The sequence below is a fragment of the Camelus bactrianus genome, chromosome 8 (assembly GCF_048773025.1).
Source record: "Camelus bactrianus isolate YW-2024 breed Bactrian camel chromosome 8, ASM4877302v1, whole genome shotgun sequence".
NCBI classification, from domain to species: domain Eukaryota; kingdom Metazoa; phylum Chordata; class Mammalia; order Artiodactyla; family Camelidae; genus Camelus; species Camelus bactrianus.
The window spans coordinates 12288522-12432700 of NC_133546.1; the positions used below are offsets into that span (position 1 = coordinate 12288522).

Genomic DNA, 144179 nt, shown 5'->3' on the forward strand with positions numbered 1-144179 from the left:
CCACCTTACACTCAGAACACGGCCAGTTCCTAGAGCAGCACCACTGAAGATTCTAGCTAACACATAAAGGATTACACAATTAGCTGGAACCATGGAAGAAAGTCACCAAGAGGTTACATTTGATTTCAGCAAGTAAATGATTAGCAGAATAGCCAAGTTGTCATAGGTTGCAAACAACTGCCCAAACAGCCATTCTGACAATTTAGGGAAGTTCACGGAAGTAAGGATCTTTCTCATCAAGTATGTTTGTTTTAAAGTTGGTTCTAGGAACACGACTCTGGCATCTAGTTTAAAGCTGCGTCATTCTGTGGAGCAGTCTTTGACAGGGTGGGCGGAGGAAACCATGTCATCTATCTCTGCCCTTCTGGGAACCAACAGATTCTCACAGGCAGCAATGAGGATCCAAGAAGAAGTATCAGGTAAAATGAAGAATACTTTCCCTAGGTGTGTTACTTCTTCGCTCAATTATGTATTGATTCGCTACATACTTACTGAGTATGTACTAGGGGTCAAACCTTGTTCTGGGCATTACAGATAAAACAATGAAAAATGTAAGGCCAGCTCTTGAGAGACTATTCTAGAGGGGATGAGGAGATAATAAACAAGAAAACAAACGCAAGCTGATTCAGAGAGCGCAAAATGTTTGGAAGAAAATGAAGCAAGTGGATCCAACAGAGAAGAACCCTGGGGCAGACTGCATTGGGCGGTTGGTGAGGTAAGGCCTATCTGAGGAGGTCCTATCTGAGAAGAGACCTGTAGGGTATCATGGAGACTACTATGTAAAGGTCTGTGGGACAGAGGATTCCGGACAAAAAGAACAGCAAGTACTATAAGGCAGACTTATTCAAGAAAGTAAAAGAAACAGGATGGTGTGGCAATAGCACACAGGGCTAAGGTCTTCAGGAGCATGGTATAAGAGAACTAGGCTTGGACAAGATTAAACAGAACCTTCAAGGCTGTGGTAAGGATTAGGGTTTGTATTTAAAGCGCAAGGAAATCTCATTAGAGAGTTTAAAGCAGAAAAATGATATGATCTGATTATGTATCTAAAAGATCACTTAGCTCTTGTTAGGAGAATGTGTTGATTGGCTTGGACTAAGGTTATAGCAATGGAAAGGGGAACAAGCGGACAAATTGGGGATAAATTCTAGAGTCAACATGACTTGCTAATTAATTGGTGTAGGGGTGAAAGAGATAAAACAAGGATGGCTTCCAAATTTTTGGCTGGAGTAACTGGGTGGAAACACTTGTAAGAAAAACAGTTTTGGAGGGGGTGGATAGTTGGAGTTCCGCTTCTGAGATGCCTGTTAAACATAATAATAGTATCTACCTTGTAGAGAAAGTAAGAAATATGTGCGAAACATTTAGATCAGTACCTACCACAGAGTACTTGTTCAATAAATATTAACTATTTTAACTAACTTCAAGTAGAGATGTAAAAATAGTTGAGGATACAAAAGATCTCTGTGAGAGGTCATTTGGAGATATAAATCTGGGAGTTACGAAGAATTCAGTGCTGCTCAAACCATTTTTGGCGAAGGACTTTTTATTTCCAATGCGTCATGCGGGGACCAATACTTTTGTAAAATCCAACCAAAAATGGATTACTTTACAAATGAAATAAAACAAAGTCAAACTGACAAATGTGCTTGGATGCCAAGGCACTGTCAAATTGCTATAAAAGTTTCTAAATCTTACTCTCAATTTCTATATGTATCTCTCATTACAGACCAGTGAGGAACAATCTGTGGACCAGGACCAGTCCAGGGAATACACTCTGAAGAGCTAGACTCAGGCCCTAAAGCAAACTGAGACAGTTAAGTCAAGGAGAGGTGGGGAGGGGGTGAGGCCAGGAGGGTGTTTCGTAAAGAAGCCTGAAACAATGATAAACACTCTTTGAATGTACACAAACAATGGGAAACCACGTATATTTACAAGCAATCAGTTTTAAATAGGTATAAGGAAAAAAGCCTAATCATTCCTGCCGGGAACTCACTCCGCTTCCCACAGATGTCACATCTGAAGAGAAAGACACCCGCTTCCCTAATTCACCCTCACAGACACTTGAATCTAATCATCGGAGATGCAATCTAGCGCTCAGGATGCAGTAAGTATCCAAAGCTCCTTCACTCTCAAGCTGGGCTCTGCTGGTGAACAGAACAATTATCAGACCTGATAGCCAGAAGCTGTCCCCGAAGGATGCTCCCGGCCCCAAGCATCAACACCTCTGTTGGTAATTCACAATTCTTGTCCTGTCATCAGCTTCTCACACTCAAAACTCTGGCTCCGGGGGTCCTGACGTCCGAGACGGAACGTATCCCAGACCAGAGAGCATCTGAAATAATTCTTAGGAGAAAAGGTCAGATTCTGGCTGAGGACTTCAATGAAGTGAAGAACCCTTCATAAAGTCGGGTCCTTTGGTAAGCAAAACTTGCCTAACTTCCCACTGCCTTGCACCTCTCCCCCCCCCCCCCCCAGGGATGGCTTCCACTGGGACCCCGCGGCTGCGGCCGTTCTGTTCCTTAAAGGCAGGCTCTGGCTTCCAGCATTCCCCTAAAGCGCACGACGAATAACGCGGGCTGCGGGCGACCGAGAAGTTGGAGCAGCCTGGGCGCGATAACCTCTCCCATCCAGGGAGGCTCGGAGGTCTCCAAGGCTCCCGCAAAGCCGCGGACCCGAGTCGCCCGAGCTCCCGGCTCCAGCCGAGCCCCTCGACCCCGCGGGCGCCGAGCCGAGGCGAGCGCGCGGGGGCCGGGCGGCCCGGGGAGGGGCGGGGCCGTGACTCACGCGGTCGCGCGCCCGGGGAAGAAGCGGCACCTCCGGCCGAGCCGGGCGAGGGGCTGCGCCCGCCCGCGGGGCGCATGCGCGCTGCCGAGCGGCTCCCGCTCCCTCCCCGCCCACCTCTCCCTCCTCCCCCTCCCCCCTCCCCTCCATCCTCGCCTCTCTCCCTCTCTCCTCGCCCGCTGGGTGCTGAAGTTGGGCGGATGGCAGCAAACCCGCTTCGCTAGAGGACCGAGCCGCCCAGCCTCGCGCCCCCGGACCCATCGGTGAGCTGCCCACACCTTCAGGCGACTGGGTAAGATGTTGTCTCTGAAACCGAGCGCTGCTAAGTAAATGACATCAAAATGTCTGCTTTGCACCGATGGATTAATTTTTTAAAGGTTGGGGTAGGGGGCAGGTGAAGGAGAGAGGGGGCGGAGAGTGTTACTGCCTGTGCCCTGGCGGGGGAGGCTGCCCGTGCGGGGGGTCTCGGCGCCGCGGGAGGGAGCGGGGGCCGCGCCGCGGGTTCGGGAAGTTGAATCCCGCGTTGCAGCCACGGCGCGGTCCGCTTATCGCCCTCCAGCTGCTGCGGAGAGGCAGGGTGAGTGTCCTGCCCGCCCAGAGACCCTTAAGTCGGGTCCCCAGCGGAGAGCTGGGCGCCTAGGGGATCCCGCAGCGAGGGCCGAGGGCCGAGGGCCGAGGGCGGCGGGAGACCCCGCGGGGCGCTCGGTCGGGATTTGGGTGGCTGTTTGTTAGAAAACCAAATGTGAAATTAACAGTGTCCGATCGACCGATCACCTCGCGGTGGTATTTTTTCTTTCTTTACCTTTGGGAAAACGCACTGTTCAGGTGGGGAAGGTGTAAGCCAAAGGGGATGCAAAAATGCATACCTTGAGCATCCGTAAAACATCTGAGGTGTGTGTGTGTGTGTGTGTGTGTGTGTGTGTAGGGGGCGGGGGCCTCTTTTGTTCTTTCCCCTCCTTTGGTCGAGGAAAGGGAGTTCTAGTGTGTATGGCGGGGGGTAGATTTCACAGCCATCGAGGGGGCGAGGAGGTGGAACGCCCACCGGCCCCCTAGCCGCTGCCCAGGTGGGTGTATCCAAGACTCTTGCTGTAGGTGATGATGATTCTTTATACTGTAGAGAGAATTACAGTTTAATAGCTGCTTACTCGCCAGCCTTCCTCCTCCTCTCCCTCTTCATGTGCTGCGGCAGAGGCTGGGTGCAGACATTCGGCCGTTTCCTCTTCTCCCTACCTCCTTGTCTCCGTGAAAAATGTCGGAGGACTTGAGGATGGCGGAGAGACAGGGCTGGCCTCGGAAGCCGAGGATGGGGAGATCCTCCTCGCGAGCGGGAGGCTGCTAGCAGGGCGCCCCGGGCTACCCGTTCCAGCCTCGGGAGTCTCCGGGCTCCTGGAGACAGAGCAAGGGTCGTCGGCCAAAAAGATGCCCGCCGTGCGGGACCCGCCCTGCGCCCTCCGCCTTCAGCTGGGGCCCGGGACACCCACTCACCTGGGACAGTTTCGGTCGCTCTGCGGACCCTGGCTCCTGGCATAGTAGTTTTCCTAACCTCTCTGACCCTTCGGTAAAGGATTCCTTCTTGAGTCACTTGAAGGTTTGTCTCGAGAACTTTGCAATCTTCCCATAGTACTTTCTTTTTTAAAATTGTTTTACAACTAGCCTATTTCCGTCACGGGATGGCTATCACAAATGAGAGAGAGCACCCGTGTAGTTTGCTTCCCATTTGGAATGAGCATTTCTGAGACTGGTTGCCATCTGCGTTTCCGGCGTTCATACATACTGGGTTTCCTGGTGATGAACCTTCTGAAAATCATTTAATTGGGGAAATGAGAAACAATTTTTTACTCTTCTAATGGAGAATAATATTCTTTGCCTGGTTTCATAGCTGCTAGGCATTATGTGTATTAAATACTTTCGAAAACTGTGAAACACTTTAAATAAATTGTATTTGTTTCTTAAGTCCTTTGTGGTAACAATAGCAGGTATCCATGAAGTCTATATTTTGGCACTAATACCTAATGAAAAGGTGATTTATACTCGTTAATTCAAATAAATGAGCAGTTTGACCTCCGCCAGTTAAGTTACTATTATTAAGCTGTTTCTTCCGTTAGCATGAACTAAAACAATGATTAACACACTCATGGGAGAGTAGACTTATTCACTATTTTTATAATCTTAAAAACCATATATAAAGAAATCATGGGAGAGCAGTTTATTTACAATTTTTGGAGATGAGAAAACAAGTGTTTATTATTACAAAAGGATTAGATGGTATCATTTATTAAATAAAATGAATCTCCATGGCAGTGACACCTGATCTCAGAGTCACGGGCACTTTATCTTTCGTCTGAAATTTGTAGTCCGAGAGGTTAAGAGAACCACCTAATTTACAGAACAAACAACATAAGGTGTCTGTTGTGCCAATTTCTATCCATTTGCTGTGGTTCCTCAACTACTCCTTGGTGTTTAGTCCCCAGGGAAGAGAATTAACAAGGAGAGCTGATTTGCTGTTCCTGTTCAATTCTAAGGCATCCAGCTTTTCCTTCTCAAATAGATCTCTCTCTGCTTTGGGAGAATCTTCCTATAGGATCCTAATTTATTTGAATTCATAATGTTGAAGGTCTAAGTCATTATCATTCCTATGGCCTTCTTATACTTTTTAATAATCATAATCATAATATGAAAAAAAAAACATTCCTTAGCATTTCTAACCACTGGTGCCAGGGGCCTTGAAGAAAAGGAAATGTATGTAGCCTTACCCATTTGACCTTATATAACAGCCAAGTCTAAAACTAAATTGATAAAAAAAATTCTGGTTGACTCATACAATAAAAAATAAGAAAGCATTTACTTGTTAACTTACAGTTGTAGAGCTACTGGCCTTCATATTAGAAGTCCATTTGCTGAGAGACATGGCTTTTCTGCAAAAGTGAAAGGTGGGCATGGACAAGGAGATGTGGAGCCAAGAGGGATGGGAACCCATCCAACTGCATTTCTGCTGAGAATCCTTTTTTGATGGCCCAACTCTGCTTACTTAACAATGAAAATATTGCACCACCCAGAAAGGCAAATGCAAGGACCACTGTGTACCCAGTGGATGAGAATAATGCCATGTGATGTTAAAAAGCATTTGATTTCATCTGACTACTACAGTTAGAATATAAGTACGAATTTATTATAGAGGATTAAAATTCTATGACATTTATGGGGGGGGGGTGTCCTGGATCCTCAGAAATACTGTAAGATTTTAGAGAAAGCTTAAAGAAATAAAAATCCTTAGATGTGGGTAGCCAGGAGTTTTAATGTTAGATTGGTAGATACTCTCACCCTCCCTATCTCTTCCCATCTCCACTTACCCCCAAACACTTCTCTAATATCCAAAGAAATTCAGTTATACCATTATCCCTGCTACTTTGCCAACATCTAGCACAATATCTGGCAAAAGACAGGTGTTAAATAAGATTTTTTGTCCATGAATAAATTTTGCAGAATTGACATGGTTCACAAAAGACTTCCAAGATTTTCACCTATTTTTGGAAGAGTGCTCATGCTCATTTCCAAATACACTAGTTTGAGATTCTAAAGATCATGATCCCACCTCTTTGGAGGAAGCAGTTTTTAGAACTGTCACTTTGTGAATATGCATGTTTTTACTATAACATTTATAGTGTTGGTTTGTTTCCAAACAAAGTTTAAATTACCTGTGGGCTGACATGGACATGGTGAATATGAACTTTGGGTCAAGCTGACCTTAGCTTTGTCCAGGCTCCTCCATTTAATAGCTTTGTCACTGTGGTCAAGTCCCTTACCTGCTCTGAGCCTCAGTTTCCTCAGGTATAACAACACAGATAAGGACCCACATCCTAAGATGCTTGCGAGCACAAGGTGATGCATTGCGTATAAAGTGCTGAATGTGCACCTAGCGTGTACTCAGTGTTTATAATTCTCCCAATGCCTTAAAAAACTGGTATTGAACCTAAAGGGCAGTTTACCACCAGTTCATATCCTATGAATAAGTGGAAACTTTTAAAAATTGTAACCGTATTGTAGAACTTCATACTTGCTTTTTTAAAAACTGGTACTACCTCATTGGTACTGCCCAAGAAACTGAAATTGGTATTTTGAATATATTTTAGTGACCACAAAATAATTCGTCTTGTGGATGTCTTAATTTATTTAACTATTCTTTTATTTTTGAATGTTAGCTAGTTAGTTAGTTAAATAATGTTTCTATTATTTCCAGTATTTTACTGTTTTAACGGATAGGCACCCTGATGCCTAGTTTTGTCTGCATAGCTGTATGGCATCTTTTCCTTTAGGCTTTCACCAACATAATATACTCTTTCTAAAAATCTTTGCTAACTTGATAGGTGAAAATAATGTTTTTCAAAATTTTCTTTCTTTGGTTACTCATAATGCTGATAACTTTTTTGACATGCTTATAGCACTTTTTTTTTTTTGTCTTGAGGATCTCTTGTTCAAGTCTTTTGCCCATTTTTTTTTCCCATTGTATTCAGGTATGGTTTTATTATTTATCTGAGGGCTAATGTTAATTTTAAAAAAACAAGGCAAAAGTAAGCAAAGAAAGGAAACGCTTAGTGACAAAAGAGATATGTGGCAAAGACTACAGAGATCCTTGTGGCTGAACTGGACTCAAGCCCAAATGGAGTGGAGCAGACGTCACCTAAGTCTGGAGAAGGATCAGCCACAGGGTTAGTTCAGGGCTGCTATGATGTCCGTAACACACTGCCACCTGCCACCATGCTCAGACCTTCCAAGGTACACGGTTCCTTTTACTAGTTGGGGGATCAATCATTTTTCCCTTTGGGTACAGTGCGCACACACTCACACCTTACGCACAAGTAGTGTGTACATGACATGACAAGTTCCCAGATTTTCATCGATTATTTCTGCCAGTTGCCAGTGTTACAGGAGAATGTTTTTAGTTTTCCTGAGATAAAGGAGATTGAAAGGAAATACAAGAGTAGAGGGAGTTCCTATAGAGCATTAATTGAAGTTTCTCATCAGAATGAAATCAGTTAAGCTTCATTATAAAGCCATGTCATATTAGAGTCCTATCTTATTTCAGATTTTAAACCATAGGTGAAATTTAAATATTTAAAAGTTGAGAATCTTATCTCGTACCTTAATGAGTTCTGTGTTGGTAGAGAAGTGTTTCACATGATTCACTGATCTGGTAAATTCCTGGTTGTGAATTTTTCAATTCTGTGACTTTTGACAAATTTGGTTTCAAAGGCTTAAATATTTAGCTTGGATAATCTGTGAAGTCCCTTAGATATTAAACTACCTAGAAAGTATAAAATTTCAGAATTGTTGTGGGTTCTAGTTTATCAAATTTAGTAAAGCCTCTGTAATTCAGAATCAGTGACCCTGGAATTTATAATGAATGGGAGTCTCCTGTAGGAGAAAGCAGTGAGCTCTGGTGGAACAGAAAACCTCATTTCAAATAGAAATGGATTTGAGTTCTTGCCCTACTATTTACTAGATGTGTAGGCTTTTTCATTAAGTTATATAAATGCTTCATACTTGAAATTCTAGCATGAGTAATAAACATCTAAAATATCTCTGAATTCCTTGAACTTTGTATTTGAGATTAAAAAAAGAATCTCTGTGTCAATAAATATAATTTTATTATAGACAATGAATGTGGTTCACAAAGCAAATATTTACTTCCTTGGATTAGGTCACAGGCTTTTCATAGTACCTCTGATTGGCTATTGAAATACAAAGGTTATAATTCAAGAGCCATGGCATTACAATAAAACAGACACAACCCAAGGGAAATCATGACATAAATCAAATGAGCAGGTAAGTGTTTATTTCATTTCTTTAATTATCCCGGGCCTTCCCAATGGTAGTGAGTTAATCCAGTGAAAATTCTTTTGTGAAAGCTGACAACACTGTCTGTATTTCTAGTATCAATAAACAGTAAGGGCTTGTTTTTTGGTGTATTATGACAAGCTATCTAATCTAGAGATTTGAAAAGTCCATTTTGGATCTAGGAAAACTACCCCATGTCTCCATCTGGTTTCCCGCGACGCTTCTGTTTCGTCAGGCTTCAGTTATTCGAAGTCAACCAATATGTGGAAGTCGGCTATATGCAAAGTGGCAATCTATATGATTTAATTTAGCGAGTGTGAAAAAGCATATGGAAATTTTCCCTTGAAAGAAAGAGACTTTAAAAGCAGAGAATGTACTTTGGTAGGAAGAGTCCAAATTTTGGACTCAGATGAACAGAGATTTAGCCCTAATCTTGTTGGGCCTTAGTATCATTATCTATCAATTGCAGACTGACCGAACATACTTTTAAAATGTTGAGGGAGTAAATGAAATTATGTCCGTAAAAATGCTTCATGTATTGCAATCACTATGCGAGTGTTACATACTGCACTAGAGTTAAATAATTAAAAGAAACCCAATTAGCATCATGTAGATGATAAGTGCCTGAAGGATTCTAATTTCTTGCCAGTATTTGCTTTAACTAATGGGTCCATATTAATGTTGAAGTTGTTCTCTGTGTGTGTCTGTCGTGTGATCCTTTCCCATCCAGCCTGTTTAACCAACCTGTGAAATGAACATTCATTCGTTTATAAACAGCCGTGAGCACCTACTAGGTGCCAGGCTCAGCGATAGGATTTTGGATGCAATACTAATCCAGTGTGGCCCCTTCCTGCAAGTTTACATAGAAGCCTCTTCAACTTGGTGTTATTTTGCTTTCCAGGTGAGCACTGGTCATTCTAAGTTTACAAGTCGTAACCAGATATAACACGGAGGTAAGGAGCAAAGATCTCCTGAGGATTTAGGAATTTTAGGCTAATTGACCTCAAAGTGTAGAATCTCCACTCCTAAAGAAAGCTGCTAGGTAGAGGCTCAGATGAGAGGAAGGTGGAGCAGGATGTGGCCCTGCTGTGGGTGATTTAACCACCACCACCAGGTCCAAACAACGGAAGCCCTGAGGCGCAGCCTTCTCTGTGAGCCTACCCAACTCCTAACTCTCCCTCACTGAAGTAAACAAGGTGTCTGCATACAAGTGCACTGTGCCTTTTTCCCCCCTCACTTAAAGGCTGTCCTGGGTGATCATTGGAATCTAATTTAAGGTATTTTAAAATGTTGAGGGAGGGGTGAGCAAAGGGAGACAGAGAAAGTGATAGCCCCACCCTCCCACAGGATCCACATTTCCTATGCAGTAAAAATAGAAATTTTTCTCCCGATATTACTACAGTTCTTTCATTGATGACAGTCTTTGTGTAATATAGTAAGTTGACCAGAAATCCAAAATACTCTTTTCAGATATGAAAAAAAACATACATTTGATTTTGAAGAAAAGCATCTTCAGACCTACTTGTTGAAATCAGTAGAGTGATCTCTAAATCTAGCAACTAGATTTATCCTGATCTAGGATGATCTGATATCAATTATAAAACCAGAGTAAAGACTTCAAGTCCTTCCTAGCAAAATGCTGTGAACATACAGCTGCTTTGCCTCTGTGTGGCAGTGAAAGACACGGCCATCATGAATGAATTAACTGGAAAGTAAGCTAAACCCTCACTTCAGCCACCAAATTTAACTTGTCATTAAACCTTTAACTGGGCTGTTAATAAGTAACTGTATGTGCTAATTTGAGGTTTGAACTTATTTCTTTCTCTATTTATTTCACTTAGCACTACTGTACATCATTTTGCTGGTGACCTGTGAGTTTAGCATGGTCGAGACTGAGTAGATAAAAGCAAAGGAAAGATGAGTATCTTTCATGAGAACACTAAGGCATAGCCATGCTATAAAGCAATGTAATAACCTATGTAACTGCAAACGGTTATGACTAGCTGATGCTGCGTATTGAGTTGAGGTATTAAATACTCTAATATAAATTAGAGTACTAAATACTCCTGTGTGAGTTGGAGTATTAAGTTTTTTTTTGACCTACTGTTTGGGAGAAGCTTGACATTTGACTCCTATTCCTCACTTATAGTAGTACTAGCGACGGCAGCAGTACTAGTGGCGGCAGCAGTACTAGCGGCGGCAGCAGTACTAGCAGTAGTAGTAGTACTAGCGGCAGCAATACTACAAGCGGCAGCAGTAGTACTAGCAGTAGTAGTAGTACTAGTGGCGGCAGCAGTACTAGCGGCAGCAGTAGTACTAGCAGTAGTAGTAGTACTAGTGGCGGCAGTAGTACTAGCAGTAGTACTAGCAGTAGTAGTAATACTAGCGGCAGCAGTAATAGTACTAGCAGTAGTAGTAGTACTAGCGGCAGCAGTAGTACTAGTGGCGGCAGCAGTAATAGCAGTAGTAGTAGTACTAGCGGCGGCAGCAGTAGTACTAGCAGTAGTACTAGCAGTAGTAGTAATACTAGCGGCGGCAGTAACAGTACTAGTGGCGGCAGTAGTACTAGCGGCAGCAGTAGTACTAACAGTAGTAATACTAGCGGCGGCGGCAGTACTAGCGGCAGCAGTAGTACTAGCGGTAGTAATACTAGTGGCAGCAGCAGTACCAGCAGTAGTAGTAGTACAAATACCAATTGTACATAGAGAAATTGAAGAGGAAGGAGTATCAATTCTTTTCGTACATCAAATACTTTACAGAAAAATAGGTGTTAATGATATCCGATGTAATTTTTAAGATAGTCACATAATTTTTCCCTGATACTTAAAACCTATCAAGAATTCAAATGTTCAGTCTGTAAGGGAAAAACCAAACAAAACAGAAAGTGCTGATTTATTCCCTCCTGATGGTCAAGAATATACTGGCCTGATTGTTGTCTCTTGGCTAGTCTATGAGTAAGTAAACTTGGGCGATTTTGATTCAAGCTATTAGAACCCATGTTTTATTCACCTGCTCATGTCCAGTAATCTGAATTTTTGCTGTTGAAGAAACATTGCAGACTGAATTACCTTTAGTTAAGTCCAGTGTTTAATGACCCACCTACATGTATATAAGTGATGGATTTAGTTGAAGGATGTATTTGTGTATAAATCTTAATGCTTAAAAACCAAGAGATGGAGAAACCCTTGCACACAGGAATTGTCTCCAAAGTTTAGTGTTTTGAATAGATTACTTTATGTGTCAATGTCTGAGTATATGGATGTGTTTTGCTTTTTTTTTTTCTTTTTGTGTGAGTTGAGAGCAGGAAAAAATTGACCTGATGCCTGTGTAACCATAGCCCAGTGCTGGAGAGGAAGAGATACGTACTTTAGAATACAAGGAGGGATACCAATGAGATAAGGATAGTCAAGTATAAAGCAGGAAGGCCAGGCTCAGAAAACAAGACTATTAGCCAAAAACGTGTTATATCTTCAGGTGTAATATCATTCAATACATTATTACATAACTCTGCTGTATTATGTAACCACTTCCAGTTTCGTAAATTCATGTGACCTAACCTTAAGAGGGTAATTTTTTTCCATTAATTCAGTAATTTCATTGACTGAACATCTGAGTAATGCAAGTGGTGTTTCATGAGGTAGAATATCATTAAATAAATCTTAATTCCAGGAAGGAAAAAAATGCAGAGCACTTTTCTTGACCTGACATAGGTTACGTTGAATAGTGAAAAATTCTTGTAGGTGATACCAAAATTCAATCCCACTGATTTGAAAATCTGCTCCAAATTTTCTTTTTTAAATGTAACTACTCCTACGTCCATCTTACATAAAATTAACTTTATTTTTGTGACATAAAGGGATCTTTACATTTTGCTTCAAAATACCAGCAATGAATAAATGCACATGCTAAGCTTTGTTTTACTGAGCAGTGGGCAGCACAGTGACTTAATGTCCAAACTATTTATTAAGACTTTGGGGGAGTGACAAGTGTGCTTGGAGAAGCTTGCCTGCTCATTGTCACTGAGATTATTTTTGAGGGAATGTGGATTTATGTCTTAGTGGGAACACTGAAAGGAGTTACTTAGGGAAACTACCGATGACAACCAAAATCAACGTTGGCACTGAGTGTGCTGGCCTCTGACCACCAACCCCTGAGAGTTCCAGTCTGGTTGGATCTCAGGGAAAAAGAAGGAGGTCATGTGCTTGAGCGTAGAGCTCATAATCTAAAAAAATTAAATTATGAGCAAGCAGAAATCATGGAAGGAGAGAGAGGTCTTTTGGTACACCTGTAAAGGTGGCTGCGTGTGTCTGATCCGGCAACTGTTTCCGTGAGATTTCCAACTTTCCTTCGTGTTTAGCTACTGATCCCTTTCACCTTTGTTATTTCCTGCGTCCTGATTCACAATTAATGCAGCTAATTGGAACCTTACTCTACCATCGGGAATAGTCAAATTAAATAAATCATAGCCAAAGCTCAAGGACACTAAAGACTCACTGAAGAAAGAAAATATGTACGTAAATTGCTATTAACTATTATGCCCTAGGAGAGAGATAAAATGCCATGAGGAGCTTTCGATTCATTTTAGATGGCCACACCAGGATCTGGCAAAAGTGTTTTAGAGGTTGTAACGTTTTCTCTAAGTATTGAAAGGGGGAAATTTGACAGGCAAAGAACTACTCCTCGGGCTCAAAGACAACGTGAATAAAGGCACAGAACTAGGAAAATTCAAAAAATACTTCGTGGCACAGTTTTCCAGAAGCATATAGTACGGGCAGGAAACCACAGATAGAGCCAGGAAGGAGGCAGACACTGGGGGCATTAATACCAACGTGAAAAGCGAGCATTGTCCTTGATGATCCCAGAGTGCCACGGGCACCATGTAAGTGGGGGCATCACAGGGTGAGGGATGGGCGTGTCAGGTCTGAGCAGTGACGAGGAGAGGTGGGGCAGGACCAGGGCTTCAGCTGGCCAGGTGAGAGAAGAGGAGACCTGAACTGGGAAACAGCCAAAGCCTCAACAACCTAAGGCAGTGGGAAGATGATGTCATGAAAATGAGTTCCACTCAGAGCCTTCGTGACTTGGTCACCAATGGGATTTAGAAGATGTGAAAACACCCTTAACGCCAACATGGAGGATGTGAGCTTGTGTGTCTGGGTAACACGGATGCTGTCAAGACCTGGAGAGACCAAACTGATAAAGAGGTCAGGGAGGAAATAAGCTGAGTTCAGCGTGGGCAGGGGTTTGCCACATCCATCAGAGCTCTAGCAGGTGTTTAGTGGGCTGGTGATTAAAAGCCTTGTCAATTCTGTAGGAATCGGCTCTGCTCTGTTGATTCTGTAGGAATCTGGTGCTAGGCTATGTCCAGAGAGGCACTGTGTCCAGAATGAAGTGGATGACACTTCTGTACTGCTCTGCATTTTTCTTCCTTTTTTTTCCCTCATGTTCCAATAGAACTTTGTTTATGGACACTGAAATTTTATTTTTTATTTTGTTTTTTTATTGAAGTGTTGTTGACTTACAATGTTAGTTTCAGGTATACAACAAAGTGATTAACTTAAACATATATATATTTTTTTTCAGATTATTTTTCATTATATGTTAGTACAGGAAATTGAATACAGTTCCCTGTGCTCTACAGTAGGTCCTTGTTATTCATCTATTTTATAGATAAGTATATATCTTTTGGAGTTAATCCCAAACTCCTAAGTTATCCCTCCCCTACTCTTTCCACTTTGATAACTATAGTTTGTTTTTGATGTCCATGAGTCTATTTTTGGTTTGTAAATAAGATTTGTATCATTTTTTTAGATTCCACATAAAAGTGATATCATATGATATTTGTCTTTCTCTGACTTACTTCACTTAGTATGATCATCTCTAGGTTCATCCATGTTGCTGCAAATGGCATTATTTCATTCTTTTTCATAGCTGAGTAATATTCCATTGTGCATATATAGCACATCTTCCTTATCCAGTCATCTGTTGTTGGACACTTAGGTTGTTTCCGTGTCTTGGCTATTGTAAATAGTGCTGCTGTGAACACTGGGGTGCATGGGTCTTTTCAAATTATGGTTTTCTCTGGATATGGGAAAAATGTAGGAAAAATGCCTACTCCTCATTTTTCAAACCACTACTGGAATGTTATTTTCAATTTCTTTCCTTCTAGACACCATGGTTAGAGGTTTGCAATACAGAGGGTAAAATGAACAAAAACCAGTAATTCATGTGAAAAGTGACTAGAGGAATTTGTACTTTCTTAACCTAGAATAGAGTGGTTCTCCTAGAGAATGTGTGTGTTTCTCCACCTGGAGAAGAGCCATGTGGAATGATTAGACTCATTTTAAATTGTGCTAGTGTCACAATGGGAATAATGAAACCACATGGCAGAGTGGTAAGGAGACCACACGAGCAATGCCCCTGGCACACATTTGGCATTTAGTGTATCTTAGCTCCTGCTGTGACTCTTAAAAATAGCTTTAGAACCAGTGGGCACAGGTCATTAAGATAGATTTTGCCATCCTATTGGAAATAACTTTTTAGCAGTCAAAGCCAGCTTAGTAGATGGGCTGCCTTGCAAGGTGGTAAGCACCTATCAAGTGCTTGGTGGACAAACAGGAGGCAGAGATGTTATGGAGGAGTGTTAAGGATTAGGAAGGTAAAAGAACTGCAAGGCCTCATTCTGATTCTGAGGTTCTAATGATTCCAGGGAATTTGGAATGCAAACTCAGGAGAGAGGCTGGGGCTAGAAATAAAACTTGAAAATCTTTTACTTAGAGGTGACAGTAATAGGTGATTGCTAAAGGAAAAATTGTAGAGCTTAGAACAGAATCCTGGAGTATGTCTATATTGAATGGGCATGTGGGGAAAAAAAGAAACTAAAATACATACATATATATACATACATTCATACCTAAGGTAGTCCGAATGAGAAAAATTGTTAAAAAGAGAATGAAGACGTACTATACTATGAAACCAAGGAGTTTTGTTTTTAACTGATCGTATACATATTTATGTAATCTCCCAAACATATTAGTAAAGGGAGACAGGTTTAAGAAGGAAGAGCAGCGGAGTTAGGGCAGGGGGCAGACAGGGTGAGATCAGGACCAAGGCAACACGTTAGATTCTGCAACGAGGAAGTTACTTGCGATTGTCTAGAAAGCACTTGTGATTAATGATTTATGCACCATCTATTTCCAAAAGGTTTGAGGCAGCTTAAATAAAAACACATTCACAGAGGGCAATGAAAATTAAACAAAGGAAAGATAAGAAGCCACAAAGAGAAATAAATGGGGGGAGGGGTGAACGTGCCACAAAACACGCGTAGGGTTGTTATCATAACAGGGGCAGTACACTTCAGCTCTGAGGTTCCAGCAGCCAAAATAAAAGGGTTTATGGGACAGGTTCCCTGTAACTCATTGGTTAATGAAAGAAAACAGTTTTCAAAAGTTGGGTTTTTTTTCCCCCTGGCACTGCTTCTGTGGATTGTATGTCCCATGGATTCTTGGATAAGGAAGGGTGACATATTAGACATCGAGGTCCACAGTGGTTCTGCTGAATCAGGTGCAGGCTTGCTTTGAACTGCTCTTTCTTTCTTAAGCCATTGAAGGTCAAGGATGTAATTATTAAGACGAAGTCTCTAAAAGCCAGTAAGGCAGTGATAACTTTAGACTAGCTGTTCATGCAAATACTCTTGAGTCTAAAAAATCAGCACATGAGATAGCATCAGAAGGGGTGGGGGGTAGAGCTTAGTGGTAGAGCACATGCTCAGCATGCATGAGGTCCCAGGTTCAATCCCCAGCCTCTGCTAAAAAAAAAAAGAAAAATTTAACAAAATTAAAAAAAAAAAAAAGATAGCATTAGAGAGGAGAACACTCTAGACAGGAGATACTAGATTGGTTCCAAGAACTTGGGGGAGAAAGGGCACGAAGTGCCTGGCAACCTCAGGTCCTTTGCACTTGCCACTCCCTCTACCTAAACAACTCTTCTCCTGATCTTTCTCATCATCCACATTTCAATTCAAATGTCACCTCCTTAAAGAGACCTTTTCTGTCTTTTCTGACTATTGTTGGCCCTTCTTTCTTCCTCCCTTCACTCCCTGTCACTCTTTAATAATAACTTGCTTTATTTAATTTGTGGCATTTACTGCTCTGTTAAGTTATTTTATTATCAGTCTCCCTCCTTCCACTGGAGGGAATGTAAATTAGTACATCAGACAAAGCCAGGAACAGAGTAGGTGCACAATACATTGAAGGGATAAATGTTTTGTGGCTGGGGAAGAACTCAGCTTGGGATTGATGTGATAACTGAATGGATGGAGGTGCTAGGAATGGAGGAAATTTTCCTTTAAGTGCTAGCTGAGAAGAAGGCAATGGTTATGATCATGACAAACTTTGTACTGGGGATTTTAAGAACACCAGGGCTTGGAAGAAGAGCATGGATGCTCTGTGTATTTTCTTTTCCACTTGCAAGGAGCAGGGGTCCGAATATGAATTCTAAGTTCATGAATATTCATTCAATGGTCAGGGTTCTAAGGGGAGGAGCTAAGTGGGAAGCGTACAAAGTGACAACTTCCATTTTTTTTCTCATTTTGGTTAAGACTATTTAACATCATCTGTTTAACTTTTGAAGAATGTCTTTCAAAAATATTGTATGCTGTTTTAACATAAATCATGTTGCAGGACTCTTTCTAAAAGTAATTGGCTGTTAGATGCATCTTCTTTTATGATCCATCCTGGCAGTTAACAATTTGGTGTTAAAATGTGGGTGGAGGGGGCTGTGTACGTGTGTGTGTTAGCAGTCCAAGGAGGGCATCACTCCTGCCTCAAGCATGAATCAAGTCGCTGACACACAAATGGAAAAGCAGAGGTGCCAGTTGAGAGAAGTTCCTGAATCCTGGAGAGGAAACCGGAACCGGTCCATGCAAGACTAAAGCCAGCATAGGAGGCAAGCCCGAGAACACGGCGAATGTAGACTAGTTGTTGTTTGAAGGACTGTGGAGAGGAGCGAACTATGCAGAGAGGAGGTAATGGCAGCCAGAGGTGGTAGTGGGACCCAAGAAAATTTTTGATAAACATTTTAGGTTTAGAGAGGACGAGGTTTGTTGGCATTGTGAAGCAAAATTATCAATGGAGAAGGTACAGGGAAAATGCCGTGGAATCTCCTGGAGCACCAATGTTATTCATTCCTGAGAAATATAAAATGCCTCTATATCAGAATAAAAAGAAATATTAGGGAATAGCATGCAATATTTATCGTTCGTTCATTCGTTCATTCATGCAAGGTTAGACCTGATGCTTAGAAGGCTTTTTGATTATTTGAGCCCTATTTTGGGCTTCGCTTCCAGACTCTAGGGTACAAGGATAGCATTTTAGAGATAGTGGAATTTCCCCAAGGTTATGGACAGGCAAGGGATTTTAGAATCATGGAGCATAATAAACTCAGGAGACACCTTGAAACTATCTGAGTCTGCAAACATAAATGGGTTCTTTTTTTTTCCCTTTATCTCCTCATCTCCAATATTTTAACTCATAGCCAGGAGAAAGATGTTGTGGGACAGATATTATAATTTCGGGGGGGGGGGGGCTTTGTTAGACGCATCCAAAATGACAAAAAATATTTTCTGCTTAGAAAAGACAGAATAAAATATGCTCAATCTAGTTTTCTTTGTATGCTGAGTGAGGAGTTTTGATCATAGTATTAACTGTATTACTTAGTCCGTCGACCAAATGTTTGGCTGTTAAAACAAACAAGTGAACAAAGAGTTTCCTATTTATAGTCGGTTAAATTGTTCCATAAGGGGATGTCGATCTAATAAATGTTGCCTTTGTGTAATGAGCAAAAGTAAGTTACTATAGTTTTCATCAGGTAATAATGAAACAGAGTATTAAAAGAAAAGTCACAAATTCACTGGGAAAAGAGTCTTTTAAATGCAATCTGAGACCAGGTTAATTTTCACATATGTTCATTCTCTTATTTGAAGCCAGAGCCGTGAACTGTCATTCAGAAGCAGAGAGATAAACAGGAAACTGAAGTTCAGATACTAAAATCGAAAGGAAGAAATCAGTGTTTAACTGCAGCTCTTTCAAACCACAAAGCAGAAACGAAATTCACCTTCTATGGTGTTTTGTGGTTGGCTCTTTCTCACGTCCCGCTGCATCTGGCCTTTACAGGAATAATCTGGGAAAGAAGAATAAGTGATTTGGGGGAAAAGTTGTAAAGTAAAAGGGATTGATGCTGAGTGAGAGGCAGACTTCTTGCATTCGGTTCATCCAGTGAAGTTTCTCTTTTAACAAATACTTTTTGAGCATCTACTATGCGGCAGGCTGTGTTCTGGGAGATTCAGATTTATTAGAGAACAGAACAGACAAAAATGCCTGCCTCCATGAGCCATGTATGTGGCTCGTGGCTCATGGCTCATAGAAAGACTCCTTTGTAAAGTGTTCAGGGTCCTTCATAAAGCTGGGCTATCAAATATATATACATATATATATGTATATATAAAATACACTACTGCTAATAATGTATGTATATATTATATATGTATATGTTTTTTTCTTTTACTCCTCCATTGGTTGAAAATAAATGAGGCTAAATGAGGGCGTACCAAGGGCATGGTGGCTGTATCAGACTGAAATATAATGGGAATTTTCTACATTTAATTGTTTAAGAAACTGACATGACATCAGCCTATTTCAAACCCATATATTGTCCTGCCCCAACTGTATTAATTGCAGTTCAGAAGATACTGGAATGAGAGGTCAGGATAGTCCACTCTCCTGCCTTCTGTCATTCAAAGAAATACAGAGCTGAGAGCATCCCAAGTTCTGGGCACAAGGGGGAGAAGCGAGCTCATTTTTCTTAGGCTACAAATCTGACTTCCCTCCAGGAATTTCCCAGGAATGAGCTGCCTGTTTCATCTCCATCCCTTAGCTGTTTCTTGCATTTGCCTGCCAAGCTTGCTTCCTAGTGTTCTGGGCTCTGAGGTGCATTTCAGAGAATTTAGAGCATAATTAACTGATGTAGCAGAATTCAGAGGAACATCAGAAAATTTAGATCACATTTAACAGAGGTAGAAAACCAAAAGGAATATATTCCTGAAATGCAGATTTAGGCAATAAGATAGGAATGCTGTTTTACTGTGTCTGAGCTTTTGGAAAAATTATCTATGGAAGCTGTATAATATGCAAAGCCAGAATGGGAGTGAAATGAATAAAAATGAGTAAAGCTGTAAAAAAAAGAGAAGAGGCAGAGGCAGCTTAAAATTACGCGGAAGGATGTGGTGCTTTTTTTTTTTTTTTTTTTTTGACAGGTGTTTAGCAGATTGCCCTATAACTGACATGTACTCAAGAGTTTCCAGTTATACTATAGGAGAAACTGTTTCCTGAAAGAACTCAAGTGGAGCAATCTGACCTCCCCTTTTACTTGTGATTTATTTTGATTCATAATAACATATACAGAATCACAGGATGGCTTTGTTTTCAAGAAAGGATGGCATTGAAGCAAGAAATGGTGAATTACCAAGAACTGTTAGGAATTTGATTGTTACCAAGGGGAAATGAAGGAAAGAATTCTGAATGTATTCCAGGAAAATAAGTAACTGTAGCTAATTCTCTAGTTGATATTTTATGTTTTGCAATGATGGACTTGAAATTACAAGTATTCCGCCTCTATTTGCAATAATTTAAGGCTAAACAGAGCAAGTGATATTTTTACAGTTGAGACTTTTAAATAATAACTTTTTAAAGTTAAGTGTCTTTTGGATGGAATTAAAGTTTAAAAGTTTAATTTTCACCATGCCTCTTAACGATAGAAAATGTGATGTAGACTATAAGAAATTTACTTGTATTAGTAATTGTTTTATAAAATGTGAACATTTTATTATAGAGAGAGTTTAACTTAAAAGAACAATGAAAGACTTCATAGTGAGATGTAATAAATTTAACTAAAGTATTAAACTTGTGCTAAATTTCTTTTTGACACGTTAAATATAACTGTAATATTAGCTGTTTGCAGAAAACTTGGTGCCAGTGGTTATGAATACTAAACCACTAAAATGTGTGTTTAATCTTGAGATGGGATTCAGGAGAACTGAGTTCTAACTATAGCTGTAAAGTTACTCAGTGAACTCAGAAATCCTAGCATGACAAAGAACTGTAATATTCATACAAGATTATTGTCAATGTCATCAGGACACTTCCAGTGGCTCCCACTAGTCATCTGGGATTGCTGATCAACAGTGGACCTGGATGCTTTACAAAGTAGTGAATTCTCTCTCCAAAAGGAAGATTTCAGATGCAGACTGTATACTGTTTGAAGAAGAACCTCTTCATTCCCTCTCTTCCACCACTCTCCTGCTTGCAAAGACCAGCGTGCATATCACGTCCAGAAAAATGTTTCCTGCTCTGCTGCTTCTCTGCCTTCTGCTCACACACTTTCTGCGTGGAATGCTTGCATGTCTCCCTGCACTCTTCTAAATCCTGACCGCCTTGGAAGGTCTAAGCTAAAGTCCTGAGACCTTCATAAATCCTATCTGGCCACCTTAGAGTGGCCTCTCCCCCTACTGAAATTGCCTGCATCCTAGCAATGACACGTGTGTTCTTGTCCTCTCTGTGAGCAAGCCCTTTCCCTTTCCATATTCTTATTAAAGGGTAGCGTCTACCCAGTTACCCACGCTGGAACACCAGCAGTCAACTGTGACCATCCCCCAGCTCACACCCTGCTCATGTCTAATCTACCCCCAGCCCGGGCCTAGGCAACCTCTTGGGTGCTGCTTACCTCTGCCCCATTCCTCCATCTCCACTCCTCTCCTCCAGTTCACCATCAGCATCTTGCCTGGACTATTGCAACAGCCTCCTTGCCAGCCTGCTCTCTTCCCTCCACCTGTCCTCCACACTGGTGCCAGAATGACCAAACATGTCACTCCTGAAGCTGCCTTACACTTAGGAAGCATGCAGTGTCTCCCCGTCACCTACGGACAAAATCCAGATACTCTGCATGGCTCTCTCCCTCTTGGTTCCACCCTGCCTGGCTGTCCCCCATTGCTTTTTCTTCTCAGACACCTGACGCCCCAGTCACACTGAATGAATGAGTCTACCTTTAAAAGATAGGCCATGCTATTCTAAATCTCCTAGTCTGTACTCATGCTGTTACCTCTGGATGGAATGTTCTACCTGCCTTTACCTCCTCGGAAAAATCTCATTTCCCATACTGTGTTCAATAGAAGTGTCTCTGGCTACGTCCAACATAATTCTGCACTTACTCCTCCACAAGTGAACCCTTGGTGCAGACTTTTATGATCTCACAGCCAAGTTATAAGCTTATGGAAAGTAGGGTGAATTTTGGGGAGAGTAGAAGTTTATCTTAAAATGCCCAGCCCAAATAATAGGTCTCTAATATGTATGTATGTAATAGTTGTCCATGAATTGAAAGCTTACCTGGCAACACTCTTTAAAACAGGCCATCCTTTATAACACAATAACAAAGTAGACACAGAGTAACATGTTGGCCAGTTGGCTTACGGTTAAATTGGACTGATGATGTAGACATCCCTGGGATGCTGAGGACAGGGTCACTGAAATTGACCAGATGCCAAATTCCATGAGGCTGCTGTGCCTAAAGTTGTTATTTTGCTCTGAGTAAATCCCCAAATCCTTACACTGACCTGCAAGGCCCTGTGTGATCTGTCTATACACACCCTCTGCAAAACTTTACTCCCATAGCTCTCTGAACCCATCACCTTCCACTCTCCCCTCTTTGTAACTTTGACCCCATCATACGGCCTCTTAGCTGTGCACGCAGTGGGCCAGAACATTCCCAACTCAGGCCCTCTGTTCCTCCTGCCTGGAATGTTCTTCCCACAGCTATCCATGTGGCTCATCTGCTTACTTCCTGTATCTTTCTTTGCTCAAATGCTGCATTTCAGGGACGCCTTCCTTGACCACTGTTTAAAATTGCAATCTCCCTCCCCTGTCTCCTTATTTCTCTCTGCAGCACTCAGAAGTTCCTGTGTGCATTTTATGTCTTTTATTCACGGCTGTATCCCAGGTACCAAAACAGAGCCCAGCTCAAAGTAGCCATTCAATAAATGTTTGTTGAATAAACCAGTGAATCCATTTGACGTGTGCAACAGCTCTTCTTCTATATCCAACAAAGATATTCTCTGAATAATCTTTATGCCAATGCCGGTTTCAGGCCCAGTAGTTAGTTAATGTCTGACCTTAGTCAAACATGGTTTGGATTAAGGGTGATTTATCTTGGGTTTTTACTCCTGCCTCTGCCACTTTCTAATTACATGACCTTGAGCAAGTCATTCCATCTTCCTGGGTCCAGTTTTTCTCATTTTTAAAACAGGGCTAATGATACCTAATGAATTAGTAGGAATATGACAATCGCTTTAATAACTACAAAGTTCTGTAAGCATGTCAGCTGGTAACTATTTTTGTTTATGACCTGTGTGGGAATTGAAGGGGTCACATGGCATAATGAAGACTTTGAGCACAGTAGTCAAACATACGGGTTTGAATTCTGTCTCTAGCACTTATTAGCTAGATGACTCTGAGAAACTTTTTGCCTCCTATCCTATCAATCAGGAAGATATTTTATCTCAGAATTGATTGAAATACCAAATGAAGTAACATGGTGCGCCATGTTTCAACAATTCTAAGACGCACTTTTTTTTTTTCACATTTTCACATTTCAGAAATCAGCATACACTTTACAACTGACGATGTCTTTGGTTCAGTGAAATGTGGTACGTACTTCAAGACTTTCCTGCGTGAAGCATAATGGGAACCATAGCTCAGAATCTTCTAGGTCACTCTGACAATTTGGAGGTATTTTCCTCTCTTCCTCTATTGGAAAAAAAGTGGTTTTCAATGAATAATGCTAAAGTGGTCAGTTTTGTCTGAAGATACTCAGTCATCATGGTTTTGTAGCTTGTCTTTACATTTGGCTTTTTTTCTGATTTTACTCAAAAGAAAAGACATGACAAATTTACTTACAGCATTAACCCCAAAGTCATGTGCTCAATTTACTTCCTCATAATAGGAGGAGGGCACTTTGTTTTTTCTGAGTCCCCCTCTCTCTCTCTATCTTTACCTCTAGTTTGGTTTACACTTTCTCTTCCCTCTGGTTTGGTCATGGAGGACAAGAATAGAAGAATACCCTGGCAACCTCAGCAGCCAGGCTTTAACATAACACGGTTGCTAGGAGAAGAGGGTAGCGGCTGCACTTGAAGCGCACACGTGGCTCCTTCATCCCAGAGGAGCCAGCGGGCTGAAACTAACAGATCGAAGCGGCATCCTCCAGCCCGCCTTCTGCGGAAGGGCGCGGAGATAGACCTCTTCTGTCCCGCCCTCTGTCCGTGAGAGCAATATTTTACAGCCTATTTTAAATAAAATATAAAAGCGAAAGGAATTTAAAAAGCTGCTACTAAAGGTGTCATCATAAAAATAGGTAACACTTCTGCCCATTATTTCTTACACACTTTTCTATTAAACTGAAATGATGAATCCAACATCCTAGTCCAGCAGTAAGTCATCACTCAAACGTTATACCATCCTAGATGTCCTGAGTTTTGGGTAGTGGCCTGGGTTCTCAGTTAACACCACAGCTGTATGGGTTATTGCAAGACATTCTCTGTACATTAGACATATTCTTTATTCACTGAGCTATAAAAATTCTGAGATGGACATCGTAAATGTCATAATGACTTTCAATAGTGACTTTCATAATGACTTTCAATTCACTGCACAATTCATTTAATTCATTCAGCAATTATGGTTGAGATTCTGCCATGTGCCAGCCACTGAGTGTCAGGGCTGTGGCTAAAATTAAATGTTTTAAGATAGAATGCAGAAAACAAGACACACAGACTATGAACACAGAGATGTTTGCATCGTAGGCTTTATGTGAGGAGGGCACCAAGATATTTTGGGCTTCACCCTTATTAGCATTTGAAAGAAAGTTAATATTCAGAGAAAAATAAATATTTGGGGATGCATCCACATAAGCCAGCCCTCGGGTGGCAACGGTGGTTTGGTTCCTCCACACGCACAGAGGGCCTCCGGGTACTCTCAGAGGCACTGCTGGCTGTGACACTGTCACAGCCACTGGGGTGAGATGGGCTACAGTCAGTCAGTCAGTCAGTCAGTCAGTCAGTGAACAATCCCTGAATCATTTTAAGGAAACTCAGATAGTTGTCTGTCCTAATGTTTTCATTACATGCTTAACGGGTTCTGGATAAAGTCCAAATCCGGTTGCACCTGTATTACATTCTATATCTACATTTTTCAGAGTAAGGATCATGCACTTTGCTTCACCCAGTTGCAAGGCCTGTATGATCCAGCTACTTTCATTTTTCCTTTCTCTGAAGAATTGATTAACCAGACTGACATGCAGGAAACCAGCCCGTCTAACCCCCGAGCCTGTGCCAGCTGATTCTTTGATTCTTTTTCCCCTTTGATCTGAACATTAAAAAATGACATTAGCTCCCATTCGGGTATGCTCCCATCCAAAATAAAGGTGGAAATAGGTCACAGGGTGATGTGGACGGGACTCTAGAATGGGAAGCTGTAGACATGGTTTTCTTTGACTAGGAAAGGCTAAAGCTTTATAGCAAATAAAAAGCTCCAGTTCGGTTAACGATTCTACTCCTCTGTTGTCCAAATCACATCTCCAGGAACGGAACGACTCTAGAGCTGGTCTTCCTGCGTGTGCCCATATGCGTGTACAAGCACATGTCATGTTTGTGACTTTTCTTAACTTGGTAGATGTGTGAGTTTTGCTAGTTTTACCTCCAGAGAAGATGACAGACAGTGGGTGTGCCTGGCGTGTTTTCCTGGCCTTTCCTCCCCACTGTGCCCCGTGAGACTTTTCACAGCGTCGTCTGGTGTCCACTGTTAGAGCCTGCTGAAGGGCGTAGGTGGTAAGGCTTATCACTTCCCTTAACAGGAGGCTGCGGAGGAGCCAAAGGCCGTCAAAGTACGAAGGAAAGTCTCCACATTGATGGAATGCCAGGCAGTGAATTTGCTATCTCACTGGTCATTACCACTTCACAGCCACCCTACCTGAACAGTCACCACGGGTGGCATATGCCATGAGCTGCCAAGATCAATCCTACAGGTCTCCATCTCCATTTTATGAAAGGATTCTGCTGCGCATAGAAATGACATCTACCATTACTTTTAAATTAATAGCCTACAGTACAGTCACGAATAGGGTAGGATAGGCTTGAACTTTGAAATCCATATAGCTAGGTTCAAATATTACTTCCAGTGCTTAGAACATGGGCAAATTCTTAGAATTTTTGAAGCTCAAGTTTTTCATTTGTAAAGTGGAGAGATTATTTATCTGATAGAATTATGAGGAATGAATTAGGTAAATTAAAACATCGAGCAATAATGTCCCGTGTGTATTAGTACTTAGACTTCTGTTCCCATTCCTTTTTGCTCTCTGAATTCTAATTCCAGTTATAACATTTGATCCTAGAGAGAGAGGTTGATATGGAGAATTACATCAGACTATAAAACAAGTGTCTAATAGAAAGAACAAGTTTCTGGAAGAAAGAACAGATAATCTGTACCAAACTGTAGCCTATTATTGCTTCTTACAGAAAAAAAAAATATAAAATACATACAAGAGAAATGTGGCACAAACAAAGTATTTTGTCTTTAAAGACATAAATTGTCTGCTATTTCTTTTACATGAAATTTTGATTCACCAGAACATTCAGGGACTGGATCCTCTAGGTAAATGATCTACCAGGTGAATTAAGCCTCAACTAGTCTCCTTTAATTTCCTGGGGGGAAAATTCCTGTCAAATTGAAAGTATATATCATTCACTTTTCTGCCCCCTCAAGAAGAATGTCCTCAGTATAGACTTTGATTGGGGAACTGGTAACCTCTCAGAAATATGATTGTTAGAACTAGCTCTCATTTAAAAGGCTGTAGATTTAAGCTGGAGTAGCCAAGGACCGTTTGAGGATGAAGGGTGAAGTGCCGTGATGAGACCTTCATGTGTGTCTTCTCCTTTGATCCTCATAACCCCCCTGAGAGTGCTGCGCTCCCTGTGGGGTAGTGACTGTACAGATAGGGAAACTGAACTGGAGAGAATTTAAGTGTTACTATATTACGATATACAGTATTGAAGTAATGAGTGGTATAATCAGAATTTGAATCTGGAACTTCCGGTTTAAAAGTCCAATCTTTCTCTCTCTTTTTTTTCTCCCACCCAAACTCTTCTTTATTAGTTCTTCACAAAGCCACTCATAAAATACAAAGTCACTCAGATTCCAACGAGAGAGAAACTTGATGTGGGCAGACTGCATACTTCGTCTAAGGACAGACACAGCTTTTCTTTTTAATTTATGGATAAATTTTAGAAGAGGTTTTTTTCATAGTTAGGCTTCTCTAATAATAGATAGAAACATAATTCAAATTAAGTCAGAGTTATACTTACTTTAACTTCGTCCCCACAACTCCCGCCAGAGGTATTTAAAATTTGTTCCAAATCTTCTCCATTAAATCTTTTTTTAAAAAAAGATTAATTAAAAGTTCTGAAAGTACCTAAATGTAAATCAGTAAATATTAAATATTAAAAATAAAGACAAAGTCACTTTTCACTCAACTGCTAGAAGAGAAGGAGAAGGAAAGGTTTGAAAGTCGTGGCTTCATTTAAAAAGTGTGTACAAGGGAGGGAGTGGATTAAACTTTTGTTTCAACTAAATGCCATGTGTATGTGTGCAAGTTCATCTTCCTCCTGCAGCCCACTATGTCTAGATCATAACATAAAATGTATCCTCCAAGTCCGTTTCACTTTAGAAAGGGAAAGGGGGTTCTGGAAACATTCACCTTGAGCTAAGACCTGTGACCATGAAGAGATGCATGAAAATCAGAACAAATGGTCACCTAACAGCGACCTGGAGAATCTTCCACTCTGGTCCTTTTGGCCCTTCTTTCTCTCACTCCCTCAGTTCACCTCCTTATAATTATTCCTAGGGACATCGCCCCGAGGTCATCCTTCTTGCTCACCTTTGCCCCTTCCAGACCAGTCTCTCCCCCTCCTGCCTAAAAATCTCCAAATTTGAACCTCCTGTAATCAGATTACATCACCCAACACCACTCTGTGTGCTATGATCTCCTTAACTCCTGTCGCTCTCCCTCATTTCTCACCAATGTTCACACTTGGCGTACTGTCACTCTCACCCCCTCACTCCTAGTCTTAATAATTTTAGAGATCCATCCTCGAGTTCCTTGATGGCCTCTTTCCCAGTGATCTCGTTCTCCATCCTGTGCTAGACACTCACTCCCATGTCATGCCTCCCGAAACTGACACATGGCAAATTTCTGCACCTCCTCCCTAATCTCTGTATCAGGCATCGTCCTCTCTGACCCACTGCCTCCAGTACTTGCTCATTTTTCTCCCAAACATCAGCAACCCTTTGACCACACAGGGACCTGAACTCATTAATTCACTGCCCTTCATCTCCGTGATGTCTTCTCACTCCTAGCTGCTAAAGCTTTTTTAAAAATTCATCTCTGGGTCGCTATTGTCTCAACTCTACCAGACACGTAATAGTTGTTCAATAAACATTTGTTGGATTAAAGAAGAAAGGTGTGTAATAAACACTTAAACTCACGGATCGTTTTTCTTTGCTTTTGCTCTTAAGAAATATTTGACTGTTCTCTCATGCAGTTACAATGCATATTTTATCAAAAGCCACAAATTACAGCTGACTAGTTCACTGCTTTTTCCATGACTTGTCAAAGAACAAGTAAGTCAGAGTGCCCGCCAACTATTACATTTCATTCTTAAGTTACAATCCAACAAGATACTGAGTTGAAACAGCCACAAAACAGATTCTAAGATGGTTCTCCTATCGCCAATGTTCTATTTAGAGGAAGAGGCCTTCTTATAAAAGGACAGTCTCTGCCTTTGACCATGTTTTTCTGATGCTTTTTATCATCTTTCTGAAATCCTTCAAGAAAAGTTAATTTATCAGAAATAAACAGGAAAGTCGGAGGTTTGGGGTTTTAAATTAATCATTCAACCTGCAGGCATGAGGACCAATTCTCTAACCCTTCTATTTATCAAATTTGACATGACAAAGTTTTGAAAAGGAAAATGTTTCTTACAGGGAAAAAAAATTACGTTTTAGATGTTAATAGGAACTATTATTTACATGGCAATGTCCTTGTAGCAATCCTGATCTGTGAGCTGGAAGAGACTAGAGATCTCTGTGTGTCATCTAGTTTGATCCTTCTCCTGTTGTAGAAAACGAAGGGGAAACTCAATGCGACTAAATGGCCAACTTAACATGATAAGGAAAAGAGCCCAAACCGACACCCGCGATCTCCCACTCGCAGCCACTGAGAAGGCTTGTTACCGGGTGTGCACGTGGGAAGCGAACCCTTCGCCAGGTGTTTCACATGCATCACAAAGTCCTCACAAGGAGACAGTAAGTCTTAGCATCATCCCTGTTTGTTTTTCAAGCGAGGAAGCAGCCCAGAGAGGCTAAATAACACTGCAACACTACACAGCAAGTAAGGTTCAGCCGCACTGAACTCTTGTTTCCCCAACGCTTTACGCCCTTTCCTAACCCTGTGCCTCTGCCGACGGCGTTCCTTCCCCCTGGCAGTCCTGTTACGTTGGCTCCTTCTTTTTCTCTGTCTTATTTTTCTCTCGTATTTCTTGGACTGAACACTTACCTGGGGCACAGATGTCTAATAAGCGTTGGCTGGATGACTATCTTCTAAGACAAACCAAGTGTTTTAGAGACCTGAGCTGATATATTCAAATTTCCAGGGCTGAAAACTAAGTGTTGTTTGGAGTTATTGGCAAACCAAGCTACAAATATTTCTCATAGACTAAACAATCAAGTGCCTTCCCATGTGGAGAGTCACGCCTCTCCTTTCGTGACTCAGCAACTATGACTAATATATAGTATAACTCAATAATTTTTTCATAATCTTCCCGTAAAGTTGGAGAAATGGCATTCTGGTAAAACCAGTTTGAGAGTCTCCCTCTTAAAGTGTCAATTTCAGAGAGTCACTTGGAGTAGTTCTAGAATTTCATTTCTGTATCCCTGCAGTGTGTATCATCCAAAAGCCTGCTGTACGACAGCTTCAGTTATTAAGTAGATAGGTTTTCCTAGAGTAAATACATCTGTCATTCAATTTCAAAGTCATTTATTAAATTGCAGCATTTTTTTTTCTGGAACACAAAGTAGAAATATTTAAAATTACGAATATGATGATACTATTTCAGAAACGTGAAATGTTTCTCCTGTTTTATTCCTTTTTTGTTGTTGTTGCTGCTTCCGTTTGATTGCTTTTTAAAAAATGTCTATCACATGGTAGCCAAGATATACTCCTTTAAATTTCTTTTTAATAGACTCTCTTTAACATAAAAATACATTTTAATATCGAACATAGTGATTTGCTCTCTCTGCTACTCAGGATTGCTAAATAATTTGCTAGCAATTGAACAAAACTGAATTTCATAAATATTGTGTTTCCTCAGACAAATTTAAGTCACTTAAATTTCTATTTTCCCCAAACTATTTTAATTATTTTTTCTTGAAAAAGTATAATAATTACTCGTAGTCAAAATTATAGTGGCAGAAAGTAGAATGGTAGTCGCCAGGGGCTAGGTGGAAGGGGAGAATGGAGAGTTACTATTTAATGGGCACAGAGTTGCAGTTTTACAAGATGGAAGAGTTCAAGAGATATTGATCTAATTTCTTTTATTTACAAAGATGATTTTTAACCACAAAATTATATTCATGTGTGAATCTGGTAATTATAAGAAAGATTAAAACTTTTAAAAAATTAAACATCACAATTCAAAAATATTTAACAGAGCTTTAATAGATAATGAAACTGGATATTCTATTTGAGAGAAAGTATAAAAGCCTTCCACTAAAAATCTCCTTCTGTGAGTAGATGAAGAGGGGAAAAGAAAAAAAAAAGAGGCTAGAAAATTATTTTGAGACTTCTGTCCTTCTCCCATTGATTGCTTATATAATTGTCAAGTTAATAATATATTGAAAACATCTCAAAGAGCTACCAAAAAAAATGGACAAAGAATTAAATTTATTAAGTTGTAGCTCATCTATATTCTAGTAACAGAGCCAGCCTTCCTAACAGATGGAGAAACCAAGGCTCAGTGACATTAGGTGACTTGTTAAAGTTTACCCATTGATTTAGTACAGGTAGGGCTGAAGCCAAAGTCTTCTGAGTCCAAGACAAATGATCTTTTTGCTATACTACTTCCAGTCTCCAGAAAGATATAAATGGACATTTGTTGTATTTTTATCCCCTTATCTGCTAAGTTAAGACTGGTACCTTCTGCGTACCTCTCTGTTCTCCCTAACTCTATAGACTCTGTGAAGTTTATGTACCGTTTATCCTACCCTTTAATTGCCTTCCCCAAATGTGTTCCAGTGTCCTCACCTCTTGTGTCCTTGTTTATTTCTCATCCATGGAGAAAGCTGAGGAATGATCATAATTAGGAGTTGGGTCCCTTGCCTTGTAGGTAAGGTGTTTGTGGAAAATAAAGTGAGCTTTCTCCAAGTAGAAAACAGAAAGATAAACCAAACCAATACTAACATCACACATACTTTATTGACTTACAAAAAGAATCACCATACTGGGCATCCAGGAGAAAACATCCCTGGAGAACAGTGAGTTTCTGAGATACAGTATCAGGTCAGACTGCCCTGATAATCTAAAATGCAGCTTATCTGCCTGTAGATAGCATGAACATACCATAAAAATACCTGTTGTTGAAGGATACCAACCCAAAATTTGGAATCAAATGTAACACTACATATGCAATATTTTTAAAACTTAAAAAAAGTCTCAAGTACATGGAGCCTGGTAAGACTAATTAGTTACTGTTGATAATAATGTTTCCTAAGTAACATCTTCCTATTTCCTGGCTTCCCCAAGTTATTAGTCGTCACTAATAGGACTCTATCCCCTGATAAAAAGAGAGTGGAAATGTGGTACTCTGCAGCCCTGAGAATGTCAGGAGTCAGCCAGTCCATCTTCCCCCCTTTTACTGCCTTTCAAATGAAAGCAAATCATACAGGGGAAATTGAAACCATAACTGCTTCTGTAACACTCTGTTCCTCAGGGGGTACTCGGACTAAAAGGAATGCACCCCAGCAAAACACATTTAAGGTACAAGTTTTATGAGTCATCAGATGCTGTTTGTATAATTCCAAAACATTCATAACCTAAATTGTACTGGGATAATTTGTGAGCAATGTTCTGACCTCTAGCATTTCCAAGTCTCACTTGACTTTGTAGCTTACAGATTTTTTTGTAAGTGGACTGTGTCACTTTAATTTTGTGTTATCCCAAGCCCATTCTGCTCCAAGCCGTGTATAATTGTGCATTTTTTTCTTCAAAAGGTAGAATGAGTAAAGATGAGGTTGGAAGTGAGTGAAGACAAGAAACATTCTATGACAAAACCACCAAACTAATGGGGCATTACTTTAGAATACTGATACCAAATTACTGTGGTTTCTTAGAGAAATCTTAATAAAAACAGATATTGATAAAAGCTTCAGTGTCAAAAACCAAACAGCAAGAACTGTTTTGTTCATTCTATAGAAATGTTACCTAAGTCTTCAGCTACTACCATGAAAATCATAATGTTAAAGTTGCATTTTTGTGTTTAGCTGTATCAACAAGACAGCATTTTCTTCAGGCAAAGAAAAATTATCCAAAGTGGATAATCATGTATTTTGTAGAATTCTACCATAGCACTTATCTAGGTAGGTTAAAAGAAGATGATCGATGCCTGGACTTTTTAAAAGAAAAATATACAGAAAGTAGATCCAGTAATTTTTTGAAAAATGTTTAACGATTGACTTAAGATTTTTATGTACGTTAGTAGTAACTATCAGTCTTAGGGTAATTTCAGCTGAATCTGGACATCATATTTCTACCAGTTTTTCTAATGCACTCTCTTTTTCATCGAAAAAACTCCTGTCTTGGTCTAAAAATGTGTCTTGTCAAATACCAATTGAAAATTTTCTTTTTTTAATTCCCCTAAATTTACAGAATATTATTCAGTGGAAACAGTATTGTGAAGCCAAGTATTTGCATTAGGATCATTAAACTTAGTGTACGGATTTTAACTGTTGTGTCTTTGCATAATATGTAGTTATGGGGATGTTAGCTCAACAACTATTAATGAAAGTATTTCCTTAAAAATACTCATACATTTACACTTGACAAAATCATATAAGACAATTCTCCCAAATAGCCATTTTTTCATTTCCAGGAGTGGAATCCAGTATCTCAGTACACCAGTGGAACACATTTTAAAGTCATTTGTGCTTTTATATTGTGTTCCGAGGCAGCAACAATATGTGAATCTTAGTTTACAGTGAGATTAATTGGTAGGAATCTACCCCAGATCCATGCTGTTTTAAACCAAACTTTTTTCCTTAGAACTTTCTGCCATAGAGAATTAGGTAATTTTAAATACTAAAATTTTCTTTAAAATGTTTAAATTTTTAAGTCTCTATAAATACTTTCATTTTGCCTAAATTATTGGTTTATTATCGTATTAATTGTTAAAGGGTCATGTTGTAAGCGTTAGAATCCAAGAGAAGAAATGTGCACTTTTGCCTCTACTTACTGTAAAAGTGAGCACTCTTAATAATGAAGAAGCGATCAGCATTCCAATTTCTCCTTTTTCATAAATTGATAATAATTTTTCTTTTACCTAAATGGATTTCTTTCTCTGACATCATAGAGCAAAAAACATTTATGAAAGGGAAAATTTAAACTGGGCATAATAAATGATTTTCCTGAAAGCTTCATACACTCTTCAATCCTTGAGCTAATCAAAGAGAAACAGGTTATGAGTAAGGTGGAGCTGCTGAGACAATCACCTGTTAAACAGTATATGGACTATATGTTGATGTCTGGAAAAGATTTATTAACACTTTTTTTTCTGGAAAAAAAAGCTTTCATAACACATTCCATGGATACAGCCTAGACACATTCACTAGTATGGTATCAAAATTATAAAACAAGCTTTTAAATTATGTATATATTTGTCTTACATATATAATTATGTGTGTTAAAAAAAAAAAACCAAACCCGAATCATCTTTCTCTTTGCTCTACTCATCAGCTAAAATATTAGGTTTTGTTTTGTTTTGTTTTGTTTTTGGCAGACTGTAAAATGAGTGTAGAGTAGAAGGAAAACCAAGTCCAAACAGATCATTAGTGTGGTTAATTGCCCTTGAGAAAAAGATTGTGTAATCATCTGGACCAATTTCAGAACCACACTTTTTGTATACATCTACCCAGATTTTTAAAATATCACTTTCTTACAAAGTAGCATAACTCCTTAACATGTTGATGGCAGCAGCAACATTCACCAAATGACTAGATCACTTCCTAACTGTTCCTTTCAACTACTTAATTACCAGTATTGCAGTTAGTTTAGATCCATGTTTTCAGTTTTATTAAAAAGGGTCTTTTCTAGATGACATCATATGTAGGATTCTAATTTCAAGAACATAAGTGTATTTTACTAATTGGACTCAATTGGCAAAATGAGCATGTAAATCTATTTCTGCCTACCTAGCAAATAAATAAACAAAAATATATCTGTGTGTGTGTGTCCTTAACAATAATGGAGGAGGGAAAAAAGACAGTTTCATTGGCCAATCAGAGATTTTGAAGCATTCCTGACAGAAACAAGACTAGAGGGAACCACAGTCCAAACAGTGTTTGAGAAAACTCTTTTGTAGGTGGAAACAGTGCTAGAGAGTTACAAACATATAGTCTCAAAATACATAGGGAAGGATATGTTTCTGGGAAAACCATTAGGTGAACAATTGGAACTATGTTTGGAACAGTTGCATTGCTACTCATTCCTCTTCCCCTTATAATAATAATAATAATAATAATAATAATAATAATAATAATAATAATAACAATAACAATAATAATAACAATAATAATAATAATAATAATTACCCCAGGCTAATGTATCAAAAATGGCTTAAAAGGAGATGGTACTATCCCAGATGGTTTGTAATCTGAAATATAAACAGGTAAACCACATACTCCAAAGATAAGCTGCCTACACACCTTACCCCCAGCATGCCACACTCTGCACCCCACAACCACCAGAAGCATCCACAGATGGGCAAACACGGAGCCTTACACACCAAGGAGAGCAGTCAGCCAAGGATGGCCGAGAAAGACAAATATCATGAAAGAAAAGCAAGAATTCCAACAAATGAGAGAACTGACAAATGAGAAAGCAAAAACTGTAAAACAAGAATAATGACTCCCTCAGGATCCGTAAGATAAAAAATACCTCATTTGTAAATTAAAAATTAACTTATAAAAAGGAAACAATTAGACATATTGAAAGTAAAAGGCATTTTAGAAAGAAAAGTGTCATGTATTCATTTAATTTATGCATTTACTTGTAAACACAAGAATAGATTAGGTTTAATACATATGAAATTTTAATCAGCATACTAAAACATAGGTTCAATTTTATGTCATACTCATCATCTGTATTAGATGCTTATTGTTATATTACAGATTATCCCAAAACTTAGTAGTGAAACCGGCAAATATTATCTCACAGTTTCTGTGGATCAGAATCTGGGCACAGTTTTTCTTGAGTTCTAGCTTAAATTCTTTGACAAGGCTGCAGTCAGGGTGTCAGCTGGGGAAAAACCCACCTCCAAACTCACGCACGCGTGTGTTGGCAGGAGCCCGCTAGTTCTCTCTGGCTGTTGGCTGGAGACATCAGTTCCTTGCCACGTGGGCTCTGCCATAAAATGGCAGACTGAGGGATGAGAGAAGTGAGGAGGGTACAAGAGGGAGGAAGAGGGAGAGAGAGACCAGGACAAGCCATAAGCTTTTTAAACCTCATCTCAGAAATGAAATCCCATCACTTTTACCACATTTCCGTCCTTAATGGTGAGTCAGTAAGTCCAGGGCATACTCAAAAGGAGAGGATTACACACTTGTGTGAATCTGGGGAGGCAGGGATCACTGGGGACCACTTCAAGGTTCTCAAAAGTCTCCTCCCTGCACATCATCAGCTCAAAGCCTCGTTCCCTCAGTCAGCTCCAGTGTGGTGCTGCTCAGGCACAGCTCTCCTTACTGAGAGCTCACTGAGGACTCTTCTTTCCATCTGAAGACTAAAGATTCAGGTGACCTGCCTCCCATTCACCCAACATAGCATGGTGGGACAGGCAAAGGATAACCGCTATAGACATTTTTTCAAAAGGGGGGGAAATGGGAAACTCACAAAAGTTACTGCCCCATAGAAATTCTGGAGTCCAGCTGGGAAAATGTTGAAAGTTCTTGATTAGATTTTAAGGCTTAGGACTAAATTCTCCATGGCTGTCAGCTCTGTGTCTGAGTCATCTTTCCTTTCTTTTGAAAGGTGACTTGTGTTTGCAGCTGAGTGGTGTGTGAAGATGTTTGCATTTATAAAAGACTATAGGAAATGTATGTGTAGAGGAAATGTATGTATTTATATTTTGTATAGTATATACACTCACACACAAATGTGTGTCTTAGCGAGTTGTTTCTAGGTATGGAATACTTTTTATCATTGTGAATATGCTTTCTAAATTTTTTGCAATAAACATTTTCAGCTTTTGTAATAGACACATATACACACATGCAAAAAACTTTTTTAAGAATGGGGGAAAATACACTTAATCCAAGTAGAATACCAGAGGTATTCCAATGATTTACACCACCAGATCATGTGAAAACAGTCAAAATGAGAAGGTTGCCACTTGGTGACCATTGCACTAGAGCAAGAGATACATTAAGTGACCAGTGTCTTCAGGCTGTAAGTTGATAAATGTTTCTGCTGTGGACTGGTTGGTTACATTGAGTCATTTTTGTCAAACCAAACATTTACTTGAGCTGGGCTGGGTTAGCCTTTCAAATCTATTTTTTCTGGGTGAAGAAACCATCTCTACAGTTATTGCAGTCTTCCTCACAGAATAAAATTCAGTGGCTTAGATTACAGTCCTCTAAAATACAGTTGCATTTGTACCATGTCTCCTAAGCCACTTTGTTCCCATATCTACCAAAAAAAAAAAAATTGGGTTATTTTTGCAAATAACAAATACTTTTTACATTTGAATTCTCACCGATTTTACTCTGAGAGTTCTAAGTTGCTTTATTGTTAATTCTTGCACCAACTAAAAAATATTTTGGTTGCACTTCCTAAATTGCTTTTTAAAAATTTTGTCACTCAGACATTGGTAGAATTTTCTTCCCCTGTAAACCTTGCCACTTCCACCTACCATCTTTATTTGCAGAGTGCCTTACAAAACGAGAAGGTGCACAAAAGCAAAATGCTTGACCGATTATTGAGAATTTTCGTGTTACTTTAGACCAGGGCCATCCAGTGGAGCTCCTTGTGATGGAAGACTTGTGCTGTCTAATCCAGTAATCGCTAGCTGCTTAAAATGTGCCTAGTGTGGCCAAAGAAGTCAGTTTTTAATAGCATTTGATTTTAACTAATTTAAATTTAAGTAGCCACATGTGGCTTGTGGCTACCATATTGGACAGCTCAGAAGGCTATTAAGATGAAAAGAACCATAGAATTGGTTCAATCGCGCTTCCAGGTAATGTCATGAATTAATTCATCCTAAATCATTGAGAAACAATTAGTAATTAAGAGCACAGGCTCTCCAGCCAATTACCAGGGTTCACATTTGACCACTGTACTGTTGATCTAGAGCAAGTTAAACCTCTCTGTAATTTAGTTTCCTCCTTTATATGATGGAGTTAAATAATAGTGCCTGCCTCTTAGGATGTTTGTGACAATTAAATGATTTAGTATAGTTGGTGTGCTTAGAATATTGCCTGCTGCCATCAACTGCAGTAATAATAATGCTTAAGCATTCTGTACTGAAAGAAGATAAGCTATTCTGGGAGGAAAATGGTAGGACTCAGGGTTTCCTTCGGGGTGGCTGTAAATACGTTATCCATCACAATTGTGGCATCACTTCTTCTCAAGATTTTTAAAAACAGAATTCATAATTTCTTTTCAGCATAATTGACGTGCAGGCCGAGTTATAGAGTGAGAAATGAAATCAGTGACCTCTGGTGTTCTGTTTCACCCTGGTGATTCAATAGGAATTATTCTCAGGCTTGGAATTAACTTTCAGATAGTTTGTGAGTTATCATATGTATCTTTAAGAAGCCCTGTATCCAAGTTTGTCATTAGTTCTGAAAATCAATTCACGTTGTGTGTGATGAATTCTGACATTGTGCCATCCTGGGTTTTTTGTTTGTTTTGTTCTTTGTTTGTTTTTAGTACTGTCATTTTCTACTGTTTGCAGGGAAAAGAAGGTTACAATTACCCTGTGCATTTGGTGATTAAATCTATAAAAATTCTTGAAATAATTATTTCTGTAGTGGTCAGGAATCAGTGAAGCCTATGAGTTAGCAGGGATGTAATTATCCTTCAAGGGTTTATTTCTCTTAGAGCAAAACAGGAGAACTTGGATCCGAGAACTCTGCTGCATTAGCAGACAATGAAACTGACCAGGTTAAAAGGACAGCCCACGTCCTCTACACCCCATGTTCATATGTGAACCTCTTCAAATAAAGCCACGCACCCCTGCACGGTAAACACATCACGTTCATACTTGCAGACCGAGTATGCGTGCTTTATTTTCAAAAGGTGAATCTCTTGGGCACTTACCTGATTTCGTTAAGGAAAAACCGTTAAAGAGTAATGAAGTAAATGTGGCTGTGAAACTCCAGCATAATAATTACTAATGCCATTGATAGGTAGAGAGAGAACCAGAGATTCTGTGGATGATTTTTCTTTCAATTAGAGCTGTCCTGCTCGCAGCACGATCTGCGGCTTAATGCTGGAACGTGAGCTGATAGTTTCTGATGAGCCACAAAATATAAATCAGTGGCCTGCTTCCCAAATTCTTTTGCAAGACTCTTGTCTCAGTGTGACCAGTAATAAACAATTTACAGACTAGAAATTTGAAAAGCACTGAGCGAGAGTATTATTGTAGGTGCAGACAGTTCTGCGAGCCGCCCTCCGTCCCTGCTCTGGCTCGGGGGTCTGGTCCTCATCTCACTGCTCATTTGCTGTCTGGTCCTGATGGGATTCACTCGGCTGCTTGTGCCTTGGTTTTCTCCTCTATGTGAGGAGTGTATGGCACCTGATGATCCCCGAGCTCCTTTTCAGAGCTAGAATTTAAATTTCTGCAATGATTGAGTTTAGGTATAGTCCTGGCTTGCAATAGAGAAAAGGCTAAGAAAATTATGGCAATTAAATATTATACTATGAAAATGACGGCTGTGAATATCATACAAATAGAAACAAATAAGCAAAAAAGACTGGGTGTAAATTTTAAAAAAACAATTTTAAAAGCATTGGGAAACTATAAAGTCTAGGTATTGACTTTTTTTCTTTCTCCATTACCTAATTTTTTACAACATGGTTATATTGTTCACAAATAGAAACGAAGAAATAGCACACAAATGTGTTTAATTAAAACGTAACACAGCTACAATTCTGAGTCTTTCCTTATGTACCTAAATGAATGTAACTGCTCTGTTGTCACCATTTGGGATTTCCTACGTATTTCTCAGTTCCTTCATCCTGCACCAGCTAAGGCTCTCCCAGAACAAATATTTGCCTACTCCCAGCCACTCTGGAGTCAAGGAAGCTGTTTGTTGGACTTATGTAACCTTTATGTTACATGAAAGGAGGCCCAGCTTCTCCTAGCGAAGGCCGTCTCTACCTGTCCCTTATATTACACGCCAGCCTTCTCAGGAGCCTCAAGTCGCTTCCATCTGTACAAATAAAAACTCCCCGCCTTGACTCTACATCCTTTTCCAGCTGTTCTCTGCCATTCCTCGCTCCTTCACAACCAAACTTTTCTTTTAATGTAATTGATTTACAGTTTTCAGCAATGTGGATGGACTTAGAGAATATTATGCTTAGTGAAGTAACTCAGAGAAAGACAAGTCCTGTATGGTATCACTTACATGTGGAATCTAAAAATAATACAAATGAATGTATATGCAAAACAGAAAAGACACAGATACAGAAAGCAAACTTATGGTTACCAAAGAGGAGAAACAAAGCAGGAGGGACAAATTAGGGGGGTGGCATTAACACAACCGGACTTTTGGAAGAGTTGTTAAAGTTAGCTGGCTTCCTTTCCTTACCTCCTTTTTGTACGTCACCCTCCAATCAGACTGACGTCCTCTGACTGTATTAAAACAGCCTGTCCTCTGGTTGTCATTGACCCCTATGTAGCTAAATCCAATAAATTATATTGATTTCAGATATAGAATCCGCTCTACAATAAAAGAGAAAACAGATTTGTTAAAGGCTTTTAAGTGGCTCACAGATGTCTGAGAGAGCCAGTGAGACAGGCTTTATGGCTAACTGTTCAGGGGCCCAGCTGGGGCAGCTGTAATGAGGACACCCTTGCTACTTCTGTTCAGCATTGATGAAGCGCTGCCACTCCCATCCCTGAAATGCCAGAACCTTCCACCACCGTGCATGGCAGCAGACCAGTTCTCTCCAATGTGGCCATCTCCTTCCTCTGCTGAATAAACAAACTAGTCATTCAGCCAGGTTCCAACAGTTTACTCATCACTGCATTCTCACAACCCAAGATCACACATCATACCTGAATGTTATGCATGAATACTGCCAGCGTCCCTATTTCATAATAATAATTGATATTTTCAATATGTGTATGTATGTGTTGTCTGTCTCTTTAAAAAATAAACTCTTTATCTGGAAAGCTATATTACAGTTTTTGATATGATAAAACTAATATTGTCTTCTCAAGATGAGCACACCATTTTATAGTTTGCAGCATCAACAAATTCAAACAATTTTAGCTTATGATTCAGACTTTTCTTTGTTAAAATATGGCTCTTTGGGTTTAAAATTAACTCATGTGGTAGCAGTTCTTACACTTCAATTCCAAGGTCTAGCCATGCAGTAATATTTACTGGTTCTGTTTCTTGCTTATTTCTCCTTCTCTCCTCCTCCATCAATATTGTCCAAGAATTAATGAATCGTGTCTATCAAAGGTTAGTACTAATGACCTTATTTCCATAAATGATGAATCCATTTCCAGACTCACCACTTTGCCAGCTTTTCCTTTTGTAAGCTTTCTTGTAGGAAATGATCCATTAGTTAAAAATATAAAAGAAATTAGATAATGTTTGCCTCCCATGAGTCTGGCCATGATGTAGACCTTACTCTGTTTCAGAATCTTACCAAAAGAGACTTTTTAAAAAAAAAATCTGTACTGACATCCATAATAACTATTTTTAATCTATTCCCTACAAACTAATGAAAAAGACTAACTTTCTTAGTTTCATAAAGTATTCTTTATGAATGAGACACAGAACTCAGAGAAGTATCCAGTTAGAGACACAGACTTATGTTGGGGGAGATAGAGGCTGGAATTTGTGAGGGAGAGTTCCATAGAGGAGGTAACTTCCCAGACAAAGGACTTCAGAAATCTGCAAGGGTCTTCTTAAGTCTTTGCTGGGCACTAGGTCTTGGATGTTTAAGGTGACACTCCACAAAGTCAAGCAAAGGAGAGAATTGTAAGCTAAACAGATGGATGGTCCACGGGAATCACCTGGAGCATTCAGTGGGGACCCCAGTTGGCTCAGGCCTTAGTAGTAGAGCTGAAGTGCCCCAGGAGTGACAGCTGCTCTAGAACTATATTAGCAAAGCTTAAAACGGGCCTTGAATGGATCACGATGATCTGCAAGTAGCCTAATAGCCTGCCAGAACAAAGCCCAACTCCCATTAAAGGAAGAAAACAAAATATAGGCATCCAACACTGTAAAATTGCCTTGTCCAGTGTCCAATAAAAAAATTACAAGACATACAAAAATACAATAAAATATGACTCATAACCAGGAGAAATATAAGGCTATAGCAATAGAATTTTAAAAGGGTATAGATGATGGAACTAGTAAAAAAAAATGTTAATAAAGCTATAGCAGTGTTCAGGAATTAAAGGAAAACATGAACATAATGAGAAGAGAAATGAAAGATAGAAAAAAATAATAAAGTGGAACACTATAGATGAAAATACAATGCCTACAATACCATGAAATCACTGAATGTGCTGAACAAGAGAGTAGATAACTGCAAAAAAAAAAAAAAAATCAGTGACATTGAAGATACAGTAATAGAATCTATTGAGCTTGAAACACAAAGAGAAAAAATACTAAAATAAAAAGTGTCAAGATGTGTATTATATATGTAACTAGAGTTCCAGGGTTTGGAAGGGGGCAGTGCACAAAAAATATATGAAGTAATAGTTGCTAAAAGTTTTTCAAATTTGATGAATTCTGTGAAATTCATCAGTTCTGTGAAAACTCAGTGAACCTCAAGCAAAATAAACCACATAGACATTATAATAACATAAAAGCTAGTAATAAGTAGAAATCCTAACAGTAGCCAAAATACACACAGACACACACACACACACACTGTACACAGAAACAAAGATTAATATGACTACAAACTTTTTCAAACACTGTTCAAACCAAAAGATAATAGAATGGCACTTTAAAGTACTGAAAGAAACAGTCAACCGAGAATTTTTACATACTCCATCTAAATTAAATTTCTATCTGATCATCAGTAGCTGAGAAAATGTGTGCCAGGCAGAAATGGACTACATGATGTATGAGAGAAAGTTATTCAGGCGGAAAGAGAGTGATAGCATGAGGAAGTAAGTCTGCACAAAGAAGTGAAGTTGGCCAGACATGGTAAATACGTGGGTAAATACGAAATACTTGTTTCTTGTTTTTCATTTTCTTCAAATATCTATTCATTGGTTAAAGGAGCAATAGTAATAGTGTATTATGGGGTTTATGACATATGGAAAAATAAAATGTGCAACAAAAATAACACAAAGAACTGAGACATGTGAAAGGGAAATATACTCAAGGGAGAAAAAGGAGAAGGAAGAGATGAGACAATTAGAAAACAGAGCAATACGATAGACTTAAAGCTAACCATATCAATCCTCACTTTAAATATTAATGGTCTAAACATTCCACTTAGAAGATGTCCGCAGGCTGCATGGAAGCAAGACCCAACTGTATATGCCACAAAAAACCTCACTTCAATATAAAGGCACAGGTAGGTAGACTAAAAGGATAAACAAAGGTATACTGTCAAATCAGTAATCATAAAACATCTGGAGGAGCTATATTACTGTCAGAGACCTAGACTTCAGAATAAAGAATAGAATCAGAAATAAAAAGGGACATTTTATCAAGAAGAAATAACAATGATAAATGTGTATGGACACATAAAAAAACTTCAAAATACTCAGAACAGAAACTAGTCGAACTGACAGGAGAAAGAGAAAAATTGACAAGAACAATTGGAGATATCAGCATTTTTCTGTAAGTAATTGGTAGAACAAATAGAAAATTGGAAAGGATATAGAAGATTCAAATAATACTATCAATCAATAGCAATTTACAAACACTGCACTCAAGTATAGCACAATATGCTTTCAAGTACACGTGAAATATTTACAAAGACAAACCATTTGCTAAGCCATAAATTATTAAGTTTAAAAATTAAAGTTAAATTTAAAAATATATACCAAATATTCTCAGTACAAAATGGAATTAAATTAGAAATTAACAAAAGAGAGATATCTGAAAATATGCAAATATTTAGTAATTAAACAACATATTTCTATATAAACTATGGGTCAAAAAAACACACACACAAGAGAAACAGAAAATGTTTTGAATTAAATGAAAATGAAAACAATTTTTCTAATGCAACTAAAGCAGTGTATATGTGAAATTTAATAGCTTTCAATGCTTCTGTTAGTAAGAAAGAAAGGTCTCAACTCAAAATTACCTAAAATTCCAGAATAATAAGCTTAAAAAAGAGAGATTTTAATCCAAAATTAACAGAGGGAAGGAATGAAGATAAAAGCAGAAATAATGAAAATAGAAAACAGATGAATAATACGGAATTACTCAAACTACAAGCTGATTAATTTTAATAACTAACATTTATAAACTTCTAGTGAGACCAATCAAGAAAAAGAGAGAGGGAAAACAGAAATTACCAATGTCGGGAATGAAAAACGGACATCACAACAGATCTTGTAGATACTAAAATAATAAGAGAATTCTGTCAACAATTTTATGCCAATGATGGACAGCTTAGGCAAAATGGACTAATTCCTTGAAAGACATAGAACTTTAAACAGAACATCTAAATGTTACTGTATTATTAAAGCATTAAATTCACAGTTTAAAAATTCCCTCAAAATAAGGTCCATATAGCTGCTTACTTCTCTTAAATATTAAAGAAGAAATAACATTAAATATTAAAGAAGAAATAATGCTAATCCTCATAAAGTCTTTCAGAAAATAAAGGAAGGAACACTTTCAATTCATTTTATGAGAGCAGCACTACTAGTACATGAAAACTAAATACACACATTAAAAGAAAACTATAGGTCAGTATCTCATATATGTAGATGCAACAATTATTTAAAATACTCTCACAATTCAGACCCAACAATACATGAAAAAAGATAATAGATCATGACAAATTAGCTTTTATTTCAGGAATACACATTTGGCTTGACATTTGAGGCAATAAATTGAATTTACCATATTGATTACATAAAAATAAAAACCATATAACCATATAAAATCACATCAGTATATTTAAAAAAAAATCAGCAAAATTCAACACCCATTTGTGATAAAGACTTTTCAAAGTAGGAATAGAAGGGAATTTTCTCAAGATGTTGAAGAGGATCTATGAAAAATCAATAGCTAATACCATGATTAAAGGTGAAACCTGAATGCTTTCCCTTTTGGTCAAGCACAAATCAAGGATGTTCATTTTTATCACTTCTTTTCAATATTGTGTTAGATGTCCTAGCCAGTGCAATAAGCCAAGAAAAAGAACTACAAATTTGAAAGGAAGAAGAAAAGCTGTCTTGTGTGTAGAAGACAATTTTTGTAGAATATCCTAAAGAATTTGCACACACATACACACACAAACCACCACAACTAAGATGTGACTTTATTAAGTCAAAACACAAAGTTAATATGCAAAAAGCTACTGTATTTCTATATGCTTGCAAGGAAAAACTGGAAGTTGAAATTGAATTATACCATTTATAATAACTGTTTAAAGCCTGAAATATTTATAGATAAGTCTTTAAAAATATATGAGTCCTAAACCCTGAAAAACTACAGTACAGCACTGAGAAAAATTTAAGCAGAACTAAATATATAGAGAGATACCATGTTCATGGATCATTAGGGTCAATATATTTAGGATGCTATTTTCTTCTAAGTTAATTCAATCTCAATCAAAATATTAAAAGACTTTTTGTAGAAATTGAGAAAGTGATTCTAAAAAAGTATATAGAAATGCAAAGAAAGCATCTAGACTAGCCAAAACAATTTTGAAATAGAAATACAAATTATAGGATCTAACCCAAACCTATGTATCACATTTGGTTCTGTTTCTCTAGTCCCTTTTAATTTAGAACACTCTCCCCACTTCCCCCCCCCCCCCACAGCAATGATAGCAGTGATTTTGCAAGGAGTGCAGGGAGTTGTACTTTAGAATTTCCTGTATTTTGGATTTGCCTTATTGTTTCTTCTTAGTGTCATTTAACTTGTTCCTCTTTCTCCTTTATTTGTGTAACCTGAAAAGTTATCATCCATTATTTTTCAGATGCTTAAATTATTTTAACTCTGGCCAATGGGAGCCTTTCCAAACTGGCTCCTAGTTCTTTTTATGTGGACCCATTAGTCTTTAAGCATTTCCTTACTATCTGGCACAAGATGTCTCTGGCTCATCTTAGTATTTTCCTATATCAGGCCCAGAATCACCATTTCTCCAAGGAATTCTCGTTCCTTTTTTATAGTGAATAATATTTAGAACCTAGGATCCAGATGCTATGTATGTTTATGGCTACTGAGCTGTCATTACTTTTAAGGTTTTCAGTGACAAGAGCAAGGAAATACATTTTTTAAATCATAAGACCACATGAATAATTCTAACTCAGTTACAATAGTAATTTTTTCTTAATTTTTATAGTTCTATTTCTTTTATCATTGAGAATCTTGGTTCTTGATAATACTATTATTTTACATGAACTTATTATATAAATAATATATTCATATCATCCTATATGTGTGTATAATAGTTTCATAATGGCAGTACCAGTCTCACTTTTAACACAAAACCTACTGAGTAAAGTTTAAGATTTCTTTATTTATAACCCACCAAGGATGTATAGTCAGAGTATGGTATTTAAAAATTCTTGAGTAAATTTTTCTGTATATGATTATATTATTAATTTAATATACTATTAGTTTGTTTATATTTGTGTTTGGTTTTAGAATTTAAACAATTTTTAGATTTTGAACATGAAAAACATGGTTCAAAAGTCAAAACTATGTAAACAGTTATACTCTGAGAAATCTGACTTCTTATACTCCCTATTCCTTTTACTTTATCCCTACCTACCCACCCCTGTAACCAGTATCATTATCTCTTTGTCTCTTTCAGTAAAAGTAAACAAATATGTGTGCAAAAATATGTATGTGTATGTGTTTATACACAGAAACACTCACCTGTATTCTATTTACCTTTTACACACACACACATATTATTCTGTCCTTTTCTTTCCTCATTTAACACATATGTTAAATATGCTAGAAATTATTCCGTATCAGTTTAGAGAGAGATTTCTCATTTTTCATGGGTGCATAGTTGTCCACTTTGTAGACGTGCCCTTCAAGGAGTTTTCTTAGGCTCTCCTAACCAAGACTATCAGTCTACTTAGAAGGATAAAGGACAGGAATCCCAAATCAGCAGAAATCCACACCACAGTCCCTGCTGGTTTCAGCCCAAAAGGCAGTGCAGAGGTCTTCTCCCTGGGTGACACATCTCAGGCACAAGGAGGTGAGATCCACAGAAGACTGAGTGAGGGTAGGGGTGGGGGGAGGGTGGGGAGAACCCAGGTTCCCACAGTAGTCAGTATGTCTTGTAACATTTCCATAGGCATAGTTTTCAGTGTCCCCACAAGGCATACGCTTAGTTATAAAAGTCACCATCCTCAGTGAAGATATTTTACAATTTATTTACAACTCCCCCTAGTCCAGAAACAATGTACCAGTCAGGGGTCATTTGTATCAGGGACAATAATGCTGGGATATAGTTGATATTCTGTACTTACCAAGTTGCCAGGAGTACAGTTAAGCGTAAGTTAACTGCGTGTAGAAGGGAAAAGGGCTTGGCTAACACTTCACCACAGGCTGTATCACAGTTTATTCAGCCAGCCCCCGTCGCCATGGACATTTTGGTTGTTTCTAGTCTTTTGTTACTATAAATTATGTTGTAATGTATAACCACATGCGTGTGCTCTTCCATATTTTTAGAAATGAATCTTCACGGTGGATTCTTGGAAGTGGGGTTGGTTAGATCAAAGGATAAATTCATGTACTTTTGTTAGGTCGTGTCAAATTTCCCACCACAAAGGCTGAGCAAGTTTTTTCCCTTGTACAGAAAGTAGCTCTTTCTTCACAGCTTTTCTGACAGCTTTTTCTGTCAAACTTTTGATTTATAAATATGATATTTGGAAAGTGGTGTATCAATGTAATATAATTTGTATTTCTTTGGTTATGAATAAGGTTAAATTTTTTTCTTAATTATGAAGTGCAATTATATATTTATTTTTAGTGAACCATCTGTATACACCTTTATCTATCCTTTACTAGGTTTTTGGTCTTTTTCCTCTTCTAAAAAGAGCTTTTTATTTATCTGGAAACTAACCCTTTAAGGTATGAATTTAACGTATTTTCTTCTACTTTGTCATTTGTCCATTGATTATGCTTATGGTGGTCATTTTTTGTTTTGCTTTGTTTATTGCCATGCAGATTCTTTTATTTTTTTTCTGGAATTTGATCATGATTTGTAAGACTTTCCCCTCTCCCAGGTTATAAAGGAACTCACCTAGGTTTTCTTGTAATACTTGTATATTTTCAATTTTTTGCACTTATGTCTGGAATATATTTAGTGTACATTCTGGCATATAGTTTGGAGATTTGATTAATCTTATCCCTTCCCAAATGGCAATTTGTTTCTTCCAGCCCTATTTTAAAAAGAGTAATATTCATTTTTATTATACACTAAATTTCAATTGTTTTCTCTGAAAATGGTATGAACATTGAACCAGGTTTACCTGTGAATGACAAATAAGAATAGACTTTTACAAAAATAACAAATCCAAGTATTTTCAGTTTATTTAAAGCTAGGTTGCCTAATTTGATCTATATAAATAATTTTAAGCACAGCACAGAATAAAACGCACAAATTTATTTATTTGTATTGTTACTTACTCATCATTTTGTAAATTCATCTAGTTGAAATAATCAGCCCAATTTTGCTCTCTATTCTAATCAGCACCCAGGGAGGGTAGCCCGCGGTTTCACGCTGAATTGCACTAACAGGGGATCAGATGATGATCTCTGCCTCGCCAAGCTTTTTTCTCTCAACACTGTACTTCGAAAGAAAAGCTCAAAGAATGGATTTTAGTTCCTTTCCCAGCCTGAGGTTTCCATACGAAAGGTAAACAATCAATCAGTCAACCGATCTATAAGTAATCTACCTTCGATACAAACCATGGGCAGCTGTATGTGCAAAAATCCTTTTAAAAATACAACCAATGCAATCAATAATGAGACTGAAAATTGATGACAACATCCAATTAAGTAAGGCTCAGGAGGAATTCTAATAAACTGGATCCTGTTTGTAACATCTCCATACCTCGCAACGAGGAAGGCAGCCTTTTTCCTGCCAATTACAGAATTAAGGAGACTTTTTTTTTCATTCTACTCCATGGTCTTTTCAATATGGTAGCTAGAGAGTTTCCAGTGTTTCTCTCATTCATTCTGGTTTAAGAGGGAATTTTGTTGTGAGGAAGCTTTTGAAAATAAATAGTGTTCTTGGGGAAAGGTATTGCTCAGTGGTAGAGCACATGCTCAGTATGCACAAGGTCCTGGGTTCAATCCCCAGTGCCTCCATTAAAGAAAAAACAGGGGAAAAAAAGACTGAAAATGAATAGTTTCTTAACAAATTTTACGTGACTAGTTGAATAGAGGGACGCAGAGCCAAACACAGTGAAACGGATGTATTATTGGGAGAAATGCCACTCGTGTTGAATTAATTTTGTCTTGTGTTAAAACTCAGAAACACTGACTTGGGATCCACAGAACATTGCTGACTTTTGGCCGTGCTGGCTGTGTGTGAATAAACAGCCAGAAGTTAATTGTTTTACAATAAACCACAGAAAACACTATAAGCTTTGGAAATGGAAGAAATTGTGTAAATTTGGTCTCGTCAGTAGGGGCAGCTCTTTTCTTGAGGATAGCAGAGTTCATTTCCGCCTCAAAAAATTTTAAATGCTGAAAAAAATCCTCCTTTGTGTATTTCAAGAATGATATGAAACTCTCTAGTTAATAGTCGTAAAATTCATCTGAATTCTAACACACCTCTTAAGGCATATCTGAGTTTCGTTTCCATCTTATGTTAGGACTAGATTTAACACTTAACAACATTAAGTAAGGATGAGTGAACCCGTTTCAGTACATTTTGTCATCAGTCAGTCAGTACACAGAGCACACGTGAAAATGGGCCAACAGAGCAGCCATCACTGCTGGGGAGCCTTCATTTGCCCCTCCAGAATGGTCCCCTCTCTTTTCTGCCCTCTTGTGTCTCAGGAGACTGATCTATATGGGTTACATCAATGGGTGTGGCCAATGATGAGCACCGGCAGGAGATGAAGGGAAGGCAGAGGAAGTGGCTGGGATATTATTTCCTGCACAGTCACCTGGGCTGATGGCGTCTCTTGACCTACCTGAGGTCACAGCTTTGGTCAGAAGGCCTCTCCCCCCAAGTCCTCTCTGTCCCTCGGTTCTGGGAACTACTTTCCCTCCTCAGTCCTGCATGACTAGGAGTGGTGATGTCACCTGTTACTACCTATTACTGTTACCTAACCCCAGGGTGTTGCCTTGTCTGTTAGGGTTTCCCTACATTTTCCCATACCTTCTTTAAACAACTCACTATTAAATACTCTTTATATCTGACTGTGCCATCGGTTACCTCTTGGGACCCTGACTGCTAAACACTCTTTGAAAATTTCAGAGAGTATCCTCGAGTTATCAAAGGCCTGCCAATGGCACATCAAGCTGAGTCTGGAAAAGTAGGAGATGCCTATAAGACGTTCTTCAGTGCAGCAAGCCCTTTTGGATGAAAAGGTGGTAACTGCATGTCCCGGGCTGGGACTGAGGAGAGACTGGAAGAGAGGATGGAGCAGAATGGGGTGGTTGTACAAGAGATGAATGATATGTTTCCTTATGGTAATTCTAGTGAAATAACATTTATACTGTTTTCTGAAACATTTTAGAAGCCCCTTGGGAGATGTAATTGCGATGAAGGGGTTGCCCCTCTGTTGCAAAGCCAATGTACAATTTTTCATGGCAACCAACTTAATAAAAACTGATGAGTCAAAGATGAAAATTAAGACACTGTCTTTGGCTAGATATGAACTGTACATAGAACTTAATAGATGCATGTTCATTGATTTTCTAGATTTGTAAACCTTCCATTGTAAACCACAATCTGTATATTTTTCATTTGAGCTCGAACATTTCATAGCTCATATGAAATGGAAACAAAATAACTGAAAATATATTTATATAATGAACCACCAGGAGATAGTTAAATAAATGCTGACTATTCTATAGGTTTCTTTTCTGAACAGCAATTCAACTCTGGTGACTCCAAATTATTATGGAAAGGCAGAGAAATCTAGACCATCGAGAGAGACTGACAAAATCACACACCATGGATGGACTGAGCCACCCAGCTTCTCAGAAGCATCTGGGATACGCCCATTGCCTGGCAGAGAAATTTGCATGAGGGTCTTACTGCAGGTTATGATCACTTGTCAGATCCTATGAGAGCTTTGCTGTAGAAATCTGTGCTAGACCACGTGGCCTAGGAGTTATTCACAGAGAAAGATCATAGACTCTGGATATGAACAGTCCTAAGTGTAAAGAAGGATCATAGTCTGTAGATATAAACAGTCAAGTCTTCATACACCTGAGTATTAGGCAGCTACCCAAAGACTCATCCCTCTGGTTTTAGTTTCTTTATATATAAAATGGCAGTATCTACCTCATAGGTTTTTTCTGAGGGTTGCATGAGAATGTACATAAAAATTTCTAGATAAAAAAAAATTCTGGTTGAACATAAAATTATACAGCCACTTGGAGATAATTTGGCAGTTTCTAACAAAACTAACATAATCTTACTACAAGATCCAGGAATCACACTCCTTGGTATTTACCCAAAGGAGTTTGGAAACTTTTGTCCACACAAAAACCTGTGGACAGTGTTTACAGCCACTTTCTTCATAAGTGCCAAAACTTGGAAGCAGCCAAGATGTCCTTCAATAGGTGAATGGATAAACTGTGGTACATCCAGTGTTATTCAGCTCTAAAAAGAAATGAGCTATCAAGTCATGAAAAGTGAAGAGACACAGAGGAACCTTAAATGCATGTTACTAAGGCACCAATCTGAAATCTACGTCCTGTATGAGTCAAAGTATAAGGCATTCTGGAAAAGGCGAAACTGTGAAGACAATAAAAAGATTAGTGGCTGTCAGGGGTGGAATGCAGGGAGGAGAGATGAATAGGCAGAGCACAGAGGGTGTTTAGGACAATGAAAATGCTCCTATGATATTATAATGATGGATACATGCCATCACACATTTGTTCACACCTGGAAGATATACAACACCGAGTGAACCCTAAGGTAAACTATGGACCTTGAATGATTATTATGCTCCAATGTAGGTTCATCCTTGGTTAAAAAAAAAAAACAACTCACCATTCTGGTGAATGGTGTTGGTAATGGGGGAGGTTATGCTAAAGGAGGGTAGGAGGTAAATGGGACATCTTTCTACCTCCCTCTTAATTTTGTCACAAACCTACAGCTGCTCTTTAAAGTAGTCTTTAAAAAAATGTTTTAAAGAATTCCCTGCACCCCCCTTCTATTTAATTATATGGCCCACTTCTCTCTTCTCTAACTCAGTAACACAGTGTCAGAAGCCCCAGTTTCATGAGGCCAGCGTTCGCTGAGACCTGATAATCGCCATCTTTTATTTTTTAAATATCTTAATGGCTTATGAATTATGTGGAATAGAGCAATGCAATGGCATGTCTTCCAACAGTATATGAACTGCGTATACTTTTTCACTCTCCTAAGTACACTAATGTTTCAGACCCCACCTGAGAAATCATTATCTTCAACATTAACTGAGCAGCTAATGATAGTCGGGCACTGCCTGAGATGCTGGAGATACAAATAACTATTCGATAGTTCCCTTATCTTCAAAACACTTGCATAGAAAGGACAGAAGCATAAAAATAAGTGTGATTGACATAGATCGAGAGCTCACCTTGTGCCCAGCACTGTGCTTACTACAAGGACCCTTTCATTTAACCCTCACACATCCTGGAGAATTAGATCATGCTATTGTCTTCATTTTTTAATTGCGTGGCCTAGGGCTCAGAATGGTGACTTGCCCAAAGAGTACGAAGTAGAGCTATGATTTGACCTCTCACTACTGTAATAGAGTATATTCTCCTGACAAAGCCAGTTCCAACATTTGGTACAAACTATAGAATATTGCTACTCAGGGTGTGGCCACGTGTGATCCCTGTGCTGCTTTGCAAAACATTTCTCATTGGTCAGCAACAAAGTAAGTAACGAAGTGGAGAGGAAGCATCTAGCAATGTTTCCAGCAATTTGACAGAGTAATTTTGTGTCTGTTAAATCTGATAGTAAAAACTAATTGGGGCTTGTACATTACTTTTTTTTCACTTTATTATTTATTTTTATTGTATTTACCAAAGCATTGCTCCATAGCTGTTTGGAAATTCAGAAACAAAGAACAAGACAAAGAAACACCCTGGTCCTTTACCATCAATAGTGTGAGAGTCACTGTTCTAAATCAGAGGATCAGTGAGCTGGGAAAGTAGCATTATGATGGCAGTGTGAACAGCTAATGATATGACCACTTACTATGTGCCTATCATTGTGCTAGCTTCTCGTTCTGTAAATATATATACGTATATGTGTGTATTGTATGTGTAATAGTATTATATATATAACACATATTACATATGTATACACGTATGTACCATAAAATGTAGTGGGCAGAGCACAGAGGATTTCGGGGACAGTGAAAAACATGCATATGTAAAAAACATACAGATAACTGGCATTTTTATATACATATATATATATATACAGTTACCATAGATACACATACATGAATATACATATATATCTCATATAGAGAGAATATTTAATATCTTCACAATAACCCTAGAAGTTTGAAGTTGGTATTTATCAAGCCCATCTGACCTGATTATGTCCTGGATATTACTGCCAATATCCACTTCGTCCCCCCAGAGTTATTCTTTGTTAAAAATCAAACCAACAGTTTCTTTCATTACCAGTGCTTTTCCATGGATATAGGAAGATGGAGAGTAATTATGGTTCCCCACCTCCTGGCCTCCCCCCAGAAATATAAAACCTGTTATTTTGTATCTCTTTTCTGTGTTTTGGAGGGTACTTCGTGGGTGGTTGGGGATGGCTGTGTCAGGGGCTTCTGGGTAAAGCCTTAATTCCTCCATCGTCATGTTCAGCCTCTCTAATAGCTGCTGCCCACTCTTCCCGGAATCAGTAAAAATGTTTTGCTGTGTGAGTAAAGAGAGCTGATTGAATTGATTCCATCATTGTGTACTTCCTGGAGGTTGGTGTATTTGTTTAAAAAAGAGAGAGAGATTGAACTGGTATGAACTTTATAACGGGGACAAGTTTGCTGAAATGACTTTCGTTAAAGGCAGAGTGAAGGGAAATAATTATTTTGATTAAATAGACATAATAATGTGCTAAGTAGAAAGATGATCATAAATCCTCTTCACCTTGAATAAGTGTACTGATTACCGATTGCAGCTTTAAGTGTTCTGTTTTTAAGATGTCTATTAATGTAAGACAAAGTATACAGAAGGTAACTTTGGAAAGAATATACTGTACTTCTATATACCAAAGTGTATACCATATACTACCTCATGTGCTGAATGCGTCTGAGGAGACGGCAGAGTTGAGCTGCTGTTCAGTATAGACGTGTTACAAAGTGCAAGAGAGAATCAGAGGTAACCTGCACTGGCTTAGTGGTAGAAGAGGCTCTGAACAGCATACAGGGACGTTACCTTAAACACAAACATAAATGGGATACATTTTGGATGCTTTAGCTCCTTCTGGAGATGCTTCCACATGGTATTAATCTCTTTATTCCCATTTAACGTGTCTATATAAACATTGCTCTGTGTTGAATTTTCATAGCAATTATCCTTGCTTGTGTAACTATCTTAAATAATTATATGAATAATTACTATTAGGAGAAACAGTCTCTGGCACACCCTTTGTCCAAATGTTGTGATTTTGTGATTTCTCTACTGAATTTTTTTTTCTTTTCCCATTTTGTCTCTTTTTTTTCCTTTCCTTATGTTAACTTGCTTATCTTTTTTTATGTGAATTGAAACAATGAGGACGTCGGCTCTCTGAAAAGCAGCTTGATGAATCCCAAAATGAATATGTCACATAGACGAGAGTGCTGTCAGTTACTTCCCTAAATAAACACATTATGACTCCATATTAATCACTGGTATTTTCTAGAATGGCACAATGACAGTAATAGGGCCACGCTAAGGAGTCTCATTGTCGCCAGGCAGTGTTTATGACAAAATTGCTTGCTGTAATGTATTTTTGGTCCCATTTCTAAAACATTCACCCTAAGCTAATGCTGCTGTTCTAATCTAAAGCAAAGCCTAAATAAGCCAAGAAAACATTAGATTTTTTTAAAGTGCTGCTTTATCTGTATTGGTCTTCTAGACTTTCTGAAATGACTAAGTAATTGCATAATCTTTCCCTTCACTTGGAGCAAATCTGGCCTCTGTGAGAGCATCTGTTACTCACTTGTGCTAGAAAAGCCTTCTTTTTCTCAGTTTCACTCACTGAATGTGCCTTGACTGAGTTCACTGACTCTCAAGTTTATTCATGTGGTGAGATTCCTGGAAAATATGGTGCTTTTTTTTTTAACCACATTATCACTTTGATGATATTTGCATCAAAATAACAAATTTTTATACTTATGTGTGGAATTAAATACTGGCTTAGGTTAGATTCCAAAATACACAAACACGGGTAGGTACCAACATATAAAGAATTAAAAAAGATGGGATAAACTTGATGAAAGACAATTCTCCTAGTTAAATTAAATTTCTTCAGAGCAAAACAGCAGGGTGGTTCCATGAGGAGTGGAATACTTGCCCCAGCTCACAAAACATCAGTTCTTAGCTGAGACACGTAAGTGTACTTCCACATGGACCAAGAGTACTGCAGTGAATGGCCCAGACCCTGCCCTCATAGTCTAGTAGGGAAAAAAAGTACCAATGACAAAGCCACAAAGCAAGATGGAATTGCAGGTCAAAGGAGGTCGAGCAGTGCCAGGCGCCTTCCCACAGGCTGGGAGGGTCTGCAGAGACCGCCTGGAGGAGGCACCCCCGCCAGTGCTGGGGATACCAAGAAAGGGGAGACTCCTGAAGAGGTCACAGTCTGGTTCTCATATCAATAGGCTTGTACACATAGTTAAAAGAAGAAAATAGAATAGAAAGCTGATAGAAGTACAGAATTACCAGAGTAGAAGACGTGAGGTCTTACAGAATGGAAATGGCTGAATCTTCTGGGGACAAAAATTAGCAGCTGAGCTGCCCCAGGTGCCTTTTTCAAACAGCCCCATCAAATGACGCTTTCAGATGTACCCGATAGACACTCCTGAGCCAAAACAAGGAGAGGAAGGACATGGATTTAATTCTGTGCTTTAACGATAGAGAAAAGCACAGGAGGAATTATTTTCTAGTCCTTTTATATATTTATATGTTATGATACATATTTATGTGTTCATGAATATTTATGAAAATATCATGAACGTGGGAAGAATTGCTGACTCAACATAATGTGGCATTTTAGCAAGCTTCATATATCGCCAAGGGAAAAGAAACACATGAACGTATTTACTGATGGAGCCAGGTTCTAACCGCCAAAAGAGTGGACTGAATCATATTCTTAGCGATTATTCTCTGAATGCACAAAAGGTTTACTTCTTGAATTTCTCTTAATGTAATCATAATATGGTAATTTTGAAAAAAGCATGCGAAAAAATACCCCTCTCTCTACACACCCCCGAAAAAGGGAAAACCTGGTTTGGATAGCACTCTTTTTAGATGAGTATGTTAGGAGGTAAGAAGTGGCAATGAAAGCTTACTCCTTTATATAGATAGATGCTGAGTTTGCTTAAGCAGAGGAGTTATCAGAAATTTTAAATTGAGAATTAAGTTGTTTTCCTTTGCAGGGAAAAGAAGTCCCAACTGGGAATAAATATCTGTACATGGTGAACAGCTTCCTTGTCCGTCCCAATGCTAAAAAGGGCCTCACAAATTTGGCTTATTTAGCAAATATCTTTTGGGGGCTAAACACTGAATCAACAACTATGTGACGAAACTGAATGCTTTCACTAAACATGACAAGATGGCTGCAACTATAATGAATTGTGATTGTCAGATAAGGAGTTGATTGTGGGTACTGTGAGTCACTTGAGATTCGGTTCATTTACATGTGATAAAAATTACAGTGTTCGTGGTAAAAGGAAAAACCAAAGCACTGGTCTTCTTTCTTCACTAAGTAAGCCTTTGTGTAGATCCCTGAGAAAGGAAGAGTCTAACCAATGGACACAAAACTACAACCCACCCTGTAAGATGTGAAATGATCTCTCAGCAGAAAGATGGTGATGGAAATCTTCAACATCTGTAGCCTGAAAACGCTGTACAACACCAATGTTTTGGCAACATTATGAACAGCTCTGTCCAGCATTACCTTGAGAGAGCTGTCACTATTGAGCACTTACTGTATGCACAAGGATTTGTTCCAAGTGTTTTACACATTCAGTCCACTTAATCCTTACAGTAGTGATGGTGTATTGTTGTGTTCTATTATTATCAAGTTATCTGCAGGTAAGGACACTGGGACAAAAAGAGATGAGGTAACTAACCAAAGGTCATCCAGTGGATGGCAGAGGTGAGATGTAGACGCAGACTGACCCCAGAGGTTGTTTACACACCACGGTTGGAGTACAGCTTGGGGGTGGGGATGGAGAGCATTGCCATTGGTGTATTTCTAAGTTTGGGTTCTAAGAATACTGTTACACCAAGATTGAGACAGTAAATCACTGATACTGATGTGCAGCGTCAGCTCTTTCCCAATTCAGTCTGATTTTCTGTAATCAATACTCTTCCCAATAGCAACATCTTGACCATTACACACACTACAACTTCTCTATTCAATCATCTATCGATGGACATTTAGGTTGCTTCCATGTCTTGGGGTGCCTGCATCTTTGCAAATTAGAGTCTCCGCCACTGTATCTTGAAGAGAGTTCTCAGCTTGGGCAGCCCATTTCAAGAGCAATAACCTCAGAACTAAGAACAATTTTCTCAGTAAAACCATCCATGAGGCCCCTGGAAATCAACCTTTTTTAGAATTGTCCAGCCTTGACTTGAATGCTCAGGAAAGCATGACTAACCTCACTGGTAAATTAAGGTCTTATCTGAGTATCCGACAGACTTTCTATTCATGGAAGCAAGACTCTCCCAATTGCTTCTGTTCATCGATCCATCTTCTAGCATTTGGGATCTTACAAAGCAGATTGGTACTCTCTTCTACATGGTATCACTTCAAATATTATGATTCAGATTACCTGAGTCTTTAAAGACCTTTGTTCCAAGAGTAGTATTCTCATGAGATATTTTTTGAGTTTTTTTTAAACTCTTGTTCCTTTAGTCTTCTGAGAAATTTTCAATTTCTTTCTTAAATTGTGGTGACCAAAATTAAATGTAACTATTTAACCAGCCCAGAGAAGACCTGTGAACAGTTTGTTTTAGAAAACATGCTTTGTTTAATACATTCTAAATTTCCATTAACTATTTTGTTTATATCACACTGTTGATTAACACAGAATTTACTGTCCAATAAATTGCCTAGATATACTCCTATTAAGCCATATTTCTCCCATCCTCGTCTTATTCTGGTTTTTTAGATCTAAGTTCATATCCTTGTATTTATCTTTTTAAATGTCATTTTTTGTTTGGCTCATTGCTCAAACTGTGAAGATATTTTTTAAATTGAGATAGAATTGACACATAACATCGTGTAAATTTAAGGTGTGCAGCACATTATTCAGACAAATTTATATATTGCAATATGATTACATCAATAGTATTAGCTAACACCTCCATCATATCATGTAATTATCATTTCTTTTCTTTTCTAAAGGTAAGAATATTTAAGATCAAGTCTCTTAGCAACTTCAAAATATGTAATACAGTATTGTTAACTGTAACCACAACACTGTGCATTAGCTCTTCAGAACATACTCATCTCCTAAGTTCAAATTTGTACCACTGAGCAACATCTCCCCATTTCCTCCACCCCCCAGTTTCTGGTGACTATGATTCTACTCTCTGTTTTTATGAATTCAGCTTTTTTTAGATCCTATGTATAAGCGTTAGCGTACAGTGTTTGTTTTTCTCTGTCTGCCTTATCACATTTAACATAATGCCCAAAAGGTCCATCTATGTTGTAACAAATGGCAAAATGTCCTCCTTTCTCATGGCTGAATAATATTCCAGTGTGTGTGTGTCACATCTTCTTTATCCATTTATCCATTGATGGACACTTAGGTTGTTTCTGTATCTTGGCTTTTGTGAATAATGCTGCAATAAACATGGTGGGGCAAATATCTTTTTGATATCCTATTTTCATTTCCTTTGGACATACATTCAGAAGTGGGATTGCTGGATCATATGATGGTAATATTTTTAAATATTTGAGGAACCCCCATTCTGTTTTCCACAGTGACTGAACCGACTTATATTCCCATCACTGATACACAAAGGTTTCCTTTTCTCCACATTTTGGACAGTGCTTGTTATCGCTCATCTTTATGATGATAGCCTTTCTAATAAGTGTGAAATAACATCTCATTATTGTTTAGATTTGCATTTCCCTGATAATAAGTGATGCTGAGCATCTTTCCACGTCCTTGTTGGACATTTGTATGTCTTCTTTGGAAAACTGTCTATTCAGTTCCTCTGCCCATATTTTAATCAGATTGTTAGATTTTTTTTGTTATTGAATGGTATGAGTTCTTTATATATTTTGGAAATTAACCTCTTATCAGATATGGTTTCCAAATATTTCTCCTGTTCTATAGATTGCCTTTTCATTTTGTTGATTTTTCTTTTGATGTGCAGAAACTTTTTAGTTTGATGTAGTTCCACTTGTTGATTTTTGCTTTTGTTCCATAAGGATGATTTTCATCATTGCATCTAATCCAGAAAAAGAAGAAACAACATGGGGTAAAATTCTGTAAATTCAGAATTTAATTTTCTACTCATTTCTTGGAAGATACAGGTAACATACAGCAAAGGGAAATCCCTCTCTGATCACTATCTCAGAATTATGGGTTATCCTTGTTAACAGATTTGTCTAAGCTTTGAGGGGAAAATGGTGGTGCTGGAGCCATTAATCTTTTTCCATCACAGCTTTCCCAGCACCTCACTACGAGAACTAAATGAAATGTTCTTGAAGGTGGCCAGTGTGGGAGGAGCAGCCTGGGATGCCGCTGCACCTACTCCCGACCCTTTTTTGCCCCTGGGTGCTGGGTCCTTCTGGGGCTGAACAGCTCAAAAAATCTGAGGCCTTGATTTTGTGCACAGGAATGTACTTCTTTGCAAAGGAGAAACCAGTTTCCCATTTTACTCTCTTCTACTCTATGAAATTAAGTGGTCTCTTAACCATCTTTCTCCCTAAGGAGTTTGAGAGGAAGGAAAAAGCATTGGCACCCACATCTTCCAAAGTGTTTGACTGTTACAATCCTTGGAATATGTATCTTTTTGCAAAACTTTTATTTTTCTTTTTTCATTTATGACATTAAGAAGATTTGTTTTGGCAAAAACTAGAATCAGTGAACTCTAGAAAGGAAAAATGTAACAGTTATGTAGATTTTACCCTCTGTATTTACAGATAAACCCCAGCAAATTACCCTCAGTACCACTGTTTGCTGTGATACACAGGAAGTAGATGCACCTAAGGGTTCTAGGATGTGATCATCCAATACCCAAAAGCATGCCACTCTTCTGCATGGTTATTCACCTACAAGAGATTTAGGAGGGTGTTTTCTATGCACAGTCTGTGCTGAGAACAGAATGGAATGGAAGAGTAAAGGGAAGAGATGAGGAGTGGTACAAACAGACGGCGGTGGAGGAGAGCAGTTAAGAGGTCTCACATTTGCCAATCTGCTGATGTGGGATCTGAATAAAATAGAGTCGAAGATGATTTCAAAGGTTTTGTTTGTTTGAGTAATTAGAAAGATGAGGCTTTTAATTTACTGAAAGTGGGAAGACTGGGAGAAACAATTTGGGGGGGAGAAAGTAAGAGGGTCAGATTAGAACGTGTTACATTTGAAATGCCAAGTTGAGAAAACCAAGTGGAGATGTCAAATAGGTGGTTAGGCATATGAGTCCTGAATTCAGGGGAAAAAAATCACCTTTGGACTTGTGAATTTGAGAATTTCAAACAGAAAACTGTCAGGTCTAGTCAAAGTCTCAATGAGTTCATCAAGAAGTGAGAGAGAAAAGAGTTCTAAAGATAGAGCACTGCCGCCATCCAAAACTTGGAGGTGAGGGAGTTAAGAAGGAAATAGCAAATAGATTGAGAAGAAGTGACTAGTGAGATAGAAAGCAAACATGGGTGTGGTGCCCAGGAAGACAAGAAAAAAATAGTATTTCAAAGAGGATGGAGTAGTCACTGTGTCAAATGCTGCTGATTGGCCCAGAAGATTATGATGAAGACTAGACTTCTTTCTAGACTGTTTCTAAACAGAGATACATGGGGTTTTATTTCAGCCAGTCATTAAGTTCAGCATCATATTTTATCAATTTTAGTTTTTAATTGCCTCTTGTATTCCAGTTGTCTCTCTGATCTTGTCCTCTTCTGACTGAAGTAGAGTCCAGCGAGGATTTGAGTAATAAACTCAGTTTATATGTCAGAAATCACCTTCGCTCTTGAATTTTTCTTTAGCTAAATATAAAATCGTAGGGTAATAGCTTTTCTCCCTCAGCACTTGGAAGGTGTTACCCCATTGCCCATTGTTTTCTGGCATCTAATGCTGCTCGTGAAAAGTCTGCTGTCAGTGCTTGCTACTCCCCTGTGGGTAATCCAGCTTGTATCTTTAACTTGGAGTTCTGTGGTTCTATTTTAATGCATAAAAGTGTGGACTTACTTTTATTTTTATTTTACTAATCCTGCTCAGCATGTGGTATTCTCTTTCAGTGGAAGGTTTTGTTTTGTTTGGCGTTCTTCTGATTCTGGGAAGTTTTCAGCCAACCTCCTTGAAAATACTACTTCCCTGACAATCTGTTAATTCTCTCCTGATGATGAAAATTTTGTTGGATTCATATTACAGCCTTTCAGTGTTACTGCTGTTCTCGTCTCAATTCCCTCTTTATGTTTCATCTTTTTATACCTTTTTGCTGAATTCTGGGTACAGCCCTTGACCCTGTCAATCACCCATGCTCTTGGGAGTTGCTCTGGGGAGAGATTATTCCCTCTGACTCTTTCTCATGGCCATGTGTTTTGTTTGTACGTTTTCCATTTTTCATTCTGTCTATTCTTGTTTCATTGTTGCCTGTATTTGTTTTTATAATTCCTTGTTCTTTTATATGAGACTTTTTTTTCCTTTATCACATTGTTTATCCTAAATGTATGCTTCTGTGATTTGCATCTGATCAGGAGTATACTCATCTCATGCTTGTTGAGCTGGCTCTGTGGTTTTTAGTGTTAAGTTGGATGTTTTGCTTTCAGGAGACACACTGAGTAAGAGGTGAATTTTGCACTCTCATTCTTTGTAATGCAATGCTTTTCACTTGTCTTCACTGGTCTGTCAAGACCCTCAGTCCCAAAGTAGTTCTTTCATCAGCATCTCAGGGTTTCCTTTCATCCAGCAATAGTTTTGGAGACATCCCTGACTCAGTCACGGAACCTGTGGGCTGCTGGACCTACGTTAGGTCTGGTTGGCTCTCTCAGCATCCTCTCCCTCCCTGCAGCTAGGTACCATGGAGGGTACCGATAGTTTTTTTCAGCATCTTTTTATGAGTGGCAGAACCACTGCCCCTGATTTTATTCAGGTAACTTGAACTTTGGTTTCCCACTACCCAAGGCATGGCATTTTTCACCCCACTGGAGGAAGGAACCTTTACACTTATCTGCTCCAGTTCCCGAATTAGAAAATGACTGTGGCTTTAGCCCCTGTTCACCTACAATTGTGATTTTCTGGTCTGTTTCTGGTCTAAAGAGATGTTTATCTTGTTTTCAAGACTAAAGTACTTTTTTTAAGTGTCTATAATTGTATTCAGAACAGAAGATATATTTTTTAGGTCATGAGCTCACAATTCCAAAATGACCCAAAGTACTTTATATTTTTAATAAGCATTGCTGTCAGTCACACATATGACAATATATATATATATGATTTACATACATTGCATATTTGTGAAAACGTTATTCAGTAGCATTCTTTTTTTTTTAACATTTTTTATTGATTTATAATCATTTTACAATGTTGTGTCAAATTCCAGTGTTCAGCACAATTTTTCAGTTATTCATGGACATATACACCCTCATTGTCACATTTTTTTCTCTGTGAGTTATCATAACATTTTGTGTATATTTCCCTGTGCTATACAGTGTAGTCTATTCTACAATTTTGAAATCCCAGTCTATCCCTTCCCACCCTCCACCGCCCTGGTAACCACACGTCTGTATTCTCTGTCTATGAGTCTATTTCTGTCCTTTATTTACGCTTTGTTTTTCTTTGTTTTTTCTAAAAGTTCACACTAAATTTGAAATTATTCTACTAAAACAAGACTTTACTTTTTATTCTTAACAAACGTCTAGATCAGGGTCAGTCTTATAAATATGTGGCAACTCATTTGTCTTGATTTGTAAGGTCACAGGTAGGACATTGTGTACCCAAATATTTTCTTATCTGCCATGATATACAAATTCCACAAAAATGATTCTCCTGGATTTGACAGTGTTTATCTTTCACAATTACATACTAAATGAAAATAAATTTGGGGATTGGAGGAAAGGGAGGCGATGCCTTTGCAACAAGGACTCCTAATACAGAATAAGGTATTTTGACAATATTATCAAGATAAGACCCCTGGACAGTGAGCCATAAGTGCCAAAAAGGATTGAATGTTTCAAAAGGAGGTAAGAGGGCAGCAAAAACAAACTGCTCTTCCTCACGATGTTATGAGTTAGGAACCTGGCACTGACGATGTGCAAAGTGCAATTAACCTTACTGTAAACATCAGGGGACAAACGAGTTACTCACACCCCCTATAACCATTTAAAGGTGTTCATAAAGGAAAGCAGGTGTAATCATCCTTGAGTAAAGAAGGAAGTTCAAAATAAATTTTCAAACCTTATCATATTTACCTTACCAACTGATTTTGATTACGTGGCAACACTTCCTATGATTGTATGCAGCAGATGACGATGGAAATTTATCCCCAAAGTTTTTCAAATATTCTCCTAAAAAAATTTTTCTGGAGGATGTTCAGTTTGCCTGCTAAAGCGTATTCGTTTTTACCTTTTCTTAAATTATCTTCTTCCCCACTCCTTAAGTCAAATGGTGCTTCCTTCAGCCCAGGCAGCTTACCTTCATCATAATTTTTTCAGACCTTCTGTTTTTCTCTCTTCTTTTAGCCAGTTGGGCACTGCAGTAGCTGAAATGCGGAAAAGGCAGCAGCCCCAGAATGAAGAAGCACCTGCTGTGTCTCAAGCACCTGGAAACCAGAGGCCCAACAACACGTGTTGCTTCTGTTGGTGCTGTTGTTGTAGCTGCTCCTGGTACGTCCTCCTCCCTGTACGATGCAACCAGCCCTGAGCAGGCTCAGAACTGGCGTGAACGTGAACATCAGCTCTTGGGGTCATAGAAACGTCTCAATCTGCCTTATTTTCCCCCTATACCAGTAGGAATTACTGGAAACAATCATTGGTTTGATGCAGACATTTTCACAGGCAATATATAATATAGCCTAGGAATCTACCTGTAAATTGGTAACAAGGTGAAGAATGATTACTTTATTTTATATTGTTATATTGATTTTATATCATGGTTTTCTCCATACTCATCTTGTTTTATATTATTTTATACTTTTATATTTAAAAATTTATGTTCTAAAATTATATTGTTTTATATTTGATATCATGTTTTTCTCCAGCCATGCTTCTTAAAGTTATGGGTAAAAATAAGATTATGGTTATATATTAATTTAACAGTAAACAACATTCTCCCACATTCCAGAAGGTGTGGGGACACTAAAGTAATATCTAGAGGTTCTGTATGTAGTATTCACTGTGGCGTTCTAGTTCTGTGCTGTTTCATAGGGTGTAGATTAATCAGGGTCAGGTGGCAGCCTCAGCCACAGACTCCGGAAAAGGACACCGAAAGAAGTGCCACAGATGCACATCCACAGGTTTGAAAGCTCAGGGACTGTGATGGGTGTGAAGCCAGTGGGTTAAAAACTCTAAACTTAGAGCCAGACGGCCTGCTTTCTACTGTGGTTTTATCATGATAGGCTCTGTGACATCATACACAGTTGTAATCTCCGTTTTTCGGTTTCCTCACTGGCATAGTGGTGAGGATTTAGACCAGTTGATTCTCAAGGTCCTGTCTGGTACTAAATGTCCATGATTCAGACACCTCAGAAAACCTCCTCTAGTTCCAAATGCCAACGTGTATCGAGATAAGAAAATCAATAAGGCCCAGAGTCCCAAGATTTATGAGATGAGCTTTCTCGGCTGGCGGGGGCAGGGTGGGGGAGTGCTAGACTTGATGGAACTTTCCATAGAACCAAACGTTTTGGGATCCTCTAAGATCCATTTCACAGGATTAGGAATGGTCTTCTGGATCTCGCTGACCTATTCCCAACCCTAAAGAAAGGCCCAGATGCTTGAGACACCTTCTCGTGCTTGATCTCTGCAGGTTCCCAGCATCCATCCAGGTCGTTGTGATGATACAGTGGCATGATGGTCTATCATGGTGGCCAAAATACACAAGGAAACATCTAATGCTCCCATGGCAGCCTTGCTGTTGAACAAGCTCTGAGCTCTCTAGAAAACTTCATTGCCAGAAATGCGATACTTTAGCAATTTGGAAGGCTTAAGATAGTCTCTATAAATATCAAAATTGCTTCCTAGATGCTGAGTCTTTGTTGGGGGAAGTCATATATGATTCCTTTTTCTTTCATTCTTAAGTCTTAAGTGTTTCAGAAGGAGGAAATAGAGCTCTAGAGGAGAGAAAGATTTCAATACAATTGTGTAATCTTTTGCTCTATCTCACTTCTAAGGAAATGAACTAGGTCTGGTCTTAATCCATGCAATACAGGGTAGTGACTTAATATGGTGGTTCTGAAGTCAGGCTACCTGTTTCAAATCTTGTGCTGTCTGTCACTGTCTGTTTGACCTTCAACAAGTTACTTAGTATCCTTAAATTTATCTGTCAAATGATAGTATTAAGAATCCCTACCTCATAAGGTTGTTTTCAACATTAAATGAAATCAAACACATACAAGATGAAAACAGTGCCTGACCTATAGTATGCATTTAATAGGAGTTAAGTTACCGGGCTATGGAATACTTCACATTGGAAAAATAAAATCTCTTTAAAGAGGGACTCCTTCAGATAATGTATATATTTTTTAAAAGATCAACTTGTGTTTATAATACAAAAAGTTATCTCGGAAAGGAAAGTTATTGATTTTAAAGTTCGTATAAAACATCGAGAATATATTGTTCCATCATGTTGAGGATTGTACTTCTATTTGTCATCTGCAATTTGCCAGGTTCCAGTAATTAGTAGATGATTTTATTTGCCTGCAAAAACTTATTCCTGAATTGCTGTAGGATTAAAACAGCAAACATTGAAGTTGAGTTGTACAATATTTGCTGTCAAACAGATGTTTAGTGAGATTTGCTTTCATCTGTCCTACAGATATTTAGCAAGACTTGCTTTTATTAATTCTTAAAGTGCACATTAAATAACAAAATATTCAACATGAGCTCATGAGCATCAGATTGTCACAGGACATAAACTAGACCGAGAATAAAACAGCTTTTGAAAGCTGCATTAACTCTCCACACCTCCAGGGTGACAAGTATTTGGACCCTAAACATGTGGTGCATTGGATGAGTGTTCTGTTAGTTCTTGACGTTGTCAAGAACTGTGTTTGCTGACAATGAGTCATGGATACCCAAGTCTACGCCATAAAATGCACAGTCTATAAACGTGCAAGTCTTCTATATATGATAAATGATAGGTAATTTCTAATGTAAGCAACTGTTTAAAAAAAGGAATGGAAGTTAAATTGGATTTTAATTGTACCTCCATTATCTCATTATAAATGGAAATGTCCTCCACACATGCATTTTTTAAATACCATAATTTTTGTACTTTGACTTTAGAAAAAGAATTTGTAAAGGCTTATTAGAGTGGGGGGAAAAGAAAGAGAAAGAAATGTTCTTCAAATTTTCCAGGGTAGGTCAAAGGAGCAGAACAAAGAGAAATACTGAAAAACCTAATTTAGGGACAAAAAAGTTAGAAATCAAAGTATGAAGTAACTGTCATTCGTAACTAGGAACAGTTGTCATGGAGCTGGTTTTACCTCCTTTTAAGGAAATAGAGTGCTAAGAAAATAAATTTCTATATCGAGTAATAAATAGAAATACCTCACTCCAGCCTCACATGTTAGGAGTTTTTAAAACAACTTCGTATTTTCCTCAAATTTGCATTTCTCATTCATATTTCATTGTCAGCTCCTCTCTCATTTTTAAATTTATCTCTGTCTTTATAAAATTACCACTATGCCTTATTTTGGGCGATGATACAGAGGATAAATACATAACCGCTGAATAGTTCCAGTTTCCTTCAGAAAGCTAAAAAAGTCAGGATTACTTCACAATGGCTTCTTAAGCTGATCTGCCCTCTGTCCCCGCAAAGGAATCATTCCTCTTCCCCAGATCAGTCTCCATCTCCCTCTTCTCCCCTCAGCCCTCCATTTGAAGAAGAGAAAATGAGGCAGTGAGGGTTAGACCCTTTATCCTGTGCTGTGTGAGTCGTGGATGCCCGAGCATCCATCTGGCTGCAAAGCAGGCAGTCTATAAACTTGCAACCCTTCTGTACGTGGGACCAAGTTGTTCTCACACAGGAGAGTTTTGTCAAGATCACTTGTCCAGAGGTTCAAGGTTGCCACTGTCAAAACTTAATGTTCACCTTATACCAGGGTTCAGAGTGACCTGCCTCTGCAGGTGGTTACCTCTCTTCCCTTTTCTTTATGAGAAAGAAACCGTTGAAAGATGTGGGCTCCTCATGAAACTGCCATCACCAAGACAGTGTGACTCCATGAGGTCATTCAGACACCTGTGAAAAAGTGTGTTGCAAACTAGAAACTGAGTTGCGCTCACAAAACGAAATGACTCCAAAGGAGGCAGAATGGGAGAGCTTTCAAAATGCATTTCGAGCTTAAAGCTAATTTCCAAGTTGTCCCAGGACCCCTCCCTAAACATCAGAGGTTGTACTAAAATAAGCCAGTCTATTTTTAACAAGGGAGTCTGTAGGTGCTAATCTACTTCTGTTTTAATTCCTTATTGCTCTTGGGAGTGTCCTATCAAGCAAGACAGACTTCTGTCTTCACTCATAAAAAATTAAACTCAGGGGACTTCTGATTCCATGCCTCCAGAACGTTCCATGACTTCTCATGCGTGGTGCTGAGGAGGTGGTTCTGGGACAGGACGGAGGTGGGGTGGGTACTTGCAGTTTCCAAGGGAATAGTTCTCTCTTTAGCTATTTTACTTTAGATTAAAGTATACACTTTTGTATGAAAGAAAAGATGTCCTCACTAAAAACCTGGTGTTTGCAAAATTCTGCGTCTGATTTTACAGATAAGGCAACTGAAGACTTGCCTGTTGTCGTTAAGCTCATTAATGACAGTTTAAGTGGGACTGAAATGTGAGTCTCTTAATAGCCAGCCCCCTGTTTTGTCCACTTGAAGATGATACAGCCAGACTTTTCATTTCCAGGCTTTTTATGAACCATTTCCCAAGCTTTTGACTTTGCAAAGTCTCCAAGAATTATATTAAAAACAACTTTTCAAACGGGATTCGCAATCCCATGGACTACTTACGATGTAGCGCCTACAAGATCCGGCCCACTGCATGGAATAGTCTTCATTCTTCGCAGGAAAATGGGTCAGAACTGAATTTAGTACATTAACTAGCCCTCTGAAAGCTAAAATTGTCCCCCTTTTAACACATTAGTTTCCAGAGTTTCCAGACCACGGGACAGATCTGACCACGTATATGTTAAGCACTTCTTAAACGTACTTTGGTTGCCCCTCCCCTTATTTGTAACAAGTACCACAGCTTCTGATAAACAGTGCTGTATTATCCTCTGACGCTGTCACACGTTAGCCCTTTGCCAATGGAAATACTGAAATGCATGTTTTAAAAGCCAAAGAATATTTTTTGATGGAAAAAGCAAAATCCAAGTTTGTTCCATGGTAAAGAAAGCACCACCCCCTGAAAACAAATCCACTCACACATGCACGTGGAATCACTTCATCTGAGGCCCCAGTGAATATGCAGTCTTCTCCACCTGTTGCCCTGGGAGACGTGATTCATCTCAAGTGGGAGCACAAGTCATCTGCAGGGGACTTCCAAAGGGCTTGGAACCAGACCATCAAAAAACCACTTACCAAGAGTTCCAGCTTTGAAACTCTGTCTCGCTATGTCATAGATGAATTTTCTTGATAGTTTCTATCACGTACATGATCTTTAAACTCACATGACCCAAAGACATCTACCAAAATGCACCCAGGTTTCCCAGGACACACGCACACAAAACCGAAGGTGTGCATCAGGACTGTGGACCTTCTCCACATCATGCGTTTAATTCGCTCATTTACAGCTTATCGAATGCTAATTTTTGCCGGGAGCTGTTCACTTCATTAGCTTTCCCCAGATTCTCCCTGTCTCTACATCGACAGGGAACATACTCTCAATAAGCAACTGAATCTAGACATGAATACTTGGTGTTACGCCCCAGCTCACCCTCCAGAAAAGCTTACTATTCAAGTCAAGTCTGTGTTACCCATGACCAGAGGGCTAGCTATTGGAAAACTGCCAGAACTAGAATTTCTTGACTCTTTTCCATTGAAAGCATTCTGTTCTTTTTGACTCCGTTTACTGTAAATGCATAGTTTTTCTGAGTGTCAGACTGCAGTCCTTAGGCCAACAATGGAAAGATAGATGTGAGGAAAATAAATGTTAGATGAAAGTATTAGACCTCAGCTGATTTAGGAAAGTAGAAAGGATGAACCAGAAAAAGGCTGAAGAAAGAAGATGAAGTTAATTCTGGCTGGAAGAAGGCAAGGACCAGCCGTGAGGGTCAGGCAGCTCACAGCCAGCGGGAGGAAACCACGTCAGGGAGGGACCGAGGAAGGGTCCTGCTGGGAGCCTTGCGGCCACCTGTGGGGACACCTGTGTCACAACGGCCCTGAGGTGGAGGGTAAGAAGGAGAGGGAAGGGTCCAAGGAGGAGGAGCCTGGTACGGAATCACAGAGCTGAGGGGGGTCAGGAGGCGCAGAGAAGGGGAAGTCAGAGGGCGGAAGCCTCAGAAGATGCGGAAGAGGAAGGCCAACCTGCACCTTGCCCTGTGCTGAGTGTGGAGGAGCTGCTTCGGAGGAGACAGAGCCTTCACAGCGATGGGTGCTGGCTGGGACCGGGGAGGACGTGGGCCACCCGAGGCTGAGATGCAGAAGGGGGTGTGACCTGGGAAGGGAGTTCCAAAGGAAGCAAGGAAGAGTCCTCAGTCGGGAAGAGAATGGATGACAGAAGGAGCCTCAGTCTGGGGAAGAAGCCCAGAATCCTCGAGGGACAGGAGGCGGGGACTGCGGGTGGGGGGCCGGGCAGTGCCTCCAAGGACAGAGACAGGGAGACAGGGGTGGCGTCCGCAGGCCCAGACACCCCAGTTGGCTCCATCCATCTCCGGGCCTGAGCCGGGGAGGCGCTCTCAAATCTCGGCTGACTCACTAGATGTGGTGAGGTGGTGAGGGCCACCTGGGCCTGGGTGGGCCAGGACGTGGCGGAGCTTCTGGGTGACCTTGGCAACGGAGCTTGGCAACCCGCGGCCACGCCTCCCCCCGCCCTGGACAAGGCTGCCCACGTGGAGGGCCAGCCGAGGCCCAGCTCCCTGCGCTGGTTTCCGTACTAGGAACTCTCCTCTGGGACTTGTGTTTAGGTTTTCTCGGTGACTGCCTTCAGGAAGCATATTATGTGGATTTTACAGTGGAATTCACACAAGTTCATGTTGATCCATTGGCTCTGGGCCTTTTCAAAAACATACACAGAAGTTTCATGCTTTAAAATAGCCCAAAATGTATTTTGGCTTATAAGTTATTATTTGGCACACATTCGGTGTTGAATTAATACTAAGGTGTTGAATGGTTGAATGGATGGTTGAATTTGGATTCTTCCCATTGAGTCTACTTTGTAAAATAGAGAAATTTGTGTCACCAAATTTTTTTCCAAAAATTACAAGCGCAGCCTCCCAGGCCTGAATATAATTATGTGGCAGCCAATTACGGAAACACTGGATTTCTTCTTAGGCACCGTTTTCTTCCTTCTCCTGTGTGTGTGTTAGCATCAGCACCAACACTGGTCGTACTGGCGAGGGGTAGAAGCTAGGACTCCCGGAGGGAGCACTCAGCTCTGGTCAGCACTGCTGGGGTATAAATTCCAGAAGGACAAGACAGAAGACTGGAGAGAGGCAACGCCACGTAACAAAATGCCTTTTCTGCTGTGTTAACAAGCTAGTACTTGACACCTCTTTCGGATGCGGGAAGTGATGGAGGGTTATTAAGTAATAAGGGAGTGAAGTCCATTTTATGTTCTAAGTATATCCCTCCGGAGACAATGCAAAGTGTGTGGAAGGACAAGACAGACAACGAGGATAGTAGGAGACTTTTACTGTAACTGTCTCTTTGAGAGATGCCGGGAGCTCAAAATAAAAAGGTGATTTAAAAGGAATGGAGAGATTCCAGTTTCAAGAAGCACTTAAGAAGTACTGTCAAGAGTCTGCAGTAAATAAGTTCATGTGTGTCGTATTTTGTACACTAGAATTTAACTCAACATTGTACATTGACAAGACTTCAATATAAAGAAGAGAATTTGCAGTAGGCAAGGAGAGGAAGGATAATGCTATTGCTTGCTCGAGTGGCCGGGTGGGCGGTGAGGCCATGAAACGCGAGGTGGCTGGAACGGGACGTGGGAGGGAGGGCAGGATGGGATGGTGGCCTGGACACTCTCCATGTGAGGAACCCAGGAGTTAGCAGTGGCGATTTTGATGATTGGCCCTTGCAGGGCAGGTCTTGGTGAGAGATGACAATCTGGGCTTCGTCAGCACACAGCGTGCAGGAGGTAGAGCTGATGGCCCAGCGTGCAGAGCAGTGAGCTACAGACTGAATCCTCGGGAGGTACCAGCTCCTAAAGGGAAGGCAGTGCAGCCTGGGAGCATGGGTTCCTAAGTAGAAAGCAGATTTCTGCCATTGCTACTTTTTGGTATAAAGACACATAGATTATTGAAAAGTCCAGAACCCTTTTAATCAACCAGTTTTACAAGTCATAGTCGAATAACAACTCCGTGTGTTTCATTGTAAATAGACGAGGTCTTGCTGTATTGAGATTCTGCCCAAATTCTAACAACATGCCGTTGTCAGGCAAAGCCTGCTTTCAAGAGGCAGCAGCGGGGAGGGAAGAGAACCACACTGGGATTCGGCCCAGACACATCCCTGCTTCATAACGTGTAACTGTGAAATGTTTGGCAAATTGCTCAGCCTCTCTGAGCTTCAGTTTCTTCATCTGTAAGATGTGATTAACCACATATATAAACCAGTTAGTTTAGGGTTCAACACTTCCTAGGGGCCCCCTGAATAATCCTTTATTGATGGGTATTATTTGCAAGTCGCAGGCTGAAGGGAAGTGACCAGACTTTGTAGGACGTGGCCCCAGACACTCAGCATGTGCCATTTCCGTATTGTCAGTTAATGTAACTGAACCTGTTTTTTGTGTTTTGTGTCCCTGGCCCTTTCTCTCCAGTTTGGTGTAACTCGCATCCCTGTGGCTGGCACCACACACTCACAGGTTCCCAGGGTGTTGTAAGTTCATCATCTGCTGGGGTTAACTTGCCCCACAAATCGGGATCGTTGCTTCAGTCGTAGTTGTCCTCAAGGATGCTCCCCACCTCCTCCCAAACACACTCACACACAGTAACTGGAAAATACCCAGGGAAGAAAGAATGAGTGGATGGGAAGTGGCCCTGCCAGCTGTCCAGTGTTTTTCTGAGTTATCAGCTGCTCGAGTTCTAACCTTTTCATTCTGCTTTTTATGATAGAGACACAAGTTAACTCAACCTAGAAGCCTCAGCTCCAACTTAACTGATGCATTTAAGGACCTGGATGATTACATACCATTTTAATAACAGTGTCCACTAACTAAATAAAAGTCCATTTGGCCTTTCACATTCCCAGATACTTAGTTTCCCACAAATGCATCCACTAACTTAATTATGACTTACAGGGAAAATTACAGTGTGTTGAAGGAAGAGCTTAAAATAGGATTTCAATCAACCTGGGAACTGAGGTAGAAGATTCTAATGATTGGTGTGTATTATATAAAGTATATCTAAATATTCAATCCTGTAATTCTCTTAATTTTAAGTGAAAAAAAAGAAACTCTATTTATGCCTCATAGGAGGCGTTGGTTATTTAATTAAACATAAGCTGACATAGTAGACCTGGATTTTAGCCATGTAATAGCTTGTTAAAGGCAGCTGGCATTCTAAGTCAAATGAATGTGTTTGTGCACCTAGAATACATGACCTAGAGTTTGAAATAAAAATATAATACCAATAGAGAAAGGGATTTTTGGAAACCCATCTTTTCAAACAGAGGCATGTGCAGAGGGAAATTGGTAGCAAAGAGAGCAAGCAGGGAAGGCAGAGAGATTTTGTCTTCAGTTTCCATGCAGCAAAAGAAGCAATTAGCATATACAGACAACCCAAACTGGGACTAGAAGCATTTGGAGGATTCACTCTCATGATGACTCTTAAATCATTTTAAATAAAAATATTTCCTGCCTGTTGGTAGTTAAAAACACTTTCTAATTAATTTGTTCTAAGAATGTATCACTCAAGGTCTATATTACCCCAGCAAGAATCACTAGAGTTCAAAACATCTCATTATTGGAAAGGATAACTACAATGTGAATAGGATTATGCCTGCCCTTTTTAAGACTAAAGTATTCCTAACTTAAATGACTTGGGGCCGGGGAGGATCCAGAAGATGTTCTAAATAGCAAAAAGGAAAAATGGGTGCAATTATGCACACCTCCCAAGATTAAATTTATCCCTTTGGAGTTTCATTATTTCATTCACAGAAAAATTGAATGGCTCTTTTCAAATTTCTTAGAAAGATGTAATTATTAAAACTCCATACATAGAAGAATAGTTTTTTGGGTCCTCCCCCGCCCCCCAAATAAGGGTGATTACACTTACAAACTTTTTCAGATTTCATTTGGATTAAAACATTGTTTATAAAGGCAACATAGCCATCTAGTGGAAAGATTTTTAATAACAAATTATTTTACTATGAAGAGGTTTGTTTACAAAATAAAAGCTGAAGCCAAATGAAACACTTGTTTTGTAACATGTGATAAATGATTATAAAAAATAGAAGGAGTACTTACAGGGGCAGTGTTTTCTGAGACAAGTGTTGTGGAACATTTCCAGACACAAAGTTTTAACCAACCTTCCCATCCTCACACAGCCCATTCAAAACTAAATTATTTTACCAAAACGTATAAATGAAAGAGATGCGGTTCAGTCATAGGTTTGATTATAACTGAGGTTTTCTATGCCTGAGATTGTAGGTGGTATATGGTTACCGTGCCCCCTTCTGCTGCCTTTTTCCTTCTTTTCTGTAAAGCAATGCATCAGCGCTCCTCTCCTCTCTGAATTCCCTTCTCCCCCGAGTTGTCTTTGCTGATGGGAGCAGGTGGTACGTCCCAGGGAGACTCTTTGCAGGAGCAACACCTGTTCTGCCATCACGAGTGGCATCCCTGCTTCTTTTCCTTAGTCAGGCTTTGTTGTCAAACCTTCCGTGACAGCTCCTTTCTCCCTGGTTATCTCAAGTCCCCGGGAATCGAAAAGTTGCTCCTCGCTGATATTTATTGTATATTTAGTCCTCTGGGCAATACCGCATAGAGTCTGATGGCTGTGGGACATGCTGTGCACTCAATACAGGGCTCTGTGCTAGGAGATTTACCCTGTCCAAACATTTAAGAGCAATCAATGTTTGTAAATAACTGAAAAGGCAAAATGCCACAGTGAAGTCTTCTACGTCAAGAGAGGAAGCATTGCACAGCGAAAATGAGCAGGAGACGGGAAATCAGAAGGCGTGAATTCTAGTGCTAGCCCCGCTGTGTTTTCGGTGTGCGTGTGTTGAGTAAGTCAACCTCGGTGGCTGCTTCCTCTTAAGTAAAATGGGAGTGATTAATCTCAAATCCCCTGCTGAACTTACCAGACTGTTGGGAGGAAGAAGTGGTCAGGTGATGTATGAAGACGTGTTTTATAATAATGGCAAAGTGTCAGGCTTTATTCCCTCGGGTTGAAATTAAAAGCCCTTTGGTAAACTTGGGATTGTCATTTGAATACGCAGCCACCTTGCCCTTCCATTGAATCGAGCATGTGTAATCATTTGCCTTTTTGTCACAAGTGTGGAGTCTTTGCTTCACAACCTTGTGCAGTAGGTCACTACTGTCGTTCCCATAGTGAATGGAGACGATAAAGCATGGAAAGCCAAAACCGTCTGAAAGGAGGTAGATCCTAGACTTAGGGTCCACCTCATTGTGTTCTTGGCCCCTGCATAACCACACCTCACTGCCTAGTCTAATGTATGGCTCCCATCCAGAAGCATCCCATCTGACCATTTTTTTCTATAGGCCTTTTTAACAACTCTACACATGATTTTCCTCCCTTGCTTGTAATTCCCTTTGGCTAGGTCTCCATCCAGCAAACACCTGTTTTAGCTCTCATTGTAATGCTCCGTGATGCCATTAACCTGTCAGAAATCCTCAGTTTCAGAACCTCTGCCTCGTTCGTCTTGATTTTCCAAGTACCGTTGCGTAACTCAGGTGTCTCACACATATTTGTAAATTGCTGTTGACTCCTAAATAAAGCTATAGTATGATTTTACCAGGATATTTTGACTGAGAAAAAATGAAATAGCTGAAGAGTAACTTACCAATTCTTTTTCTGAACCTGAAGGAAGTTGATTCCATTTTTGCACTGGGAAATTTGAGGTAGAAGCATTAAATATAAAAGAAAATCGGGTATCACGATATGAGAATATGAAAACGATGGCTTGCCTTTACTAAATGACAGTGGTTCTTTCTTGAGCCTTGATGTTGTACTGGATTAAATTTAAGCATATTATTAATCCCTCAGTAGGGTTTTGTGTACATATATGCGGTTTTGTGATCGGCCTCTATCCCAGGTTTATTACCATGCCTACTGCCAAGTTCTCATCTTATTTGCAAACGTTTCAAGAATTCTCCCTCAGAGCCAATTATTTTTCTTTAAAAAGCAGACTGTCTTCCAAAATAGGCCCCTCAAGTACCCAGCAGGTAAACTAGATAGTGCGCAAACTAGACAAAGTAAACCAGGTCAAGGGCAGTAGGTCCTGTTTTCCCCACCCCACTCTCCAAACTCTGCTGTAAGCAAACAGAAATTCCACCCACATGCAAAGGGTCTATTTCCGTATTTTCTGAAATGTACCAAGTGTTCTCTCTTCTCAAAGTCATCATTATAGAAAAATCTCTAAAAGGATTTTTTTTTTAAATTGAAGTATAGTCAGTTTACAATGTTGTGTCCATATCTGGTGTACAGCATAATGTTTCAGTCATACATATACATACATATGATTGTTTTCATGTTATTTTTCATTATAGGTAACTACAAGATACTGAACGTAATTCCCTGTGCTGTACAGAAGAAACTTGTTTACCTATTTTCTATATAGTAGTTAATATCTGCAAATCTCAAACTCCCAATTTATCCCTTCCCACTCCCTTTCCCCCCAGTAACCATGTTTGTTTACTGTGTCTGTATGTCTGTTTCTGTTTTGCAGATGAGTTCATTAGTGTCTTCTATTTTTCTTTTTTAGATTCCACATATGAGTGGTATCATATGGTTCTAATGGGATTTTAAATGCTTGTTTTACTATTCTTAGCATAGGCTCTTGGCGTTTTCTTCCGTAAAATATCTAAGCTTTGATCAAGACTCCGTAGTGAGCACTGTACGTACATGCTGGTCTCCTCCTGGTTTTAGTTGTTTGAAAAGTGGCAAACAGCCTAGTCACAACGCTCCTAGTATTTTCTCCATGTCTCATAATCTTAAAAGGGCACTGTCAGTGATTCTTGATAAATGAAACTTTGAAACCAGTTTCTAAAGGACATCTGATTAAAAAGAACACATAGATTGCTAAAGGTCAGTTTCTTTCTACGGAGCACTGCTGTGTCCAATAGTAAACCAGGAAATGGGGCAAACGGTGAGCAGTTAGGCACTTACCAAATGTCAATTATAAGTAGTTTTAGCACAAATGTGTGTCCATATTTTACCATCTGCAGAAATAAAAGATATAAACACAATCCAATATTTCACAATGTTCACTCTAACATGGTGGCATTTGGGATGTTTGTAAATATCGCAGAAACAGATACAAGAGCCAGAATTCATGTTCAAAAACTTGTGAATCATGGGTGTGGATTCCAGATTTGTTGCTCTACAGCAAAGACACAATGGAGAACAAATTGTTTCAAAGATGTTGCCTCAGATAAGCGTACCTGCATTGGTGTGCCACACTCTGCGGGGCACTGTGGGGAAATGTAACAGCAATAAATTTCCAAGGAGTTTACTATTTAATCAGTGAAAGCAAGCTGATTTTCTAGTCTTTTTATAGTTCCTTACTTTACACGCACAAACATCTGAGCGCGGTGAAGCTTGGCAGAATGAGTACAAATTTCCCATTTAAATGTGATATTTCTAGAATTTACCCCCCAAGTTGCATTTTTTATACATTTGGCATCATTAATTTCTCCCAGGAAATTTCAGAGAATTTTCTCAATGGTGGAGTCCTACTTCCTCCCACCCACTTTCCCATAATTACTGGAAATACATCAACTGCCAGAGATGCAGTCTTAACTCAAAGATACTTTGAGAAATGAATGGCTCTCCCCTTCAAAACATCCCTGATCTAAGCATGTGGCATCATCAGGGACTGTGGCTTCCTAGGCTACCTCAGGCTGCAGACACATTCACAGAGCCCATAGGCAGAGACCTAACCCATGGTGGGCTCCCTCTGAATTCCAGCTCACTGCTTCCTCGTGGCTCCCCTGCACTGAAGGCTGGGAGGCATCTGACATCACTACCTCCCTGAAGAGCACTGCTCAGCTTGCTGGGCATTTGAGTACCAACTGGCTATTGTTGCTGCTTCTCAGAATTCTTGGGGCCACACCACTTTTCTGAGGGGTCCCTCCTTTCTCCACCAATGAATCTACCACGCTCCCTAGAAATAAGTAAAAAACTCAATTTCACTATTATATTTTATTTTTCTATTAAAGTGTCCTCTGACTGAAGAATCCTTTCCAATTCCTACTGGGGTCTTTTTCCTCCAGGTAATCTGTTTTCTCAACTAAAATTTCTGTCTAGTCTCACTTTCAGTTGTAGATTGCCCCTGTTCCTTAAAGTCTCCCCTTTGTCTACATTCTCTCCACCCTCATCCTTGCTCCTAAGAATGGAAGAATGAATTAATGAGATTCCAAACCCGGTCTGCAGAGAAGGGTGATGTGAACTTAGCAAACTCTGTTTTAGATTTCGCTATCTTTTATCTTTTTAGCTATCAATGGGGGAAAAATCAATGGAAAACAGACTATGAATAGAATTAACCAAAAGTCAAAATGACTTTACACCAAAGAGTAACATAAAGACATAGATCGCATATTAAAGCATAGAATCACGTATCTCAGAGATTTTAAGTAATTCAAATTATGTAAGGACAAGGTCCAAATGCCTGACAGTGCCCATTTTTTGAGGTTATGATGCACTTTATTCCTTTATTAAATAAGGGTTCTCTTTCCTTCACTCGACACAGGCTCACTCGTCCTGTAAAAATGGTGGTGCTCATTCTGTGCTCTAAATGTTCTCACATAGCTGAGAAAAATTCTTCTGTGAAGTAGTTTCCTGGAGTTTTTTGCTTTTCGTGAAATGATTTCCCTTGACAAAATAAAGCGTTGTACTACATTGCAGCCTCACTGTTAGGAACGAAGAAAGAGGGGAAAGCGCGGGAAGACCCACACACACCACAAAGATGGAGAGCATCCAGATCCTAGAGGAGTGGTGAGTGCTGTTCCCATGGTTACTGTGTCTCGTGTGTGCGCACTGTTCACGCCTACCCAGCGCTGAAACACAGTCCCAGGCTTCCTGGTCCTCCTCGGAATGGTTCTGGGCGATGGATGCACACTCAGCCTGGGAGATCTTAGTTTGTGATTGCAATAGCTTTCTGTTGACTTTTCTATGAGCTATGCTGTTGGCTAAAACGTTACCTGAGCTTAACCGCTTTCAGAATATAATGACTGCTAGGTGAATTAGCTCCCCAAATTGCCTTAATTCTTTTTCTCTTTTCTGAGAATATTTTTTAAGTTGTTCTCTTTATAGGGGAAGAGTCTAAAACACACAAAAAAAAGATGGAATTACTTAAGTCAGTCAGAAAGGACACCCAGCTGGCCCCTGGCCCCAATTCCATCAGGTCATACTCAAACCAAATATTGTCTCCAAAGTGAGAAGCTAAATTACAGTATTTACAGAATAAAATTGAAATTCAAGTAGATTCTTTGTATAATAGGTGCTTTCTTTTCCCGCTTCTTATGAGAACGCTTTGATGTGGATGCTTCATAGTAATTTTTCTGTCTTTTAAAAATGTTTGTATGAGAAAGTTCAAGCATCTTGGATGGTAGCAAATCTATTTAAAATACTCGGTCAAAAAGGTAAGAATAAATAAAATATAAGTACTTTTTGGAACAAATGTATTTTTAGGTTGGAAAATTATTAAACAGACCAATGAATGGGAAAGCAAAACCAGGATCAATTTAACCACAAGAATCTCCAAGCTTCTCTCCTCTACTTCTTTGATGGATAAGGAAGTAATAACTGGTGGTTTCTGCAGGAAAGTAGTTGTTGAAGATCTGAATATAGAGAACTAAAAAGTCCCTCATGTCATGATAAAGGTCTGGTCCTTTTAAACTGTGATAACTCCATTCACAATATTGACTAGAATAACTATTAAAGTTTAGGAAAATACGTGACAAGTCCACACTATGTATTCTTATTTTAGATCCTGTGAAAATGAAAATAAAAAATACCAGAGATGGGAAGAGAAACTGTATCTTATGGATTGAAAATTAAAAGCTACATCTGATGCAAACAAAAAAGTTCAGTTTGCCTTTCAAAGTAATGTATAAACTGTTTCTATCAACTTACAATAGGTTGTTATGATTTGAACATTTCCAAGTTTCATTACAAATTTATGATGACCACGTGCATGGTATGTGTAGCCCCTTGCTTTCCGAATGTCTGACTCCCTAACACGTAGCTTGTGCCTACAGGAATTTTTGTCAAGAGCCAGAAATAATTAGCCTAGTCCTGGCAGATGTTTGCCAGCTCAGGCCGAACTGAGTCACAATGACCACTAGATGGCAGCAATTGAATAGCGTTTCTGTTTGCCTTCTCCTACACCTGGGCCAGCCTTCATGTCAAAGTTGTCTTTAATAATGGCCCCATTCTGTCTCTGCAGCCAAAACCCCACTTCAGATGAAGTCCTGTCCTGGTCTCAAAATTTTGACAAGATGATGAAGGCCCCGGCCGGAAGAAACCTCTTCAGAGAGTTCCTCCGAACAGAATACAGTGAGGAGAACCTACTTTTCTGGCTTGCCTGTGAAGACTTGAAGAAAGAGCAGAACAAAAAAGTCATAGAAGAAAAGGCCAGAATGATATATGAAGATTACATTTCTATCCTATCACCAAAAGAGGTAAAAATCTGGCAGATAGTGATGTGGGCTTCTTAAGACCAAGGATGAACTGAAAAGGACCTCTGTCCAAACTGAGTCATGCCTGGGGTGAGGACAGGCTAGAAGGCTTCCCTGGGCAGATAGTCCAGATTCCATTCTGAGAATCCACCTGACCTCGTGTTTGAGGTTAGGTTTCCCCACGGTGCTTTGATGGCTGACTCAGGTAGCAGTCTACTTGATTATTTCAGAACTAACACTAGGAAGCCTATTAAATACAATTAGCCATGACTTTGCAGTGGAAAAGAACTTACTCTGAGGCAGTGTTTCTCAAAGTGTGATCCCTGGATCACCTGTATGAGGATCCCCTGGAGCATCTGTTTGAAAAACAAATTCTTGAGACCCACCCAGGACTTCTGAATCTGAATTTTTGGAAAGACAGCCCAGGAAATCCACACTTTTAGCAAATTTTCCACATATGTACTGGTTTGAATACCTCTGGTAGGAGGTAAAAATCAACAACAAAAAATCCTGCCATGTTGATGCGTGTAAAATAATAGAATTTCTACAGAACTGAAGAATAAGTCTTTCTGACCCAATAATATTCTTGGGGGAGAGTTGGGTCATGAGTTATTTTACTGGTTCTGTTTCCATTTTTGCAAGTACATGCTGTTTTTCCCATTGCCAGGATGTGCCTGGTAAACAAGGAACATTTCAAGGAACCACATGAACACTTTTCCATTAACTTTTTAAAAATGAATTTGCTCCTGAGAAATCTTCCATTTTTTAAATTTTTTTTAATTGAAGTACAGTCAGTTACAATGTGTCCATTCTGGTGTACAACACAATGTCCCAGTCATGAACGTACAGTACAAATATTCATGACAAATTTTCCATTTACCAGAATTACACACATTTGGTGAGGGAGGTGCTAATAGTCTGCCCGGCCTTTGGAGTGCTGAGTGACTGAATTCCAGAGATGCTTCTAAGCATTTGAACTTAGAGGTTTCTAGAATGCCTCTCTTCTGCATGCCACTTCTTGCCTTTTCTCTCTCTCCTAAACCACTGTGATTTTTACCTGTGCATTTAAATGTTCTGATCTGGTACTTTCTGGTCCCAGAGTTTAGCCTCCACACCCCTCTCTTTGTGCACACAGACATGAAGTCCCCCAGAAGTAGTCTGTACTCATCTGCCTCGTCCAACACATGATGTGGCCCCAACCGGCCTTATCCTCCTTACTTTTCAAAATTTATAAGATGAATTTGTATCTACTTTATCAATCTGTGTGTTTGGGATGCTGTATTCACTATTTCACTACTAATGAAGTATACCTAAATGATTTTTTTTATTGAAGTATAGTCAATTTCTGGTGTACAGCATAATGTTTCAGTCATACGTATACAAACATGTATTTATTTTCATATTCCTTTTCATTATAGGTTGTTACTATTGAATATAGTTCCCTGTGCTATACAGAAAAATTTAATTTTTTATCTATTTTATATATAGTAGTTAGTATTTATAAATCTCGAACTCCCAATTTATCCGTTCCCACCCCCTTTACCCCCTTGGTAACCATAAGTTTGTTTACTATGTCTGTGAGTCTGTTTCCCTTTTGTAGTTAAGTTCATTAGTGCCTTCTTTTTTCTCTTTTTTTTTTAGATTCTACATATGTGTGACATCATTTCTTTTTTAATGCATTAATTAGGCTCTAAGTGCCATTAGTATTCCAGGGCACTCCAGTAGTGTCTCTACAAAATGAGAAACCTGAACTAGATACACAAAAGATGGTGGTTTTTGTTTTTTTTTTTTAACTGTATTAACATAGGAAAAGTATTCATGGAAACAAGGAGGGGACAATTGTTTCTGTAGCCTCAATACATTTATTACTGATGCCACTTAGTATTTCTAACACCGTTAAAATTCTGCATCTTAAAAATGCATCCTTCAGTTTCCTGGACTTTCTAGAACCTCAGCATCTAAACAATTCTACTTGAAATTTTATTAGCATATTAATTTCACCTCCATTTTTTAAACATTGTGGTACATGAGAAGTGTATCAAATAACCCCAGTGTGCCCAGAGACGTGCTTTTCTTGCCCATACGTACACATAATTAGAGTCTTTGGGAAGATTATCTAGCCCATTTCTCTCCCCAAAATGTGCAATGTGTATCATTTTTAAATGAGTATTGTCTGGATTATCTAGTCCATTCCTTTGTACTGTCTATGTATCATCTTAAAATGATGACTGTCCCATTTTAAAGTAACATTAGTAGAAAAAGTATTCTCCATATTAAGTACACGCAGTTCCTTTATTTTACAGTCTCCATCTTCTAAGTTTTAGTTTTTACGGGAAACACTTTCCCACTGTCCTGACAACTCTTTTGATTTTCACATGTCACACATTGGTGAAGCTTTATAAAACACTTAATTTTCACAAAATTGCTTCTTTGGGCTACAGTTTAGAGACACTATAGTTATTGATTACTGAAATATAAATTATTGGATTTGCATTTTACAAAAGTAATGGAGTCTTGTTTTAGCCAAATTTCTTCACTCTGAACATGAGTTCCACCAAAAAGTCATTAAAATATTATTTCCTGATTAAGTATATGACCTTCCCTAAATTAAATACTCATACTTAGTGTAACTGCCATATTTATTCTCTCCTTTATTTTTTCTAACATCTACATTTGGGCCATTACACACTCCTTAATATCCTCTAAATACTATAGAGGGAGGCAGAGGTGAAATTCAAATCTTCATCATTTTGCTACTTGGTGGCTTGACTTATAACTCTTGACACAGACCTAAGGTGCTGGACTGCATGATTGCTCCTCTGTCAGCATAGTAATTATATTGGTTTGTTATTTAGCAGAAAAACTGAATAAACCTAAAGTAGGCAATTACAAATGGTTAACTTAAAAAGTTATATTTTAATGCCCAGATGTAGATATATTTACTTGTGAGCCAAGTCGAATGACTTGATTCACTAATATACTCACAAAATGGCCTGCACTTTCTAGCTTTGCCAGGGTCCTTCCCGAAATACTGTATCTCACTAACCTTCCTGTGCAAAACTTGTCAGCTTCTAATCAACAGTATGTTACTAACCATTTAATGATACTGAGTTACCATCCTTCAGATTTTGTCCTCTAGCACTGGCGAGAACACGTATCCCCTCAAGTGAGCCCTGCCTACACGGTGGGAAGGACAGTGAACTAACATTCACGTGCCCAGGACTCTGGCCCCGGCTCTGCTTCAACTTAATTATGTCACCGGGGATAAATTAGTTCAGTTTTCTGGGCCTCCATGTTCAGTTGATTTGTTTACAAAAATAAAAACAAAGAGGTACAGAGGGTAATAAACCAAATCCAGAAAGGCAGCTGTAAGGCCCTTGGCTACAGTGGCATCTTCCCCAGCAAATGGCACGGCTAACCACTGGTGGTCCTCCTTACTGCTCTGCCAGAGCCAACCTCAGACTCCCTCTCAACACAGAACTCAGAGCAGCCTCTGCAAACCGTCAGAGCTGGGAATCTGTTTCCCACTTTGGAGCTAACTAATCTAGCTTCTCCACCTCTGAAATTCTATAACACTTTCTACTCAGAATATTCTTAAAGAATATGAACATTTGAGTCATTTATAAAATAATGACTGAACAGCTGAAAATGCCACGATTTTATTCTTAACCAGAGCCTCGTTTTTCTTCTCTAGACTTTCATTTTTCCCTTAATTTGATTGAGTTATCATGTTCTTCTTTGTTAAGTGTACAGGAAGTCTACATTCTTAAAATTATCTATATACACATAGCATATTTCCTTCATGAGGCCAGTGTGCTGAAAATTAAATTTCATTGCTTTAAGAGCACATTTTATGCTTTTTTAATAATTTGAGCATAGTGTTATAAAATAGATGTTTATAATCAGGAGGCAATATAACTTCCATTCTGGTAGAGTATACATTTCAAGAGGGGAAAGGACCAAATATTAAAATTTTTAAAAATCTAAAAGCAAATAAAACACAGCATTTCTTTCAAAAGTAAATTTTCTTTTTATGTGATATCCTCAAAGGGGAAAATAAAACAGAGGTAATAAAGAAGAGTTTAAGACTAACGGTAGCCTTGCTATGCATCACTGATGCTAGTGGCAGTTTATATTTATTAAGTGTTGGAAAGACAAACCCAGCAAAATAAAGAACTTTAATAAAAAGTCTACTTAAGAGGTATGACCAACAATAGTTCAATAGCACTGAACTATTGAATAAACAGATAATTATAAATCCTGCAACAAATGTAAGACAGCGGAATTGAAGAAAACTATGTGTGTTCAGTTCTCTACAAATCCCCTTAGCGATGGCTTTGTCCTTAACCAGGGCTGTAATCCAGCCCTACCACTTACCATCTGTTTGACACTGATCAACTCACGTCAGTGCTCTGTGACCTCAGCTTCCTCATTTTGTAGAATGATGGCGTGGAAAAAGCCCTAAAACCCACTCAGTCTATGACTTTCAGACTCTGCTTTATGGCAATTTTAATAATAGTAGAAACTGTTTGCTTCTTCTGATTTCACCCTAAACCTCCAGCGGCTATCTGGGACGGAAAAAAAAAAAAGTAATAAGCCTATTTAAGCACCAGGATTATCTAAAAATAAGGCATATGTGGTAGACATGTGGGTTCTGTGTGGGCATCTAGACAGATGACTCTTCAAGCAAAATTATGGGAATCTAGCATTTTTATGATTTAAACCCATTTTTCTAAACAGGACTCAGTTGACTGTATTTTCCTAGAGTCATTTCTTATGCTTATTATAATTCAAAACATATGTGCTGAGTACTTCCTGCGAGCCTGGTCCTGGGCTAGATGTTGGGGATGTGATGGTGAACAAGAAAAACACTGGCCTATACCTTATGGAGCTTTTGTTTCAGGAAGGCAGACAAATCATGTCAAAAATAAGTAATTAAAAATCATGGGAACCACTATGATGGGGGTGGAGGTCAAATGATGTAGTTAGAATAGGGTTAGTCAGGTAAGGTCACTCTGAGAAAGAAAAATTCAAGTTGATACAAAGTCTAAAGACATTGGATTTGACCAAAAGGTATCATTATACATATGATCAATTATTATTATTGTTACTACTATTATTACTTTACATTGGGCTTAAATTTTGTTTTGACAAAACGGTCTTATTATTACAATATGTTTCACAACAATCCTGTAGCCTCTAGGACAGGTGGCACCATTTTATAGCAAAGGAAGGTGAAACAAGGACACTATGTGTATCTGGCAGAGATAGGACACAACCCAAGGTGCTCTGACTCCAGTTGTGGTGCTCCTCCAACTGCAGTATGATGATTCCTTATTCCATTGTCTAGTATTTTGTTCATGACACGACTATAGATTTCTGTGAACCCAAACTTAGAACATGAGACACAATGAGAATGAGCAACCTTAATCACATGTCTGAACTCCCCCTCAGAAGCAAGATAATTTCCCATAACTTATATTCCACCAGGAATATGATTACTCCACTTTATCCTTGCTCTAAGGAATACACCCCAATAATCAGTTTTGGGGGGAGGGTATAGCTCAAGTGGTAGAGCGCATGCTTAGCACGTGTGAGGTCCCAGGTTCAATCCTCAGTACCTCCTCTAAGAATAAATAAGTAAACCTAATTACCCCCTCATCAAAAACAAATAAACAAACAATAATCAGTCTTATTTGCAATTTATAATTATTTTCAGTAGAAACAACACAAAATAATACGTCTAAAAGTACTCATGGTAAAAAAATTCTATTAAAATAAACGAATCAGTCTTCAGATCTATAAAATTTAACATGAGAAGACCAAATTTAGTTAAAATTATAAAGACCATCTCAAATGGCAGAAACTATAATTGGTAAAGTTTAATATGGACTTATGAAAGAAAAAGAAAAAAATCAGAATTTTACTTGGAAGAGAATCCAAAACAAAGCAACTTAAGAGTAAAATTTAAAATAAAATGGAAAAAATAGGTTGAAAACTTAATCATGATGTGTAAAATAATTGTTCAAAGAATTAACTGACTTAAAGGAGGGTCTTTATGAGGGTAAAAGACTTTCAGTGATAATTCACCATTTTCAGTATAATTCTGGAAAAAAAAAAAAAAAGGTCCAAAGAATCAAAATTTCCATTGCCTCTTGAAGGCTAGAAGAGAAAGGCAGGGTCAAAACTCAGGGTGTTCCCTTTGGGTAATATTCACCTATCATCAGTGAGGGAACTGGAGCCAGGGGTAGGAAATCTAGTAAGGTCAAGCATGGTAAATAACTCAGTTTGACCCGGCTTTTTCCAGCCACACTAGAAAGATTTGTTTTCATTCTCCCCACTTTACCCCCACACTCCTGTTGAACCTTTAGCTTCATCTTCCTCCCAACTAGTTCGTGCACTTGCTGGTGGGTATTTTTATGTTTGCGAGCCACCCACCTTTCTTCTCCCACCTCCTACTCCCCATGGTGATGGATGCTTCCAAGTTCATTGAGTCCTAGCACAGAGTCATTTCAGCCTTTGCTTCAGTTACCACCTCTCAACCCTGCCAACGTCCCCAGCACTAACACCAACAGTTAAATGCTGCCAAACCTATCAGCATGTTGTCTGGTGCCCTATCTCACAGCAGTGGTTCTTTTCTTAACTCTGTTACTACTGCGCCCCACCCAAAGGGGAGTCTGTGAGGACTGAGTAAGAAAAGAATTTCCGTTGTCCAAGGATAGCTCTTGTCTTGTGCTGCTCAACCTTCTCTTCCCTTAGGATGAGTTTTTTATAGGAAACCCCTCAGTCCCTTATGCACTGGACCCAGATAAGATGGCCTTATAAGCCATCCAATGATGCATGAATCCTAGGGTGAATGTGGCTCAGGTCCATGCTGGGATCCACCCCTGCTAACCTGTATTATAGATGTTCCACAATCTGAAGCACAAAGATGCCACAAGATGAAACTGTAGACTGTAATACCCATGGGGTTTATCCTTGTTATCTGACCTCTCTACACTTCTTTTGACTGACTGACAACCTTTTCAAACAAACAACCAGATATTAAGGTAAATATTTTATTTTTTAAATGGAAATAGCAAATGTGTTTTTGTTACAGATTACTAAATGTTGAATGGTACTATTTTCTCTATGATATTTCACTACTGTTTTTAATTTGTTAAAAAAAAATTAAATCACGCAATGAGGACTCAAGACATTTAATAATTCAAAGTATCTCATTTCTCTGTCTTAAGATAACCAATATCATTCTAGCTCCTGATAAACTGTTTCATTTATCATATGTTAAATATATGTTATATGGTAAATAGCATATATTTAATTATGCTATTATATAAGAAATAAATGACCTTCTTTCTTTATCACTAATCTAACATTTCTTTTTCCCATGAAACAAATAGTTCCTAAAGTTTGAAAGTAAGAGCACCACTTACAAAAACAGAAATGTGTTTAAGACTCACCTTACCATAATACTACATTTCAGGATAAGATCAATCACTTTAAACTCCAGTTTAAACATTTTCCTGTTGAGTATAAACACAAATGACATTCGAAAATAAAACTTAGATAAAAATTTATACTTTATGATGACCCTTATGGCAACAACACAGAGAATAAAGCTTAAACAATCCATTTCCAGAACATCTTTTCTTTTTCTTCCTTTAGAATTTAGAGAGAACAACAGATACTTCAGCCGAGAAATGTTTTAAGTTCTTCTCTGTGTAAGTTAGTCTAGCTAAACCACTGAAATGGGGTCTGGATCACCATTTCCTGACACGTCCTCCCATGGCCACCATCCCTTGGGTGTATCATTGAACCCAATTCCACACAGGTTATAGAGCTCGGGAATCTGGGGACACCAGATGAACTATGAGTGGCCTCAGTCACTGGGACTGTTTCAGACCCAAGCTTAGTCCAAACAGTGGGTGGGAAAAGAAGCCAGAACCAAAAAGTCTTTCACAAAATGCTTGTGACAGTTTAGATACATACATGGAAAGTCTGTTTAGACTTGAGTACATCATGAGGCAGATAACTGTGGACGCCGATGCCCTGGTCCTTGTTCAGCAGTGAGAACTATGAACACCAGTCAGGACTCAGAGATGGTGCTCGCCTCTTAGAGAGTTTTGCTGACAGGTCATTTCAGGGCAGAGCTTAGTCCTACTCCCCAGGCATGCCTTGACTGCTGTTTAATTTTCCCACCTTCTGGATCCAACATACCCTACCAGTTCCAACAGGATTAGCATTTAGTGAGAAAGAAACTTTTCAAATAACTCTGTATGATTACTTTAACAGGTACTCTGAATTCCTACTTACATTTCTCCTTTCAAAGGCTACATTTCAAGCAATTGTTCTGCTTAATCTTTAGAACAGAGATCTCTAGATGTATTGCTCTGTGAGGACCACAGAGTTGGCTATGCCCTGCCGGTAGACCTAAGACCTGAAGAATGCCCACTGGGGTCAGCCCTCCCACATCCCTGGTTTCCTACTTCTGACACAGTAGGACTTACTGGGATATGAAACCCCTGGGAATCAGCATTTGATATACACGTTACGTTTTGACAGAGAACTACTCTCTGCCAGACTTTTTATCTTGTTCCATGGAGAGAGTCACCCTGGCAGTCACATAATAGGAGGAGGGAAATTCATATTCTGGCTCCGGAATTCTCTGGTACCTCAACAATGAATAGAAATTGTCAAACACACCTGAGAAAAATGCATAGAAAAGGTAAATCCAAGTAAGCCAAGATATTTATGAACCAAAGTTCTGGTTTAAAAGTTGGTTTTTGTTTAATTCAACTTTGGAAAAAGGAAAGTATGCAAGGTTATGTAACCTTTGAAAACATAACCTCAGGATTTTAGGTTTACTCTTTGAGGTTTACTCTGAGATTTCTCTGAATTGTCACGAACCTATAGTTACTGAATTGAGATCTTTTGAAAAAATATTATTTAATGTATGTGCTCTTATTTCTTTTTAGGTCAGTCTCGATTCTCGAGTTAGAGAGGTGATCAATAGAAATCTCTTGGATCCTAATCCTCACATGTATGAAGATGCTCAGCTTCAGATCTATACCTTAATGCACAGAGATTCTTTCCCAAGGTTTTTGAACTCTCAAATTTATAAGTCATTTGTTGAAAGTACTGCCAGCTCTACTTCTGAATCTTAATTTTTATTTAAAAAAATTATTTTGGAGGGCTGAGATGAGAAAGAAAAGTAGTTAAGTAACACCTGAAACTGAGTTCCTGGAGAACTACAGTTTAGCATTCCTCAGGCTACTGTGAAAATACAACCATACAGTCTTTGTCTCCATTTTTATCAAGGTTATCTGTGGTTAAGTTTGGAGAAAATACCACATAAAACAATGAATTGCCAAATTAAGTTTGTTTTTGTTCAACACGCATTCTACTTGCAAGCAAACTGTATTTGTAGTCTCCTAGTGTATCCAGGGACTGCATGTGCAAAGTAAAACTGCTTCATTTGCCACGTAGCTGTTGTAATATTTAATCCAACGGCATAACTTATATCTGTATTTAAGGACTTTTGTGCAATATGGTCTTATAGAAATAATTGCCAAAAAACTGGCTGTGGTTTGCATTTTTAAATATAACCTAAGACAGAAAAAGCCAATTTTTAAATTGTTAACTATGACATTTAACATACTATATACTGTGTTCAGTACACTAATTTTGAAGCCAATATTTCTGTACATGAAAAAAAGAGCTATTTATCTCTGTTTGTTGGAAATCCTAACGGGGGATTCCTCTGGTTGTTCACTGCCAAAACTGTGGCATTTTCATTACAGAAGAGTTTGTTATGTAAAAACTATATATATGTAAGAAGAAGAAAAGAGAAAAAAAGCACAAAACAATTTGAAGATTTCTATCTCAATGACAAATCAGAGTGATACTGTTTTTTAATTGTAATAGAAGAAAATGAACCTATGTATATATTAGATGTCCAATACTGTAATTAATTTATTAAAGACTGGCTCTCCAGTTCTAAAATGGTTGTGTAAAGTATGTACTTCAGCAAGAAAAAAAAAAATAATAAGCTTGATAACTTAGTTTTGGAATATAAAGAAAGGATCTAATAAAGGAATGCCTACATGTAGCATCACAAAACATTTTGATGAATAGCACCTGTGCTGTGGCATATTTTCCTTGAAAGTGAAATCCAATGAAAAGCTAAGTTTTTAACCAAGAAATGTTTTATAAGGGTTATCTAGAAGGTAATTCTCTACTTCAGACCTTAACTGTTTTCACATAGTATCTTAAAAATGACTTATTTAAAAAATGTTAAAACCAAACTATTAATTCTCATCCATAACTGAAAGGCAGTGCAGTGCTCAAATCTCCTAGCTGCCATATTATTTTTTATAAGTACCATTAAATCTTTAAGACAAAAAAAAATACCTGCCTGATTCTGGCATGTACTTTTGACATTCAAGAAAACAGTATCCTACTGTGCGCGCACACGCAAAAATGTCAGTGTCATATTTATATCAAGGTGTTACATTTGAATATTAATATCCCCTGGAGGCTATTTTTTTAATCGTAAACTTAATAAACATAGTATTGAGTAACCTAAAATGAAAGTTTTAAAAATATTTATATCCACTGAGAATACTGGCCTTATATTAAGGATGTTATTAAAATTGTAGGTTTCCTTTGTCATTTTTTAACTACCTCTCATTTTTTTTAATTTATTAAACTTTTTTTTTAAAAAAAACAAGTTTGGGGTTTTTTTTTTTTAATTTATTTTACTTGAAAGGCTGGCATCATAGTTTTCTTTTTCCATAAAACTTAAAACATTTCAAGAATTGTTTTGTAAGTGAATTTGATTTTCTAATTTATATAGAATTCAGGAGATATGGTTAAAAGGGCTATTATCTATTCCCTATGCAAATATTTTAACTGTTGCAGTGTTTGACAAAATGGGATTAAAAAAAAAAAGTTTGCAGAGGAGAAAACAAAACATTCTGTTTACACTGGCGTTGCTGACTATCCTATCATATTCAGCACTTTTAAATACATTATTTATGAAAATGTAGTTAAAATACAAGATAGAAAATATTTATAATAATCTTTTCTTTTAACAAATGCCTGTTTTTGTCTGAAAGTGTTAGTGTGTTAAGACATACTTAACCCAGGTCTATTAGATACTTACTATTTGAATAATAGTTTTCACTAATATGTTGAAAAAAGATAGCTATGAAGATGTTTACAAAAAGTCGTATTTTTTTTCCTAATGAGTGAAGAAAAACCTAAAAGAATCATCACTTCTATTGTGAAGTTTATTGTTCCTAAATTATTTTTCTTGATTAGAATTGAGTTTGTTATGCTACTGTGATGTATACAAATATATGTTGTGATATCATACTTGTTGCTGTGTTTGAGGTACAACAAATTGGTGCACATGACTAGAAAATATGTAATATACTATGATACACTGCATGCATAAATTTTTTTTAAATGTAGACTTTATATTCTTGTTGTTACTATATATGATGGTGACCTGCTAGTCGTAAGTTATCTTTATAAGATACTTTGGACTATTAGGTGAATTGTCTGTATGACAATACCTTTAACATTTTACCAAATGTAAAAGATAAGGACCCTTATAAAGAGTCCTAATTGCTAACCCTGGGCATTTGGAGAATACAGATTTTGAAGCTAGTATATACCCTGTTGAAACCTGGTCAGGAAGTTGTGTTGAGAATGACTCCAAAGTAGATTTACACATCAGGTGCTGGTAATCATGCTGTGTGAGGATTTCTGTGCTAAATTCCTATTTTCTGGGGAGGGGAGGTTTCTCTTTTAATTTCAAAATATCTAAAGTTTCTATCTAAGAGTATGTCTGTATATTTGCAACTCTACCACTTTTTAAAGTATGGTATAATTCCTTCTGTTTTAATGACAGAGCTACAATAAACAAACAAAAAGAGCCCTCAACTGGTGTCTATGCTACCATTTCAAGAGCACAATATTTGTTTTGGTAGAGTTTGATCTTTCCTAGTGAGTAAATTCCTCCCTGGGGAAAAAGCAGCACTTTAGAAGGTACCCTTTGTGTTTTAGATTGCCAAGATACCTTTCCATGCTGTTAGAATCTGCTAATGCACACAGAAAGAGGTTAATGCTCTTTCTATGGTGTCTTACTTCAGATGTATCTATAATGGAAATATAAGGATATATATTATATTAAAAATACATGTGTATATATATATATCAATTGGAGAGCCAGATTTCTTCAGAGAGAGATCTTGAACATAGATCACACTAGTAATGAATGATGATGCTTCTTTACTCTGGATAATTGTTATTAGCACGTTATCTAAAAGAAATACGTATGTCCTGACAGTGTTATAGGGAAGCTCAAAGCACAGTAGGTACACTGGCAAAAGAACAATAATAGCAAAACACAGTTTTGATATTAACATTATGAAGTGCAAAAATCAAGACCATAAAGTGGTCTTTTTTTTTAATCTTAAAATACGTACATAGGATGATCAGTTCTGATATGTGGTCATGGTGCATGGGTGTTTATTATATCCTTTAATGCTGCCTACGTTCTTACTTATGGAATGAAATGTGTATCAGATATTTACCTGATAGTTCAGTTTTGCAAAAGGACTCTAGAAATAGGTAAATATTTATTTATTAGGGGCAAAAATACACTTTCACCCCATTAAAATGCTGATTTAAAAATAACACTTAAATCTTATTTTTTAATTTATCCATTTTATTCTATACCTGTTTAACTTATATTGAAAAAAGTCATATTCTAATTGTGACAAATTAAATTTGCAAAAAATACAATATATCAGATGCTTTGGAAGAAATTTAAAATAAAATCAGAAATAGGAGAATAAGCCACCTAAAACTTCTTAGATCCAAAATGCCTGTAGATAGAACCCTATCAAACATGAGTTTTGAAAACTTTGCACTTCATAGATTGGTAAATTATTTTAATAAGTGATAAAGATATTTACAGAAAATTCTCTTGCCTGTCTATTTCTATTGACAGCTTATGACCCTAGATTTCAAAATATACTTTGCAGACACTTTTATTTTATTTGCATGCTCTTTTCAGCTTTTTCTAAATTTCTGAATAATATAAAATGTTTGTTCTCCTGAAAAAACAGTGTTCAATCTGTAAAAAGTTTAGTTATTCCTTACTTGCTACAACTGCAAATATTTATCAATAAAATTGATACCAAAAACTTGCTTCAGATCTTCCCTGCAATACTCTTAGTAGTAACCCCTGCAACACACAACAGTGCACAGAGTGGTAAGTATTGTTTCCAAAGACCAGGCCTTAATTATAAACTGGACTTCAAGTTACATTTCTGTCTCATGTGACTTTGGGCAAATCGTTTATTCTCTCTGAGCCTGTTTCTTCATCTTAAATGAGGAATATAATACTTAATTTACAGGATGGTCAGGAGAATTAAGTGAAATAAACATGGAAAGAATGAAGTGTTACATACAATATTATTATTGTATCAAAGTTCTCCAGCTCAGTAATAATTCCCATTTTCAAGAATGTATGTTTCAATGCCACTTTAATGCACTTTTCCTCTATTTTTTTCAAGTTGTTCTTTAAAAATCTGATTTAATTATTCATCCAAAAAAAATATAACCACGCTTATTTTAAGATGGAGGAATATATGAATATGTTATTGCTTCAAATATTCAATAATGTGACTAAAATCAGTGTTTTCAGTTCACCAACATCATACTAAATCTACAAACAAGAAATATGTCTCTTTCAATGACACACACACACAGAGATGTACAGATGTGCATGTGTGGGTGTGTGTGTGCGCAAACATGTGTATAATGCTGTAGGTTTAAATCGAAGTTTAAATAAGAGAAACCATTTGAAAATTTTATTTCCAAAGGAAACAAAACAACATTCCCAAGGATAGGAAGAATATAACTATCAGGTAATTTGTCCAATAAATATGTGGCAGTTAGAGCTAAAATTAAGTTAAAAGCAACTGGCCAGGAGAAACATTGATACTGGCATGAAATAGAAAGTATTCTTTTTAATACTGAAGTAGTATGATCTTTAAAATAATTGTATCATGAAAATACGAAAATAAAACAAAAGGTGGCTGTGTGTTCGTAATATTTTTCATTACACCCTTTTATTTTAGAGTATTTTAGATTTATAGAAAAATTACAAAGACAGTACAGATGGTCCCAGAGGCTGCACATCCATGAGACATTTCTCACAATTCATAAACCAGTATCAATGCATCATTAAGTCCACACTTCATTCAGAGCTTTCACCTAAGGTCCTTCTTCTGTTCCAGGATTCTATTCAAGGTACCACATCACATTTAGTCAGCATGTATCCTAGCTGCAACATTTTCTCAAAGTTTTCTTGTTTTTGATGACATTGGAAGTATTGAGGAGTACTGGTCTAGTATTTTGTAAGATGTCCCTTAACTGGAATTTGTCTGATGTTTTTCCCATGATTAGACAGGTGTTTCCGGTTTCTGGAAGGAAGACTACAAAGTGCCATTCATATATCAAATCAAAAATACATATCGTCATCATGACTTACTATTGTTGATGCTGAACTTCATCACCTGGCTGAGGCATGTCTGTTAGGTTTTTCCACTGTTTAAGAGGTTATATTGGAGGTAAATTTACTAGACATTTACACTGAGATTAAAAAAAAAAATTCTGAGCAGATTCCTCAGCACTGCTGTTAGGTTCTATTAAACGAAAGTGAACAAATTCTATGAAGAAAATATAATGAACTGGACATTCAAATGGGAAAATAAAACTCCAAAATAGTGTTAGGTTCAGTATTCACTTAATGGAGGTGAAAGTGATTTTTTTCCCTTGAACTACCTGTATAATTACCTTAATCCTCTGTATCCCTTGGGTAGTGAAGATTTTAGTCTTACTAATGGTCATAAGAGGTAATCTAAATCAATGATCATTTGCTGAGTACCTTTTTATATTGTTCAGCCTTCCACTGAACAATGAACACTGAATACTGGAATAATGTAAAAGGCTTGATTTTTCCCCTTTGGTTTAACCTATTTGTCATAAATACAGCGTTTCTTGTATATGATTTTAGGATGTTTGCTAAATATTAAAAATAATTTCAATGTGTTTGGTTCTGTAAAATTTATCGTATTGAACATATACATTTTTGTTGCTACTATGTTCATTGTACTTAATACTCTATATCCATATTTTGGACTTCACCAATATTTATTAGTGGACCATAAAGAAGTTTTGAATGCATGAATAAAACTTGAGACACCATGCTTGGTTATTTTGCAATGCCAGAATAACTGTAGGTACTTATAAATTGAATAGACAATGCAGATGATTTTTCATCCAATTCAAGTTGTTTTGGGTTTTTATTCCCCCTTCCTTGAATCTATTTTATTATTTTACCTATGTATAATAACAGACTTCCTGAAAATGCTAGAATTTTCAACATATAGTAGAATTTGAGCATGACAATAATGTAAGGAAATTCAGAAATCTCAAACTAAGGATATTTCTTTGAGTTTTCAAAGTAAATCAAACTACAGCTGTTGTCATTTGACTCTATTGTGGAAACCTATGGATATTATTGTAAAATGCACATGCATTACACTGACTTTTTTAAAATGTTTTGAATTAATAAAGAATTCACCAATGTATCCTTAGACAACTTACTGTTTCCTCATTGGTGTAAAACTGTAGGAGTATAGGTACACTTATTTATGTCACTTAAATTATTTACCCATCTGAGGGAAAGTAATTTCTGGCTGGAGTCTCTACATTGTTCTCTCAGGTTATTGCTTATAACATTTTTGCACCTTTTATAAATAATAATGTATATTCTTATAATGACTCCTTTTGAGAATTCAGCTGAGAGATTTATGTTGAGTTCAAATGGTTCCCACAGTGCTATGCTTAAAAAAAATATTCAAAGTTGAGAGTAGACTTGGGAAATAACTATTCCTTAAAAAGACATAAGCAATCTAATCAGTCCTGTTCTATACTCAGATCAGAATTTTTTAAATTGGGTTTTGGCCACTATTTTAAAACAATATATATATAAATAAAGTAGTTTGGCTTTAATACACATTCAAAGTGAAAAGAAGAATTGAGTTAGCTGAAGCCTCAAAGTAGCAAAACCTATTTTGGCTTTCAATTATTTGAATAATTATCTTATTCTTCTACTTCACTCTGCATTTGTATGTAGAGCAAAGAAATGAAAGAGGCAATGCAAGCTCATTTTATCAATCATTTTGATTAGATGACTTATGGATGACTTAACCCTGTCCAGGGCTCCCGTATTTTATCGTTTTTTTTTTTAATGAGATGTAAGCTTTTTCAATATGTCAGTCTTCTGCACAGAGAAAACATCACTTTGTAAACCCCGCTCAAACCAATTAGGTAGAGGGAGTTCCCAGACTGAGCGTTTAGCCCTTGCACCTCCAGGCTGTCTTGGTTGTATTATGCCTTCATATACATTCCTCTAGTGAGCCATAAAAGGTCTTTTGAAAAATGCAAAAAGCATTATACCAATAAACTTCAGTAGTCCTGGCACTAATCCGCTATCTGAAGTTGTGGGGGGAGGGATGGGGGTTGGGCTACAGGAGGCAGGGCTCTGAAGGCTTTGCCGGGCTGTGGTTTGTTGAAACACGGAAAGGCTCAACCTCTTTAAAACGTAGCAGAGTAACAAGGAGTAAGTGAGAATGGGCAGGAGACTCGGTGTGAAAGGAAGTCGTTTATAAGCAGATAAAGGACATGAAAGCAGATTTTGCTAAATCACTTTGTGGTTGCCTTAGAGGCCACCTGTCACGTCTTCGTTAATACGAGCCTTAACCAGTGTCGAAAAGAGAAATAGGAGCAGGAAAAATGGAAGAGGAGTAAACACACATTCACACACTGATGACTATCCCACAATTCTCTCCTGGAGACGACAGTCCAGGCTGGCACGGGAAAGGACAACCATGCTGTGGCCTCGGCCCCTGTAGCGGACACCACACTGCCCTCCAATGCTGTACTTGAAATCCTGAGTGCTTCGCACACAAACCCGCGACGTCAAAAAACGTGATGACGACCTATTCCCTTCCTCTTTCGGCCCAACACTCCACCCCGGCTCATTCAAGTAGGCGTTTCTTACCTTGCGTTTCGAGGTGGCGTCCAAGCTCTCCCGGATGCACCCCTATCGCTTTCCGCTCTGCCTCCTCAACTTCCGGCTTCCGCTAGTAAAGCGGCATTTAATAATGCTTGGCCGGAAGTTCCCAACCAGACTTCCGGGAGGCCCTTTTAGAGCTGCGCGTGCGGTGGGCGGGGCTCGGCTAGGTCTCGCCCCTCTTTGAGAACTGCACGGTATCGCGGGACTTGCTCTGTCCAGAACTTCCGGCTCGCTTCGGCCTTGGCGGTCTGAGTTCAGCGATGCGGTCCCGGCTTCTGCTGAGTGCTGCTCGGGGCTTTTGGGCCCTCCGGGCTGCTGGTCCAGCCCGGCGACACGTAAGCTGCGGTAGCCTACCGGTGGAGGAGCTGTTCGCCCGCGGCGGGCCCCTGCGGACCTTTCTCGAGCGCCAGGTAGGGTCTGAAGCCCAGTTGCGGGTCAGAGGGACTGAGCTGGTGGCGGTGGCCAAACTTCTGAGCCAGAAGGAGCAGGAGCTGCAGGAGACCGAGCACTTGCTGCATGGTAAGGGCCAGGCCCAGGAGAACGGGATTCAGAGCGGATTCTTGACTCTTCGCTTGTCATTTCCACTAACCCGCTGGTCAGGTGTCCACACTCTCTCCGAGTTTGAAGTCCATTCAGCTGTAGGCCTTTTTGATTTGCATCAGAGGTCAAGGCATCCTTACGTGGGTCCTGGTCCCATCCTCTCCTTGTGCTCCCGTGACACAGCCCTCTGCACCCTTTTACAAAACTTAAGTTGACTTTTATCGGTTGCGTATTTAATAGCAGATCATTAGCTCATCCGGGACAAATAAGGCACTATTCCTATTACGGGTTCAAGAGCAGTGTTTCTCTAAGCGTGGTAAGGGAACCAGCAGCAAAAGTGACAGGAAAGGTGCTGCTAAAGAGACCCAGACTCAGAAAATGAGATCTAGAAATACGCATTTTTTACAAGTTTCACAGATGATTAGTGTCCATTTGAATCTGCGTGGGGCCCATGATTCTGCATTTCTGCAATCTCCTGGGGACGCCTAGCTTCAGGTGTGTGGACCACAGATTGGGTAGTAACATTCTAGAGAGAGCCACAATCTATTGGGGGCAAGAAAATTAATTATAATACAGCTGAAAGTGAGAACATATATGAATAAAGACTTAGGAAAGCAAGGAGAACTTGTTGAGAAAGACTGTACAGGGATAAAGGCCCACCGTTAGATGATATAGTAATAGTTTAACCCTTATTGATCCTTTACCACACTCCAGACTTTGCCTAGCTTTCTTTATTCACTCACCCAGTTCACATAATAAACCATGTGGTAGGTTCTATTAGCCTCATGCAGCAGAAGAGGAACCCGAGGCATAAAAGTAAAGTAACTCAGCTCGGGTTATACAACTTGTAAGGAATGGACCTTGGATTGGACTGACTTCACATCCCAAGCTCTTAATCACTGAACTCTGTGTTAACCAAGGAAGAATTATGGGGAGTTGGAGGTTGGAACCATTTTGAAAGGGGCTCAAATACTAATCTAAAAAGTTTGATTTTATCCTGCTGGCAGAAGGAGCCAGCAGAAGCTTTTAGATTGGAGAGTGAATGATGGAGATAGCCTTGTTGCTTAGGAACCTTGATTTGTCGCAGTTTAGAATCATCCTGGAATAAGACTGAAGATGCCATGGAAAACAGAAGGCTAATGCAGTCGTCTAGGTAAGAGATAAGGAGAGTCTGAATTAAGTCATTTAGAAGAAAAGGAAAATGCCCAGAGAGTTGTAAAAAAATTAGAAAAAAATATATTTTGGGGAAAAATTAAATTGATTTCATACTTTAAGCCAAGCTTAAAGTCCAAGTGGATTTAAGGGTTAAATATTTTAAAAATCAAATTATAGAGAAGTAAACAATGTTAGAAAATTGTTGCTGGCAGAATGCATCTCAGCTTAAAAACAATAGAAAATGTAATTTGGCAAATCCTGACTTCTTACTATATGTCAGACACCACTAAAATTACCCCCCAAGTTGTTATTTTTCCTTCAGTTATAATAACAAAAATTATTACCTTGAATTTTATTAGCAATTTAACACTAATTAAGGAAAACTTAAGTTGCTACCTTTTTTTTCTTAGATGAAAATGAAGACTTAAGGAAACTTGCAGAGAATGAAATAACTTCGTGTCAAAAAGAAATAGCTCAGTTGAAGCATCAGGTATAGTATTTGTGCAAAGCATAAAGCATTCGTGCTGTTACTTCTAGTAAAAATGGATTTTACTGGAAGTTTATAAAAGCAAGTCAAGAATTCAGCAGCTTGCTAGTATTTATAATTATAAACTGGTTTCTAACGCAGGAAAAAGTATACTGCCTGTGGTCCTGTTTTTTTACATACTAAAAGGACTATAGAACTCTGAAAGAAAGATGAATGTCATATTAATAGGATTTGCCAGAAAGGCAGCAGGAACATTTCTTGATCTTTGTGCCTCTGACACTATTTGAGTGCCAGCCTAGCGTGGGCCCTCAGGATTTTTAAAATGGAATTGCATTGATTCAGCGTCATACCTAGGAGAACTGCAGAAGAACACACGGAGTTAGATGAAGAATAGTGAAATTAGATCCAATCTTTAATTCTGTAAAGCAGAGCTGTTACCTCTGGAGACAGAAGTGAGAACATGGTAAGGTGAGGAAGGAGCCTTGTAAGTGGGTGCTTAGTTTAGAGATGCTGTCTCTCAATCAAAGTGTGGAACTTACCAAAAATAAGTGTCCACACCACCCACTCTAGGAGAATAGTTCCATGATAGAGTGAAAATTCTCGTGTCTTCTACCCATTTTCTAATTTTTTTTTTGTGAAGTCGAAGGACATACGTATTAACGATTTCTGTTCACTGGCTAGTAATTAACAAACAGATGTAAATTTTCTCATTTGCTAGTTCAAGATCTGAATGGTCACATTCTGTTGGCACAGGCTAGAGAGATGGAAAAGTAAGAAAACAAGTATCGCTCTTGACCAACACAGAGTGTGGTATTTCAAAACTCGGGTAGACTTGGGTTCAAATTCCAGCTCTTTCATTTTCTAGTTGTATGATACGGGCAACTGGAGTACTCAACCAAACTAAACTTAGTTAAACTTAGTTTCCACAGCCTAAGGTGGAGCTGTTAGTAGTAGCTGCCCAAGATATTTTAAGAATTGAAGTACATAAAGTGCTTAGCAGAGTGCCTGGCAATATTAAAGAACCAATAAATGTTGGCAGCTTTTTTTACTTAATTTCCCTCGTCTAAGAAGTCTTTCTTCTGTATCTCCTTAATTAGCACATACTGAAGTGTGAAGCATACTGCTGTAATGGGAGGAAGACTGATGTAGGCACAAGGATCTGAGTTCTTGTGCCTGTTCTGCCAGTAACTAAGGTTTGGCTCTTTAACAAGTCACTTAACTTCTGGCAACTCATTTTCTTTTACATGTAAAATGAGAGAATTGGACCAGGTCATCTGTCAGGCCATCTTCAGTTCCAAAGTTGCAAGTTTGTCTTTCATATTATAGAAGCTTCAAAAAAATACAAATGCAATTTGAGTGTTTTTTTTTTTTTCTCACCATACTAGGCTATCCATTTCCAAGGGACACAGCTAGAATCTTCTTTTGCATTCTACACACAATATAACGCCCTACTCACAGCAAGCACTTAATTATTAACTGAACAGGGAACTGATACAAAGTATACATGAAGACCAAAAAGAAATGAAAACAAACCTGTAAGTTTTAGTTGAACCTTACAGCATTTTTAATACAGTTATAACAGTAATATATTTTGGAAGTTATGCATTATACAGCTCTAACTGGCAATATGGTTTAAGTTTTAAGTCTTAATTATAGGAGGGGTGATGTTTTTGTATTTGCAGATTATCTTACTTTTGGTTCCCTCAGAAGAAGCAGATGAAAGTGACTTGATCCTGGAGGTAACTGCTGGAGTTGGGGGTCAGGAGGCAATGCTGTTTACTTCAGAGGTATTTGCTATGTATCAGCAGTACGCCACATTTAAAAGATGGCATTTTGAAACCCTGGAATATTTCCCAAGTGAAACAGGTCAGTAAACTGTTCGATTTTCTGTTTCGAGAAACGTATAGATTTAATTTATCTGTGTATCCTAGGAAAAGGACTGGAAAGACCATGGAAAGGCTTTATAATATATTTGTAAGGATGCTTAAGTAGTTTTATGCTTATTTACTTAATAATTTTGAATGCAAATATACCAATTTTGAAATGACCTATAAAATGTTAGTCATTTAGTACTAACCTTTGAATGGCTAATGGTCTTTTAAAAGTAGGGCTTTAGAAGTGTTATTGAATCACTTTAACAAAAATGCTTTACATGTAATAATTATAAGCAGTAAAGATATTAATATATCAAGTCTTAAAACACTGAATATCATAGATGTGCTAAAGATTTTCAGTATGTTTTATAATCGATACGCTTATTATTTTGAAGCTCTTTGAAATGTATTTCAAGATGGTAGAAGTGATAGTCAGTTGTTTATAAATGGCAGGTATAATAACATGTTTCAAGGTGTTCCCAATGTTTTCAAGGTGGCCTTAGACATGCATCTGCCAGCATTGGGGGCTCAGAAGCCTATAAGCACATGAAATTTGAAGGAGGTGTGCACAGAGTACAGAGAGTGCCCAAGACAGAGAAGCAAGGCCGCATCCACACTAGCACCATGACCGTGGCAATCTTACCCCAACCCACGGAGGTGAGGCATTGCAGTCCCCTCTCCCTGGAATCCTGGGCCCAGGGCAGTGCCTTGTCCCCAGAATACACTCACTGTGCTGAACTGAGTATCTCCTGTTTTTATCTGGCCTTCACCACGTATTTTGAGTTGGTTTTACAAATATTTCAGTCCAAAGAGTATGATTTTAACGATAGAAGGTAAAAATTAAGGATATAAGTGATCTAATCTTGGATTGTCTATTTATTTTTTCCCAACACTAAGCTTAAAGTAGGTATTCTGAGACCATCTCTACAGGAGACATAGTATTAAATAGAGTTCAAGAGTGATTATCTTTATAAGGACTTTCTGCACGTGACTTGTTCCCAGGGTATTAGTAGGGAGAATCCTGTTTTAACAAAGGGTGACTGCTTAACAGAATTGCTACTTTATAATGCAATCATATTAAAATGGAAATATATTGTTAAGTGTTCATAATGTTATGTATACTTTATTTTCACAAATAAATTCTCAGCATATAATATTTGTAAGGTAACTTAGTTGGGAAGTTCTCTTTTGCTTACGTCCCTTTTGCTGAAAAGTGATAGGAAATACCTGACTTGTTTTTCCAATTTGAGAAGGAAATTTGAGGGTTTCTGCTTATTAATTTTGGAGAAAAGACCTGTTTGACTCTCTAGGGTTAATGGAGTTCCTTTCTTTAGACCTAATTTTTGTGTGAAGCAGAGATGCGGAACAGAACAGTTCAAGGAGAGAAGGAAGTAGGAGAGATCGCAGGAGCCACAGCTAGGTACTAGTCACTTTGGTTTAAGCATCTTGGAGATGAAAGGAGTTTTCAGGAAAAGATGGAGACTGAGGTCCATATATCATCTCATTTAGTTCTTTTAGTAACATAAGAAGCCATGAGACACGGAGGGCCTCTGAATGGTGGGATCCCTGTTGCCCAGGTTGTGGACCTGTCAGAGTGGTCCACAGATGTTCACGAAACAGCTTTTCAAATACAGCGCTTCGGACTCCAGGACAGAGCATTATCCTGATGTCAGAGCCTAGTGTATTTATGAACTGAGTCTACACTCTTGATTTCTTGGCCTTTGCGATTTCCATTTATCTCTCCTCTGCCTCAAAATATGTTTTAAGTCCTCCTTTGTTTAAAATTAAAATAAACCCTTCCCATAGTTCTTAAGCTAGCGTCATTTTTTTACCTCTGCTAAAGTCTTTATGAACTCGGAAATATTCCACAAAATGTCATTTTAGCTGTTACATTCACACTTCTATTAGTAGCTGAGTTCTGAGCTGGTAAGAAGAGGGACATATAGAGAGAATTTCAGTTTTTGAGGATTAGGGAGGGCTTGATTTTGTTTTGTATTATATTTTGTTATTCTGCTCTTCCAAAAAGAAAGGTTTTAAAAATGGTATCCTTCCAACTATTCTTAAATTTAAACATTCTAAATCTTGTATAAATTCTCTACATGGCAGGTATTTTTATTTATAAATGGTTAGTTCTGCCCTTTGAACAGATCATACATGTAATTGTTTAAAATCCCAGCTTTTCCTTCTGTGTATAGATTAATCTGGTGATTAACCCTAAAGATCTGAGAATTGATACTAAGCGAGCCAGTGGAGCCGGAGGGCAGCACGTCAATACCACGGACAGCGCTGTCCGGATAGTTCATCTTCCAACAGGTATGCACTTGCCTCTTCAGCAGAAAACACTAAGAAATCAAATTCTGAACGACTTGATTAATTTTCCACCAAAACAGATCCCCAGTTACCAGGGGAATACAGGCTACAAGGGATTGTTACTCAGTACTTGGTTTATCTAGAACCCTTAGCGGACACTCTGCAGGATAATGACAAAGCTAGGAAGAGGGAGGGATCTCCCCAGGAAATGCCCATGTTAGTGACTATACCATTAATTTAAAAAATCTTCACAGTGAAGTAGTATTATGGGTTCTTCTTTATCAGAAAATGCTCTAAATGCTACAGGCTCTTAGCCTTTTTTGGAAGGAGGAGGAAATGAATTCCTTTGAGAAAATGAAAGCTTGGATCTGCTACCCAGAAACATACTTATATGCAAAGTTTCGCAAGTAATTTTAGGAGTTCCTTTCCATTAAGTCCATTTACAGACACCCAGGGGTTCTGATTCCAGACAGTTATGCAGTGGAGCTATAGCTAAGTATTTGTTAAGTCTTCAAAATACTATTAGGTAGAACGAGTATTAATGTAGTGATGTACATGTGGTAAAGAGCATATGGATAGTAAACCTCAGTAACCTAGAACGAATACAGAAATCTCCTACTATAAATGATCTCAAGTAGGCATAATTCCTATTAACTGATAGTGGTTGATGGGCATGCTGGGTTGAGTTTTTTTTTTTCAGTATGAGGAAATCCTCTTGTTAAACTTAAAGATGATGTCATGTAACACAAACAGGAATAGAAAAAAGTGGAAGGATATCCTCAAAAATATTAATAGTGATTATGTCTGGTAATAAGATTAACTTTTATAATTCAGTCTGTATAATAATTAATTACTACTTTAATAAAAATTATGGTGGCTAGCTGAAGTTACCAAAAAACAACCCATATTAAATGATTAATGCTTATTGTTTAGTATGTATGCCTTCAGTAATACTTTGAGCCAGTACTCAAATTTTCAGTTTTCTGATAACTATAAAAGTTATTTGTTAAGTTTATAATCTTCCTTTTTTATATTAGAGTCCTATTTTTTTCCCTTATAAAAGAAGAAGAAAAAGGATGAGAAAGAAAAGGAGTATTCCTTGATAATAAATGAAGATTTTTCTATTAAAACTCTTTAATTCTCATAACATTATTCAGGTATTGTTTCTGAATGCCAACAAGAGAGATCTCAACTGAAAAATAGAGAGATGGCCATGAAAAAGTTACGTGCAAAACTGTACAGCCTGCATCTAGAAGAAGAAACAACTAAAAGATACAATGCTAGAAAAATTCAGGTAAAAGTGAGTTTAAAAAAAAAATGCTTTTAAAGGTTAAAAATATTTTTAAAGAACCCAGTTTTTATATATGTTAAAATTATTTCTGTCACAATTAGGGCAATTCAGGTGGCCCAACCGAGGGCCACACTTGTTTTATACGAATCTACACCTCTGCCCTGTTTTATATTCAAAGGTGTTTTTCTCAGACTTTCATCCAAGTTATTTTAAAAAGGTATGTGGAGTTCCCATTCATTTTGAATCCTTTGAAAATTATGGAAGAAAGCTAGAAAGCAAACTGAACTTACTTTCTTCCTGTTTGGCATTTGATTTTTATAATTACAGGGCCCTTCTGTTAACTCCTTATTACACAGAGGGCATCACTTCACCATGACTGATGATGACCAGATTAAGTTAGACTATATGTATTTAGCTACCATCTGAATAGCATCTGTGTGCCAGGCTGTATGTATGCGTCATCACTGTGCAGTTGGTATTATTAGTCTGTATTTAACAGATGGGGAAACTAAAGTTTAGAGTTGAAATAAATTGCCTGAAGTCATAAATTACTGAAGAGAGAGGATTCAAAATTCAAATTCTAACCTGTGTGACTTTAAAGCCTGTATTCTTTTTTCTGTATCATATTCCCAAGTTATTTAATGGTTCAAAATATTTAAAACTTGGTTCTTAACGTTGTGTTTCAAATTATACACTAAGAACTTAATCTCCAGGTAAGTTAAATTTGTAGGCTTAGTTGCCCTAAATTTAACTATCTCATTTTTTTTTTTAATATATAGATTGGCACTAAAGGAAGGTCAGAGAAAATAAGAACATACAATTTTCCACAGAACCGGGTCACAGATCACAGAATAAATAAGTCACTTCATGATCTTGAAACTTTTATGCAAGGAAAGTATCTACTGGATGAACTTGTACAGTCGTTGAAGGACTATGCTAATTATGAATCTTTAGTAGAACTTATTTCCAAAAAAGTGTAAGTTGATTTGTTATTAAGGACTTGTATAGCTTATGAAAATTCTATTACAGCAAATCACATTGTGGAAATACCAGTATTCTCTTGAAAAACATGTGTTAACACAGTTGGGAGTAACGTGTGTTTTTAATACATAGGTAATTTACATAAATCTTCTCTCAATATATTAGTAAAAAACATAACAATATAATCATGACTCTGTGTTATTTTGGACTCTTCCTTATAAGAAGTAGACAAAGGAAAAAACAGTCCTTTGTTTTATGTAAACTGTTTAATGGATGATTAAAAATTTGGTTTAACTCTTAAGAAAAACTTTAAACTTAAAATAATAGAGATATGACATTAATTACTGTATCCAGTCAGGAGACAGAAACCTACCTTTAATTTGAACAAGGATAATTTTGGTATAAAGGATATTTAACTGATGATAGGATAAGTTGTTAGGGGATAAAAGATTACCACTCTAGGACAGAGTGCTTCCCCAAGGAAAGAACACCCCCTTGGAAAGGGCATCCCTTCTCCCAGAGCGAGAGTCAGGCCTATGGAGAGTGTGACTTCGGCAGAGAAGTTCCCTGGGTTGCCCTGGGCCAGAGTGGGGGATCAGACCTCACAAGCAGTACCTCAGACCTGCAGGGAATGGTAAGCAGTAAGTCTCCCCCCAGGGTGTTAGCAAAACTTGCTGGAGGGTAAGCACCACCTTGCATCTGCGTTAGTCAGGCTTCTCCTGGAACCTGGAGGCTAGAAGGATGCGGATATGTACAGAAAGAGCTTTACTGAGGAACTGGCTCACAATTATGGAGGCTGGCAAGTGTCTGATCTGCCGGGTGGACCAGCAGGCTGGAGACCCAGGAAAGCTGGTGCTGCAGTTCCGGCCCAAAAGCAGTCTGCTGGAGAATTCTCTCTTGCTCGGGGAAGACCAGTCTTTTTTGCCCTTTTTCAGGTCTTCAACGGATTGGATGAGGCAATTCCACATTATGGAGGGCATTGTGATTTACTCAGAAATTCACTGATGAAAATGTTAATATCATCCAAAACACCCAGAGGAATGTTGACTGAGTATCTAGGTACCCTGTGGCCCAGCCAAGTTGATGCATAAAATTCACCACCATAGTGTCCGAGAGCACCCCTGGCAGGTGTGCATAGCAGCACACTGGAAACAAGAGAAGCCCCTTCCTCCTGCACTGTCTGTCTGTCATCCCCTACTGACAAAGCTTAACATGGTACCAGCTGGCAAAGGAGAAATGTTTATAGGTCCAGCTCCAATATCACAAAGTAAGGCAATAAATCACTAACTGGCACAAACACTCATACTCGTCTAGTTTCAAGAGATGTTTTCGTATTTGCTTGGTGTTAGAAGTTACAAACGTGTTATACTTCACCTTTAAATATTTCAGCTCGTATTTAAAAAAAATAAGGACACTATTCTACTTAATTATTTACAACAAGGTGGGATTTCCAGAGAAACAAATGCAATTTTACTATTAAGGTTATATGATTTAAATGTTAGAGGACTGGGAGACATTTAGTTAACTCTCAAAATTGCACATTTTTCCATATTTGTTAGAATCAACAGTAGTCTGAATTTTTATGACCATATGTACTACATAAATTTAAAACTATATTATTTTCAGGTAATTGTTTCCTCTTTACTAAGTTAACATTTATTAGCCAGATTTCCTTTCAAGCCCCAGCATGTGCTAAATTTTAGCATAATTTTATGCTGGAAATTTTTTACCTTATTCTAAAAGGGAGGTGTAGAAAAAGCATTAAAGGCAGATTAGAATTTAAGCTGGCCAAAGGTTATCACACACATCAGAGAATTTTAATTTGAAGAGTATCCCTCTTCTCTATAATGTTCTGCTCATAAAAGGCATTCTACCTTCAAGCAAACAGTTGATGAATTCAACTTTTAGTGACCTATGTGACTCACGACTACAGCAAGATATGTTCATTCCATAATACTATCTGCATAAGGCCTGATGCAAGCTTGTGTCTGCCAGGTTTATCACTTTCCCCCTGGATCTTTTGGTTTCCTTTTTGAATGAAAGGGACGTATCTACAGGTTATTAAATATTACAATATACTATTATTTCATTTCTTTTTACCTCTGCTAATCGGTAATAACTAGAAAAGTTGGATTGGGATTGTGTAGAGTCTGTAATGTTAGATTTCATTCTGTGAGAGCCAGTAAGTTTACTTATCCCCCATCCTCCACTCCTCCACACCCTGTCCCAAGGAAAAAGAAAATGTCAGAGCGGTAATCATGAAGAATCTTCTATCAATTCTCAAACCTCCTGTCCATTAGAACATTTCCAGACACTCCACGATGTCTTGCATGCTGTCAGTCTACAATAAGGATTTGCTGAAAGAATCAGGGCACTTCTCTCTGCACGTCATTTTGCACTAAAAACTCAATAGTTCTGACTGATACTGATTTGCAGAAAGAGGTACATACATCTGATGACATCTGTTAAAATTCAGAATAACCCTTTCTAAATTTCTCACTAAAACTGAAACTAACAGGTGCTTGTGAACCTACTGAAAAAGTTAATTGTCAGTTAAGGATATTTCAACATAATTAAAGCTCTAACAATTAAAATCAATTATTAAGTAACTTAATAAACAAAAAGAAAAAAGACTCAAACTATTCCAGCTTCACTCTTTATATTATATTACCATAGTAATTTTAATTTTACTAAATCTTAGCCTTTTTTCTGAAAATAAATTTAAAAAATAATGGCTGGAGAATACCTTTTAAGCTGTGGTTAAGATTCAAAGGTTATAGTTCAAGTGCTCAACTAATTTAATGAGAACCGCTCCACCCCACCCCCATCATATATTTGTCTGCACCTAAAAATAAAAGGAGTAAAGATGATCTCTACGGTCAAATGGGGAAGTAATGTGAAAACGTACTGAAAACAATCAGGCCTCTGACAAGTATTACTCCTCAGTATAACACAGAGGAAAATACATGGATTTATCCCAGACAATGGGGATGGAATTTTTGCTTACTAGCTGTGTGGTTCTGTGGGGATGTACTTTAAGCACAATCCAAAAATTGAAAATTCTAGGGTTATTGTGAGAGTTAAAGGCTAACATTTAAAAAGTGCCTAGTAGATTAAAAAAAAGCTACCATAGTTTTAATATTCATTCAACAAATCACTCCCTTGCTAAAATCCCTCCAGCAGCTACCCACTGCTAGAGAAGAAACTCTAAACTCCACATGTATCTGGCTTCCACTTCTCTGACCTCATCTCCTACTTTTCGTCATTCTGTAACAAGCCAAGCACATTCAGTCTCTTTCCTCTGCCTATTAGGCAGACTTTTGTATTGCCAGCTCAACTTCCCGATTTTGGTCCAAAGCCTCAGAAAACTTCCTGACCACCCGAACTATGCCCATTCTCTACCCGCTGACGTTGTTTTATATCCCTCTTTCATTTATTGAAATTGTTCATTGCCAATTTCTTTCCAATTAGAATGTAAACTCCCTGAAGGACAAGACTTTTGTCTTTTCAACCCTGTCTCCAGGACCTAGTACCAGGCCAGGCTGAGGTGAGAGACATATGACTCAGATGCAAAACTGAGGATGCCAAATAGTTCAGCAATCCAGGAAAGTACTAATGCAACATTCTAAAAAATAAAAATTTAATGCAGAAAACCATGCTTAACTATCAAAAACTTTACATAGTAAAGACAGGATCCACTCAGCACCTACGTGACTCATCCTGATGCCGGCCCTGCTTCACACAGGACTTGCCAACAATTTAACTAAGCGCTTACCACAAGCCAAGTATTAACGCTCCCTGAGGCTGCAGAAGAGCAAAAGAACGGGAAAACTACAAAAGACTGGGATTTAGACTTTTGAGAGCTTATGTCCTATGGCTTCAGAGCGTTGATGCACTGTCACTTTAGTACACATTCAAAGAGTAAAAAGTTCAGCATGACTAATAATACGGTACAACTTGTCATCAAAGACTTAACAATTAATACTTTCACCCATTCCTCCACCACTAGAAAACCACGACCAGGAGCCTTCGGTCCCAGGGTGTGAGAATTGGAACTCCTAGGGCAGGATGATTCATTCATTCATTCAGAAGCAGGACTACTTGAGTGCGCTTGGCCTTTAACGAAAAGAAACGAAACCCGGGAGAGTAGATACAAATTTAATAAGCTTAACTTCCGTAACAAAGCACTGGTGGCTGGGGAGAGGTGGTTGAAAATACAAACACTCTTACAAGAAAGAAGTGACTGTCTCAGCTCATCACCGCTGGAAGGCCTCCGGGAGACGCGACTCCAGGTCTCCCGCCATCAGGGGGGCTGGACCAGCTCCGCGCTGGGTGGGACGCGGCCCCACCCACCGCGGCCCGCCGCTCTCCGCTCCCCCAGAGAAACGCGGGGGACCCCAGCGCGCAAGCGCCAACCCGCCAAGTGTAGGCCCGCCGCCCGCCACAGCGCCTGCGCAGAAGACAGAGCAGGGGAAGGGGCGAAACCAGGAGGGAGAGAGGAGCGCGCGTAAATGCTAGAGAGGCGGGCAAAGCCGGGCTTGGGGGAGGGCTCGTCTTCCGGAAAGTCTGCATTCCCGGACGGGCAGAGTCGCCGCTCACCAAACTCCCGCTTGTGAGATGACCGGAGAAAGTCGGCTACCCTCTGTACCCATCGGAGATCTTCAGACAGAAGCCTTCAGGATGAAATCTGGACCCGCAGGAGGCCGGCTCCCCAGACAGCGGAGGGAAGCGTGGCGGGGGCACGCATGCGTGGTAGGCTCTCTCCACGTGCAGCCGGGCCGCGGCCTCCCCGCGCTCGGAGGCCCCGCCCCGGCCCCGCCCCCGGCCTCCGCATCCTTCCGGACGCGCGGAGCCGGCGAAGAGGAAGGAGGTTGGGCCTCGCGGCTCGGCCCCGCCTCGGCACTCTCCTATTGGACCTGGGTGAGGGCACCCCCTCCCACCGCCTTCCCATTGGAGCGCGCGTGCAAGCGGCGCACCCCATTGGGCCGTGCGGATTTGGGCACCAAATTCAAAGATTTTAAAAGTACCAGCTGGCGCCTTTTAGAAGCTAGAGCTCTGAGAAGCTGGCCGCCCCGTCTTACGTCGCGGTGGCAGTTCCCTCACCTGAGGCGGACTCCACTTGTCCTGGCATGAGCCGGCGCCCCTGCAGCTGCTCCCCACGGCCGCCCTCCGGTTCCTGCCGCTGCAGCTACGGCGCCCTGACAGCCGCCGGGCGCCCTCGCCCCTCGGACGGTGGGTGAGAGGAGAGGGCGCGAGCGGGGCTCGCGTTCCCGGAGGGGTGCCCGGTGCAGGGGGACAGGGGGGACCGCGACCCGGGCCCGACACCCTTCCGAGGCTGCGCGTGCGGCCCCTCGCTGGGCCTCGGGCGGGCCCCGGCGGGCCCCGGCGGGCCCCGGGACCGGGGGAACGATGGCTGGGGTCCGGGGAGGGGGAGCAGGGGTGCAGAGGTTGGATGGCGGGCCGGGGTCCCGCCGTGCACGCCGAACCTGGGCGCCAGTACCCGGGGAGGTGCAGGTGAGGGCCTCCCGAGTTGCCCTTTTTCGCGGGGAAGGGCAATCTATCTCCACCCCGCCGGCCTGGGCGCCAAATGCCCCTTCCCCTCCCCCACCCCACCCCGGGCTGCTTCTCTGACAGGCCCACGAGCGGGGGCCCCCAGGATCGGCCAGGGTCCCGATGCGCACTTCTTGCGCCCCTGTTCCATGTCTGTCCCGAACCTCAGGTCCGATGTCAGTCCCCCCGGGTTTTCACCACCTCAGTCTTCCTGGCGGGCGCGGGAGATCGTGCTCGCGGTTATCTCCCGCCTCCTCCAGGCCCGCGCCCTGAAGGGCCCCCTTCCGACCCCTCAGGATTTCCAGGGTCTCCCCTCAACCCACTCCCGCCAATTGGAGGGACCCCCCTCATCGGACTGGGCCCTGTTGGGATGTCCAAACAAAAACGTTCAATTTCTCCTTTTTCCCCTATTACCCAGTGACTCAAGTCTCAAGGCCTGGAGTCAAAAGGAGAGAGGGGGAAAAGAATGCACTTTTTAATACAAAACCATGGATTTATCCAAACGTAGTCGATTTTGAAGAACTTGGGAAGAAGATTTGAGAATTGAAGAATTCTTTTTTTGTTTTGGGGTTTTTTTTTCCTGTGCTCCTGAAAAGCTAGTCTTTTATTCCAACTCCTGGATGGAAGGCACTCAAATAAACGCTTACTTTTATCCCCTTTGTTGCTATCTCTAAAAGAGATTCAGATGCATTCATTTTACCTCAGAAATTACCCAAAATTTTGAAAATTAGCAACTTGATATTGTGATATTTGGTAATCACTGAAAGACGCCCCTTATTTTAAGGAAAGGAATTTAGAAAACTCAAAAAACAATTTTAACAGGTTAAGTCTATTTGTAGAAGACCCTGGATCTTAAATCTCCCTGTGAAGTTCTAGAGATTGGTGGCTTTAAGAACGGATATTTTTTGATTGCTTAATTCCAGTTGTCTTTACTACCTTGCTCCTCAAGACCTTCAAGAGAATATTTACTGTCCCTCTGGACTTTTTTTTCCCTGTTTACAAGTTTGAGGAAATGAAATGAAAAAATGTATTATATTCAAATGCTTCTGAAAGTAGTCTTTTCTAAGATTTTCTCTTAGGGATTATGGCTGATTTGCAGTTTATGGCGGCAAGCCTTGGGGCTCTCTGAAATTCTTAAGGAATAGCCATGGCTCTCACGTTGGGCACATGCTGGTTATCTTGCAGGTACTGGAGATTGTGGAACTTAATTATTTAGTATTGGAATAGCTGTAAAGATTTTTAATTTTAAACACTGTAGTCTAGTTAACTCTGATATTTTAATATGAAGTGTCAGATCTATATTGGAAAGTTAAATAGGTTAAGTACAGTGAACTATAATACAGTTTTTCATGATTGGACTATTGAGTCAGTAAATAAGAGTTTTAAGAAATGTAGTGCTGAATCTACCAGCTCCACGAGGTAGATATTAGTATCTCCATTTCAGAAAAAGTGAAAGAGTAATTGAATGGTCTAGATCACAAAGCTAGTCAAAAGACTGAGCAAGGATTTTCATTTGAAGTTGGATATGATTCCCAGGAAAAATATTTAATTCTCTGAAATGCATGGTCTGTGCAGAGTGTATTTTGCTACCTTTAAAATGTTCATGATTTGCATCATAAAGAATATGAAGGGATTTGGCTTTAAAAAATAATGTGAAAATGGATTGTATTTATTGAACCATATGTGACAGAGGCTCTGCCATGCATTTAGTCCATTTTTGTTTTACCACATTTTATAAATGAGGAAACAGGCTTTAAGAGTTTACTTGCTCAGTGTTTTGTTTTGTTTTGTTTTGTTTTGTTTTGTTTTGTTTTGTTTTTGAAACCTTAGATGCTCAAGATTTAAACACCAGGGAATTGTTTACTCCACTTTCTTTCATCATCCACAACGAATACAGTATGTCTCCAACCTCTGTTGACTTTACCCTTCTAAAAATATCTCAGATCTATCCAGTTATCCTCGTTTCCACTGTGGTTATCCTAGTCTCAGGTGCCTTACATTCTGGACGCCTGTGATAAGCTCTTCTAACTAGTCTCCCTGCTTCCACTCATACCTTCCTACAATTCATTCTCCACAACTGCCAATCATTTTTTTTTTTTAATGTAAACCAAATGTCTCTATTTAGAACCCCTCAAAGTCTCTTTATTACATGATAAATAAAATCCATCTACCTTAAAAATTCTACAGAGCATTCTATATCTCTCCAGCCTTAATTTTCAATCAATTCTTCCCCTAGCTTGCTAAGTTGCAGCCCTGCAAGCCATCCTCTTCTTGAAAGCTCTGCACTTGTCCTTGCATCCAGGTCCACCTCTGTCTGAATTTTGACAAGGCTTTCAGATTTCAGAATGTCACCTCCAGAAGATCTTCCCTGACTGGTTTCTTTCCCTCTCCACATGCTGTCATTAAGTAGGCATTGGATAAATGAATGAAGTGGCAAAACTAGACTCAACCCTCATCTATCTGATTCAAGAAGTCACAGAACCATGTAATACTCTTTTTCCCTTCCAGAATAGCATCAGATGAATTATATTTTCCAAATTGTTTAGGGGCATTTGGGTTGGTGGTGGGGAAGCACTGAACTACTTAGAAGATATGGAATCAGCTTTTTATAGTCTGCTTTCAGCCTCCTTTTATATTAAAAGGTGGCAATTTTACATGGAGATTTTTAAAAGAATGTTACATAACTTCACACTTTAAATCTACAACCAGCATGCAGATTTCGGAACTAGTGAAAGGAACCAGAGTTCCTTGGAGAAATAACTGATTCTATGGCTGGAACGAGGGAAAAACAAGATGAGCCTGACCTTCTTGTTTAGTGCCAAAAAGTAAGGAATGTCAAGTGAACATGGACTTACAATGGCAAACGTTGGGACATTTTGAGCAACAACATAAATAATGTACTATTAGATTATAACCGGAAGTCTGGAAGTCTGTTTTTTTATACTTTTTTTTAATGTTCTTTATCTCACTTCCCAGGTGAGATAGTGGAAGGAATACTGAATTTACAGTCCAGAAGAATAACCATGCCCTCTTAACTACCTGTCAAATCCTGTGCAAGTTACTTAGATAAGTTTCAGTGTTCTCATTTGTAAATAATAGTGCCTCTCCATTCTCCCTTATAAGGTTGTGAGAACCAAGTGTTTGGAAACAAACTGGAAATTGTTAACACTTAAACAATTGTAAGGGGTAGTTGAATCATTACTAGCTCTAAATTTAAAGAACTGTCCATATTCAAAGAATAATGTGGAATGAAAGAAGATCTATAGGATAGTCTCCCAGTAACTGAGCTCTAAAGACAGCAGAGGAAGAATGACTTTGAAAAGAATTGGGTTTCTGAAATACGGTTTCAGGTCTCTTCCCTTTAGGCAGCCAAACAAAAGAAAAGGTGTGTCTTTGTAGGTGGCTTCTTTATAATCCTCTCACATAAAATTCGGTCCTGTGTAAATCATATGTAATTCTTAAGGCAAAAATTAAAATATCTTCGAATTTTTTTACCCTTCTTGGGAGTAAAAGAGAACCACTCAGAATAATTTGTTCTAGAGTTAGGGTTAATTTGGGGGTTAATTACTTTATGCCCCTGAACTCTTAGTTTAAATTTAATCTTTAGGGTCAGTTCAAGGTTTATTGGGTCCTAGAGCACATACCATGTGTCTTTCACTGTGCTAGACATTTGGAACTAGGATTCTTTTCTATTAAGATGTTCTTTAGTACTTTGACTTAAAGTTTCTGCTCTAAGTAAAACCAGTAAAGTTAATATGAAAAGATTACCAGTATTTAGTATGGACTAAATGTGCTGCGTGTACATACATTTACTTACAGGGTAAATTGTTACCTACATATGATTGGTTTGCAGGAGGTATAGTAGATGGGTTACATTTGAAGTACATACCATCTGTATACTCTGCCTTCAAAAATGCTAAGCAGTTTTTATGAACTCATCTACTATCTTCTGTCCCAGAACTATGCCTGTGTTCACATTATCTTTCAAAATGAATGCCCCTTCCCAGCCTCTATGTCCTGACATAATCCTAAACATCCTTCAAAGCTGTTGTTCTCAACTGAGGAATGGGGAGAATTTTGTTTCTTCTGCCTTCCTCCAACTGCCAACATTTGGCAATAAGTAGTAACTGGAGACATTTTTTTTTTTATTTTCCTGCCTAGGGAGTAGCAGCTGCTCATGGCATCAAATGGGTAAAAGTTGCTAAACATCCTACAGTGCACAGGACAGCTCCCAACAACAGAATAGTCTGGGCCAAAATGTCAGTAGTTTGGTTAACTTATGGATGATTAAACTTACCGCCTTTCCTGTCCTTTCTCCAAACTACCTGTAGATTTCTTGATTAATTATTGTGAGGCTTATAATAATTGCTAATGTTTAAATGTATGATTTTTTGTTATTTTTATCAAAATTGTTTTGACCCTTATACATTCCCCTCCATTGTTTTAAATATATTTCTAGAAGTATTTGATCACTGTATCTTTTACCTCAGACCCCATTCTAGATGTATCACATTTCCTTATTTGTCCCATAAGCACAGCTATTTATTAAATAGTCCCTTTTGTCACTATTTTCTGCTTAATCAGATGTAGACTTTAAAAGTCAGATGTTACATAGATTTAAAAGCAAACTGTTCTGAAGTGCCCCTTTAAGAAGATGTATATACTTACAAGACTTTAGTAATATTTTCTCGTATTATTGTTTCATGTCAATAATTAAACTTGAATAATTTCACAGCTACATGGGCAATACACGTGCTGAGAGAATGCAAACTAAGTCTCTATGTCCCAAACTTTAAGAAGTAGAGATATGTTGAAATTTTGCCATTAGGCGATAAATAATGTCATGTTCTTTTTGTAGGTTGTAAAGAAGAAAGTTCTACTCTCTCTGTTAAGATGAAGTGTGATTTTAATTATAACCGTGTTCATTCTGAAGTTAAACCTGTAAAACCTGATGACAGTCGAAGACAAGGTTCCTGCACTCCTGCATATTTGGAAGATTCTTACAAAGGCCGCACTAAAGACTATGAAAGGTTATCAGATATTGGGTCACCAATTGTGAGCCCCAGGATTGTAGAACTTGAAACTGAAAACAAGCCCTTGCATAATAAGGAAAATCAGCATGTGCAACAGACACTTAATAGTTCAAATGACGCAGAAGAACTAGAGACCGGTGGCCCTTATGAAGACAGTGGCTACTCTTCATTTTCACAACAAAGTGGCCTCAGTGAACATGAAGACAGTAGCCTTCCCCTGGTGGAAAATTTCAGTGACAGTCCGCAGTCTTGCCTGCCACAGACGCAAAGCCCAGACCACTATCCCAACAAAAACTTGCTGCCCGCTCTTCATTTTGCAAAAGTGGTTTGTTCAACATTAAAAAAAAATTCTAAGCGAAATCCTAAAATAGACCGGGAGAAGCTGAAAGAATTTATATCCAGTGGAAATTTCAGATTACAGAATATAATTGGCAGGAAAATGGGCCTAGAATGTGTAGATATTCTCAGTGAACTCTTTCGAAGGGGACTCAGACATCTCTTAGCAAATATTTTAACACAGCTCAGTGATATGGACTTAATCAAGTAAGTATCGTTGCTCTGAGTGTATTAGTATAATCCATTGAACATTTTTGTTAGATGGCTCAGTACCACCAGCTCATGCCAAGACTTAGTAGGTAGTCTTGTGCTGTATAATTGAGGTAGCAACTTTTGTCTGGTTGCTAGTATTTTACTGCCTGTGTAACACTAAGATGAAAGAATGAAAGTATGATTTAATCCAGTTCTTTCAAATTTCATATTTATGCTGTGTTAGAAAACTTTCTGTTAGATTGGGATCTTTTGGTTTTTTTTGTTGTTGTTCTGAAATTGCTAATAGATAAGCTACATCTTTTGGGCTTACCTTGTAAACAACAGCCTAGGTCTAATGTACAGGTCCAATAAGAATTATGATTTTTGTCCCACTTGAAAGTGAAATAATTTCTGTTCTTATTAGGCCATTTTCAATGTAGGGCTCCTAAATTGGACAGTGATGAAAATATGGAAACCCACAAATGGATCTGATTATGACTGTTTCTTAGAAACCTTCTGTTAAACTACCCTTTCTTCCTTGTTCCACTAGAGAAAATCTGTTAGGCTGAGGTAACTGAGAATTAAGATGTTTATAAAGACTGTTGGATTAGATTGCCTCCAGCTCAACTGAGTTTATTTTTGGCTTTTTGAAAAAAAATTTTTAGAGGTACTTTTTGTGTTACTTTACACTGGTTCATGAAGTATAGCTGAAGCAAAACAGACATAAGTATTGATTTTTATTATCGGCTAGCTTCTTGAGGGATAATCAACATCACAACATTTTAGTTAACAAAATGGATTTTTTTAATTGATTTCTATTAACAGCAGTTTATTCTCAAGTTCTTTGAAATTTGTCTATAACATTACCAAATAGCCAAGATGGTGCCATATATACAATGGGGCTGCTTATGTAATACTTGTGGATATTGTGAAAAAATGAAGTACGAAGCAGTGGTTCTTAAGCCTGGACGCACTTGGAATTACTTGATAGTGAGCTTTCAAAAAAATCCAGAGCCCTGGCCCCCATTTTTGTTAATTAAACCCAAGTGACTATCCATGGGGCATCCTTAAATCTTAATGAATGCCTCATGCAATTCTAATGTATAGCACAGCTAATAGAAATTTCTCTTTTGCACTGTCATTGTTCCTGTAATATATTCATCTTAGCTCTTTGTGATGCTCTAATTGTTTCCTTTATAATTTACTTTTCCAGTGTGTCTAAGGTGAGCACAACTTGGAAGAAGATTCTAGAAGATGATAAGGGGGCATTGCAATTGTACAATAAAGCAATACAAAGAATTACTGTAAGTCTTGGCAGTTGTTGTAATTTTAATATATAGCAGTGCTTATTACCTTTAGAAAGAGAGGAAAATAGTAAAGATAACAAATGATACGGAAATCCTTTATATCATAACTCATTAAAAAATTCAAAGATAAAGGGGATGAGATCCCACCCCAGTCGTTTATTTCTTAGGTTCTCCATAGAAATGAAATGTCCAAAAGCAAAGGGAAAATTACTCAGGTCTCAGATGGTGAGGGTTGACCGTTAGCCAGTCTTGGTTACCATTTGTATTTTTCTGTTAACAAGTATTCAGTAAGTTATCTACATATTGAAGATTCTTAATGTAGGAAGGGGATTGATTTACTTTCCAAAATAGTAACTTTGGAGATAGTTCTGAGAATAAAGATCAATACATGATTAAAATTTTCAGGCCCAGGAGTTGGCATACTTAGGTCCAAATTTTGGTGCTGCTACTTACTAGCCCTGTAACTTAGACAAACATTGCTTAAATTCTCCAAGTTCAGTGTCTTTATTTATAAACTGGTGTTATGGAAATTTTTCTAATCTTAAAAGATTGTTTTGAATCCATTCATAACACTGAGATGACACTTAAACATGACTGTTGCCATCTGCTGGTGGCCTGGAAGAATGACCTTTTGTCCTGGCAGTAGTGCTTTATAAATCATGTATTAAGTGCTAGATACTAAACATGTAAAGTACTTTGTCAATTTCTGATTTGCAGTTTCTCTCAATAACTTCGTTGTTAGGCTTTAAATGTCTGAATAGTTGTGTGTGGCTGTGCTTAACCATGTGCAAGTAAATCGGATGCAAGAATAAATCCTTTTTATTCTCATTTGTCCTTTTTTACATGCACAGACATAAAAATGCCTGCTTGATGAGAATACGAGAGAGTGTTTTTTAGTCCTATTAAAACTTTTTTTTTTTAATTAGGAAAAGAACATTAAGTTTTCACCACATGCTTCAACCAGAGAATATGTTTTATTCAGAACTGCATTAGCGTCTGTGCAAAAATCAGCAACCCAGACTCTCCCCAAAAAAGATGCTCGAACCAAGTTACCTGATCCAGGTGATCAGAAAGGTTCTACTTATAGTCGACACAGTGAATTCTCTGAGGTAATTATTTGTTTAATAAATTAGAAACATATGGAGCATTTATTAAAAGGGTGTAGAGTATGAAAACCATTTATAATTCAATTAATCAAATTAGGAAAGTACACAGATGTCTTTTTATGCCAAAATAATACATATAATTTGTCATTGTTTATGATAGTTCAGTGGTGTTGAGATCTGATTTGGAAGCACTAAGAAGATAAGGAAAACCTTGATTTTGAAGTTTCTTATAAAACTTTTCAATATTGCATTTCACAATTACTGCCCTAAATAACTGAGGAGCAGGGCTAAGCAGGAAGAGGCCAACTTTCAGAAATTGAGGACCTCCAAGTATACTTTTAAATCATTGAGTAATGTGTATTCTACTCACACGTGAATAATTTTGCAAGCTTAATTTTAAAAACCACCATCTGCATGTTTTGAAATAAAATGTTCACTGTCTTATATAATATATAATAAAATTTAGTTTTCTGTCTTAAATGTTCCTGATATAACTAACAGAACACGTAGTTATTCAAAAACACTTATTGAGCATTTTATCAGGCACTGCATAGATACGGAAACATGGTACCCTTCACAGCTACATAAAGATCAATGCCATATAATGTGGTAGGTGCTTTAAAAAAAATAGAACTAGAGGTAAAAGAGTAACCAACTCCTGAGTGACACCAGGAAGACCTCACAAAAGGTGGCATTTAAGTTAGGTAATGATGTGTGAGTAGCATTCATGAATAAAAGAGCATTTTGTAGCATTAGGAAATGGCCACTGGACCAATTGACAAGTAATAACTCTCACTCTTTGAACAGTAAGCTTAAGGGCGGGAGTTGTGTGTGACATTGGTGCTTTATACATGTATTGGGGTAGAGGTGCCCTTGTTTTTACTAAGTTACATTCAGTCCTTACTAAAATCTGTTTATGGATTTTTTTTCTTTCCAGGTTGCCAAGACTTTGAAAAAGAACGAAAGCCTCAAAGCCTGTGTTCGCTGTAATTCACCTGCAAAATATGATTGCTATTTACAACGGGCAACCTGTAAACGGGAAGGCTGTGGATTTGATTATTGTACAAGGTGCCTATGTAATTATCACACCACCAAAGACTGTTCAAATGGCAAGCCCCTAAAAGCCAGTTATAAAATGGGTCCTCTACCTGGCACTAAGAAAAGCAAGAAGAATTTACGAAGATTGTGATCTCTTATGAAATCAATTGTAACTGATCATGAAGGTTAGTTAGAAAAATGTTAGATTTTAATTTAAAACATAAAAAAAATAAATGTCTTGTGATTTTCAATTTTATGTTGAAATCAATGTACATGGGATTTTTTTGCCCAGTGAGCAAAGAGGATGTACACCTCTTAAAATATTTTACAATTTAATGTGAAAAAGTTTAAAACTCTCAATATAAACCAGAAAATTTAAATATTTTAAGAAAAAGGGAAACTAGTTATCTGATGATTGTGATTCAGAGGTAAAATAAAATTGATTCAATTTTATGGTAAAGGAAAGCCATGTAATTTTACCTTGACAGTCTTAAATATAACTCTTGGTTACCATCTTTTAGCATTTGAGACATTTTATTTGCTTTACCAAATTAATAATACCAATTGAAATATCAACTTCTGGTGTCTGTTAATTTAAATGTTTTGTCACCTTTAACCTCTTTTCCAGTGTGTATATATCCCATAAAGTATCTTTTGTGAAATCTTTCTTGTTTTCCTTATTTGTAAAGTTTGTATGTTTTAATATTTTGTACATATGTAAATATTTCTGTATTTTTATGTGTCAAAATAAGAAAATAAATGTCTTTTGTATATACATGTGAATAAATTTTTTTCCTGTTATGAATAAAAGTGTTACAAGCTTAATAAATATTATGAGTATTTTATTTAGATAAACATTTTAATCCTAGAAACAGCTGAGGTAAGAAGCTGTAGGGGACTCATTGCTATATGTGAAGGCACTGAGTTGATCTTTATCTGTCTATTGCCTGGGGACCTTGTGAGATTACCAGGCTCTACTCTGATAAGAGTTTTCTCCCCACTCAGTATCTTAGTAGTTGTAGAGGTGGGTCTTGAAATAAGCATCTCGAGGTGGTTCAATAAAAAACCATAAAACAGACTTTGAGAAATACTGGTGTATTAATTCATCATTAAACCAGTTAAACTGTATGGGTTAAACAGCCACCAAAAATAAATAAATAAATAAAAATTATATTGAAAGGATTAAAAAGTATGTAGAATAAAATGTTATCTTTGACTGCAATCAGAGCGTTTGTGCTGATAAGAGCCTAGGACAAGGACATTTTTCCCCCTTAATTCTAAAGTTGAATATATTTTGGTTTCAATTATGCATACAGACAAATTAAGAGTTTGAATTCAGACCAGATGCCTAAAGACTTAAGAGTGGGCCTCACAGATCCTCTCAATCAATAGGGCCTCAAAGAAGCTTAAAAGGTCTTTGCTCTTGATCTCAGAGGAAGCCTGAAGTAGGGGATTTAAATCAGATGGATCTGTGGGTGTGCCTTGTCTAATGGAGTAAAACCGCCAATAAAATTAACACTTTTTTCTTGAGCTATGTTGAGGTAAAGTTGACAGACAAAAACATTAAGTGTGTCATTTGATGTTTTGACATGCACACATGAAGTCATCACCATCACCACAACTAAGATAATGAACATAACCATCATACCCCAGTGTTTTCCTGCCCATTTGTAAAGCCTCCAATTAGTCCCCAGGCAATCACTGATCTTTATGTCACTGTAGATTAGTTTGTTTTTTCTAGAATTTTGTATAAGTTCATTATGTACTCCTCGTCTGACTATCACTAAATATTCTGAGATTCATGCATTTTGCGTTCATCCCTTTTTCTTAATAAGCAATACACTGTTCGATATACCAGTTCATCTATGTGTATGTTCACCTTTTGTTGGACATCGAGATTTTTCTCCCAGTTTTTTGCTATTAGGATTGAAGGTGCTGTAATCATTTGTATACAAGTCTTTGTAAGTGGTATTCTTTCATTTCTCTTGGTAAATGTCTAGAAGTAGAATGGTTGGATTATATGATCAGTGTATGTTTTAACTTGTTAAGAAAATACCAAAATGTTTCCAAAGGTGCTGTATCATTTTACAATCTCACCAGCAGTGTGTGGGAGTTCCATTTACTTCACCTTCTCATCAGCACTTAGTCTAATTTCAGCTATTCTAATATGTGTGTAGCAGTGTCCCATTGTGGTTTTAATTTACATCCCCCTAATGACTAATGGTGTTTGCCATTGTTATTTGCCATCATACATTTTCTTTGGTCAAGTGTCTAGTCAAACGGTTTTATATGTGTGTATGTGTTACTGTTGATATCTGAGAGTATATACTCCAGGCACAAGTGCTTTATTAAAGTGTGTCTTGTCTTTCAATTTCTTAGTGTATTTGGAAGACTTTATTTTTGATCAAGTCCAGATTATCAATTATTTATCTTTAATGGATGATACTTTTGTTGTTGCATCTCAGAAATCTGCCTAGCCTAAAAGCATGTGTAGCTTTCTCCTGTTTTCTTCTAGAAGCTTTATAGTTGTAAATTTCACATTTATGTCTATTATCCATTTGCAGTTAAATTTTGAATATAGTTTTTTCTTTTCATGCCTTACACATCTTGTGTCAGATTTATTCCTAAGTATTTTATATTTTAATACTATTGTAAATGGTGTCTTTAAACTCAGTTTTCAATTATTTATTTTTAACATATTGAAATGCAATTGATTGATCTTATATCCTACAACCTTGCTAAAGTCAATTAGTTATCAGATTTTCTATGTAGATCACCTATGTCTTCTGAAAATACAGTTTCATTTCTTCCATTAGTCTATATGCCTTTTATTTCTTTTTCTTGCCATATTATACTGGCTTAAGCCTCCAGCAAAATGTTCAATAGAAGAGCCTTTAAAATATCCCACAATGATCCCATCCTCTTGGTATATACAGCTTTGTGCAGTCTCCCATGCTGCCTCAGGTTTGGTCTATGTGACTAATAGAATAGAGCAGAAGTGATGGCATGTCAGTTCCAAGACTGTTATCAAAGCCATGGTGATTTATATTTCTTTTTCTCTCAGATCCCCCACTGGGGGACGGTCCACTGTGAGCAGCCTACAGAGGGGCCCACATTGTGAGGAACTGAGGTCTTTGGAAAGTCCCACATGGAGGAGAATTGAGCTTCCTTCCAGTTGCTGAGTCTGTGAGTCTTTGGAAAGCAGATCCTCCAGCTCCAGTCTTGGCTTCAGACAGAGTTAGTCCCTGAATACAACTTGAGACACCCAATTAAACTGCTCCCAAATTCCTGACCCCACCACCAGATAATAAATGTTTCTTGTTTTAAGCCCCAAAGTTTGAGGATGATTGTTTATGTGATAATAGACAACTAATTCAAAGTGGGCACACCTTTCTAGGAGCCTCGGATAAGAGAAAGATGAACAGAAGTCTTTCTTCATGCTCTCCAATTAGCTACACTAATGAATATTAAGAAGTTCAAGTTTTCCCCAGGACTCCAAGACATGTAATTTCTTGGCCTGGAAACAATTCTAGCATAAGCACAGGAGGAAAAGCCACCTTACAGCTGCGTAGAAGGTCCCTGAACAAAGAACTCACACTCCCAGACCAAGATAGGTTTGGGACTAGTATGGTCACCAAAATTATTAGGCTATTTGAAGTCTGCTACAGAAGGGAGAATGAACAACATAGATGTTAGTATTTTCATGTTTACTGTGATACATATATTTTTTAAAGTCTTTTTTTTTTTTTACAGAAAGTCACAGTACTAGCTTAAAGCTTACTAAAACGTCTTTCTTTGTATTCTGGCATCCTTTATGTTTTACGAGTTGAATCTAGATACATCTTACCTCAAATGATTCCTTAGGTGTGTTTCATGTTGTGGCAAGAATAGATGACCACATTCAGAAGGGCCCTGAAGCTGACGCTGCTCAGACGTGGTCTCTCCTGGGAGCTGATCTCCAAGGCGACTTCCTTTCCAAGGCATCTCTGGTCAGGCCGGTGGGCAGTGTGTACTTTCACACAGTCACTCCTGGCCACGCTAACACAGTGCCGGGACCGCTGGTGTTTCTGATTAGTTGGAGCGATCGTTTAGTAGCAAATGCTACTTCATTGAGACCTTTATTCTACCGAAGAAGGTTAAGGTTTGGCAGCTCTGTATTCATTCTGTACCACTTATGATGGTGGAGATTATATTCCAGCGTTTCTGCTAAAATCTCAACGTGTTCATACTCACTGGTCTTTTGTGAGTGATCTCCTTGTCATATTTCACTGGAGCAAATCCTATATTTGCATGTTAGCACAAAAGCCTTGTTTACCTTGGACCAAGGCTCATGTCGGTGTGTTACTTGACACCCAGAGGTTAGCATTTCCATGTCCTCTGGCTGGGGACTTTGCCATGTTCCGTTCACACAATTTGAGGGACTGCCCAAACGATTGCGTGTAAGACAGAACAGTGCTAGTTCTTCCACTAAAGTAATTTCTTAAAATCCTAATCTCCCCTGGGTTGCTTGGCGTAATTCCCGTTTCCCCAAATTCCACTCCAACAATGTGAACAGCACAAAGCCACAAGGTGATGCTCTTATAACACTGCACTTTTGATTTTGTTCATTCGTGTAAAGTTTAATATAAAAATGAATAAAACAAATTTACTGCTTTTCTATTCAATTTGTATTGTCAGCTTATAACAGAAAGCCCACAACAGAGTGTTTAACTACAGTAAGTTGATATAAACAATTTCTATTTTGATCTTGGGTATCAAGAATGGAAGTCTTCCTTATGTTCCACATTTTTATTTATTGTTTATATTCAAAGTCTAGATCTGTCCAATGCATTGGCAACGTGTGACTGCCAAGCACTTGAAATGAGGCTCATTCAAATACAAACGGAGCTGTGCTGTAAATGTCAAATGCGCACCAGATATCAAAGACTTGGCATAGAGAAAAGCAAAATCTCATGAATAATTTTTATATTGACCCCTTGTTGAAATAATATGTTGGATACACTTGGTTAGATAAAATACCATGAAAATTAATTTTACCTGTTTCTTTTATTTATTATTTATTTTTAGTGTGGCAAATAGAAAATGTTAAATTACATATGTGGCTTGCATTATGTTTCCGTTGGACAGCGTTAGTCTAAGATGACACAACAGTTAAGTAGCAGAGGACTGCTTTTCTGGCCCCATAATCTAAACATGTCACACGCTAGTACCCTAGGACCCAGATCTACCACACTTAAAAAAATAAGTTTAGGTCTCAGGAGAGAGGTAAGAGGGCATTGGCTAGAGACTGAAGGACTAGGGGTCATCTAAATAGACTGGGACACTTCTCTTCAGCGCCTCCACCACTCTGGTTTTGTAGCAACTTTGCTCCTCATCTGACCTCGGCCCCATCCTCTCTCCCAAACTAACAGGCCACTGCTCTTACCAACGTAAGTCAGGTCCTTACCCCCATCAGCCGGCACGTGCTTTATATTTGTGGAAGAAAAGAATGAAAGAACGACTGAAACTGGAGGGATTCAGGCTGACATCTCTGCATGCAGCTGAACTTGGGCTTTGTCTCCACCCCGGTGGTGGAACCTGCTGTGACCCTTTACAAATCCTTCTCCACCCACTTTCCCCAGGAATAAGCTTTTCCTTTCTCCCTGTGCTTTGAGGCCATCAGGAACCTATAATTTGAAGATCGTAAAATGCTGTTTTGCTAATGCCTGTTTCGTTCTGGTTATGAGGGCTTGTTTTTTGGTCCCATATCACTTTACGTATTGGACATAGATGAGAATGTCCAGCTATGCTTCATCATTTGCTTTCAAAAGAATTATGAAGTAGGCAAAGTTAGTGAAAAAAAATGTGGTGGGTCATTAGGATGAAAGCGAAGAGGAAGGAAACCACTCCTTCCTTCTTTAAAGCCCTGCTGCTTAACATCCACTGCATTTGGTTAACGTCATTCTGTGCTGTCGATGTTCAAAAGATAACGCAACCCATGAACAGAAGTAGGTACATAGTCACATCTTATATAAACCCGAATTTGTATTTGTTTAAAGCACCTGTGGGATAGTAGTGTCCCAAAACAGAAAGAGCGATAGCTTTACCGTCAGACATTTCTGATCTGGAATCCTAAATTTTCCACTTACTATTTAACTTTGAGCAAGTTTTTAACCTCTCTGACATTCAGTTTTCGTATTTATAAAGAGAAGGTAATAACACCTACCTGATACTATCAACATAATGAATAAGTGAGAAAATACAGGTAAAGAGTTCATGCAGTACTTGACATATAATAAGCAAATGTAGCTGCTGTAATTTTTATTATAGCCCAAATACTAATGCTTAGAAACATCTGGATTTTTATGATACTCTCAATAAACAGACCTCTTTCCTAAATAATTCTACAATTTTATAAGACTAGAATAATCTCATGTTAAGTATTCCATCACCTATGTTCTTTTTTTAATTAGATTTTTTTAACTGAAGTTGAGTTGATTTACAACGTTTCATTGTAATTCTGATGTTTATTCCTTGAGATTTTACCTCCAGATTCCTTTGCGCAGTTGTCACTCTGGAGACTCTGCTCCAGGGAGCAGTATGGGAGAGAGAGATCCACGTCCTGCTGACTATTTAGTCTTACTCAATATTCTTATGTCTTGTTCCTGAATTGTTTTCCAGCCATTTCCATGAGCTTTTCAAGAGCCCAGAACGTCAGTGAACTTGTTGCTTTCTCCTTTTCCTGTTGCACTTAACGTTCCTTGTCATTCCTTCTTTGGTTTTCCACCAGAGGGCATGATAAACCTAGCTAATACACAGTTTGGTCCAGGCACTTTTAATATGAGAAGTGAAACTACTTCGACTAGTTTAAATGCTTCTAATTCACTTACTCCAAGGCATCGTGGTTAAGGGCAGGATCTCCGAGGCCAAACTCTCTGTGAGTTCAGATCCCAGCTCTGCTATTTACCAGCTCACAGTCTTGGGAAATTCCTTAATTTCATCTCTAAGCCTCAGTGTTCCTATCCTTGTACAATGAGAATAACAATGTGCCTCATATTTTTGTTGTAAGGATTAAATGAACATAGACACATACTCGAAGCACTTAGAACCAAGCCTGGTTTATCGTGAGCATGAGTAAGTGAGAGCTGCTATGAAAGTTTATGAAAATGGCAGTTCCACTTACCTAGGACTTACCTGGAGAGCACCAAAGGGTTGAAAGCTACTAAGGAATGCTAATTACTACCATTTTTTTGAGTGTCAGGTGGGAGCCAGGTCCTACTTATATGCTTTATTTCCACTCAATGGACACATGAGTGAAAAGTCTATGTCCATTTGTTCATTGACCCATCCCAAGGGCTAGAACAGTGCCCAGTACCTTGGAGGTATTCAGTAAATATGTTTTAAATGAATTTAAGATAATCTTTATTAATCCATGTTTATAGAGGCCCAAGGAATTGATGTATATTGCCTAGAATTACACACATTAGTGGAATATGTTATATCTAAAACCAAACATGTCTGATTTCAAAACCCATCTTCTTTTTGTGGAGGTTTTCTTACTTTAAATAAAGGCTGGAAATGTTGAAGAGTTAAAGGATATGAACTTTTGGTTGACCCTCATAACTGAACTGTCAGGCTGGGTTTTTACACTGCTAGAGGGGAGGATGTGAGACATTCCTTTTCGTAACAATTTCTGAGGATTGTGGCCCCCAGAATTTAAATGATGCTTAGCAAAAAATTAACTTAATGAAGGTGTTACTTAATTAGTCTCCAGCAAGCCCAGCCAGTATTCCTCATTCACATGTTCCCTGGGGCATTTTGCACCCTATTTCCTACAATGGAAATGGAATAAGCAAAATATAAAGGAAAAAGAATTTTTGAAAGCCTGCTTACACTTAAATTTACTTTTGGGAGGGCACAATGGCTGGTTTACAGTTCATGTTCAATATATGTTTGTTGAATGACTATGTGTGAGAGGGAATAGAGACAACCATGGCTAAGTATTCTAGTTCCTTAATAAGCCACGTGGATCTGCTGTTAGAAATGCACATCTTCGCCCAGCCCCACTGAATCGGATTCTACAGTTTCATAAGATCCCCAGGTGATTTATATGCACATTAAGGTTTGAGAAGTGAGGCTCTGGCCAGTATGGTTAATTGTGGAAAGCAAATGCTTGATTCCATTAACTAATTAATTAATCAGTTTTTATTGGGCATGTTTCAAAAAACAAGGAACTGGAAGAAAATTTATGCTGGGCACCATAAAATTCCAAAACATTTTTTGAGAAGGAAGGGAAGGGGAACTATGAATGTGTTAAACAATGAAAACTACAAACTTATCTATTTTTCTTTTTAGGGATTTGTACCCATCATGCCAAAATAGGATAGGTTTCTCCAAATTTACAAAATGATTTCTTGCATGGATTATGTGTATGAAAGTTTTGATTTCCCTTTATTTATGGCTTTACATAGCCTGAAGTCATTTTATTGTCAGTGATGCCTTTACCCTGTATGTATGAATCATCAGAATGTGTTCCTTAAGTCCAAGGTGGACGTGGACAGCTGAGCTAAAATTTATGGAACTGTCGTTCTCTGTGACAGATGCCTCACGTTAGGTCATAAAAATTCTGTCTATGAAAAGGCAAAAAAACTGCAGCGATATATATATATATATATATTTCAGTTACATGGAAAAACATGGTAAAAACATCTTTGTCTACTATACTATACACCATACACACACATACATATATATGTGTATTTATATACTATACATGTCTACATCTGTAGATATCACTTCAGTGGTATTTTATTTATTTGTATTTTATATGTAAATGTGCATACCTTCTTTAAAATTTGTCATATCTTCTCACATCTTTGCAAAAGTTTATGGGCACCATAATATAATTTGTTATAGTAAAAACACATCTTTGTAATTACTTTTAAAAAAATTCCAACCCAGAGTAATAGCAATGGAATATCTTGGTAGATTTTTTTTTTCTTTTTAGAATCCAACCATTCCTGCATATAGTGCAATACTATTAAAAATTGTTAGCAAACTAGGAATAATATAGTAATAAAGCAATGATTCAGTTTCTTTCATTAAATTATCTACAGGTACATTTTTCCTCTACAAAACTGAACTCTGTCTTTTTAAAACATGAACTTGATTACTATCCTTGGGTAAGTCACTCATGCTTCTCTGACTGGAAATTAGTTCGTCTGTAATATCGAATATCTGATTAGATTATCTCTGAAATTACCTTAAGTTCAAAATCAAAATGGTAGTGTTTCTTTCCCTTTAAATCTCTATGAAATTGCACAGTCATGGATTTTATATCTCTATTGTTTTGTCCTTACTCCAAAATCCAATTCAATAAGAACAGCAGTATTAGTGAGCTCACTGTGCATTTGAAGACCCTTTCCTTCTACTGAAAGTAAAGGGAAGGGACAAAATGGCGTCACTGGCCGCTGCAGTGTGTTCACCTGAAAAACACTGCCTTTAACCTGCCATCTTACATTTACTTCCATAAAGCAGGAGCTTTATTCTCCTGAAAAGCGTTCGTACTCGTTTGTGAAGACAGCTGTGCTCTCTTGCTCTTTCTCTCTCCCCTTTTGAATACTATTGTAGACAATGCGACTGTAGAGACTAAAGGGAGCTTTGGCCATGTTTTACTGATTATCGAAGCTATTTGGAAACATAGTCAAATTGAAGAATTTCCTTCATAGCAATAGTTTAGGTCATTAGTGCAAAGGTATTTACGAAACATGACCTTGGCTATATTTTGTTATATTGCTATTTTATTTTAGTTAGAAATGGTTTCGGTGTATTATGGAATTCGTGGCCAAGGTCCTAACCTCATGATTCAATATCTGTAAGAAAAAGGAGCACTAAATACAAGGAAAGGCATGCACTGTTGGTTTTTTGCCGGTTAAATATATATATTTGATCTCTGAGGACTGATAAGGAAAACATTTTTCAAGGGATTTCTAATGCCAGGTATGCCATGATGCCCAGTTAGACGGAGAAGTAGAATGAATACTTTTACTAACAGCAAGACCACTTCAAGAGCTTCTTAACTGGACTCCTTTCTTCCACCCCATCAAATTTCCACCTAATGTAAGAGTGATATTTATAAAAAGTGAATCAGACAGTGTACTAGACCCTCCAGAGGAACAAAAATCTTCGGAAAAAAACAATGGTCCTCAAGGGAGTTTCAATTCGCTGATAGCCTTAGGAGGGATGCTGTAGTCAGGGCCAGCTTCACAGGTGGTGACCTGCATGGTCCCACTGGGATCTGCTCTCAGGAGTCCAGACGGCTGACTACACTGCTGTCACCCTCTTGAAATCCTTAATAATTTTACCTTTTTCAATAATTTATTTTTTTGTAAATGCAATCGAATAGGACAACTCTGCCTTGTTACTTTTTAAAAAACATTACAAAGATTTTCTGCACCTTTTCTAGTTGAGGATAATTAGGGCAACTAACATCACTGAGTGCCTTCTATGTGTTAGGAATTAAGCAAAGCATCTTACATGGTAAAGAGATATTTGACCCATGTAACCCCCTCCTCCCCTCAAAAACAAAAAAGTCTGGTGCTTTTTTAACTCTCATTTTACAAACGATTTATTGGGACTCACAGCAATTAGGTAAGAAATTCAGGTGTTATCTGACTCCTAAGACTCCCCTTAGGTCTGCATGTGCAATACCTTCCATCAGCTCCAACCACATTGGGCACCCAGGATCTTTGTACCTTTCTCTTCTCTGCCCTTCCATCTAGAAGGTTTAGTTTGATAGTAAACCTCACTAAACTTTTAGGTCAAAATGTCATGTCTTTGAAGAACTCATTATTTTTGGTGTTATTCCTACCTGAAGTAAAATAATGAATCTTAGGAATAAAATTTGGAATTGGTGAGAAGGTATTTTGGGAGCAGGAAACTTGACTGATGCCTCTGAAATTATACCCCACAGATGTTCATCTCCTTTATGACTAAGACTGACCTTTCTAGGGACCACCGGTTTTTTGCTCTCCACTGCTGGAGCTAGGACTGCCATCTCAGAGGAAAAACGAGAAAAGAAAAAAAAAAAAAAGACCTAAAGCTGCATATGATGTAGAAGTGAGTCATAGGAAGAAAATGATAATGTAACTATTCCCAGGTGACAATCATATTCAGTATAAACTACCTTTCATCAGAGTGGAGACGGAGTTATTACTCTTACTGCTTTTTCAAAATACTTCAGAAATTTTTATGATAGCTTCTTAATAAGATTATAAGAGAAACAGACACATCAGACAGATAAAATGATATTTTAAATGTGATTTAGCATCATGTAACTGGCTTTTGTATAGATAATCCTCCTTTGCATATTTACAATTAAGCACCATGTATCAATTTAGAATTTATGTGTATATTTCTTTTTTCTGTAGTTTTCATTTTATACCAAGTTTATCTTATATTTTTAAATGCTTTACTAACTGTTCCTTAAATTCATTTGAAACATGTTTAGTATAACCTTTTACTGTGTGACACTATTAATTTAATAGCTTTTACAGGGCAAAACATTATTAGGTGGAAATAATTGATGATGTTGAAATATTGAGCATTTTATTAAAAGTGACAGATTTATTCAGGCAGATTGAATAATGCAAGCATGAAAAAATCTGTGTGTATTATTATGAGATAATATGACTATGAGTAATTCAGTTCTTAGTTGTCATCAGAGTTAAAAAAGAAATAAGATTATTTTAAAATCCTAGAATAATCTTAATGAGATTAATTTTCCCTTATGATTATAGTGTAACAGCAAAATACATTAATTAAATCATTTTTGTATATATATATTTTTTATTGAAGTATAGTCAGTCTACAATGCTGTGTCAATTTCTGGTGTACAGCACAATGCTTCAGTCATACATGAACATACATATATTCATTTCCATATTCTTTTTCACCATAAGTTACTATTAAATCATATTATTTATTTTTTTTAACATGCTCACTAGGATTATATAATTCACAACAAAATTCAGAGTTGGAGGATAATAAATAGGTAGACCAAATATTATCTGTAGGCAGTATGTAAAACAAATGGGAATATCTGCCAAAATATGTTTTTCCTTTCTTTCTGAATTTGAGTATACATTTATTTTTAAAGTATACATTTATAATTATTAGAAACTGCTATATACTTCCAGTTGAACATGCTTTTGTAATATTAAAATGAGTTTAAGAAACAAAGGTCATCAAAGGCCTTCTTTTATTTATGAGCATTAAAAAGTACTGGTTAGGTGGTTATCAGGATGATTATCGACTTGATGCAAATGCACCTTCACAAAATATCTGGCTTTAAAATACAGAGGGCTGTGGAAAAAACAGACAGAATGGAGGTTGGAAAAATGCAGAAGCCCCAGTGATATTGCCAGTGAATCATTCATTCATTCAAGTATTTATCTTATACAGGGCAGCAGATTCTGTTATGCACAGAGGATTCAGCTGTGAGGAAGGCAGATATGGTCCTTGATCTCACAGAATCTACAGCACCAAGTCTAGTGGGGAAAACAGGTAATTAAACAATAATATCCAAGTGTGATGGATGCTGTAGATCCATATGTCCCCACCGTGTCCAGTCATGAGTAGCTATATCAGGGAAACTGTTGTAGAATGAATCCCTCCAAATTTGCATATTGTAACCTAACTCCCAGCATTGGTATGTGGAGATAACGTCATTGGGAGGTAATTAAGTCCTGAGGATGCAGCCCTCCCGAATGAGATTAGTGCCCTTCTAAAAGAGGCACCAGAGAGCTCACTCACTCCTTCCACCACGTGAAGACACAACAAGAAGAAGGCCGTCTATGAACCCCAAAGTGGGTCTTCACCAGACACCGAACCTGCCTGTGTCTTGGTCTTGGACTTCCCATCCTCCAGAACAGTGAGAAATCAATTTCTGTTCTTCAGAAGACATCCAGTCCATGGTATCTTGGGATTAGCAGCCCTAACAGTCTAAGGTAGGGGCCTAACACAGGGTAGTGGAGAGTCAATAAGGCCTTCTGTTTGGTGGTGACTGAAGGGTGTAAATTAAGCTTAAACAGTTAGCACAGATTCAGTGTCAATGCTCATAGTTTAAATATTTAGAAATTCATTAGTTGGTTAATTCAATCAACAAGTACTTATTGCACACACTACGCGCCAGGCACTGTGCTGTATTTACAGGAAAAGCACAATCTCTCTGGTGAGATCTGACATCTCATTTGTGATGGCCAAGCAAACTATGCATCATGGGTTTGCAGGTTAATAAACGTTTCTAAACAGATAACAAAGTGCATTAGCCTTGTAAATACTTTCAAAAATTACTAAGCTCCAAGAATTGCTTCTTTGGGCTTCTATATTTTGCCTTGTCCTGTCCAAAGCACTGCTTCCTTTCTGTCCATACTGTCATTTGCCACATCTTTTCATCCCTAAGCACATAAAAAATTTAAATTCACCTGTATCAAGTCATCAATCAATAAATGCATTTATTTTCCACCAAGCTTTTCTCATTTGATTTTACTCAGAAATCCTGTGTACACACACTCTCCGTGCAAACAAAGCGAAAAAGCAATGAAACCAGTAAGATGTCATTAAATACTATTTAGATATTAAGATACCTCAGTGGCTGCCAATCTTTTGCATACTGGAAAGATTTTTTGCCCCCGTGTGGCAAAGGGATAGCTGCCTTACACATTTTATATTCATAAATCTTCAGATTCTGGTCAGTGGAAAAGTGTTACACAGTAAAGACTTTGATAAAAGGATTGAAAGCAGGACAGATTTTCATCTTTGGCAAAATAGCGGGACGAATGAGCTACCATTCTCAGAAAACGCTCTTTTCTAAACAGTGTACTTAACATCAAAAGGAATATGGCTAACGTCAGAGATCTTCTTACTACATGACGATATTCTTTCTACACGCAGAACAAATAACTTTCTAACCATATTTATTAAAGGGGACCTGATCTTTTTGGGATTCTTTGAGAGACTGTGCTTCAGAGGTGATGTGAAATCTGACACACACATCATGAGCAGCTGTCTAATGTCAGATGCCATTGATTCAATTTGTGCAGCCCAGATGTCAGAGGCCACTCAACAAATTGAACATAAAATTATTGAAACTCGTGACAAAGAAGGAAGGACAAAAAGGGATTAATTACCAATTAGGATCTGAAGAAAACATTTGTTTATGGTTACTCACTTATTTAAAGGTTATTGAGCTACATTTTAAAAGTCTGGAAACATTAAGCCATCTTTCTTTTCAAAAATGATGAAAAGAGGAAATTATTACTATAAGGAATATAACTTTAATTTAATATTTCTACATGCATGTGTACTGTAGTAATAAGATTTTAATTTTCATCAGGAAAAGAAAAGGAAACAAATTGTTATTAGCCATCAATCTACCCCTTTTGTGAATTAAATGGTGATTCATATGCATTCAACACTGGTCGGAATATTATTCATATAATGACTACTTTTCCAACCTTTAAAAATTTAAAGCAATGTGGAAAACTTGAATAGGTTTCAGGGGAGAACCAGACATTTACATTGTTAGAATATTAATGCATAAAACTCAAGAGAAAAGCCTAAAGGAATTAAATTACTTGATCTGGGGAAAAGAATTCAAATATGAGATATCTTTTCTAAGAAGAACAGAGCAAGAATAAACAGTAGTAACTAAAAGATAAGTATTTTTAAATAATATAAGGAAAAAACTCTACAATTAGTTCAACTAGATAGTTAAAGTGGGGTCCTTCTTTGGAGATATTTTAAAGCAGGATGGAATCATGTTCATGTTCAATTGTTCATTCGTTCATTCATCCAACAAGTATTTATTGAACAGCAATTTATGTACAATACAGACAGGATCCCTGGTCTCTTAGGTCTTACATTATACTAGGGGAAAGAGACAGTAAATAAATAGACTAATAAGACAAGAATTTCAAATATTAAGATGTGCTATGAAGACTGCAAAATAAAACAACAGGAAAGAGAGTGGCCAAGGTGGGAATTTATCATTCAAATTGGGAATTAGGGACGTCTCTTTGGAGGTGGCAGTGTTGATGCTGGAACTTGAATGATGAGAAGGAAATAGCCACACAAAGTCTGGGAGAAAAGCACCACAGACAGGGTAAGTAGCAGGTACAGAGGCCCTGAGCTGGCCTGAACTCAGGGCACCATGCAAGACAAGAAGCCTTGAGTGTCCAGAGAATAAGGCCAGGGAGAGGACGGGAAGGTGAGATGCTGAGCCAAGTTCCTGTAAGCTTTGCTGGCTACAGTTAGGAGTTTGGGTTTTATTCAAGTCCAGTGGGAAGCTGCTGGGTGGCTGTAAATGTCAGAGAACAGAATAGGTAGGTTTTCAGTTTGCTTCATCCCTACAATTTGACAATAGCAACCAAAATGCTGTTTTTTTTTTTTTAAAAAAGTGCTGTCTGCCATAGAAAAGGGCTTGTTCTAACTTTGGACATAGAATTCGTTCGTTTTTAGATTAAATTTAATAGCCTAAAAACAATGTGGGTCTTAATCTATTAAGGAAAGTTTGTCCGAAGAGTCTACAGGAATCTTATCTTGTGAGCCCATTTAAATCTCTTCCCGTCTGAATGCCGTTCCAAGACAGCACTCCCTATCTATTGTCCATTGCTTTCAAATAAGAAAGAATATTATTTTAGCATGAAATTTAACTGCATGAATAATACTAACCATTAAATTAACTAAAATTATTGTACATGTTCTATTTTCAGTGTAAATTTATTTACTACCTTAATATTACAGAATCCATACTTCCTATATAGGGAAGTGTAGATGGAAAATGATCATTTAATACATAGAGAAAGCAGGAAGTTGTCAAATATTAGTACTGATTACATCCCTTGCACTCTAACTAGAGCTTCACATAAAATACCAAGAAAGGGTGACTGTCCTGAGGTCACAGAGGGATGGCGGACTGGAACTCCAGAATCCTGAATTCCCACTACCTTTCTCCAACTTTCTGGAGCAAGTCAAACTGGTGCCCAAATAAAGGTTTTCCACACAATGCAGCTGCTAACTTTGCCTTTTGCCTTGAGCATCTTATTGTCAAAATGAGTTTTTATTTGAAGGGAACATTATAGGAAATAGATTTATGCTTCTATTCCACTTCATCCTTTATTTACCTAAATGACAGTTATTTCAAAGCCTTTTTTTGGTGATTAAAGAGATTCTGTTCAAGGACAGACTCAGGACATGTTCATAATCACTACCATTCTTTTAAGTTGTCGTGTGCCTAAGAAGTAACAGGAAAGTTGGGACCAATTGATAGAATCCGGATATGACAGATCATACCTTCCTCACTCTTCCTTCAGCTTCCACCATATTCACCGTTTCCTCCAGTGCTTACAACAGTGATTTATATACATCCTCTACAGTCAGCATATTTTGTTGAGAGACCAAATCTGTCCTGACAGTTTTTAATATCTTTTATGAAATGTTTGTATTACATCATAGAAAATTATCTTTTCTTAGAAGAACGATGATAGTACAATATTTGTTCTACTCCAATGTCAAGAGGCAGTGATGCTCTTTCTGAAATCTGACTGAAGATTTTTAGCTATATTTTACTTTGTCTGCTACCAAAAAGGATTTGAGGTAGCTTACAGTAGTTCAATGGAACAAATCAATAAAACTGTGTTGGTATTATCTATGTGCCTGGCACAGCACTGTGTGATGGGGACACCAAAATGGATGTGATGTGTTCTCTGCACCCAAGAAACTCCCTCCCTAGTGAGGATAGCAATGAACTGTAATACATGTTGTCAGCAGTACCGTAGTGATCTGAGCTAAGTGCTCTAATGCAATAAGAAAAGACAAATTCAATAAGACCACAAAATCACTGCAATTCTGATACAAGAACGAGTCCTGCCTTGGGCAGAGGCAGACATGGCCAAAAACAAAACAGAACAAAACTGGACTAAGGAAAAAACTAGTATCAATGAGCTGCCATCTAATAAGGGTTAGTCATAAGATTTTCTTAGGAGAATTATCTTATCTTTATGGCACTGAATTTCTCATGGTCATCTTTACACACGTGCCGCAAAACAATATTGACACTGCTTATGTAGTTATATGAACATTGGGGATTTTTTTAATAGTATGTTTTCCTCACATGGCTACTTGACAACAGCTGATTATACAATTTTATATTATTCCTCCATGAAGGCATTCCACAAGACATTCCTGGTGTAGCCAGGCTGAGAGTTTTTTGCTTTTCTGATTTGATATGAAAGTCTGCCCTGGACGTTAACAGAGGACAGAGCACATTCCATGGCCCAGCTGGACAGACGAGCTCTATCCACTGCTGTCCCACACGGGGGCCTCCACTCCCAGGGTGGCATCTACTATTTGTACTGGCTTCTTGTAAATGCCCAGCGGTCGTTTCACCAGCAGCACCAGCAGTTCCTCTTCATCAGTCTAAAAGGCAGGCCATTAAAAGCAGAAAATACGTTCCTGCCAAGTAAGCTTCTGACAGCTCTCAACCAATAATGGTCAGGGTTCAAGAGATCTGGGGACTAATCAAAGGAAACAGCGATGACCACATAACAGACTTTATTAGGCGGTACTTGGACAAGGTTGCAGGCGAGGGGGCAGTGCCTCACAGGCGGCGCTCACAGCAGAAGGTCAGTTTCCAGAGGGGAGCGCCGGAGGGAGGGGGATCAGAGAAGGGACTTGTGCTTCCAGGGGATGTCGCTCTGATGTCATCAGCAGCCGGGTGGGGAGTCCCTGGGTCAGAACTGCCATAGCAACTTGGGGCTTTATAATCACAAGTCTCAGACTTCTCAATGACCAGAAGATGGCTGGTGAGGTTTTGTGGGGTATACAAAGTAGGAAGGCTCTCAATGGCTCAAAATCCACTTTTTGTGCCATTTAAAAAAAAAAAAAAATTGGGTGCGTGAAAGTTTGAGTTTGGTGCTTATGAACTTCTGCACTAATAGGTCTCACTCTACAGTGAAAAAGTCAGCCCAGGTGCCAGTCCACAGAGGCAGTCTTTGGCTCATTTATATGACAATGAGTTCTTTTTTTTTTTATTATGGAGAACCAACCTCAGTGATCTTTCCATTGCTTAAGAAGTAGCAATAGCTAAAATGTCTTTCATGCTTTCAAAAACTCCCATTGAAATGCCTTTCCTATTTCGTGTCTTCCTTAGATATATGGTAATTTACCTTGGCATATAGAAGATACTGAAGTGTATTATTCATATATATATATATATATATTTATATATATATAAAATATACTGAAGTATATATTGAATTACTACTCACTCATGTTTTCTCTAGTCTAAATAATTCAAGTCTCTCGCAGGCTAGTTCTTATTTTTTTTCACTCTATCTTTTGACTCAGATAAGCTTGAATAAAACTACTGAATGGTTCCTAGATCCTGCTAAAGTCAATGATTTCTTTTACATTCACTTGTATGCTCGAATACCAGGTCAACTATTTTTTTCCCTCATATCGTAATGCTACCCAAATGAATAATTTATGATTTATAAAGTTTGCTTAAAAAAAAAGCTTGGATTAGAAAAATAATCTCACATAAACCTTTGCTAGGTTCACATGACCATTTATAAGTGTGATTATTGTTCTGTAATTAAACTGCAAAAAATTAAAGGAGTTTTAAGCTATTTTTATAAATTCAGTCTTTAGTGTTTAATATTTTTGTATTTTTCTTATCGCATTCCTAAAGTTTAAAAATAAAATGCATTAAGATTAAAAATATATACATACATGACCTTTGTCGATAATTACACAGATTCAAATTTAGAGTATCGATAATCTGAAAACCAATATGTGCAGCGTAACCTTAAGCATGATATTTCCTCTTACTTTGTTGATTTGGCCCCTTATCAAAAATAAGGTGAAATAATGATAAAATGCGTTGTCATGCGTTATAAATACTTAACAGACAATGTCTTTTTTAATCTTGAAAAACAACTTTATGAAATAAATTCCACTGTTAGTGTCATTTTAGTGTTAATGTCATTTAAGAACCTACTTAGGCTCAAAGAGATTAAGTTACTTGCTTAACATCATCAAGCCTGTACGTGGAAGGGATTCAAACCTAGGCAGTTTGATTTCAAAGCCAGTGGGCTTTCCAATTACACTGTACTGCTTATGGAAAAGGAACCCTGAGTGTGATGACAGAAAATTTTGGAAAATGTAATGCATTGGATCATATTAAATATTAATTAAAATGGAATAATTTATCACTTATAAATTATAGATAATCCCAGTTGAATTCTATCCCTTTATCTAAAGAAGTAAGTATTTTAAAACTTGAATTATTTTGCTTTTATTGAAAAATTTACAGCTTCATCTCATATCTTATTGATCTCTCAGTCTTTTTTTTTTTTAACTATGTATGCTACTTTGTAGTTTTCAGTCAAAGTTTAAGATTTGTCCTTATGATTGGAGAAGCAGGAAGGATACTCTAATGATCAATCTCAGGTTAGGAATTCGAAGTGGCACAGAGGAAGATACATTCTGCAGAGCTCTTTAATAACTAATCTAGATCTCATGATGCAGAATCTGGTTGAAATACTGCTTGATGCATCTCATGGTACCATATTGTGATAAAGCATAGCATTTCCTCAGCCTGCAATTTTCTTCCTACCTGGAAAAAATTTACCCCTAATTATCTCTCAAAGCTCAGCTTAAATATCGCCTTTTCTTGGAAGTCCTCTCTGACCCACAAGTCCAATTTGGAGGCTCCTTCTCCGTGTATCCCCTCATTCATTCAACAAATATTTACTTGATGTCTACTATGGATTATGTTGGGCGCTAGGAACTGAAGATAAGGTGGAAGACGAAATGAACTCCGCTTGACGTTTCATCCGTCACACTCCAGTAATTCATTTATTTCCTCGTCCCTTCCTGTTGCCTTTAGTTCTGCGAGAGAAAGGCCATGTTTTATTCAACTTCATATCTGCAGATCCTAGCCCAGAACATGATGTGCACAAACACTGCATGTTCAATAAATATTTGTGGAAGGCAAAAAAGAGGGAAGGAAGCAAGTATGGAAAGAGTCGAGGAAACAGAATTAAAATCTGCTATATTAGTTTGTTAGGGCTGCCATAGCAAAGACAGAGTGGCCTAAACAGCAGAGACTTACTGTCTCACAGCTCTGGGAGGCTGGAAGTTTGAGATGGAGGCATCGCAGAGTTGGTGCTTTCCGAGGCTTTTCTCCTTGTATTGTAGATGGTTACCTTCTCCCTGTGTCTTTACCTGGTCTCGTATCTGTGTGTCTGTGTCCAAATTTCTCTTTTTGTAAGTCAGATTGGATTCCAGCCCATCCTAATGTCCTTATTTTAAAGAAATGACCACTTTAAAGACTCTATGTCCAAATACAGTCACATTCTGAAGATCAAAGTGTTAGAACAACATACAAATTTTAGGGGGACATAATTTGGCTGATAACACCTAATTCTTTTCATGAAGGTAGAAGAGAAAGAAGGGAGTTTTATTATTGAATAAGCATTGAACCAGGATGTGAAGCACATCACACACAGTCCACTAGAGAGACTGTAAAGACAGGAAGAAATTTTACCCTTCTGTAGAGTTAAGCAGGTACTACACATGCCATAAATTATCTTAAGATGACTGGTAACTAGTCCTTAGGTGAGAGGAGTTGGCAGCACCATTTAGCACACAGTTCTTTCTAAATTCACTGGCTGAGGCAGACACCTGTGTTTGCTAATTGCTCTATCTAAAGAAAAAAAGAGGTAGTTTTGCAACTTGGACTCAGATGCCCACAGAAAGTTAGGCATTTTCTTTCTCATTTCAACTGAGATGGGATTATTATCTTGAGGATGAGAGTCTGAGGAGATGGCTCCCAGGTCCTTAAGAAGAACATCCCTGGGCTATAAAACTGGACAGACACTTATCTAGCCTTTGAAAAGGATTTACATATATCTCTAAAAGTACAGAAAAAGAATTGACAATGACAAGTTTTCCAAGGCAAATGACGAAGGAATCGGGAGGGGGAAGTCTCTTCCCTTATTTCCAACAGGTAGAATCAAACCTTTTATTTTTCATTTGCATTTGGGCTAACAATGACAAAACAGGGATGTGCGACCCCAGGTGTTCCAGTCTCCCCTCTGCACTGATCCTCACGCTGTAGGACATTCCATGGGTCTGCCCCAGGGTACGCTCACGGCCACCGTGCCCTTTGCAATTCCAGCCTTCCTGTCGCTTTTTTCTTTCTTAATTGTTCAGAAAGCACAATAGAACTAAAGTTGATGGAAAGTTTAGCTTATCCACTCCAACTGATTAAAATGTGAGTCACTGACAAGCACTCATAATTTAACCCTTAATACTAACAATTTTCATGCTTCGCCCTTTTAAACTACACCATGGCACAATATTTGAGAAGCACTAGAAAAGAGGCAAAAAAAGGAGCAGAAGAAAAAGTTGTGGTATTTGTCATGAAAATGAGTTTCAAATGTACTCTATTTTTTAAAAATTTTTATTTACTTTTTTAATTGAAGGACAATCAGTTACAATGTATCAATTTCTGGTACACAGCATAATGTCCCAGCCATGCATATATATATATACACATACATACATATTTCCATTTTCATATTCTTTTTCATTAAAGGTTATTATATGACATTGAATATGGTTCCCTGTGCTATACAGAAATTTCAGTTTTTTTCATCTATTTTTATGTCTATACATAAAATATAGAGATGTTTTGGTTAATATTTGCAAATCTCATACTCCCAAATTTATGGTTACCGGGGGGAAGGGGGTTGAGTGTACACTGCTAACACTTTCTTTCCTGTAAAAGCAAGAGGAAAGAAAATGAGGAGTTATGGAGATAAATACACACACTGATAAGGTACATGGCAACTACAGCTGCCTCAGATAAGCACTGAATTCCCCAAAAGTCATGCTGCTTCAGTCACAGTAACAGAGAATGTCAAGAAGTTGTAAAAAATGCACTTTTTTTTTTTTTAATCCTGGAATCAGATTATTTGTGCAAACACAGTAAAACAGTTTTTTAAATGATTGGATTTATGCCTAGAAGGGTAGCAGAAAAGACAGAAAGTGTGGTGGTCAGCTGCTGGTGGGATTATGGACAATTTTTAAAAACTACTTCCTGTCTTCTAAATTCTCTATGGTAACATGTATAATAATAATATAATAAAAGCATGTCTATAATGATCATTTTATCAACACTTAAACAATAAAAATGGCTAATTCCATGGCTTTCTGGGTCATTTTTCCTAATTTTGTCTACTAAGAAAAAAATAAGTGTACGGAGAATTGTTTACCTCTTGTCCAGTGCCTGCTGGCCCTTGGCAACATGAGGCATCCCTTCTGAAGAGCAGCTGCTGACGGGAGTGAAATAGCCATTAATGGGGTGGTACTTACTCTTCATAATTTCCGCCATGATCTTGAAGACAGACTGATTTTCCCCCAAGATAGCGTTTGGAGTCACACATCTGGATTTTGCCATTTCCTATGGAGCTGCATTGTAGTCTCAGATCATCGGGTTCTAATTACATATTTTAACTGTGATGGAAATAAAGAAGGCTTTGGTGTTCTTTTTTGGTTATTTACACATGTTATTGTTGTGTAATGCAGAAAGATGGAAGGCTGGCAGAATGCAATATTCAGCACAGCATTTAAAATATACCCTGGAAGAGCAGAGTGATGGGCCGCCTGGGCGTCGTCTGCAGTTGTATTTGGTCTGTGTTTCAATTACGCGTTTCTGAAAACAAATGCAATGGCCAGACCAAACCACAAGGCCATTAGCAAAAGCCCAGGAGTCTATGAGAATGTGAGGTGCATGAAAGGCCCCCTTTTGCAACCTCCTTAAGGGCTAGGTGAGCAGCTATGAGTTCCACCCACTGGTCTGAGCTGGAAGTGCCTTCTCAACTAGAGAGGTGCCTGAGGTCAGGGGGAGTTCTGTGACACTCCAGTGAGCGGCATTCCTCACCATGGTGGCACTGCCACTGATGCAGAGTACCAACTCCTTGTCCATCTCAGACGGTTGCTTCCAGGGGGTCCCCAAGTACCCAGAGGAGGAGGAAGTGTGGGTGCTGCTACCAGTTCCACAAGGCTCTCAGGCAATGGGCTAAGCATGGGAGAAGCCACATCCTCCTGTATTTGAAAAAGCCTCTGAGGTCAGGTCGAGCTCTCCCCTGAAGGCACCAGTTCCATTTCACCAAGGAGGCATCAGGCGCTGTGCCAAACTTCTGCTGGGAGTCATGTCTAACCCAGAGCATTTTGGGAACGTGGGTGCAGAGCAGTACCAGGTGGGGGCTGGTTAGGACCTTGGTTTCTAAAAGAGCCCAGTAGGATGTCAAAAGTTGTCAGGCAAGGGAAATAGGTTGGGCTGCTGCTGTGGGTAGGCCTTTAGTCCAAAACCCCATAGGAAGTCAGATAGGCTCATGTTTGGTCCAGAGACTCTGGGAGGCATAGTAAGGAATGGCCAAGAACCCAATTGGGACTATGAAGCCAGGTGGGAGTAAAGGTAAGGTCTTGTTGGATGGCCTGTTGGATGGCTTCTAAAGCTCACTGTTGAGCCTTGTCCCAGTGAAGGTGGCAGACCTGCCTGTGATTGGACATACAGGGCAA

At 38.5% G+C, this 144179-nt stretch overlaps 3 protein-coding genes and 1 long non-coding RNA gene across 15 annotated transcripts; 3 read left to right on the top strand and 1 right to left on the bottom strand.

Annotated features, from left to right (window-relative positions):
- The first annotated feature begins 2933 nt into the window (after positions 1-2933).
- Positions 2934-89702, top strand: RGS17 (regulator of G protein signaling 17). Of its 3 annotated transcripts, XM_010965732.3 has the most exons (5): positions 2934-3076; positions 63700-63843; positions 78413-78502; positions 79956-80190; positions 89163-89702. In XM_010965732.3, exons 2-5 carry the CDS (start codon positions 63725-63727, stop codon positions 89349-89351), a joined length of 633 nt encoding a protein of 210 aa, XP_010964034.1. In that variant the 5' UTR covers positions 2934-3076; positions 63700-63724; the 3' UTR covers positions 89352-89702. The 3 variants fall into 3 exon arrangements, with proteins under 3 accessions (XP_010964034.1, XP_074224233.1, XP_074224235.1); XM_074368132.1 differs by lacking the exon at positions 2934-3076 and having other exon boundaries at positions 63493-63843; XM_074368134.1 differs by lacking the exon at positions 2934-3076 and having other exon boundaries at positions 63493-63843; positions 78425-78502.
- LOC141578333 (uncharacterized) lies at positions 80626-97394 on the bottom strand. Its single transcript, XR_012508531.1, has 3 exons — positions 97334-97394; positions 87648-87710; positions 80626-85579 (listed from the first exon to the last, which is right to left on the bottom strand). It is a non-coding gene; the product is annotated as an uncharacterized LOC141578333 (long non-coding RNA).
- Positions 97395-97509: 115 nt separating this feature from the next.
- On the top strand, positions 97510-106177 carry MTRF1L (mitochondrial translation release factor 1 like). Of its 7 annotated transcripts, none has more exons than XM_074368130.1 (7): positions 97538-97867; positions 99454-99533; positions 101213-101396; positions 101898-102061; positions 103600-103717; positions 104872-105014; positions 105785-106177. In XM_074368130.1, the coding sequence occupies exons 1-7, from the start codon at positions 97609-97611 to the stop codon at positions 105983-105985; spliced, it is 1149 nt and encodes a 382-aa protein (XP_074224231.1). In that variant the 5' UTR covers positions 97538-97608; the 3' UTR covers positions 105986-106177. The 7 variants fall into 7 exon arrangements, 5 of the variants coding, with proteins under 5 accessions (XP_045380395.1, XP_045380396.1, XP_074224232.1 ...); XM_010965725.3 differs by having other exon boundaries at positions 97546-97867; positions 104872-105008; XR_012508530.1 differs by lacking the exons at positions 101898-102061; positions 105785-106177 and having other exon boundaries at positions 97526-97867; positions 104872-104953.
- Positions 106178-110113: 3936 nt separating this feature from the next.
- FBXO5 (F-box protein 5) lies at positions 110114-121323 on the top strand. Of its 4 annotated transcripts, XM_074368136.1 has the most exons (6): positions 110115-111218; positions 112604-112721; positions 116395-117112; positions 118311-118401; positions 119331-119513; positions 120448-121323. In XM_074368136.1, exons 3-6 carry the CDS (start codon positions 116430-116432, stop codon positions 120697-120699), a joined length of 1209 nt encoding a protein of 402 aa, XP_074224237.1. In that variant the 5' UTR covers positions 110115-111218; positions 112604-112721; positions 116395-116429; the 3' UTR covers positions 120700-121323. The 4 variants fall into 4 exon arrangements, with proteins under 4 accessions (XP_074224236.1, XP_074224237.1, XP_010964025.2 ...); XM_074368135.1 differs by lacking the exon at positions 112604-112721 and having other exon boundaries at positions 110114-111218; XM_010965723.3 differs by lacking the exon at positions 110115-111218 and having other exon boundaries at positions 111249-112721.
- The last annotated feature ends 22856 nt before the right edge of the window (positions 121324-144179 follow it).

Bases quoted from the DNA above. Each gene is read 5' to 3' on its own strand.
- MTRF1L (XM_074368130.1), top strand. From the start codon at position 97,609: ATGCGGTCCCGGCTTCTGCTGAGTGCTGCTCGGGGCTTTTGGGCCCTC. The intron at 99,534-101,212 runs GTATAGTATTTG...TTGTATTTGCAG, and splicing joins TAGCTCAGTTGAAGCATCAG to ATTATCTTACTTTTGGTTCC. The intron at 105,015-105,784 runs GTGAGTTTAAAA...TTTAATATATAG, and splicing joins CTAGAAAAATTCAGGTAAAA to ATTGGCACTAAAGGAAGGTC.
- RGS17 (XM_074368132.1), top strand. From the start codon at position 63,623: ATGGTGCTTCCTTCAGCCCAGGCAGCTTACCTTCATCATAATTTTTTC. The intron at 63,844-78,412 runs GTACGTCCTCCT...ACTACATTGCAG, and splicing joins TGTTGTTGTAGCTGCTCCTG to CCTCACTGTTAGGAACGAAG. The intron at 80,191-89,162 runs GTAAAAATCTGG...ATTTCTTTTTAG, and splicing joins CTATCCTATCACCAAAAGAG to GTCAGTCTCGATTCTCGAGT.
- FBXO5 (XM_074368135.1), top strand. From the start codon at position 111,116: ATGAGCCGGCGCCCCTGCAGCTGCTCCCCACGGCCGCCCTCCGGTTCC. The intron at 111,219-116,394 runs GTGGGTGAGAGG...TTCTTTTTGTAG, and splicing joins GCGCCCTCGCCCCTCGGACG to GTTGTAAAGAAGAAAGTTCT. The intron at 117,113-118,310 runs GTAAGTATCGTT...TTACTTTTCCAG, and splicing joins AGTGATATGGACTTAATCAA to TGTGTCTAAGGTGAGCACAA.